We start from the raw sequence: 134,603 nt of genomic DNA on the forward strand, positions 1-134,603 counted from the left end.
CTTTGCATTCTTGATGTGGGGCTCAAGTTGTGTCTCCTGTACCAATGAATCTGACTAGTGCCACCTTCAGCATGCACCATCAAAGATCTTCCTTTTTTACCAACAACCACCGGCTAGGGTGACTCCGAGTGACAAGACGGACCCTCCTGACTGGATTCTTGTACTTGATTACTCTTTGCATTATTGGAAGGAGAGGCCATGGCATGCTCTCCACTCATAGGACTAGAGAACTCACTCGAGGTTCCTTTTGATTCTTCCACCTGCTCTGTGGTCTTGTCCCCTTGAGCCAGGCCACTGTTTGTTGATATTTATAGACATTTTCTTGCAAAGTGTCCTGTCTTCTTGCAGATGTAACACACATCGGGGGAAGTGGACTTGCTGTGCCATCAATAAACCATCTGGGAACCTAACTTCAATATAATTGGGGATATCTTGGGCACGATCCCACAGAATCCATGCACTTTTCCTACCACAAGGAAAACTATTAGCATGCGGAACATGCAAAAATTTCCCCGAGGAGGTCACCAGCTTGCCCACCGACTCAGCCAACCATGGAGGAAGTTCCAAGAACTCAACCCAGACGCGACAATCATGATACAAGAATTCATCCACACTAAAAGAAGGACTCCATGGGATAGCCAAGATGGAAGCACTAGAGAATATAAATGACCTACCCAATAGATCATTTTGCAGCTCTTTGAAAACACATTTAACCAAGAAAAACCCCTTACCAATATATCGTGCAACTACCCACTCGAAAAAAAATCACACTCATATGAGAGAAATTGTTCTAGCTCCATGAAAGAGGGAATACGACTGGTGAAAAACAGATAGATACCTCCCCTTGCCAATCTCTCCAGCTCCGGTTTAATGTCAACCATCTCGAGCTCGCGCGCTTCTTACCACTCTCAAACTAGCTCCTCCAACCAGCTTCCCTTTGCAACGAGATACCTCATGGAGGATCACTTTGGCATCCGACTCCTCTACTAGGAAAAATCCTACCCGTAATTCCTTCGCAAGCACCTCAAAATAAGAGGGAGAATCATGGCCTTCACCACCCTCATCCTCTGGCAACTCCCATTGGATTCTCCCCATCGCTCGATACACCATCTCCATCACCACTAGCTCCACTCATATCCACCGGGACGTGGGTCTCCTCAAGGCCTCTCTGTCTATTCAAGGTCCCCTCCCCCCTCCTAGCCCATCTTGTTGGGGTGTGTCACACATGCACCCTCATTCCAGTTCTACCAAAATAGTTTACAGTTTAGTCTTAAAAGCTAGTAAAACCTCATGTTTCTCATGACAATCATTGCAAGTAGGTAGACTTAAGAAACTAGGTTAAGACTCTCTCTCTCTCTCTCTCTCTCTCTCTCTCCCCCCCCTCTCCCTCTCTCTCTTTCTCTCCCTCCCTCCCTCTCTCTCTGTCTGTCTGTCTGTCTCTCTCTCTCTCTCTCCCTCTCTCTCTCTCTCTCTCTCTTCCCCCCTCTCTCTCTCTCCCCCTCTCCCCCTCTCCCTCCCTCTCTTTGAGCTCCCTCTCTCTCCCTCTCCCTCTCTCTCCCTCTCTCTCTCTCTCTCTCTCTCTCTCTCTCTCTCTCTCTCTCTCTCTTGCTCTCCCTCTCCCTCCCTCCCTGCCTGCCCGCCTCCCTCCCTCCCTCCCTCCCTCCCTCCCTCCCTCCCTCTCTCTCTATCTCTCTCTCTCTCCCTCTCCCTCTCTCTCTCTCTCTCTCTCTCTCTCTCTCTCTCTCTCTCATGCCTATATGCACATGCACACACCCATGCCCATGCCCATGCACACAGACACACACACACACATTCAGATAACACACAAATAGACAGCATGTGTACGTGCATGTGCACACATGCATGCACACCACACACATGCATGCGTGCGAGAACAATGCATTTCATGCATGCACAACCATAATGATTATCCAAGGCATGCATTTGTAGGAATGGTTCCTAAAGTCTTATTGAAAATTAAATCTATTAATTGTGTGAATGACATAGGGAAGATAAGGTTGCCTCGTACATAATGATAATTATCGTGTCGCTGGGCTTACAACAATCAATATTATGTCAAAACCATTGGTGAAGAAGTTTTTATACAACTTTTGTAATGTTTATAGATGCATCTCTTATGATTCATCATGTAGGTATGTTTCCAATGTAGCATCCTCCAAATCATTTTGGAAATCAATGCATTCTACAAGAAATGGCTAGCATAATGTCTGACACAATAATGACATCATGAAAAGAACCAAAACACAACATGCTAGTACATACATGGTATTTTTCAAATTTAGAGAACTACACAAATGATTGATTACTTTGTTAACTTGCAAGTAGGTCAATAAAATAGCTGGACATGTAAGTGCTACAAAATATATAATGTCTTCACCATTGATTGGGCTTATAACTATTTCTTTGCAAGAAAAGTTTAGGATGCATGAGAAGGTTATATTGTTATACTTTCTAAGAAAAAGGTGGTTGCCCATGGTTAAGTAATCAATATAGATCCTACAAGAACTTGGAGGAATCAACCAATTAAGCATGGTAATGTGCAAACTTATTTAGTGTTGTATTAATGGGCTTTGTTTAAGTCACACATATACTTATGAGCCTGAGATTTTGTTGGCATACCTTTAAAAGTTTACAAGTTAAAGTGTTCTTTAAAAGTATCATAAAGGCCTAAAACACCATTCGAGAGGCTATTGTACACTAGTGCCATTACCTCCTCTGATTTAAATAATGCACAAATAGAACATAATGTTATGTACTTAGAGCATTCCCTTGAGAAACCTCACTCAACCAAGATGAATTCACAAGATTCAACTGAGTCATAAATCTTGAAAAGACTTGTCAAGCTCAATAAGTTCTAAGAGCTTCACCAAACATTGTATGATCTAGTACAGTAAGACATCTAATGGACAAGACTAATATAATATATTTGAAAATTACTAGAGAAAATTAATATAATATAATATATTTGAAAATTACTAGAGAAAATCACCAAGTCACTATAATCTCAACACGTTATATATCTGCATGGGCAAAACGTCTATATTTGTTGTATGAACTTTGGAATTCCAAGGGAATTCATTCCCATGACTAGTTTTGAGATGCCTACACACACATTTCACCTATAAAGTCCCACACACAGCCTAATACCTAATAAGTTCTCTCACCCATGCATGAATGGTACATTAATTCATACATGATTGGCACCATTAACATTTATTAAACAAATAAAAACCTCAACCTATTTAACTAAATCTTGATAATATCCTAAAGTAATACATTTCAAAGACATGAATACCATATAAATTATCTCTAAATTATTAAGAAAGAATATATACTATCCATTGTTTAAAAAAATATACTATCTATATTCAGTCAAAGCATGGATAACAGATGGCATCTATCTTGAAAATATTATTTTTATTACCAATGGTCATCTAAAGACTAGTGTTGTCATCTCCAATGGTCTCCTCACCAAATTTTCATTCAATGTAATGAATTAATACAAATGAAAATTTGAGATCATGAATAATTATTTTCAAACTCGGGGGGGTCACTATGTACAAACCCTCTATATCACGTGCGTTCAAGACCTTTTTCTAAAATCCCTTATCTGTAAAATTTTCATTAATAAAATGTACCCTTTTTCTATACAAATCTGTAAATTTTTCCCAAAATTGTTTTAAATACTCCCTTATGTAAATTAACTTTTGTAAAATTTAGATTTAAAAAATGGCCTTTTGTTGAACTCACGTGATAGGGTTACATATGATGAGTGACCCCCTCGAGTTTTCAAATGTGATTTAAATTTCAACTCTTTATACTTCAATACATCAAATGTTACCATAGGCATACATATTTCAATGATCTCTAAAAAAGTCAAAATAGAGTAAATATACCATTTGTTTCTTTTTTTATAATAATTTGAGTCTACTTCAGAAAAGTTTACATATATCTAAAGACAATCCTAAACAATTGGTCAAATGGATCAACTTGTCCATCACAAATTTAAGAACCACAAATTCAAAATTGCTACCATGGTATTGAGCATTGATGTTGTTTCAAGTTTCCTACTTACTTCCTTTCCATTAAATGCAAAGAAAAAGTCTAAGTCTTCAAAGGTGACAACAACATATTCTTGAATGTGATTCGAGCTCCAACTATCTATAATCTCAAGCCATTGAATTTCATCATTTGGCATATGTATTTTTATCTTCATTGTGTCTAGTACATCACAATCCATAGACCATTGATTAGTCTATAAGCATATCTCATATGAAAAATTTCATGTACACCTTGATACCTTGTTGTTAAACTTTCCTTAATAACTACGTATACACATCTATAATGGTCTCCCTTCTCAAATTTCTCTCTAACATCCCAAGTTGGGTATATCAAGGAATTCCTCTACCAAGTCTTTGCATACCTAATGGTCTTTCTTTTGTGAGTGAAGGCTAATTTGAAGCAATGGATAAATACAATAGAGGACATGAACCAAATTTGATGTTCCTATCAGACTCTCCAAAGGTAGTTTTCTACTATAATGGAATGAAATGTGTCTACATAATAACCAAGGAATGATAAGCAAGATGCTCTCTCTCTCTATATATTTATATGTGTGTGTGTGTGTGTGTGTGTGCACGTGTATGGATGCATGCATGCATGCATATATATATATATATGCATTGCATATATACATACATGTGTGTGTGTGTATCCCATCAAAAATTACATTAAAGTAGTTTTATTTTTAAAGCTTAAAACATTAGTACAGCTGATGGTATAATCGACAAAAATGGACTTGATGGTATAAGCGATAGTATTTGTTGACTGAATTTCCATTGCCTACTCTGTGCTATTGAAGAATAGGGCTTTGTTGGCCCACCATTCTACCCCAATAATGCTTCAGCCAATAACATTTATTCCCACAATATAATCCCATTTTTCTCTTCACACCCATCACACTCATAGACGATAGATTTTAGACCTAATGCAACACCTGCTATAAAGCACATTACACATGTTCACACAAATACTACATCAATTAACTTGTTCCCTTAACATAAATCATCAAACATTGAAGTAATTGCAAATTGCAAAAAAATATTACAACCTAGACATCTAATAAAAGTAGATAGACATGAAAATTATCAAAAAATATATTACAACCTAGGCATGAATCAAATTAAGCTTCTGCAAACAAGAATTTAAATATTGTATCGCAAAAATTTCTGTAAACAAGATGGATGAAGGGGCAATAATTCTGTGAAATATGTTGGATGAATCCTATATCGTATATGCAATGAAAACAAATCCTAATAAGATACAAGATGGATGCCTAATAAGCCCATGTTGTTTTACAAGGAAGCCTACTAGCTATAGTGTGGCAAAAAAATCCTTGCTAGAACCATTGCCTTTGCTATCCCCATCACCCTCTTCATCACCATTGCCAATGTCATTGTCATCCCATCTCGTCATCACCATGCCATCACCATCTACATGCTGCATGTAAGACAATAAGGTTAGTGTAAATAACATAACTTTTGAAGACTTTTATAACACAAATTAAAATATTGGGTGCTCCTAAGATGTCGACCTCTAATCAGAAGCGTCTGTCATGCAGGTCCTACATTTCTCTACTACTTGAATTTATCTAGAGTGTTTCAGAGCCCATCTTTTGCAAATATCCAGCCAACTTTAGGGATTTGCGATGGACATGATCTCCCTATCCTCACTGCATCATGAATCTCCACTTTTTGGTGACTCATCACCCCCTTCATGCATTCCATCATCCATGCATGGGTGAACTCCTATCCCTCTAGTTCCAGAAACTCATCATACAATCTATCTATTATTTTTATCTTTGATTCATTATCTAGCTAATGCCATGGACTGGACAATTTCTTGGCAAATTTTAGGGACATAAGCTGATACATATGTGCCATGACAAATGCCTCTTAGGATTGTCAAGAAGACACCCATTTCCATCCACTCAGTAAGGCTGATGGGCATGGGGTAGCTACAGGGGTACTATCTAGAATGGAATCTATGTCCATATATAGCAAGCTCTAGCCACTACAATATTGTCCCCCACCATAGAAAACTATGGGTGTGACATATCTCGAGGCCATAGGTGTGAAATTGGTAGTGAAGATAGGGGTGGGCCAAGGGGTGTGTGATGTGTGGTCATTAATGTTGTGGGGTCCACCTTTGACATGACAACTTTCTCAACTCACCCCTTGGTAGATCTAGCCAAGAGGCCTATGGGACTAAACAATGGAGCTTTGGACTAAAGCACTCAACAGAATGTGCCTGAGTACCACCACCAACTACTCCCTCCTCTACTGGGTCTTCTGACTTCATAAATTCACATCTACCTGACAACACATCTATCAGCACCCAAACCAATTGCGAATGACTCCTAATTTCTTGCACAAAATTCCTATCCATTAAACTTCCCGCCCTACCTATGCTCCACCTGTCCTATCTCATCTCTCTCCTATTTAATTACTTTATTCGCCCTAGTACCTAATTAACCTAATCTAATCTCTCCCAATTGTCTAATTCACCTAAGTTAATCTCCCCCTTCCCTCACCTCTCCCTCCTTCCCTACGGGTCTCGTGCCCCTCCCACCCTACATGCCTCGCTCGCCTTCGGCTCCCTGCGTGCCTTCCTCCCTCACCTCTCCCTTCCTTACGCTTCCTCACCTCTGCCTCCCTTCTCCCTCCCTGCATCTCTCATTCCCTCCATCCCTGACCTCTCCCTTCCTTACGCTCCCTCACCTCTGCCTCCCTTCTCCCTCCATGCATCTCTCGCTCCCTCCGTCCCTGCCCTCCTTCCTTCCCTATGCCTCTTGCTCAGCCGTCCTCCCAGTTGCTAATGAATTCGGTATTCATGCGGACTACTCAACGTCTATGCTGCACAGTAATAATCTCTCGTCTCCTCCCCGTCTCTGCTCTATATACTTGCGGTCAGAAGGTTCTCGAATCAGAAAAGCTGGAACATTCGATTAAAATCACTTACACTTAGGCTAATCATGAATCGTAATTAATATATGCCCACTCGCTTATGTTAATCCTGCCCACTCGCCCCTCATGTAATTAATCCCCCAAATAAAACTCATGGGGGGCAATTACTCCCTCCTCTATGAGTTTCACTTGAAAGGGCTAGGCTTTTACCAGGTGGTTCTGAGTATTTGCCTTCAACACTCCTGGAGCCGACACCCTGCTCTTTCTATCCAATGAACTAGCGCACTGCGCCACCTACAAGTTTACAGCACCTTGCAATTCTCCCGGCAGATTGTCAGACGGTCCAATGAGCTCAAAGAGATCATTACATTTTGGTTCATGCGATTTGGAGCCTAGATGTCACACCAGCCTCATAGAGTCGCTTCTACTCTGAATTTGAAAAAGGTGCTGTAAAATTTCTGTTGAGTCCATCCCGACCTCTATATAATTTGCATGGATGAATCCTCACAGTAACGTCATATACAAGTACATCACTTGAGTCGACTGACTCGTGGAACAAGGTGCCGTAAAATTTTCGTCCAGTCCATCCACACCGTGACCGGTCCACCTCTATATAATTCCGTGAATACGAGTCAACGACGGGTACGACTGCCTAAAGGCTCAGACTCGGCAGAGGGTTGTGCTTTGAATTTGAAAAGTTGCCGTAAAAGTTTCGTCCAGTTCCACCAGACCTCTATATAATTTGCATGGATGAATCCTCACAATAACGTCATATACAAGTAGCGCACTTGAGTCGACTGACTCGTGGAACAAGGTGGCCTAAAATTTCCGTCAACTCCATCCACACGGTGACCGGTCCACCTCTATATAATTTCCATGGCCTAATATTCAACACGTCAACCACGCGTACGACTGCCTAAAGGCTCAGACTCCTCAGAGGGTTGAGCTTTCATCGAGTGCTCGTGCTTTGAATTTGAAAAGTTGCCGTAAAGGTTCCGTCGAGTTCCACCACACCTCTATATAATTTCCATGGATTAATCCTCACAGGAGCGCAGAGCCTCGTATCCGGATTCCGTTCTACTGACTGCATTCCCACACGAACCATGTATATTTTGGTTCTCACCCTCCTCCTCCTCCTGCTCACGTACAGCTTCTGGCTTTCTGCTTTCCTTCTTCTCCAACAGCGTAATAAGAAACGGCCTCCTGGGCCACCTTATCCATGGCCAATCGTCGGCCATCTTCCCTTGCTCGAGGACAATCCACACATTTGTTTTTGGAAATTGTCAAAAATTTACGGACCTCTTCTTTCATTGCGGCTTGGTTCTATGCCTTATGTCATAGTCTCTTCCCCCAGCGTGGCAAAAGAGATACTTAGGACCAACGACCATCTTTTCGCTTCTAGACCCGCCACGGCGGCGGGACAGTACCTCAGCAACAATTGGTCCGGGATCATTTGGACTCCCTACGGGCCATACTGGCGTTTCCTCCGAAAGTTGTGCGTAACGGAGCTACTCTGCAGTAGACGCATCGAATTTTTCAGGGCGATTCGAACAGAAGAGGTGAACTACCTGATGAAATCCGTGCTTGAGGATAGTAAGCTGGGGATGGAGAGCAACATGATCGAGAAACTGAAGTGCATGATGACCAACATGATCTGCACCATGGCCGTGGGCAGGAGGTATTCTGAGTGGGCCTCCGGGTCTGACGACAAAACGAGAAATATCTTGGACCGTATGAGAGAGTCCTTCTACCTGGCGGGCAAGGTGAACATCGGAGACTTCTTGCCATACTTGAAATGGATGGATATACAGGGTCTTGAACGCCGTCTCAAAAGCATGGGTCGGAGTTACTCGAGGGCGTTTCAAGATCTCATAGACGAGCGGCGTCAAGAAAGACAAGGTGGCGGATCATCGGACAAGGATCTATTGGACGTGCTCCTATCTGTCCGGGAAGACGAGAAGCATGCGATCAAGATCAGTGACGAAGGCATCAAGGCAGTGTTCTTGGTAAGACGCCATAAAACTGAAACGTCGATATTCATCCGTGACCATACTTAACTTAACTGATGCTGTATGGTTTTATGCTGATCATGGACGTCCTGCAGGATATGTTCGGGGCAGGAACCGACACGGCTGCAGTGACGAGCGAATGGGGATTGGCGGAGTTGCTGAAGCATCCCGAGGTGATGAGCAAAGTGCAGGAAGAGCTAGACGAGGTGGTGGGTCGTGAGCGAGTCTTGGAAGAAGCAGATCTGGTCCGCTTACCATATCTACAAGCGGTGGTGAAGGAGACGCTGAGGCTACATCCCCCGGTGCCGTTGTTGCTACACGAGTCCACAGAAGCGTGCAGGGTGGCAGGATACGATGTGGCTGCGAGGACGAGGGTGCTGGTGAACGTATGGGCGATAGGGAGGGACGCAGGGTCGTGGACGAGGGCGACGGAGTTCTGGCCCGAGAGATTCATGCAGGGCAAGGAGGACGATACGTTCAATTATCTACCGTTTGGAGCAGGGAGGAGGGGGTGTCCAGGGATGGATCTTGGGCTATTGAGTGTGCAAGTAGCGCTGGGCAATCTGCTCCATGGCTTCGACTGGTCACTTCCTGCGGATCAAACTCCAGAGAAGCTGGACATGCAGGAAGAATACGGGGTAACGCTCCCCAAGGCGAAGCCCCTCCGCGCCATAGCCACTCCTCGCTTGCCTCCCCACCTCTTCCCAGACATAGCTTGATTAATCTTCTCCATGCTGTTGTTCCAGTGCCCATCTTTCTTCCACTGCTTACTACTAGTGCTACTAGTGCTACGACGTCACTACGTGTATTGCTTAGTAGTAGTCCTACTACTGCGTCTACGGCTTTCTCTTTTGCATCTACACCATCGACTACCGTCTCTCGTCTGAGAAGGAGTTTTTTCCATACTTCCTTGATATTATACTCCAATGGCTCATCATCTAAGTTACGCTCCACTTGAAGCTATTATTAAAATAAATAATGCTATCATCAAATAAATTAAGTAAAAAGAAAACTAATGTGAATCAATAAGGCCTGGTCATAAGACGAGACCAATGGAATCCACGAACTATGTAACAACAAACATTCATTCAATACATTTACATTTCGTGTAGAACTCAATTTGCGTATACATCCTTTAGTCTGATTTCTACATGGTATCTGTGTTCCACAGCAGCCAAACCCACGCCTAGGAGAAGTCGCAAAGCTGCTTTCATCAACCGACTGATCCCACAACAAGACAAAGCACCCATAGACGCGCACACAGACGCGTTTACTGAACTAAATAAAAAACTTACGGGCGCGTCTATTTGTGCGTCTATTTTTGCGTCTGAAGACTCGCGTCTACCAGTGCGTCTATATATTAGACATATGCACGTATAGACGTGCTCTTAGACACTTAAATAGACGCGCTTATAAACGCATTTATAGATGCAAAAATAGTCGCTGGTCGAACAGACAGACGCGTTTATAAACGCGTTTATAGACGCACTGATATACGCGCTTTATTTTTTTTTTAAATTTATAGAATGCTATGTATGTTGTGTATGCTGTATAGTTACAAGAATCCCATATTTACATTGTGTAATTGAATTCTTACAGCCAACCGCATTTTAATTACAATTCCAAATAAAACATTACAACTCCAAAACGTAATAAAATTGAAAGCTCAAAAAGTGCTTGTATATACATATAGCACGAAGCTAAGCCACGTCATGTGGCTTCAAGTACAAAAAATAAGGAAGCTAAGCCACGTCATGTGGCTTCAAGTACAAAAAATAAGAGGAGTATATATACAAGAGGCACGAAGCCAAGCCAGTGGCTTTAAGTACAAAAAAGAGTAGCTAGCACTACTTCTATGACTAATCTATGTTCTCTAGGTCCTCGCTCCCTTCCACGCTCCCTTCTGCGCTCCCTTCTGTGCCTCCTTCCTTGTCTTCCTCATCGTCTTGTGCACGGGCCTATAAACAAGGGACAACATATATCAATGTATGAAAAATCAAATCTTTACTTATAATTTTGGCATTATTTAATTACTTTCAAATACCTCAGGGGCCGCTCTAGTAGCCCGGGTATACTGCTCCTCAGTAATCAACCCATCATCATAGAAGTGCCTCCATGTATCTCCTCTGCGATGGTGGCAGTCGTAGGCTGTCTCCACAGGAGTAGGGTATTTGCCCATGATCTCAAGCTGCAAGACGACACACTTTGCGGAGGGATTAGCACAAAGAAACAACCTCCTAATAAACTACATAAGCAATATAATTTGAGATCGATAATTACAAATTGGGCCTCCCATGATTCAACACCCCCTGCTCCAAAATGTGCGCTTCCATATTCCTCCATCTGGATCCTCCGTGCCTCCACGTGCTGCAGACTAGGGTCCTCCCTTGCTGACTTCATTGCTTTCTTTCACTCACGCTTGTGAGTGGTGTGGGGCGGGCCCCTTGGTGGTTGACCTCCCTCAAGCTTGGCAAGCTCCGCTAATGCCTGCCTCTTAAGCAAAGATCTTTTATTGCAAAGTATCGTAACAATTTTTGACTTGGCCCATTTATCTGTGAACTGGCGATTGGGGGGGTTAGGATACCTAGAGTGAACAACAGCGAGGGTCTCATTAGCCAACATCCTCTTTGGCTGGTCTTTGAAGTGGATAAAGCAATCTCTATAATTGTTAGCAATTACAGAGTGCATGAAGGCCATGATATCCTTCCCCCCGCGCATCCATCAAGATGCCTCCTATCTGAGTGATATCATAGAATATCGTACCATCACCCTGAGGCACGTCTAAATCATCTGAATCATCATCGTCCCCACTGCCACCCCTCCCAAAGCACTGTGCCATGCATCCCCCACCGCTCTCCCTGCTACTACACCTGCTACCGTGTCGTGTCAAGCTCGTACGCTGGCCACTCGTAGCTAGAGACTACACGGGACTACGTTGACCACTCGTAGCTGGAGAACCGAGTCTCGATGGCACAGGAGTACGTCGACGGCTCTGCGAGACAGAAGAACCTCCTGACGGCATGGGGGAAGGGGCATAAGACAGGATGGCAGAAGGGACATGAGACGGCATGGGGGAAGGGGCATAAGACGATATGGGGGAAGGGGCATAAGAAGGGGCATAAGACGGCTGTGCTGACTCAGCTGGGGTGATCTCAGGCAGTGTGGGGTGGTTTGGACTCTATAGTGCTGACTCCTGGGGAGTGTTTAGAGTACCCGTCATATACCCGTATAACTCCACAGGACTAGGAGGGTGCCCTAAAAGGTTATATAAGTCCTTCCAAATAGAATCCCGGGGATCAGGTGAGCTGGAAGCGCTTCCTGGCCACATGTTGAACTGGAAAAAAGAAAAAAAATCTATTACTAATGAGCTGAGAAGAAAGGGGAAGGAAAAAGAGGCTTACTGTCGGAGCGCGTCTATAGACGCGTCTGATTAGCACGTCTATAATCGCGTCTAACAGTGCGTCTATAGACGCGTCTGTCTGTGTTTGCAAACAGGCTAGACGCGCCTTTAGACGCACCTATAGATGTGCCTTTAGACGCGCCTATAGACGTGCTCGGACAGACGGAATTTCTAAAAAGTAGAAAAGGACATTGCGCCCGACACACAAACGTGACACTGATACTCAGATCATGTGTTTCTTGGATAGGAGAAAGTACAAATCTAAAGAGAGCAAACTTCCAAACAAGATCAACTGCAAAAGGACTTACCTTGGATAGAGGTATGGAAGGTTCTTCTTCTTTTTCAAAGTTGCTTCTCCTCCTTGTTCGTCCTCCTCTCCTTTAAGCTTGGAAGTAAGTGTGGGTGCCTTCCTCTTAAGTGTAAGCTTGGAAGTAAGTATGGGAGCCTTCCTCTTAAGCGTCGAAACTGTGGATGTGCTAATAAGGAAGGAAGCAAGCTGTGCGAAGTATAAGTAATGTGAAGAAAAGCAAAGCGAGCGCGCTAAAAGCAGGTTGAAAAGCCGCGTCTATACTTGCGTCTAATGGTGCATCTATAGGCGCGTCTAAATACACAGAGTAGATGCGCCTTTAGATGCGACTCTAGATGCGCTTTTAGATGCATCTTTAGACGCACCACAGAGTTTAAAATTAAACATTTGAAGAAGAGCAAATTTGGTGGGTTGTTTGTTTGTAGGATGTCTTCATCTTCAACAAGTAGCTCTAGTGAGGATGAATCCCTCCGTATCCACCATCGCAAAATGTAGTTGGAGCAAAAAATCAAATGTCTGTGTGATCGATGTCGAGAAAACATGTATCGTGCACGCAAGATTACACTCAATCATATCTCAAAGTATGGAGAATGGGATGTGACCATAAACAGGGTAAGGGTTTGTAAGTTAAGGTTGATTGAGATACCTATGGGTGTTCATATGTTTGAGTTATGATCCCGTTTTAATTTGATACAGATGTAGTGCCACACCCGCATATGTTGCCCTATGCTCGTCATGAGGAGGCAAAGCGTCGGCGATATGAGGTGGGATCTTCAGGAGGGACTGTTACGGATGCATGGAGTGATGGTGATAGTAGCCCTCCACCATTACCTCATGAAGCCATGGAGGAGGAGGTGTTTGATGATATGGTGCGGGATTTATATGTCCATCAAGGGAGGGATGACAGCATGGAGCAGGATGATCTTTTTACTACAGCATCGACTCCACTGTTTGAGGGGTGCACATTCTCTGTTCTACGTGCCTCCCTTGAGTTACTAAACTTGCAAACCATCTATGGATGGAGCAATGCAAGTTTGAATGCATTACTCAAGTAAGCTTTAAAGTCTATTTTGCAAACATGGTGAATTACACTAGTGGGTCAATTACTTGAATGCTTTTCCTCATTTATGGTCTTCACGTGCAGGCCATTGTGTAAAATGCTTCCAAGGGAGAATAAACTACCGACCTCAAGAGATATGGCAAGGCAACATGTGACCTCTCTTGGAGGATTAGATTACAAGCGCATCCATGCATGTGTCAACGATTGAGTTTTGTTTTGTGAACTACATAAGGATGCAAGAGAGTGTCCTACTTGTGGAGAGGCAAGATATAGAGCAGATCTCAAAACCTTGGACGTGCCTCGTAAGGTTCTGCGACATTTTCCCATAATCCCTCGCATCCAACATATGTTCAAGTGCAAATCTATTGCAGAGCTCATGTCATGGCATTCCTCCCATCGATCAACCGATGGCAAGTGGAGAACTCCCGCGGACTGTCTTGCATGGAAGCATATTGAAGACACATGGCCAAGCTTCAAGGAAGAACCTAGGAGCTTGAGACTTGGATTGGGTATGGACGGTGTGAACCCATTTGGTCTCAAAAGAACGTCTTACAGTGTATGGCCAGTGATATTGGTGAATTACAATCTTCCATCCTCTATGGCTATTAAGAAAGGACATGTTATGCTGTCCCTTCTAATTCCAAGGAAACATAAAGTCAAAAACCCTGATGTTTATTTGGAGCCTTTGATTGACGAGCTAGAGATACTTTGGAGAGGTATCGAGGTGCATGATGTGAGTAGGCCTTCCTCGTCATGAGACTTCAACTACAAAGCAGTCTTGATGTGGACGATGCATGACTTCCTAGGCTATGGCGAGTGTTCAGGTAAGCATTGCACTTCTAATTATGAATAGCCAAAGGATGTGGCACCCTAAACCCACCTTCAACTCTTAATTGCATCTATTGTTCAGGTCTCACTACATTGGGTTACCATGCATGTTCTATTTGTGGTCCTTCGCTAGTTGCCTCACGGGCAGACGTATTGAATAAGGTCATCTATGAGAATCACCATCGATTTCTCCCACCTGATCATCCTAGATATGTTGCCCCTTGGAATGAAGTCCTCCCACAATCACTCACTGCGGGAGATCGGATGAGAATTTGGCACGGTTCCACGACTCCTCCACCACTTGGCATGAGCCGGTAAGGGTTTGTAACTATTGGCTGGAAGTAAAGATTGGCTATATTGGCTGGAAGTAAAGATTGCCCAATAACACTTTATTTTGTTTAGATACTCCATCTTTTATCGTTTACCATATTGGTCCCAACTCAAGATCAATCACCTGCTTGATCCCATGCATATCTTCAAGAATGTGGCATCTACCATTTGGGAGCATTTGAATGGGACACGAGATTCCACAGGCATAAGGGAGGATCTACGTACCACACGGAGGATGCATGAAGCTTGGCCTCAAGAGAGCTCAAATGGGCGTGTTTTTTTACCTCGTGCACCATGGATGTTATCAAAGCTAGAGATGGCGATGGTGAAGCGTGCTATTACTACAATTCGTACTCCCATTGGATGCATGAGGTGTTTGAAGGGAGCCTTTACAAAGAGCAAGAAAAGAGGTGTAGAGCAATTATTTGGCTTGAAATCTCATGATTCGCACAAGATGCTCCAAGTAAGTATTTTATGTGCATAATATCTTTTTCCTTTCAAATTTGTGAGTGAATAGTTATAAGCAACTAATCAACCACCTCCTCGTGGGTTCAGTTCATACTACCTACTAGCATTTCACGTAGTGCATCGAAGGACGTGAAAGATTGTATATACAAGATGGGCGAGCTTGTGAGGTACTTTACATGATACAAAATATGATGTGTATCAATGCTCCATGCAAGTTTGAATGCATATTGCTAATATGCTGTACTTTTTCATTTCTAGGTATGTGAGCTCAAAGGAAATAGATTCCACCACGCTTGAGAATGCTCGAATTATGTCAGTGGAGGCAGTTTGTTTAGTGGAGGAGACATTTCCATGTTCTATTCTCACAAGCCAACTACATCTCATAGTGCATTTGGTGGATGAGATTGCTATATGCGGTACTATACATGCACGATGGTTGTTCTTCCTTGAGCGCTTCATGAAGACCTTGAAGGGCTTCGTGAGGCAAAATGCAAGACCCGAAGGTAGCATGGCCGAGGGTTGGTTGGTACAAGAGTCACTTGTATATATTTCTGAGTTTCTTGTTGATGTGGATAGCTCTCTCCCACGACTATGGAGAGATGATGAAGACCTAAGGATGACCTCTATTGTGTCTCAAGGAAAAGGACGCAACAAAGTAATAGACACGGAGTTGCATAATAGTATCAACCTCTTTTGTGTGCTTAATAGTGATGTGATGAAAAGATGGGTGACAAGATACGAGGATGCAAAGGCAAGAAGACAAGAAGAAAGGGCCCTCTTTTGTACACACCACGGATCTCGTGTGCCATACCCTCAGTATTTAAGAGCACTTCCAAAGGATATTCATGTGGATTGGCTACTTGATGAAATGGAGAAAGCAGAGAAAGACGAGGGGATGCATATCACAATGGAAGAATGGGAGTATGCTAGGGGATGCATGAGCAAGGTCGGTATATAGAATCTTATGCATAAGTTAGGAGCTTTCAATAATTTAGATTGCTTATTTAATTGATTTTTTCTTGGTGTAGTGCACTATGTTCAATGCTATATGGTGTGAGGGCAAGCATTTTCGAACACAACGGATTGATGATAAGAGAAACACACAAGACTGCGGCATCATTGCTAGCTTTGAGGGAGCCAATGGAGCCATGGATGATTATTGTGGCATAATCTAAGATATTATTATGCTTGACTTTCGACGCTTCTTTGTGTATGTTTTGGATGTAAAGTGGTTTAAGGAAATGGTGGAAAGAGGCCCTAATGCAACAATCAAATGCCATGCAAGTGGATTTGTAACTATTGACTCCACAAAGTTTTGGCAAAGTAGGAAGGACACTCTAGTACTACTGCAACAATGTGAATAGGTACTGTGCACACATATAAAAATACTCTCTTTTAAATATTTGATGCAAGAAAAATAACATGATTGTATTTGTGTTTGAATTAGGTTGTCTATCAACCAATGGTGGATAATAATAGATGGTGGCATGTCATACCTATTATGCCATGTTCCAAAGTGATGTATAGTACATTTACTAATATAGAGCGTATGGAGGATGATCATGGCCATGGACGTGATGATGACCGTGATACGAGAGAGGAGGATGATCATGACATAGGAGATACAGATATTGAGGCCATTACCCATGAGGACGAGCCTACCATTCGAGATGCTGATTTCGATGAGCACATGAGTGGCACAAGTAGTAGGGGATTGAATGTATTTGTAGATCTAAACACTTGTTTGGATTTTGAAGTAGATAGTTTGGCAAGGGTTGATCTCATTGAGGATGAGATTGAACCGTAGCTCCATAATTGATATTGGCAAAATATATTACATATTGTCTCATTCTCCTCATCTCACTTAATTCTTATATATGTGGGCTTGCAAAAAATTATGTGCTTTGGTAATCATGGGCAATGTTTGGAAAGCAAAGATGTACACCAAAATCTCACTTTCTGTATTCTCTGGTTTGCGTCTATCTACGCGTCTAAATGCGCGTCTGATTCTCAGTGTATATGCGCAAATAAACGCGCTAATACACGCGCAAATAGATGCACCTATAGATGCACCTATAGACGCGCCCGTATTTTCTCAGTTTAGACATGCAATTAGACGTATTAATACATGCGCAAATAGACGAGTTGTTAGATGCGCCTGTAATTTCTCTACTAAAGCAATGCCTATAGACGCGCCCGCTATTTTGCGCGTCTACCAAGCGCGTCTATAGTTGCTTTGTGTTGTTGTGTCCGGAGAGTCAAAACCAATGGCCCAGACTTCGCGCACCTACAAAGTAGACAAACTCAATGATAAAAACTTCCAACCTTGGAAGATGACGATGGAGTTATTGCTGCAGAAACTTGACCTGCTCACCATCGTTGACAGAACATTGGTCATGCCTGATCCATCCGTCACTGCAAACGCCGCCAATGTGATTGCCTGGAAAAACAGGGATTTAAATGCACGGTTGGAGCTCTTCCTCTACATGGAAGACGAACAAAAACAGATGGTGAGAACTCTGACCACAGCACATCAGATTTGGACACAATTAATCCAAACATATGAGCACATAGATGTCTCATCTCAAATCTCGAATTTGAAAAAACGTATGAAAGTAAACATGAATGAATCGGATGATCTACCAAAGTTCGTCCAAACTTAGTGCACTACCATGGACGACTTAACCTTATCAGGTCTCATCCTTGATCAAAAGGTCCAAGCGATCTGCCTTCTGACAGCATTGCCCCCTTCCTCGCAACCGTTCATTAGTACTCAAATAACTGTAGAAAACCTCACAATTCCAATCGTCATCCCTGCAACAATTCAAGAACATGCCATGCACGGCTCTCTATCTGTACAATCCAGTTCGTCTACCCCACAATTGGCAATGTGCTCAAATCAACAACCACGCTTTAGAAATAAATCATGCCCTAACAACTCAAATACCCGAACCATCAGCCGACAATCCTAATATCAGACTAAACGTCCCTCTAGCACTACTACACACGGATCCTATTGCGATGTTTATGTACCGACGTTTAGCGCCCGTATAGCGTTAATCGTCGGTATGAAAAGCGGGTTCCATAAAGCATCGCTATATAGAGACGCTTGCCAAAAGTCGCTATCTCGGGGGGGGTCACTATGTATAAACCCTCTATACCACGTGCGTTCAAGGCATATTTCTAAAATCCCTTATCTGTGTAAATTTTTCATTAATAAAATGTACCCCTTTTCTATACAAATCTGTAAATTTTTTCCAAAACTATTTTAAATAGTCCCTTATGTATATTTATTTCTGTAAATTTTAGAAATAAAAAATATCCTTTTGTTGAACTCACGTGATAGGGTTACATATGATGAGTGACCCCCTCGAGGTCGCTATATAGCGACTTTTAAGTGTCGCTATATAGCAACAGTGATATACTATTTTATAGCGACGTTTTACAGAGAGGTTTTTTTTTCCATATAGGCCTTAAAAGTTAGTTTTTTCCAATGACAAATTTTTTTAAATTTTCATACATGTTTGATCTCATAGAGAATAAAAAAATGAGAGCATGTACATCAAGCCTTTGAAGCTCATATATTCGTGTCCAAGTTTGAGATGAGAAAAATCAATTAAGAGCATTTACATCAACTGTTTCATCTTGAGCCAAGTCTAAGGCACTAAACAAGTCTATCTCCAACTCTATACCGAGTTGATCTCATATATCATCATCGTGCTCTGGCATCATACATTCATCTAAAAGTATTTGATCATCTTCTTCAATAAAGTGTGGTGATTCTTGATGATCGTTGTCTTCTTCCTCAATATTGTGATCTCCATCTTCCTCTCGTGCGATGTGCATCTTCCTCTTGGCTCATATGGTGATCTACATCTTCTTTGCTAGATTCATCAATTGGATCCGGCATTGGTAGTGGCATCTCCATATCCACATCTCTATCTTCAAAAATTTGCTTACTTCATGGTGCAACTTGGATCATGTACCACCATCTTGGATCAGAACGATCCGGATGAAAAACCACCTATATTGAAGATGGGTGCCAAATGTCGTCAATTATATATATGAAATTATGCTCAAGTACATGTATCAATGGATCTTTTAAAACGAAAGCTTCGATTAATTAAATCATTGGTATGCACTTGCTCACAGTGCTCGGGAAGAACAAAAGTATCACTTTCATCGGTCCAATGTTTGGTGGAGTCTATTGTAAAGAGATCACTACTATCTTTTCTCACTGTCACATGGGGACCATTGTAAATAGTTCTAAACCATTTTACATCAAGAATGAAAATACTAAATCGTCTAAAATCAACTTCATAGATGTTGCGTATGGTTCCACAATAATCTAACTCTGAGGAGAGAAGATTGGTATCCGAAGCACTTACTCGGCTATCTTGTGTGAAGTTAGCCATGACTTTACAATCATATGTGACTCTCTTTGAATCGATGCGTTCCACGCGAAAATATCGTCCATATGACCATAATGCACTGTACTTTTTGTACTGTAAAAGAGCATCATTAAAACAATGAAGATGCATCTATTTTATAGCATATATTGCCACAAATAATTACTTAATTACATCAAGAGGTAAGAAACTTACATGCACCATACATCCAGATGATAACTCTCGCTCGTGCTCGTTTATTGTCTCTCCATCACGTTCGGCTTTACGTAGAGCCCCAGTTGTAGCCAATCAAGTGACATGTGAGTAGGGAGAAGAGCCAGATCCCGTGGATATGGTTGTGATTTCCTGTACATTACTCTGAATCTTGTCCTTGCATTTATTCTTTCTGCTTTGGCCACTTCATATCTCTCAATCCAAATCTGCATCTCAAGGCTATTGAGGATACAAAACTTATTGAATTTCTCCATTTGCTCTTCCCTCATCTTTCTTTCAATCCCTTTTTCTTGGGGAACCTCGCCAATGATGCGATCATCATCCTTGTTATGCCAAGCTTGCGGCATATCGGGATCCGTGGATGCAAGAAACTCTGTGATATATACTAATGACTCTTGCACAAGCCATCCCTTTGCCATGCTTGCTCCTGGTCTTGCTCTTTGTCTTACAAATCCCTTTAAAGTTTTCATAAACTGCTCGAGAAAAAACATCCATCGACTATGAACGGTACCTGCTATAGCCACCTCATCAACTATGTGCACAAGCAAGTGGACTTGAGTTGTCATAATGCTCGAGGGAAAGTGCTTCTCAAGCAAGCATACGGCTTCGATGGATTCTACCTAGCCTTCTCGATGCTCAATATGGAGATCTCTTTTTGAGATATCCACCTATTTCACATGTCCATGTAAGATATTTTCATAATCAGTCTACGGATTAATCAGCTTAAATTGAAGAAAATACATTCAATGCAATTTGATAGTAAGCATACCTCACAATACCACAAATCTTGAATATAGCATTTCTAACATCTTCTTGTAAGCACCCTTTTATTGTAATTGGGAGGATGAACTATCAAAGCAACAAAGAAGTCATGTCAACAATATAACATAATAATAATTACGCTAACGCATCACGATTATCGGTATACTAATTCTACTTAGAATACATGTAAGACCTTGTGCCAATCATGGGACTTGAGCCCACTAAGCTTATTGTCCTTTGAAAATGCTCCTTTCAAGCAACGCATGTGCCCTGTCAGTGTTTGAAAAGAGGCAATGTGTGCCTTGACCGCTGCCTCCTCCCTCATAGAGAGGATCCACGTTGCTTTCGGGAGGATAACTTTTCCCGAAGCATGCACTTGGGGCCACAAATGAGACATCCTATTCATAGCACGCAAGTCTTCTCACACTCCTCTCGAGTCTTTGGAACCAACCAAGTGTGCCCAAATAGTAGCCCCCACATTCTTGAAGATATGCATGGGATCCAAGAGATAATTGATTTGTAACTGACCCCAATAAGGAAGCTCGTGAAAGATCGATAGCCTCTTCATACCAGGAGGAGGTTCCTCTCCATTCACCCTCCAAGCTTGAATCCAGTCACTTGCCTTCTAATATGATGGTGATGGATCAAGCTAACCTCCACGTGCGAGATGGTCGAGTGGAAGGTATCAAGCATGACCTTCATAATAATTTTTCCTCATATGTTTGGAGTAGCATGCAAGCGATTTCAAAGCCGGTCCACAAACAGGACAAGCATGGTACCCACTTATAACAAGTCCTGCACGCGTGCATGAATGTGTTAGTACAAGACATGCGTGCGAAAGAGAGTCATAAAAGCATAATCCCTCATTGTACATGTAAAGATACAACCACGTACTTGCGCACTCTCCATATCCTGGGTAGTCATGCATGGTCCACATCAAGATACCCCTAAACAGAATATCATTGGTATGTCTAGGAGCTCTAGAAATATCAAAGACCTGCACTCCTCTCCATAATATCTGTAACTCCTCTATCAAAGGTGCCATGTACACATCCATATTGCCTTGTACTTTCCTGGCACAAGTAGTGCAAGCATGAGGTGTCCCTTTTTTATTGTTAGCCATGGTGGGATATTGTAATTCACCACGACTATGGGCCATGTCGACCAAGATGTCGAGCGTAACCCGAAAGGATTCATGCCGTCCATGGCTAGCCCAAGATGTAAGTTGCGTGGTTCTCTCGCAAAGTCCGGCCACTGATTATCTATGTGCTTCCAAGCTGCACAATCTACGGGAATCCTCAATGTGTCATCAGTGGACCGATGAGATGCATGCCATGTCATCAACTCCGCTATGGATTTGCATCAGAACATGTGTTGTATTCTTGCAATCATGGGAAAGTGTCTCAAGACCTTTACCAGTATCCGCTCACCCCCTGCAAGTCATCTCTATATCGTTGTTCCCCACACTTTGGACAACTAGCCAAATCTCCATGCTCACGACGAAAGAGAATAAAATCAATACGGCAAGCATGGATGGTATCATAATCCATACCCACCATTGTTAGCATCTTCTTCGCTTCATCTCTTGATGCGGGCATGGTATTTGGTGTAGGCAACATCTTCTGGAGCAACCTATGACAATTCAAAACATACATAGGCTTCGAACAATGATGATTCGGTATACACTATCCAAATGATGATTCTCAACAAAAAATATCCAAATAATGAGTCAAATTAATGCAAGAGCTAACCTCATTAAGGCCGAGACACTTGTATCCGACCACCCATACTTGTAGATTCAAGATTGAGAGACAAGCACATAGTTTAGACATCCTAGCACCCTCATACAATTGTGTTGATTGCAACTCTCGCATTTTGACCTCAGACTCTGACATCACATGTACATGGGATGTAGTGTCCCTAAAAATGGAATCCATCATGTTGACCATACACTCGTCATCATCCGGGAGACTATAGTCTTGCTTAAGTGAGAAGGTATATGCGTACCCTTGTCACCCTCCTCATCCTGTTTTAAGATTTCGTGTAAATATAAGATTTTGTATTTCTTGGTATATAATAAGACTGCAAACTTAAATAGCTTTGACTTACTGATGGTCCATCAACACGTGCAACACCAACAATGGGTACTGGTTCTTCGGGCTCCTCCCCATACATCCGCAAGTGGTGCATGATAATACGACATTGATGTCGTACTTCTCGCTTGCAATGAGTGCAATGATAGTATAACCTCTCCATAAGCCACTTCATGCTCTCGGACGTTGGTGCATCATCGGACGAGCTTCCACTCGTCCCTTCCATCTACACTTATAAAATCACAACATAAGTGCAAGAAGAGATATTAACAGTTATAAAATAACATCTATGAGCTTCCCTTCATGCTACAACAAAAAGTGACTTAAAGCGTTGCTATATAGCGACTTTTTCCTCTGTTCCGTCGCTATATAGCGACATTTTTAATTAGCGACGAAAAAGTGTTGCTATATAGCGATGCCGTGGGTTAAAACCCGAGACTCCCATCACGCGGCGCTTTCTTTATCCCCTTCTCTAATCTCTCAAGTAAGCAAGGCAATCTCTCCTCCCACCTATTTTCGATGACCTCCCACCTATTTCCGATAACCTCCCACTCTATTCTCCACTCCTCACCCTTCTCCTAGCTCTTGTACTCCCTCTCTACCCTTTTCCCTCTTTGGTTTCTTGAAAGGAAGTCCTTCAAGAGGTGAGTTTGTTTCAATAATGTAGGTTATTTGTTTGTTAGCTTTAGTTTTGTGAGTGCTTCTCCTTGTATTGCTAAACCTATAAACTAGTTTTCATGCTTGTTTTCAAAGGATTGAAACAAAAAACGAGATTTCAAGAAAGAAAGAAGACTCACCTCTTTTCTATATTTCTCTTCCTTCTCTTTCTCCTTGTCTTCTCAATCTCCTCCTTTCAAGAAGTTACTTTTGTAATCTCCTCCTTCCTCTAACATCTTATTTGAAAAATGGTATGTTTCCTCTCTTTTGTAGGGCCAGTCCACAACACCGAGCGGGACATATTGTTTCAGATAAGTGCTTCCTCTTTTTTCTATTTATTATTTTTGTTATTTCCATTGGCCTGCAGCTAGTGCCTTAAGTGCTAGCTGCAGTGATGGGCGTAGGAACCCTCTCTTCCCCTCAATCTCTTTCCTTCTTCCCTCCTTCAATCTATTTCCTCCTCTTTTTCCCTCTTTCCTTTTTCTCTTCTTCTCTCTTTCTTTCCCTCTTTTTCCCTCTTTCCTTTCCCTCTTCTTCTCTCTTTCCCCCTTCTCTTATGCTCATGCATAAACATAAGCATGAGCATAAGAGAAGGAGACATATGCTCATGCTTATGCTTATGCATGAGCATAAGAGAAGTAGACATATGCTCATGCATAAGCATGAGCATATGTCTCTTTTTCCCTCTTTTCTCTTTCCCCCTTCTTCTCTCTTTCTCTCCCTCTTTCCTCTTTTCCAATCTCTCCTTCCTTTCCCTCTTCTTCTCTCTTTCTTTCCCTCTTTTTCCCTCTTTCCTTTCCCTCTTCTTCTCTCTTTCTTTCCCTCTTTTTCCCTCTTTCCTTTCCCTCTTCTTCTCTCTTTCTCCCTTCTCTTATGCTCATGCATAAACATAAGCATGAGCATAAGAATGCTTATGCTTATGCATGAGCATAAGAGAAGTAGACATATGCTCATGCATAAGCATGAGCATATGTCTCTTTTTTCCTCTTTTCTCTTTCCCTCTTCTTCTCTCTTTCCTTTCCCTCTTTCCTTTCCCTCTTATTCTCTCTTTCCCCCTTCTCTTATGCTTATGCATAAACATAAGCATGAGCATAAGAATGCTTATGCTTATGCATGAGCATAAGAGAAGTAGACATATGCTCATGCATAAGCATGAGCATATGTCTCTTTTTTCCTCTTTTCTCTTTCCCTCTTCTTCTCTCTTTCCTTTCCCTCTAATTCTCTCGTTCCCCCTTCTCTTATGCTTATGCTTAAGCATAAGCATGAGCATAAGAAAAGGAGACATATGCTCATGCTTATGCTTATGCATGAGCATAAGAGAAGTAGACATATGCTCATGCATAAGCATGAGCATATGTCTCTTTTTTCCCCCTTCTTTTATTCTCTCTTTCCCCCTTCTCTCTTTCTCTCCCTCTTTTCTCTTTTCCAATCTCTCCTTCCTTTCCCTCTTCTTCTCTCTTTCTTTCCCTCTTTTTCCCTCTTTCCTTTCCCTCTTCTTCTCTCTTTCCCCCTTCTCTTATGCTCATGCATAAACATAAGCATGAGCATAAGAATGCTTATGCTTATCTATGAGCATAAGAGAAGTAGACATATGCTCATGCATAAGCATGAGCATATGTCTCTTTTTTCCTCTTTTCTCTTTCCCTCTTCTTCTCTCTTTCCTTTCCCTCTTTCCTTTCCCTCTTATTCTCTCTTTCCCCCTTCTCTTATGCTCATGCATAAGCATAAGCATGAGCATATGCTTATGCTTATGCTTAAGCATAAGCATGAGCATAAGAGAAGGAGACATATGCTCATGCTTTTGCTTATGCATGAGCATAAGAGAAGTAGACATATGCTCATGCATAAGCATGAGCATGTCTCTTTTTTCCTCTTTTCTCTTTCCCTCTTCTTCTCTCTTTCTCTCCCTCTTTCCTCTTTTCCAATCTCTCCTTCCTTTCTCTCTTCTTCTCTCTTTCTTTCCCTCTTTTTCCCTCTTTCCTTTCCCTCTTCTTCTCTCTTTCCCCCTTCTCTTATGCTCATGCATAAACACAAGCATGAGCATAAGAATGCTTATGCTTATGCATGAGCATAAGAGATTCCTCTTTCTTATGCTCTTCTCTCATTTCTCTCTTCTCTTCCTCTTCTTCAGATTCCTCTTCCTCTTCTTCCTCCTTCTCTCCCTCTTCTTCCTCTTCCTTTCCCTCTTTCCTTTCCCTTCTCTTTCCCCCTTCTCTTATTCTCTCTTTCCCCCTTCTCTTATTCCCTCTTCTTCTCTCTTTCCCCCTTCTCTTATGCTCATGCATAAACATAAGAATGAGCATAAGAATGCTTATGCTTATGCATGAGCATAAAAGAAGTAGACATATGCTCATGCATAAGCATGAGCATATATCTCTTTTTTCCTCTTTTCTCTTGCCCTCTTCTTCTCTCTTTCTCTCCCTCTTTTCTCTTTTCCAATCTCTCCTTCCTTTCCCTCTTCTTCTCTCTTTCTTTCCCTCTTTTTCCCTCTTTCCTTTCCCTCTTCTTCTCTTTTTCCCCCTTCTCTTATGCTCATGCATAAACATAAGCATGAGGATAAGAATGCTTATGCTTATGCATGAGCATAAGAGATTCCTCTTCTCTTATGCTCTTCTCTCCCTCTTCTTCCTCTTCCTTTCCCTCTTTCCTTTCCCTTCTCTTTCCCCCTTCTCTTATTCTCTCTTTCCCCCTTCTCTTATTCTCTCTTCTTTCTCTCTTCTTCCTCTTCTCTCCCTCTTCTTCCTCTTCTTCTCGCTTCTCCTCTTTTCCCCTCTCCTTTCCCTCTTCTTTCTCTCTTCTTCCTCTTCTCTCCCTCTTCTTCCTCTTTCCTTCCCCTCTTTCCTTTCCCTCTTCTTTCTCTTCTCGTCCACTTCCTCTTTTTCCTCTTCTTCCTCTTCTTTCCCTCTTTTGTTTCCCTTCTCTTTCCCCCTTCTCTTATTCTCTCTTTCCCCCTTCTCTTATTTTCTCTTCTTTCTCTCTTCTTCCTCTTCTTCTCTCTTCTTCTCTCTTCCCCTCTCCTTTTCCTCTTCTTTCTCTCTTCTTTCTCTCTTCTTCCTCTTCTTCCTCTTCCTTTCCCTCTTCTTCCTCTTCTTTCCCTCTTTCCTTTCCCTCTTCTTCCTCTTCTCCTCCCCCTTCTCTTTTCCCTCTTCTCTCCCTCTTCTTCAGATTCCTCTTCCTCTTCTTTCTCTTCCTCTTCCTCTTCTTCCTCTTCTCTCCCTCTTTGCCTATGCCTTTGCTTATGCCTATGCTTATGTTTGTTTTTTTGCTTTTTGTTTTCGTCTTTGTGTCAATGTTAGACATGGGATCATGTCGGTCATCCGACAAGTATGGACAGCCACGCAGGAGGAGAGCTCACGATCTATATGCTCCAGAGGACTTTGATTCCTCTTAGGAGACTATCCCGAGGACTACCCCTGGTCCGACTCCTCTCGAACCTAGCACTACGACTGCCCCTGGTCTGACTCCTCTTCCATGTAGCACTGCAACTACCCCTCAGGGAACTCCTTTGCTAGCCACACAGAGGCCACACAGGGCTTTGTCAGGAGTCCCGACGAGTTTGTAGTGCAGATGAGCAATGAGGAGGCAGTGAGATTCTTCTCTCTTCTATCTCAGAGGACCTCAGCAATTCCCTCCCCTACACCGATGGCTGGACGTACTGCCCAACCGTCCCCTCATGCCCCTTCAACCGAGGGGTCATCACCTGCGCATGCCTCTCATAAGGGAAGGAAGAGTAGGAAGGGCAGCTTATGTTGTGCTGACTCAGGAGATGTAGATGAGTCAGCACACTCACGTTCCTATAGGTCTCCACTTGGTCCGGAGACACAATATCAGTGAGGTCCCTTGCCCTCTCCTACTCACACTGCTACTCCTCGCTCCAGAAGTGCTCGCACAGCTTCCACTCCTTCTGACTCTACTACCATCAGTCCTCCTTACTCATCAGGGGATCTCTCGTATCAAATCATAGCTGCCGGAGAGATAATAGACTTCAGATAGAAAGGGCAAAGAAGTGATGGCCACCATGAGGCGGTTGATGAGCCATCACTTTAAGAGCGGCATTGCTACCGATTAGCGGTATCAAGATGACCAAAAGAAGCAGGCGGTCATCGATGAATGAAAACAAAAATACCCTAACCCGTCAAATTGGGAGTTTAATGAGAATTATATGTGAGAGTGCATGGGTTTGGTCTTGAAGCATCGTAGATCAACCTTGCGGACTTCCATCAGAAAGGGGTTGGCTAAACCCAGCTGGGCAGACAAAGTTAATTGGAAGTTCTTCAAGAAGCAGAATAGGGACCATCCCGAATTGTTCGAGGGTCACAAGAGGGCTGCGAAGAGACGGCTGGACGTTGTAGGTACTTCGCACTTTGGTGCAGGCGGATGGTTGGCATTCGAGGCAACTGTGGTAAGTCTACTTCTTCTCATTTAATGTATTGTTCTATTTGTTTTACTACATATTACATGCACTATAGCTAACTCTAACTCTCGTAAATTGGATCCATAGCAAGCTCTGATGGGTCGTCTTCCTAAAGATGCAGAGACGCGATGCACATTTCGGATAGGAACAAAGCCGTGGTTTATTGAGCAAGAGGCAATGGGAGCGACGGTCGATTGGGTTGAGATGGCTGCTCGCACGGTATAAGTTTACTCCTACTTTTAATCTCACTTTTTAAATTGTTTTATTCTTTAAGTTCCAATCTAATTTTCGATTTATATGGTTCACTCTTAGGGTCAAAGCTCAAGCGTCCCATCATCGGAGGCGAGCGAGCACCAGGGCCAGGGATCAGATGCACGTGACAATGATCAAGGAGAAGGCGCAGCTCACGAGGACCAAGGAACAGGCCAACAAGACGAGGACGATTCGGATTCGGATGAGTAGTAGCAGTAGTACTGGTAGTAGCATTTTCTTCGCCCTATATGTCATTTTTTATATCCGCTCATTTGAGCAATTTTGTATTGCCCTTTCGAAAGGGTAATTTTGTAACAAACAATGTTGTATATGTTCGACATATAGGCTTTTGTTGCTCGATCATTTCATTTGAGCGATTTTGTATCACCCTTTTTGCAAGGGAAATTTTGTTATAAAAAAACTTTGTTTTGTAATTACAAAAAAAAAAAAGGATTAGTGGGGCTAAACAGGGCCATAGCAAGCCCTGTTTAGCCCCACTAATCCTTTTTTTTAAGTTCTATTAATCGTCGCTATATAGTGACATTTACCAGTGTCGCTATATAGCGACGATTAATAGTGTCGCTATATAGTGACATTTAGCATCGTTGCTATATAGCAACAGTTCTTTTCCAATGCTTTTAGCAACGTTTGCGCCCGTGAAAAAAAAATTTTAATGTAAAAAGCGTCGGTATTTTCATTGGAAAATGGCCTATGCCTTGTAGTATAGCAACGATCAACAAAATTTTCAACTAATCAAACCTCAATGTCAAAACTATAAAAAGAATCATCTCACATGCGATTGTTGGTTTAATAAGACCAACAAAGGAAAAATGAAATCCCGCAATGGCACAACCAACTGTGCGTATGACTCTGACAGTTCTCATAATTCAGACTATGAGGACGATATCATCTCCCTGGCCTCTGGTGCCTCTTCTTCAGAAGACGTCAACTTTGCCTTCGCTGCCTCACTTCGAACAGAACCGATCAACTCCACTTGGATTTTAGATACTGGAGCAACATGTCATTTAACGTCCCATCTAGATTGGCTACACTCATATAGTGAATTACCCGACCCAGTTGCAGCATATCGGGACTTGAGCAACATCAGAGAGAGAGCGTCTAAGATAAGTTATAGGTCGCCATTCATTTTGGTGATCTTGCTAGAGTAGAACTGTGCCAAGTCCTTAGTCCAAGGTATCTATTCAGATGAGAAACGGTTTGATCATATCCAGATGGCGAAGGGGTACGTCTTCTTGCAGAATTTCCCTGATTTGATCAAAAGCATTTTGACATTCTTTATTGCATAGAAAATATGCTTTTTTCAGCAACAACTTCTACAAAGGTGATGCAATAGTAAACAGATGCATGAATCGGGTGCTGAATCCTGTCAATCCCAAAAAACATTGAATATCTTTGGCATTCTGTGGCACTGGATCTCTTTGATCGCTTGGATTTTGAGTGGATCAGGTCGAACACCTTCGGTCGAGATAATGAATCCCAAATATTTGATTGAAGATTGAGCCCACTGTTGAGATATCAAGCTCTACCCCCGATATATCTCCTGGATGACTATCATTTATGTCACCGCCTGTGTTAGTTGTACTCGTGGTGTAGTTAGACTACCACGTATGTTTTTGGTTTGGGTTCACATATGAACCACGTATTCTAGGGTTTGACATATAGGGTATTTCCCTCTTCTATTGTATTGTTGTTGTGTGCAAAAGTGAAGAAAGGCTTCACCCTCCAACCTTGTGTCCTCTCTCTTTTGTGTGTTGTGAAGAAAGCTGCACTTGAGTCTCCTATCTCTCTCCCTTATTCTTTACATGGTATCAGAGCCTTGTTCATGGTAAGGAGCTCAAGAAAGCAAGCCAAGTTTGTGGTGTCCTGGTAAGAGGACCAGTGTTGCTTTCCTATTTCGAGTTTGGGAGCAAATCTCTGCAGGTAGCACAGCCAGAAGTGCAGGAGTGCACTGTTTCAGATTGAGAGGCCCTTCGCGGTGTGGCGAGAGCGTAGTATATGCTGCGGGCAGGGGCAAAGCCCTCGGTGACTTTATTTTTTTGATTTGAGGCCGTTCGGGGCCCGTTTTGAAGGCGGAAGTTCTTCGCAGGCACTCAGAAAAAGGCCCTGTTTTTCGCTGGCGCGGCTAGTCGGTGGAAAGGTGCCACAGAAATTGCATCGTATGCCTGTGTGCAGAGATATTGGGAGTTGTAGATTCATGCCTGTTGCCTGTTGATGCAAAATCGTCACTAAGAAGTGACTGTGTGGTGAAATACCACTTTCGTCAGTGTTGCAGATCTGCCCCTGTGAGGCTTTTTGCAGAAGTTTTGCTATTTGCCCTTGTGAGGCATTTGCTGTGTTTACAGGTTGCTGTTGCAATTCGTGATTTGTAAAATGTCTGAGAATCTATCTACCATTGTCAGTGAGAAGCTTGACAAGAACAACTTCCAAGCATGGAAGTTCAAGATGACAAACTTCCTTATGGGAAAGGGAGTTTGGTAGTACATCAGTGGTGAAACTGCAGAACCAGTTTTGGGTGCTGCTCCCACTCCTGCTGAATTGAAGGCCTTTAAAGAATGGCATGAAAAAGCTAGAAAATGCCTGTATTGGCTGTCTGTTAGCATTTCAGATTCTATGATTGTGCATATACAGGATGTAGAGATGCCTAAGGAGGCATGGGATACATTGGTGAAGCTGTATAGCACAAATACCAAAGCACGAAAGATGCAGCTAAAGCAGGAGTTGCACAATGTGCAAAGGAAAAATCTGAATATAAATGAGTATTCCTTGAAGGTGAAAGGCCTTGCAGATTCTCTTGCCTCCATTGGAGCACCTGTTGATGATGAGGACTTAGTGTCCGTGACCTTGAATGGTCTTGGGAAAGATAATGCACAGTTTCGGACATCCATTGGAGTCCGTGAAACATTTCCTGATTTTCAAGAACTTATTGCTCTCTTGCTGAGTGAAGAGCAAAGGAATGGTGGTTCAGCCACCTCAACTTCTCAAGAGACTGCTTTCTACTCGAATACAAGTAGAGGCAGGGGTAGAGGAAGAGGCCGGTTTGGTGGCCGTGCAGGAAATCAGAACCAACAGCAACAACAGGAAAACCAGTCCTATGGAGGAGGACGTGGTAGTTCTAGAGGCAGGGGGAGCCAAAGAGGCCGTGGTTCATGGCAAAGGAACCAGCAAGTAAATAGCAGCACAGAATGCTATTATTGTGGAAAGCCTAGACACAAGGAGAATACATGCTATAAAAAGCAGAATGACATCAAAAGTGGGAAGTTGCAGCAAAGCAACTATGCATCATCAAGTGGGCATGGTGACGTTAGAAATGAGCACCTTTTTGTGATGCAGCATATGGTTAACTCCATGTCAGGAGATGCTGCAGCTTGCAATGATGTTTGGTATGTTGATTCAGGTGCCTCTAACCACATGACCAGTCATGGTGAGTGGTTTCATGATGTTAGAAATTTGGATAAGCCAAGTTATGTTGAAACAGGTGATGATACTGCGCACCCAATTACGCAGGTTGGTAAAGTGCCATTGGCTATGCAGGATGGCAAAACAAAGTACTTGGCAGATGTACTTCATGTTCCAAAAATCACTAAGAACCTGGTTTCAGTTGGCCAGATGGTTGAGCAAGGTCTGCAGGTTAGATTTAATCCTGATGGATGATTTGTTGAGGACTTGAAAAATAAGTGCCGCTTGGTTGCAAAAGGCAACAAAAATGGCAGAATGTTCACCTTGGATGTTGATATGCCTGAGGTGAAAGCTGCTATGTTTGCGCATGGGAGAGGTGTCATTGCAGATATTGAGATATGGTACAAGCGCATTGGGCACGTGAATATACAAAGGCTGAAATCTATGCAAACGAAAAACATTGTTGCAGGTTTGCCTAAATTCAGAGTTGAGGGAATGCAAAAGGTATGTGAAGCATGCCAAATGGGTAAGCAGGCTAGACATGCATTTCCCAAAAATGCTAAGGTGAGTAGAAGACCTTTGGAAGTGATCCATTCAGATGTTTGGATAACCAAAGCTGCTTCTATTGGTGGATGCCATTATTATGTGACGTTTATTGATGACTACACTAGGAAGGTGTGGATTTATTTTATGAAGCACAAAAGTGAAGTGTTCGGCCATTTCAAGGCTTTTAAGGCCATGGTTGAAAAAGAGAAAGGTGTGCATATTATAAAGTGCTAAGATCTGATGGAGGGGGAGAGTACTTTTCAGAAGAATTTTGTGAATATCTGAAAGAACAGGGAATTCAAAGGAAGTACTCATGCAGGTCTACCCCTCAGCAGAATGGGGTTGCAGAAAGGAAGAATAGGCATATTGCAGAAGTAGGACGGGCGATCCTAAATGAGAAAAACATGCCTGATTATTTTTGGGCTGAAGCAGTAGCAACTGCTGTTTATATGATGAACAGAACCCCCACTGCAGCTGTCCATGGCATGACGCCTGAAGAAATGTATACTGGCCAAAAACCAGATATTTCTCACTTGAAGGTATTTGGTTGCATAGCTTATGTTCATGTTCTTGATGAGAAGAGAACAAAGCTGGATCCAAAGGCAGAAAAATGCATCTTTATTGGATATGCTCTGCACCAGAAAGGGTATCGCTGTTATAACCCTTCCACCCGCAAAATGCAAGTGAGCAGAGATGTTGTTTTTGATGAAATGAGCAGCTGGTATGCACCAACTGTTATGGTAGGAGATGCAGATGCAGGAAATGGGAATGCTGCAATAACTGCAGAGCAGCAATCTCAAGCCTTGAGTGGACCCAGAGAGTCCTCTACTAGTGGATCTAATGCATGGACAGGGAGATTGAGATCTAGTGAATCGTCACATGGCAGCCCTGATAGTGTTGTGCAGGTATCACATAAGGGAAAAAAAAAAGTAGACCATGCTCCAGTGTTTGATGTGTCTGCTGGTAGCTCTCATGTTGATGGAGAGTCAAGCGGCTCTGAAATGAGCCTTGATGAGGAACTTGGGATTCCTTCTGTTGTTACACCTGGTGCAAGGAAAAGCAGGCATGATTTAAAGACTCCTGCAACTGATCCAGCTGTACGGAGGTCCACTCGTATTAAGTATCCAGTTGACAGATATGATGGGTATACAGCACATCACTATGCTTATATGGTCAAGGTTCTAGAGGAGCCAGAGCCCACATGTTTTGAGGATGCAGCAGAGCATAAAAATTGGGAAGCAGCTATGGATGAAGAGATGGCTGCCTTGGATGCAAACCACACTTGGGATTTGATGCCTTTGCCTCATGATAAGAAGGCTATTGGCTGCAAGTGGGTTTACAAAGTAAAGCACAATGCTGATGGGTCTGTTAGCAGGTACAAGGCAAGATTGGTTGCCAAAGGTTTTGCGCAGACATATGGAATTGACTATGAGGAAACTTTCAGCCCAGTTGCAAGGATGGCAACCGTGAGAGCAGTAATTGCTATGGCTGCTGCAAAGGGATGGTCTTTGCATCAGATGGATGTGAAAAATGCCTTCTTGCATGGTGATTTGCAGGAAGAGGTTTATATGATGCAGCCAGAAGGTTATGAGGATAATTCACACCCCGATTTTGTATGCAGGTTGCGCAAAGCCTTGTATGGCTTAAAACAGGCACCGAGGGCATGGTCAGACAAGATAGGGCAATATCTTGTCACTATTGGATTTCAGATTTCCAATTCAGATTTTTCACTTTATGTGAGAAGGACAAACAGAGGGATTGTGCTTGTAGTCATCTATGTTGATGACTTGATTATTACAGGTGATAGTGATGCAGACATTAATGAAGTGAAGCTGCTGTTGAAGCAGAAATTTGAGATGAAGGATTTGGGAGAGCTGCGTTACTTCTTGGGCATTGAGGTTATTAGATCCCCGAGTGGGATATGGCTGTTGCAAAGGCAATACGGTTTGGACATGCTGTCCAAATATGGGATGACAGGCTGTAAGCCTATCTCTGTTCCATTGGAGCAGAATGTGAAGCTCAATGCAGAGACAGGTGAGCTTCTTGAAGATATTACTATGTACAGGCGCATAGTAGGTAGCTTGATTTACATGACTATAACCAGACCAGATTTGAGCTATGCTGTGGGGCTGGTGAGTCAGTTTATGCAGGCACCGAGGAAGCCACATTTGGATGCGGCTAGGCGCATACTGCGGTATGTGAAGTCCACATTGCATTATGGACTGTTTTATGAAGCTGGGTGTGCATTACAGGTACATGGATACACAAATGCTGACTGGGCTGGTAGTGTCTCAGACAGGAGATCTACTAGTGGTTTTATGTTTTCCCTTGGGAGTGGTGCCATCAGTTGGAGCAGCAAGAAGCAGCCAACAGTTGCCTTGTCGAGCAAAGAGGCTGAGTACAGGGGTGCAGCAATGGCTGCATGTGAGGTAGCTTGGTTACAGAAGCTACTTGCAGATATGGGACAGTCAATTCATGCAGCAGTTGTCATTCATTGTGACAACATTAGTAGCATCATGCTTGCTAATAACCCAGTTTATCATGCTAGAACGAAGCACATTGAGGTGCATTATCACTTTGTGAGAGAGAAGGTTCTAGCTGGTGAGATTGATCTTGTCTATGTCAGCACTGAGGAGCAGGTGGCTGATATTTTTACGAAGGCATTGGGTACCGAGAAGCTTCGCAGATTTAGGAGCTTGCTTGGTGTACGTGAGATGGATTTGAGCTTGAGGGGGAGTGTTGAGATATCAAGCTCTACCCCCGATATATCTCCTGGATGACTATCATTTATGTCACCGCCTATGTTAGTTGTACTCGTGGTGTAGTTAGACTACCACGTATGTTTTTGGTTTGGGTTCACATATGAACCACGTATTCTAGGGTTTGACATATAGGGTATTTCCCTCTTCTATTGTATTGTTGTTGTGTGCAAAAGTGAAGAAATGCTTCACCCTCCAACCTTGTGTCCTCTCTCTTTTGTGTGTTGTGAAGAAAGCTGCACTTGAGTCTCCTATCTCTCTCCCTTATTCTTTACACCCACTTGCATTTAGTTGGATTGAGCCTCAGATTGTACTGATGCAATAGCCATAATACTTGTTGCAAAATCTGTTTATGCTCTTCCCAAGTTTCAGTATGGATTAGAACATCATCCAAATACACTAGAACTTTTTTCTGAATGATCAAATCGTGTAAAGCGAAGTTCATTACCCTTTGAAAAGTACCAGGCACATTATTCAGACCTATTGAATTGATACAAACTGAAAGGTGTTCAAAACGCTGTCTTTGGGCGATCTTGTGGGTGCACAGGGATCTGCCAATAACTAGATTTGAGATCTAGTGTAGTAAAGTATTTGGAGTATGCCAACGAATCCAAAATATCATCTAGTCTTGGCAACAGATACCGATCTCGGACAGTAACTTGATTCAAATGTCAGAAATTAATGCAGAATTGATACGTATCATCTTGCTTCTTGACCAGGTGGGGTTCATAGGCCCAAGGACTTCTCGAATGAGATATGATGTTGTCTCGAAGCATATCTGTTACATGTTGCCTAAGAATTGCGGTTGCTGGAACAGCGTCTTTGGTGCAGATTGGCATGGATTCTTCGGTAGGGATTTCATGAAAAATATTTGCTGATGTCGTAGTAAATTTTGATCCTGCAAATGCAACAGGGAAAGCACGTAATAATGCTTTGATATGAATTTGTCACCACATTTCTTCTTGATCTATTAGAGACGCCATAGTTGAGTGAGAGAACTTTGAAAACAACTAGGGTATTGGTTTGGTATTAAGAAGACGAGTAGCATGACCCATCTACGACGGGCCCCGCTCTGTTGGGTCTCAAGTGGGATCTAAATTTTAAGAAAATAAAATTTCAAGTTTTAAAACCCCTCTATCTCTTCAATTTGTCAGTTGCGAGAGTTGTGTGACTGTGCCATAAATTTAGTATCAATCTCATTGTGGTGCTAGCAACTTAGGAAATAGAGGAAGCAAAAATTTTCAATAGTTATAGCGATCTTTATTCCTCTCAAATGCTTGGAATATTATTTGTTGTGAATCATGGTTTAGTAGACTTTTGAATGCCCCAAGTGGAAACCATGGGTTTCATGCAAGAAATTCATCATGTCTAGGGCAAAGCCATCATCCAATGGGAGCAAGAACAAAAAATCGATAGGGAAGGGTGATAAGCACTCCAAAATGGAAAATGTATTTAGCATGTGTATGTGTTGATTATTTTGACATATGTGAGTGAGTGCATCCATGTACATGTGCAGCTAGTGTGGCTATACATGTGTCTCCATGCACTATGTTTATGTATGTGCGTGTGCATGCATGTGCACAATTGTGCTTCTGTTTACATGCATGGGCAACTCTTGTTTCTATCGTTTTACAAAAACTTTGGCAAACTTCTTGAGTTCCAGATTTTGCATCCTCCATCCTACTTGTGCAATTGATTACACTTTGATCGTGGAGGAGAGACCTACCCTCAGGTGAGCAACATCATGCAGGCCACGTTGTACTTTGGACCAATCAAGAGCTCCTCACCTAGATGCTTGCCAAGTTCACCAAAACATGGCAACCTAGCCTCTCTATTGCATCCAATGCAGATTGAGATACAAATCCTTTGTCCCTCATGACAATTTGTCTGGGTGCTTGTGGCTAAAGTTTCTTTTCGATTGAGTGCTTCTACGTATGAGATCATGTTAATCACTATTGCGATGTCCAATCCCATTGTGACCACTGTATTTGACTATAGCAAGAAAGTTGTCTTTCTCATGAAATTCATTAAGATCACCCACCAAAATTAAAATTCAAACTCAGCTCTTAAAGACCGCTATAGCATGTTGCATCATGAGGGAGAAGAGAAAATCTAGGATGCATTGTTAGAGCAATGCAATTTTAAGCAACTTCAAAGAACATTATTTTGTGGCAAAGATCTCCAAAAGATCACATTTGCAAAGTTTGCATGCTTCATTGAAAACGCATAAAGTCCTCACACCATAGATACATTCACACACAATGGTTGTCCTAAAAAATTGGTTATATAGCCACTCTTCTTCAAAAAGATGTAACTATCCATGTAGCAAAATGATAGATCAATACAATCTTCTTTGTCTATATCTCTATCGTGTCCATATCACAGAGTTAGAACTTTCTTCAATTTCTTTGCTTGCCTTCCAATATCTGTCCCAAATCTAACATGGTATCATTGCAACCTATTGATCCATCCCATGATGGTCCTCAACACTTTATTACACATGCCTAGATGTTCATCTTCGTGACTTTATGGCCTAAGCCCTAGCTACCCCTATCTCATTTATAGATGTCCATTCTCGCTCATTGATTTTTGCAAAAGGAATAAACAAACTCTTTTCAAGGCAACCCATACTTGAACTTGCCATAGTTTCTAGTTTTACATAGGGTAGATAGGCTAGTGAAGGGATGATCATGAGTAGGGAGGCAAGTACCCCCTAGTATTATCCACCTCAAGATTGAATATTGGTCATAGAGAAATGATGAAAGTGTTGCCATGTCAAGCTCTCCTTTCCAGAGAAATGATGCCTTTATAAGACTCTCAATTACCCAAGTACTCGCTCTCATGCCTTTAACATGTTTCTATCTCCATTTTACTGGGCGATACCCTCAGATATGGATTCTATGGGCGATACCCTCAGATATGGATTCTAACTTCATTAAGGCCATTTCCTCTAGCTAATAGTGGTTAAAAGTGTGGTTAGGGTGCCATAGTAATCTTGAACCTAAGATAGCCCAAATGGCCACAGTGGCGATGAAAATTTTGATGGCATTTCCATCAATGCCCATTGCTAATTATTCTTCTTCCCCATCAATGGCCTCTTCCAATATTTGATGTCATCTCAAGCCTTATTTAAGGTGACCTGCAAATATGTTAGGGCATGTTCCAATCTGCACTTTATGGGCATTTGCTATATGAACAACAGCAAAGTCAAAATCTTCTTGATGGATATGTGCTCACAATGTCTCTCGGATGACCTCCATCATGCATATGTGCTCAGTTCTCTACTACGATGCAAGACTCATGAAATGGCATCTCCCTAATAACCTGTAGTGCCTCCCATCAACAAAGATTCCTCAAACCCTAGTCAAGGCTACCTTTATATATATATATATATATATATACATATTTATATCCTCCCCCCCCTCCTCTCTCTCTCTCTATATATATATATATATATATATATATATATAAATATAAATTTATTTATATAAATTATATAATGTATACTCCCTCTCCCCTTACCACGTTGCAATCTCCCCCCCCCCCTCTCTCTCTCTCTCCTGGTCACCCTGTAGGCTGTACCCTTTGCCACTCCCCTCGCGTTGCTCCTACGTCGCGTGCCCTTTGCTCTTGCACCGTGCGCTCTGGCCTCTGCGCTGTGCCATTTTCCTCGAGTTCTTGCAGTGCCACATGTCCCCTTGCAGGGCTCCAGACAATCATTTCGCGTGTCTACATTGCGTCTGCGTCTGCTCTAGACTGCAATCGTTTTGCGCATTTGCTTTTGAACTTTGCACTGTTCTGTAGTCTGCACTACGTCTTCTCTGCCCTTGCCCACGCGCATGGCTGCACATCTAGCCCAGCTGACTCATCAGGCTCGCTACGTGCCATGTCATCAAGTTTGAACGACCGTTGTCTTCGCTCATTGATTGTCTGCCAGTTCACTGAAGTGCATGTTTTCGTGCTCATTGGTTGCCACGTGCCAGCTCTGACGCGCGCCGTCTGCTTGCAGGTCTGCAAGTGCTCTTCTATTGGCAACTTGGCGCCACATGTAGAATCTGCGGATTGATCCTCGCACGCCTACCATGTGTCGTACTGTGCTCTGACGGGACCAGACTGCTACTCCACCCGTGCCAGATTGTAGGTTTGATGTCTTAGACATCCACGGGGACATGTGGCGTGACAACGCGCCTCCTCCGAGCCTGACTACAGTTTGAGGTCTCAGACCTGCACAGGGACAGGTGGCACGATAGTGCGCATCCTCTTTTCATGGCACTCCTCCGAACCTCGACGTATGCTCGAACCTCCTGTAAAGCTGCCTTATGCACGTCTCGAACCTCCATAAATCCTCCACGTGGATCCTCTCCTTAAAGAATAGTATAGATGTAGACAGTGAGTTTTGAAATCAATGATGGCTCAAGTGTTGGTAAGCTAACCAGTCACACCCCAAGGTAAGAGGAAAAATGTGGCCGGGTAAGATTGTAGTTGGGACGAGAGAAGATTTATTGGTGAGACTTATTTCCACATCGGCACCTAGGGAAGAGCTTACAGAAGAGACATTATCCCGAAAGGTAACCTGTCAATTGGGTAGAGTACACAACGGGATGTTTTGAGCTTGAATAAAGGGAAGAAATGAGAAAGTTAGAGAGCTGTCAGAATCGACCAAGACAAGAAAAGGAAGTTGACAAATTTGGGTTTCTATAACCAAGGCAATAGCTTTAGGAGGACGGAACGAAACTGAAGGTGCTTCGTCCATTACATCCCCAGTAGGTCGTTTCCCGAACTAGCACAGTCGGTAGTTGGTGTGGCTTGAGCATTTTGGACTGGTTGAAAAGCACAAGAGTATTTTTTAATATGGCCATATCTATTACACTTGAAACAACGAGGACGCCCCTGCACATCTCTATTCAATAGTTGACCGGGAGCATCACAGTTATGTACACGGGGCTCTGACAAAAATTTCGATTAAAATCTTGTGCATTCTAAACATAGGCTATTTCCATTGGTGTCGGCAAACTATTGAATGTAGGAACTGGCAATAGAGGAGGTAAGGGTGGAAGTTTAGCAGCCTGTTTTCCTGCATTGAACTCGATGCGTTGCGCGATGAGTAACGCTTCATTCAAGGTTTTAGGGCCTTGATCCTACGTACGCTGAGAGACATCCGGACGGAGTCTTGGCCAAAGGAAGAATAACTTGGATCCAATTTGACACCAAACTGTGACACTTTCATTGGCGGAATATGTTGTAATTCTTGAAGAATTGCCAAAGGCGGTCGTCAGGGCTGCGAACAAATGTTGCCAAGAACTCTTTATTCTGTCATCTAATTGACGATACCAGGCCGCAGCCAAACCCTGAAATGAAGGTTTGATTTCATTGACTTTTTGTTCGTAAGACCATCTGTGATAGTCCACCAATTTAAAGACGTGATCAAGCCGCATAAAAACATCTTCGTCTGCAGTACTTGTGAATGGTTTGGGGCGAACCTTGGAGTCATGCCCCAAACTTGAAAATTGACGAGATGAAAGATGTGTAGTCAAATTTGCAACATGCATATCTGATTGTACCCATTCGGATAACAATGTTGCAAGCATTTCGGTGGAAATCTATCACGGGGGTGATGAAAGTTGAGAACCTTTAGACGGGTCCATGGCGTCTCCACCAATACGTAATGTGTCTCTAAGAACGACAAAGGGGAGAGAGAGATCTTGATCAAGAAGCGACTCTCGGCATGCCCAAAACACAGTTCAATCTGACCATTCAATTAGCTCTCAGATTCTTATACACCGGATCAGTCTTAACGGTCCGATCAATGGCAAGAAAGGACTAACTCCTGTCGCAACCATCAGGCTGAATCGACACCCTCTTGATCCTAGTTGGCAGCCGAGTCATCCTCCATGTCAGTGACCTCGGCACGTTATTTTGTACCTTAATGATTTGAGGATAAGGAAATGAATATTAATTGGGATCCCTTACCCAAAGATGGATGAGTGATCTGCGTTAGCAACTCAAGTGAATTTGTTTCTCCGTGCAAAGGGTTACTTGAATTCGTATCTAGCAGAGATCATGGATTTCATTAAAATATTTGAAGTTGAATCTCAACTTCAAAAGCAATTTAAGCACATGAACGATGAGGTGAAAGACATCATTTAGACTTGAACCCAAGAAATTAGAATTCTTTATGAGGTCGAACACCTCATCTGCAAGTATATAGATGCGACCTACCTGCTACCTATGCCTATCATGGGCTCCTCCAATGAAGGATCTCTTTTTTCATTAGTCATTTTTTAAAGTATGTCTTGTAATGGACTTAAATAAAAGAAAGTTATCTCATACAATTACCAGATGTCGATCATTCCTGTCTTTTTCTACACCTCTTCAGATATTGTAATCCTATATTGTCACCCAAAACCCGCCTTGCATACTCCACACCTTTATCTGGAGACCTAGATCATTGTTATACACATCGTAATCATTAATATGATCAGATAACACTCCTATCCTGTGTAAATTCTTAGATCTAAATTCTATATCGTGTGGACTCCTCTCTCTCTCTCTCTCTCTCTCTCTCTCTCTCCCTCTCCCTCTCTCTCTCTTAGATCTAAATTCTATATCGTGTGCACTCGTCTCTCTCTCTCTCTCTCTCTCTCTCTCTCTCTCTCCCCACTTTATCAATGAGTGCATGATCCGATGGCCCAAGTGTGGCCACACTTTGCATGTGTTTTGCTTTGGGGTGTTTATGGATGCAAACTCACTTTGCAGAGGACCTGCTTGTGGTTTGCTATTGCCCACGTCATGGAAACATGAATTGTGCCTATCTGCTGCATCTATCTGTAGCAAGAGATGAGATCTCATAGTAGAAGTTGCCAAGGGGGTCTACTAGGAAAAAACAAAGGGACTTGAATGGAAGAACCGGCTCCTTAAAAGATGGGAGCTTGAAGCAAAGTAGTCCAAGCTCGAGCATCGAGAAGAAGGGTTGATCCCCCAAGAAGAAAAATTGAAGGGATGAAGTCTAAGCTTGAGCCTTGGGAAGAAGGGCCAATCCCTCGAAGAAGGGAACCCAAAATGAAGAAGTCCAATCTTGAGCCTCGAGAAGAAGGAACGATCTTCCCTCAGGGAGTAAATGAAGCCCAAAGGGCCCAAAGCAACCTGGTTAAGGGAGGTCAAAGTAGAAAGTAAAATGTGGATCCAACCCCCTGAAGGAAAGGAGCGAGATGGGCCCATCCTCCAAGTGAGTAGATGTACCTAAAAGACCTCCAAGTGATAAGATGTAGTTGAAAGACCTCAATGTATGAGATGTATTTGTTCAATATTAATGAAACCACTCTTTCATAATTTAGGATTGCAAAAAGGTGGTAGTACAGGAGAAGTGGTCACTAGCATGGTGATTGGTTGCATATAATATATGGGCCCTTAAGGGGTCCCCTTTAGGGATAAGGGCCATATCAACATGCCCTAGATATGTCCAGTGGCATGTCAATATGGCCCTTGCCCATAAAGGGGACCCCTCGAGGGCCATATCAATAATTACATTTATATAAGTTGTTTTAGGATAGCAACCAATGCGATGGTTAATTGCATACAATACGGCATCTAGGATTAACTGCCACCAGCACATGGTGGTTGGTTTCCTTCAAAATTATTACAAGATAAAGCTCGGTGGTTTTACAAGATAGGTGGCATACATTTTATTCTATTTTATATATACCTTTGTAAGACTAGAATACATCCAATCATTTGGGGTTACTAAAAAAGCACAATGGGTTTGGGATTTACTATAAAAACCAAGCTCATTGGTTGTAAAACAAGTGTAGTGGGGATTTACTATTCAGGATACTGTGGGCTTGGGATTCATCCATTTTTCCAGGATAAATGGAATGCATTTCCTTAGAATGCATTTTCTTGTACTGTGTCATCCACTACTCCAAGACATCCCATGATGTGTTCATGCATGTCTAAATCCAGTTTGAAGATACTCTTGTCCTTCTTTCATCTAGGCATAGCTTGGAACAAGAACTTGAATGCTCTTACGAGATGAAGGTACACAAATGTTTGTAGACTCTTATGTAACACTTCATAATTGTGGTCTCTCAAGTTGGATGTTTTTTTGTATTAGATAGCTATAACTACTACATCCCACTTCTCTATCTTGTTTCCCAATGATCCTTAAATGCTTCCACAACCTTGTGCTTGGGCTTCAAGTTGGTACATGACAACACAAAGTATGGGTCATCTTCTTCATTCTCCCCAGAGTCAATGACAACTACAAAGTTATCCCCCTCTTCTAGACAGTAAGTGAGGTCATCAAAACACTCCCAAACTGTGGTGAGTCATCGTTTGTCTCTCCATTGTTTGTCACTCCATCTTCACATAGAGGGAAAACTTGAATTGTCTCCCATCTCTTCATAGTTACAATGTCCTCACAATTGTCATGATCCCCTGTGATGCATGCACTGCAGAAATAAGAAAGTTTTCTTGTCTTGAGCACATGGTTGTTTGAAAAGCCCCTTATGTTATGAAAACTATGAGTTCCTTTAATGGCCTCATGATTGTGTCTATTTCTCCCCTTTGCACTTCATTCACTTTCAGTACATGGAACACTCTGGACATGGCATTACTCTTGAGGCTTTGTTTACTGCATTGTGCCCTGTGGAGAGGTTGTTGTGAGTCTCTTACAGTATCATGGGCATCATTGAGCTTTTCTTGAGGCCATGTTAGTTGGTGTTCAAATAGAGCTCACTTAATAACATTACCACATCTATCATGTTTCCTCTTGCCATGGCTAGACCCAAAGAAACTCCACATCATGTTTAGACAAGTCAGGGATTTAAACCTTGAGACAAAATAAAATTCGTGGGCTAATTTAAATTGAGAAAAAGCACCATCTGACCACACCCAATATCTCGTGGTTATAGGAAAGTTGGTATGGGGAGCTCCTCCATAACTAGGGAGGTCCTTGTACCTAGGGCTCATGATAAATTACACAAGGAAAGAGTAGCTTTCCCCAGATGTCCCTTCAAGACCCTTTGGGTTCCCTCCTCGGGCAGGAGACTTTCTCACGTCTGGGAGAGGGGCATAAATTGCTTGCTACTTCCATAGCTCCTAGCCACTTCCCTAAACCCCACGAGGGACTATTGTTTTATATTTTCTTGTGCATGGAGATCATCATCTCTTAGCCATTCCCAATGTAATAGAAAAGCATGCTACACAAATAAGGTGTCATGTTTCCTATAATCCAAAATGTAGAAATGGTATGTGCATTGCACTGACCTGGACTCTGAGTTAGAAGAAGATTGGCATCAGTCATACAAGAAACAAGCAAATGACTATACGTGATATATGCACTAGAATTGCTATCTGCTTCTTGTACTAGTGAGCATTTTGTATCTCATCTTGTTCTTGAAATGAGTAATTTTGGCAAAATCTATGACAGAGACATCAGTGTCATGGGGAAATTTTGCAAGGCACTTCCTGAACTACTTATGTTGCCAGCTAGTTGTGAAATTGTGGAGCACATATTTCGAGATGGATTGAACACAGTGCTCTACAAGCTCCCTTAGCCAGGTGCTCTTATATGATAGTAGCCATCTCTTTTTCTCTAATCCTTTGATATTAACATGTTCAAATATCCTCCATTTTAGAGTAGCAAAGTTTTCTTCACTCATTTCATTTGGATATACATCATATTGCCTCACCATCCGTGCATGTGCCACAAATGCATTCAATGCGGTGCCACTTAGAGTCTCCCTTTGGATAGACTATTGGCTCCCATAGAGACGTTAATAGCCTACAAAACTTGGTCTCCCTTGCAACACATGATGAGGATCCAGGTGGCCTATAAACTGCACATTCATTTGCGAGACTTGGGCATATATCTCCATGGAAAAGTGCTTCGACATGACCAGATCTCAAGTCATTCAAAGCTTGCTGAGCCACGTTAGAGTCTATGTGTGTTTTACAACAACACACATTCCTGTCTTTGAGCTTCTTGATGTACTAGGGCTTACAATGCTCAAAGATCCTTTTCCCAACAATCGAAAGGTCAAGGTTCTAAGCCATAAACTTCAGCTACAACTCCCTCGTCTCAGCCAACATGCGGGAAATAAAATTTTATTGAAAGAAAAAATAGTATAATCAAGCTAATCAAACTATTCAAGCTACTAGAAAGCAAAATAATTTCACTACTATAAAACCAAACAATTTTAACCATTGGGCTGGTTTAGGATAGACACATAATTGGTGTCTAAGCTATTCCATCTTGGTGTTCCGACCATTGGGCTAGTTTAGGACAATCACACTACTAATTAAACTAATCAAGCTACTAGAAAACAAAACCATTAAACAACTAAACGACAATCACATAAACCAGCTGAATTATATATTGTTGTTCCAAGCACTGGGCTAGTTTTGGTGGATGATCACAGTCCAAGCCAGAATGGTGGTTGTCTGTTCCAACCGCCGGGCTGGTTTTGAACTAGCCCAGAAATTAACTAAACTAATTTTTAACTACTAGTAAAATACACTAATTTATCTACTAAGAAACACAACAATTTCAACCACTGAGCTAGTCATCAATTATTTTGGTTGTGAAATATATTTCTTTTTATTTTTTGTTCAACCACACTAGTTCTAGACAATCACATAACTCATGTTTGACTTGAACCAGCTCGGTGATATATTCCATGATGTTTCAATGACCAAGCTAGTTTAGGATAGTCACATAAGTCCTAGTTTGGAAATTTACTGGTATATGACCTGAACCAGCCCAAAAATTAAACTTAAATAATTTAACTACTACCAAACACAGCAATTTCAACCAACCATTGGGATGGTCACCAATTATTTCTATTTGTGTAATATATTTCTATTTCAACCACGTTGGTTTAGGACAATCATATTACTCTTGTTTGACCTGAGCTAGCCGATGATATTTCCATAATGTTCTGACCATCGGGATAGTTTAGGACAATCACATTAAGTCCAAGCCAGCAGCTCGGTTTAAAAATTAACTGGTATATGACCCAAACTAGCTTGGAACTCAAAATTCACTAATATTTAACTACTAGGAAACACAACATTTTCAACCACCATGCTCGTCATCAGGCAAACAATAACACTATATTGTTGTTTCTTTCTGTTGTGAAATGTATTGTTGTTCCAATCACCGGCCTCGTTTTCACCGAATCAACCGATCCCAACATAACTGCGCTCAAAGCACAATAATCAAGCACAACACCAATAACACTAGCGACATCATTATTAACATAGAATCACCCACAATACCGACCATCTAGCATGGCAAAACACAAGCTAGTCAGGCGTCCCCAACTAACCACACAAAATATCCACTAGGACCCCTGCCGCGTCCGGTGCGCTCCTATGGAGTACTTTGCCATAGTCACACTCGACTAAAAATAATAATGTCCAAAGCAAGATATATCAGAAATACTAGCATAAATATAATTTCCGTAACATCCCTCTTGCCTGGATTGCAACTGACCTCAGTTGCATGTTTGATTATAGGAACTAAGGAGGTCTCAAAAAGTTTGAAAGAACCACTCAGGCATCCACTGAGCATCGTCTCTTGGATGGTTCTTAAATTTGAGCAAGTATTTAGTATAGACATTTCCTTTTCGGGTCGAGGTTTGTTGATGATCAACAATGCATTCAGGTTCTAGAATTTCTTCTTCATCAACAATCAATGGGGCCTCTTCATAGATAGGATGAATAGGTAAAGGTCCTTTGAAGGGCTTTAAGAGGTTGATATGGAAAGCATTATGTATTTTCCAATTATCAGGTAATTCAAGCCTATAACCTAGATAATTGATTTTCTGTATCACCTTGAATGGTCCATAAAAATGTGGTGACATCTTGATTACTGGCCATTTCTCAACACTCTTCAATCTTGTTTTCTCAATCCAAAGAAGTACATAATCGCCTTCTTTAAAAAGCATGTGTTTTCGTTTCTTATTAGTTTTGTGTACTTCTCTTGAGCGATTGTAATGGCTTCTCGAATCTCTTTGAGAATATTTTGATAGTCATGGTAAATGCATCTGCTACCTCCACTCTATGGGTCAATCGTGTGATAGGAATAGGTAAAACCTTCCCATAGATAATCTCAAAGGGTGCTCTTCTAGTTGTAGAATGAGGAGTATTATTATAAGCAAACTGTAAGAGATGAATGTATTTGTCCCAACTCTTTGGTTGACTTCCCGCATAAGCTTTTATCATATTCAGAATAGTACTATTTGTAACCTCAGTTTGTTTATTCGATTCTGGATGAAAAGCAGATGAGAAGTCTAACTTACTGCCTAGATTATGAAATAATGCAGTCCAGAAACTACTGCAAAACTTCGAATCTCAATCAAACACTATAATCTTTGGCAAGCCATGATGAACAAAGATATGCTTGATGAATAAATGTGCAGCTTGCTGAGCTGTTAAATTCTTCTTACATGGGATGAAATAAGCTTGCTTACTAAATCGATCTACTATCGTCCAGATCATATCATTTTGATTCGCTGTAGTAGGAAAAACTGTTATGAAATCCATAGATATGTGTTCCCAAGGTTGCGTAGGAATAGGCAAAGGCATAAGCAATCCTATGATCTTGCCTTTGTAACTCTTGATCTTCTGACAAGTGATGCATTTGGCTACAAATTTAGCCACATCTTTTCTTATAGTAGGCCAATGGAATTCTCTTGCTATCACTTGTAAAGTGGTAGTCACTTCCCTATGTCCCATATATGGTGGTTGGTGCATTTCCTCCATTACAATTTGTCTAAAGGGGCGAGTGATGCATAATTTCTTTTGATAAAAGAGGTATCCATCAGTGCATGAATAGTCCAACATAGGATCAATTGTGATTCTCTAATTTGTTCCATATATTAGAAAATTTTGGATCACCTTGATAAGAATTCTTCATACCTTCAAAAGGCTGGGTCTCTACAGTAGTGATGTGATTAATACTTGGCTTTCTGCTAAGAGCATCAGCAACTACATTTTCCTTTCCAAGTTGATACTGAATCATGGGCTGAAAACTCTATATAAATGATGCCCACTTGATGTGTCTATTGGATATTAGTGGTTGAGTCAAAAAATGCTTGATACTTTGCTGATCGATTTTGATAAGAAACTCAGACCCCATCAAATAATGTTTCCACATTCGTAAGGCATGCACAACAACGGTTAATTCCTTATCATATGTACTATAATTGCATTTCGCTGGTTTTAATTTTTGGCTCTTAGATGCTATTGGATGTCCATCTTGCATAAGTATGGCTCCAATTCCATATCCACTAGCATCGGTTACAACTACAAAAATGGTCTAGAGAAATCAGGTAATTGCAACACAGGAGCTTGTGTGAGAGCTTACTGTATCTTGACGCTCAATCCATAAGAAATGCTTAGCTTTTCTAAGAAGGTTTGTCAATCGATGTGCAATGTATGCGAAATTCTTAACAAACTTTTTGTAAAATCTACAAAATCCCAAGAATGATCTGAATAAAATTTTGCAGAGCATTGGGAATGTTGTACTTTAAGTGAGTGGAGCATTGGGAATTGATACTTTGCCATGAAATATATTACAAATATTACATCATCACATATTCATATCAAAATTCTCATCACAGAAGGTTATATTTCCTAATAATCACATCATCACACATTCATATCATAAAATTGTGTGCATGAAATAAATATATAAATATCATGACTAAATGCCACTTAAGTAGTAAGTCAGAAATTGGTGTATAATCAACAAAAACTACATCATGATTCATATAATTCATGTATATCTCAGGGTTTAGGCCACGTGACTATGCACTCAATCTTCTTTCGATCTACTCGGATACAATGTGACCCAAATACTCTTTCTTATCTTGAAAGAAACTGCTTTTTTCAAGATTTATGTACAATTGCTTTTCTTTCAAGAGTGAAAAGACTAGCTTCAGATGTTCTTTATGCTCCTCAACATCTTTGCTAAACACCAGAATATCATCGAAAAATACTACCACACAATCTTGGTGTTTAAGAAAGATTGAGTTCATCATTCTACTAAAAGTAGCTGGAGCATTAGTTAGCCCAAAATGCATAACTAGAAACTCATAATGTCCCATTTGACTTCTAAAGGCAGTCTTGTATATATCCTCTTCTACCATACGAACTTGATGGTAGCCGGATTTGAGATCTATCTTACTGAAGACCTTGGCCCCTTTCAATTTGTCCAAAAGATCATCAATCCTAGGGATTGGATATTTGTTCTTCACTGTGATTTTGTTTAGTGCACGATACTCTATGCACATTCGGTAGGTGCCATTTTTCTTTTTGACTAATAAGACAGGTGCTCCATAAGGAGAACTGCTGGGTCTTATCAATCCTCTCTCTATCAGTTCCTCCACTTGCATTTGAATTTCCTTTTGTTCTAGTTGATTGACTCTATAAGGAGCTTTGCAAGGTGGAGTATTGCCCGGTAGGATTTCTATCCTATGATCTTCAGGTCGAGAACATGGTAGTCCAGGCAGTAAATCCTCTAAGAAACAATCAAAAATTTGAGAAAGAAATTTTTGGTGCATAGGCTTAGTGTTTGGCTGAATAGCCGTTACCATATTCACCAAAATCAGATATGTCTTCTCACGTTTTCTAATTGCTCTTATGGCTTGTGTGTGGTTGAGTAAAGGACTGACCTCAGATTTCATTGAGCTTTTTAGACATATTTCTTGTCTGTCCTTCTCAATCCACATCTGATGTGAATCGTAATCTATCTTAGGATTGTATTGATGCCTCCATGGCATTCCTAAGATGATGTCCACTCCCTGTAGGGGTGCCACTTGAAAGTCTCGTGTATCCTTGTAAGGTTTGATTGAGATTTCAAGATTCTTGACCTCTATAGTACAATTGTACTTTGTTTTGGTAAAAGTAGCTTTGACCTTATAGTTAGATGAGAAAGACTCTACGTTTAGCTTTGCTAAGGTTCTTTCCGAAATGAAATCATGTGTAATAGCATCATCATGTAGAATAACAACCTCTTTGCCATTAATGAAACCTTTCATCTTTAGAAGAGCATGACAATTGTACTTACCTCCCTCTTGCTTGGCTGCTTCGTCGTTAATCATGTGCACTTTTGCCGTCGGGGTCTTCTTTCTCTTGGGACACTCAATGGCTATGTGCCCCATCTTGTTGCATTTGAAACACCTTATTTCTTTCTTTGGAAAATTCCCACCGTTTGACTTGAAAAAAGAATCTATCTTCTGTGGTACAAAACCATTTTTAGATTTAAAGAAGGGCTTTTTATCAAATTTCTTTCTCTTATGGAAGGGTACATGCAGTTTTGAATCTTTTCCTTCCATTCTTCCTTTCACAATTCATTGCAAGGGAAATTGCAGTGAGAGTGCTCTCGACGAAAGCAAGAATGGAAGAGGGAGAGAGAGAAACAGAGAGCCACACAAGTTTTGGTGGGTGCAAAACCACCCTAATCTTCTTTTTCATTCATTTATATATGTGTTTGAGTATTGTACATAACTGGGGTAAAGGCACAGTTACCTTTAACCCCCACAACCTCCCACTTTAAGGACAATGTGCCTTTAAGGGAGAACAACCAGTGAGCATACTATCCAATGCCCATTAATACACGACAATACTCAAACCGCTGACTAGGTAGACTCTTCGTCAGCATATCTGCAGGGTTATCATCTGTATGAACCTTGACAAGCTCTATGCGCTTGTCCTCAAGTACCTCCCTGATGAAATGGTACCTGACCTCAATGTGTATGGTCTTTGGATGAAAGACCGGATTCCGTGCTAATTGAATAGCACTCATGGAATCACTATGCAATGTCGGTACACCTGTATGAATCCCCAAATCTCCCACTAGCCGATCAAGCCATATAGCCTCCTTGCAACCCTCTGTGGCTGCAACATACTCAGCCTCTATGGTAGACAAAGCAACACACTTCTGTGCGCGAGACATCCACGACACTGCACCACCTGCAAAGGTGAACACATAACCAGAAGTAGATCTCCTACTATCCACATGCCCTGCATAGTCTGAATCTGTGTACCCAAGTACACGCATGTCTCCTCTACCAAAGCAAATGCACATCTCCTTGGTACCCTTCATGTACCTCATGATGCACTTAACTGCCTCCCAATGCCTCTTTCTTGGATTAGCCATATACCGGCTAACAACTCCCACTACAAATGCAATGTCTGGTCTAGTAGCTATCATAGCATACATAAGACTCCCAACCGCTGATGCATAAGGAACCTTGGCCATCATGGCCCTCTCCTCATCTGATTTGGGACTATCTGTATGACTCAGTTTCACATATGGATGCAATGGAGTACTCACTGCCTTCCCCCCCTCCATATTGAAACGCTGCAATACTTTTGTAACATACTCTTTTTGTGAAAGCCAGAGTTTCCTACTCCGATCATGCGTGATGCGCATACCAAGAATATGACCTGCAAATCCCAAATCCTTCATATCAAAGGCCTCATGCAACTTGGCCTTTAATGCATCTAGCTCATAAGTATTCTTGCTAGCCAATAGCATATCATCCACATATAGTGCCAAGATTATCAGGCTATTATCCTTAGCCCTTTTAGTGTAGAGGCAGTGATCAATTTCACTCCTTCTAAAACCCTGGGACCGAATGAAAGCATCAAACTTCTGATACCATTCTCTAGGTGCTTGCTTAAGACCATAGAGACTCTTTTTCAGCTTGCAAACTAAATGCTCTTTGCCCTTTTCTTCAAAGCCTTCCGGCTGCACCATGTAAATTTCCTCATGCAAATCCCCATGCAAGAAAGCTGTCTTGACATCCATTTGCATAAGCTCCATATCCTCTACTGCCACTAGTCCAAGCATGCATCTAAGTGTGGTCATCTTCACAACCAGAGAGAATATCTCATCAAAGTCCACACCCTTCTCTTGTGTGAACCCTTTAGCAACCAATCGAGCCTTGTACCTAGGCACATCATCACCTGTGACCTTCATTTCGTAGACCCATTTACATGGCAATGCTTTCTTTCCATGTGGCAAAGAAACTAAGTCCCAAGTCTTATTCTTCATAAGTGAACTCATCTCTGATTGCATAGCATACTCCCACTTGCATTGATCCTCACGCATCATAGCCTCTTTGTAGCAAGAAGGCTCCCCGCAATCAGTAAGCATCACATAGTCTACCCCTCGAACAGACCTATCAGGCGGTCTAGACACTCTAGATGATCTTCTCAAGGGCATTTCAGCTTGCTGACCCACTTGCATATCAGCCACATTTGGCTCATCATTTCCACCAATAGATGATCCATCATCTACCCTTGATTGTATACCTATGGGAGTACTTGGTTGTACCATTTCTTGCACATTTGGTGCATGGACAGCTTGCTGACTATCAACATATGCAGGTGGATTCACATCCTGGAAAGTGATTCTCCTCATTTCCACATCCCTCATGGGTGCCTTATGCATCTTCTTCTCATTGAAGACCACATCATGGCTGCGTATGATCTTCTTTGCTTCTGGATCCCAGAGACGATAGCCCATCTCTCCACTTTCACCATAACCCAGAAAGATGCATTTCCTAGACTTGGGATCTAGCTTCTTTCGAAGCTCTTTTGGCACATGTGCATATGCCTCACACCTGAATATACACAAATGAGAGTAAGAGGGCTTCTTTCCACTCCATGCCTCTTCAGGAATACCACCATCCAAACTCTTACTAGGTGATCTATTGACATGCACTGCAGTCTTCATTGCCTCAGCCCAAAAACCACCAGAAAGACTTGCATTGGAAAGCATGCATTGCAACCTTTCTTGAATGGTACGGTTCATCTTTTCTGCAACTGGATTTTGCTCTGGAGTACGAGGGGATGTGAGCTCCCTCTTAATCCCACGTGTATCACAGAAATGCTGAAAGTCATGAGAGAGATACTCTCCACCATTGTCAGTCCATAGGCATTTAAGCATTCTACCTGACTGATTCTCAACCAAGGCCAGCCATTTCTAAAATACCTGGAACACATCACTCTTCTGAGCTATAGCATAAGCCCACACTTTCCTAGTTGCATCATCAATGAATGTCACATAGTATTCAGCCCCACCTAATGACCATGTAGGCATGGTACCATATACGTCTGAATGCACCAAATCAAGCATTTCAAACTCTTTCTTTCCCCTTCTTTTATGGGCTGATTTATTTTGCTTCCCATAGAGACAATTCTCACAAAATTCAAAATCAGAGAAACTCAAATGCGGTACATAACCCAGATGGCATAAGAGTTTCATTCCATTCTGGCTCATGTGCCCCAACCTGCAATGCCACAAAGAAGTGCTTGGCTGCTCGGTTATTGCAACAACATGATCAAATACCCCTGATACATGTAAGGGATATAAAGTCCCACACTTGGCACCCTTAGCCAAAAGCATAGAGTCCTTTTGAATTTTCCAACTCTGAAAGCCAAAAGTGGTGTGAAAACCAGCATCATCTAGTTGACCCACTGAAATAAGACTCTTGGTCAATTAGGCACATGTCTCACATGTTTAAAAATAAATGCAGACCCATTTGTAAAAGAAAACTTTATGTCACCTGCTCCCACTATGTCACATGCATAGTCATTTCCAAGATGCACACAACCTGTCTTTCCACTGTCATAAGTGGAGAACCATTCCCTATGGGGAGTAAAATGGAATGAAGCACCAGAATCCAAAATCCAATCCTGGGAATATGCATCATCTGAAGTGGTAAGCAACTCTGTAGATAAGCTAGACATGAAGAGAACGTCATTGTCACTATCATGTGTGACTGCATTGATCTCCTCGATCTTCACTTTTCCTTTGTCCTCCCTTGGACTCTCTTCCTTTTAATTTGCACCCCAATTTGCATTCTTTTTCTTATCCTTTTGCTCTCTTTTCAGCTTGTAGCAATCCTTTTTCATATGGCCCTTCTTGCCACAATGGTAACACTCAATGTTCCGTGCCCTAGATTTGCTACGAGACTTCCCTCTTTCTTGGGACTTCCCCCTGAACTGTGATCTGCCCCTTTGCACATTTAAGGCTGCATCCTGCTTGTTGCCATCCATAGACTTCCGTCTAATCTCCTCGGCCAATAAGCTACCCACAACATCATCAAATTTCAGTACTCCACCAGGTGCAGAGTTACTGACAGCTGTACGGAAGGTATCCCATGAGGATGGCAATGAACATAAGAGAAATATTGCCTTAGTCTCTGCATCAAAATTCATTTTCTGAGCCTGAAGTTGGCTGAATAATATTGAATTCATTCAAATGAGAAGCAATGGAGACCCCTTCCTTCATCTGCAGCTCAAACAACCTCTTCATGAGGTAAACTTTATTAGAGGCAGTTTCCTTCTCATAAGTGGCACACAGTTTCTTCCACAAATCTTCAGCAGTCTACTCATTTACCACTGTGAAATAAATTGACTCTGCAAGATGAAGTCTAATAGTAGACTTTGCTAATGCATCCAACTCATTCCAATCATCCTCAGACATATCCGCAAGCTTAGCTTCAATACCTGCCAAGGGTTTAATCTACTTCTTTTGAATAAGCACATCCCTTATTTGTTCTTTCCACAAAGAAAAGTTTGTCCCATCAAACTTTTTAATGCTGAAAAACTCCTTTTCAGGCATGGAAGAGGATGCCATGATGCAAATGAAACAAAATCCCAAATGCTAGTCCCTGCAAGAGAGAATCACACCAAATACCAGGTGCACCCAAATGTGTATGCCACAATAGACTGAAATATCACAAAAAACTCAAAGCTCAAAGCATCAAAAGATGCATCTGACTCATGTGCATATACTATGCATCCATATGAGCAAATCTGGCCCAAAAGAAAATGCCAATAAGTGCCAAATGACTCAAGCATAAACACCGTCCACTGGCATATGCATCAATAATATCTCATCCAAGAGAGCATAGCACTATCAGTGCATCATCTACAATGTGTCAAAGCTGTCCCTCAGCATAAAATAGCATCCATGTGCAAAGCGTCCATAAAAAAATAGCATCCCACAAGGCAATTTGGGCCTATCAGCACATCCAACAAGGACCGCAATGCATCCAAATGGCCTATAAATCATCCACTGCAACCCAATGCATACCACGAATGAGCGTACACTGCTCAAACTGCAACCAGAGTGATCTGCATAAGGTATGCTCAAGAAATCATAGTCCCACGGTAATGAGCGCTATTGAAAATAGAACCTGAGATGCCTCAAAACATGGGCGCCATTGCATAATCGGACTCAGCAAGAAAATCTGCAAATATCTCTCTTTTGCCAGAACTCCAAAATCCCAACCGATGAGTGAGAAATGGGAGTCAACACTTATCCACTGCCATGTGGCATAAATCTAAGGTTTCAAAACCTTAGAATGAAAAATGCATAACAGAGAGACGAAATCGAATACACAGAGATCTATAACTCTGAAAATCCTCCACCGAATTGCACAAGAACTGACAGGTAGGGGTTTTTGGGTGTCCGAAACGCAATGGGACAGATGGTTTTGGAAACTGTGGTCTCAATCACTGGGTCCAACACACGGACTGAAAAACGTTTTTGGAAACAGAGCTATCTGTAAACTCCACCGGAGTGTGAATGATGAGCAACATAGAAGTTTTAGGACCTCCTGAGTCCACCGGAACTGATAGATCTGCAAATGGTTGCTCCAAACTTGAGTTCCAACACTCGGGCAAAAAACGCAGGAACTGACACAGTGAGTCAGAAATCCATTGAAATGATCCCAGATTCAAGAATGAAGGTGTTTCCAAGCTCCTGAAGTAATGTGGACACCAAAAGCAAGCAATAGTTGCCTCTACAAGTCAATACGGAGTCTCTGTCATCGAACGGAACAGGAAAAAGCTCAAAAAACGACTTTTTCTTTCAAACCACTTAACAGGCTCTCAAAACCACTTCGTAAAGCCAAAGTGACTTTTCCAAAGGTTCCTCCAAGGTCTCTGAACACTTGGATGCAAGTAAAGTCACTCACAAAGCTTCCCATAAAGCTTCTCCTTCCTCCCACAAAGCTGCTCGGCTTCCAAGCATTCACGCACGCTCAGCTAGATCACCCGAGCTCTGATACCAGTTGAGAGTGCTCTCAACAGAAGCAAGAATGGAAGAGGGAGAGAGAGAAACAGAGAGCCACACAAGTTTTGGTGGGTGCAGAACCACCCTAGTCTTCTTTTTCATTCATTTATATATGTGTTTGAGTATTGTACATAACTGGGGTAAAGGCACACTGAACTTTAACCCCCACATGCACAGCTCAGTGAGCGAGGATGAAACATGTTAATCTCGACTCTCAGCTTAGATTTTAGACCTGCCACATACTTCCTATGTTGATCGCACTCATTAATTTTCTCTAAAGACTGTAATTGGATCAACGTTTGCCAAAATCTATCTGTATATGTGGAGATCGTTTCCTTATAGAACTGCATGAAAGTATCCCACTGTTGTCTAGCTTTTGCTTTGAAATGTGAGGGAAGAAAATCTCTCTTGATGAGCTCTTGAAAAGACTTCCAAGATTTTGGTCACCTTTTACTGTGCTTAGTGATGTTCCACCAAAGTGCATCACTCTCTACTAAATGATTTGTAGCACATTTAATCTTGTCTTTTTTAGAGAATTTCTCCCCTGAAAAATAATCATCTAGCTGATTGATCCAAGACAAGACAGTGCGTGCTTCTTTCTTTCCATCAAAATTTTGAAATGAGAAAGCTTTTCTACTTATCTTACTCTTCTTCCTCAAATTTTGTGCTCTCAATGTGGCTTTGACTGTCCTGATAATAGTATCATCATCGGAATCATCGTTGGATGACTCATCGTCATATGAATGTCTCTTCCTTTTCTTACCATTGATTTTCTTTTCCAATCTCTCCCTATGCTCATGCTCATCAGCCAACTGTGCCTAAAGTGCGTCTAACTGCTCTTGGAGCATGGGTGGTTGTGGCTGATGCGCCATGACAATGCGATAAATACAAATAAAGCAGAACGGAGGGAAAATAATGATATTAAGTGTATGAGAATTAAACGGATGAAATAAAAATGTGATTCAAGTGTATGGTAAGACAACGAATGGCAGAAGATACTAAGTGTATGAAATATAAAGCAAAGAAATCACTTATCTCGTTCTTTGATTCGGAGGTAGAAAAGACTAGAGTGGGAGATATGTGATTGATGATGTCACTCGTAGTCGTCTTGCGCTCGATTGATCTCCAATTGATTGCTCGGTGATTCGTGGTCCCAATCGCCTTCTTGATTTGAGCTTCTTCAGATTTTGCCTGGCTTTCTTTTCTTTTTTTAAAAAAAAAAACACGCCTTTGCTGGCCGGTGGAGTAAGCTCGCACCTTGCTTTTTTTTGAAAAATAAAATAAGCAAAATTATTTGACTAAGAGACCGTGCCTTAATCTTCAAAGTCCGTGAGCATGTGTAGATCTTTAGAAATGATGGCGACGATGGCTCTACAGAGACTATTTCCCCACCATAGTCTACGTGTGGAGTCAGAAGTCCAAAATGACTCGCTAGCCGAGATGCTACAGGTGACTCTAGGTTTGCAGATGGGCCATCACGGGGCATGCAAAGGAGAAACTATGAAGCATAGAGGCGGCTGGGGTGATTGCACTCAATGCAAGGAAACGAAGGTGATGCAGGCTGGCACGGATTCATGAAGGGCTGAAGGTGATCGGTTGATCTTTTCAACACTTGAGGTAGGGAGGTAATTAAATCATGTCCTTGTGCAGTCCAGAGGGGATTAAGGCATGCGCAGAGATGAAACTCCCAAATTCCAAGGCTCCCCAAGGAGACTGGTAGGCAGGCTTTAAAGGTGATGGTGGTACTGTGCGCGCAGGTCCTATTGTTGCAGCGGTGGAGGAATAGAGAATGGGCTCTACAAGGCTCCTCTGTCGAGATCAATTATGGCTTGTTTTAATGCAAAGCTTTGGCACGTTTCACGGTGGACGAGAGTTTGCAGACGGGCTTCTTTTTTCCAAGTAGACCACTCACACAAATCTCTTATCGCACAATTTTTTTTTTCTTTTATGAAGGCAATTGTTTTGATGGTACAAAGTACCACTAAATAATCCATATAGCTTGTGGGCATTAAGCTCTTCAAGTGAACCTTGAGCCTCGTTCAAATTTTGATGCAGAGCTTCCCCTTCTCAGAGACCACACTTTCTTTTGGAGCTTCCTTCTCCCAAGCTTTGGAGCGTTCCGGAGCTCTGATACCACTGAAACCAAAAGGTTATTCCTTTCACACAAATTCACCACTTAATCAATTGGAGAAGAAGAACACAATCACACTATGAGAGCGACAGCTAACTGGGTACAATATCCCCCCCCTAGATGAGTGGCTCACACTTCCTCATCTAGAGTATTTATGATATTCCATAAAAGCACCAAGGAGCCAAAATTATCCCTGTCATCCAAAAAATGAGGGATTTGCTTTACATAGCCATCTTAGGGCCCAAAAATGAATTATGTCCATAAAATATACTGCTCAAACTTGCAATAATTAAAAAAATACAAAATTGGCCCATGGCCATTTATAATGCACTATGTGACACCTCAATCGGTACCCTCGCACTAACTCCAATCCTCGCTATGAGTTCCATCACCTGTACTCAAGCCGCCAATTACATTAGTTATTAACAATCGATTGAACGAATCACCAAATCAACCGATCCCAACATAACCATGCTCAAAGCACAATAATCAAGCACAACACTAATAACACTAGTGACATCAGTATTAACATGGAATCACCCACAATACCGACCATCTAGCATGGCAACACACAAGCTAGTCAGGCGTCCCCAACTAACCACACAAAGTATCCACTAGGACCCCCGTCACGTCTGGTGCGCTCCTATGGAGTACTTTGCCATAGTCACACTCGACTAAAAATAATAATGTCCAAAGCAAGATATATTAGAAATATAATTTCCGTAACACTCGAGGTGGATGGAATTTGAGAAGTAGAATGGGGTTCAGGAGGTCTTTGGAGCACTTCCAGGGCCACAACCTAGCTTCCCGCTTCTCAGCTTCTTTATCAATGGGCTCTTCATTGTAGATTTTAGGCTCATTTACAAAAATAAGAGGATCGGAAAGGGCAAGGGTAGGGTTAGGGCTTGAGGTCGAGACCTCCCTAAGCCCTAGGGGTGTGATCTGGGCTCGAAAGAGATCTAAACACTTCATGAATCTGGGTTCTTGATTGAACAAGTACTTCAAATAATCAATTGGGACCCATCTTTTTGTAGACTCATCAAGTTGATATGCAAAACTCGTGATGTGGTCTTGCATGTACTTGATGAGGTCTTCAAAATCGTCTTGGGCTCCCAAGTAGGTGCCTAGGACATCTATGCTCTTATCAAAGACTGAAAATAACTCCTCCTCTCTATCAACTAATGGAGCATGGGAGATGAAATCATGGAAGGCAGACCTAGCAAAATCCATGGTAGTTTGGTAGCTAGGAGAACTATGGCTATGATAGTGAAACTTTGAAACTAAATTAACTTTATAACCCATATATACTTGAATGTTCTAAATATAAATAATAAAATGAATTATATTTTTTTGGGGAAAAACTTGACATTGACATCAAACAAAACCATTCAAAACATCAAAATTGATTGCACCACTATGAATTGGAAAATGTCAAAATCCACAATTGTTCCACCCCACATTGTTTACCATCTTCAATATTATAGGAGGGATAAAAGTGGCACTATGCATGTGCTTCTCTACATGCTTTCCTACCTTTTCACCATTTAACATAAAGTGAAAGGACTCAGACATGCCATCCTCCATGCCCAATAGGTGTTCCTACATGTCCCTGACAGTCCATTGTGACGTGACGGTCACATTCTTGACGTCTCCTAAATGAGAATCAATACATAAACTTACCCCTGTATTATCATAATTATTAGAGTCAAGGGGGAGCCAATTGCCATCTATTTTCTTCCAGTGTCTATATTGGAAAGAAAAATATAACATTCGGTAGGAGATCTGGTACTTGACAACCACATTGTCCCTACATACATGGCATTGAAACAGATCACCCTTTTGTTCACCTGACCTGCTTACCCAATTCACCCCAAGCGATTCCTCAAGGGCATTCTCATGTAGGCACTTGCATGACCACATGGTTTTTGTTCTGTGCATCTGGATGTTATGAAAACAAGAACCAAAAATGTGTAGAGGCATAAACCAAGACAACCTTACCCATTTAGAGCCAAATGTAATCTTCATGGCCATGCCCACATCCTTTGCAATATTTTCCTTGTATGATTGCATTGTTCTTGTGTCATGCTGTAATCGATGTCTTCAGTTATGGTATTGCAATACATTGAAGATGGCCATAGCCTGATGCCGTCCTTGGAGTAATGTACTTGGCAATATATATTTCTCTGTTTCAAAGCAAAGGACTTCTCTCCAACATGCATTTGTACTTACCTAAGAAACACTTGACTGGTTCCCACTCCTCAAAGTCTGAAGGAAATACATCTACTATGCACAAGTGCTGATCAAAATACAATTTCAAACTGACCCATTACACTTAGAAATCTTACACAAAATGTAGTAGATGTGTTCCACCTTTGCAAGCCATACTTTATTTCCAAGCTTGAACTTCATGATGTGGCCCTTCCATTCATGCAGAAGATCACCTCTCTTGCTCTTGGGAAGCTTATGTGGACTCTTGGTAGATCCTCTCATGACTATCCAATCATTCAAGCTGTAGGTGCAAGGCACCCATTCACCCAGTGCATTTTTGCTCCTGTGGGACACAGAGGACATGTATGGTCTCCTCACCATGCGTGTACAAAGGTCACAACAGCAAGAGTGGACGTGAAAGTGCAGATTGGAGGGAGAAAGCAGCTCCAATAAAGGGAGAAAGAGGGAGAGGGGGGGAAGATATAGAGGGTGCAATTGAAGGTGGAGATAAGCTCCAAGAGGTGTTGTAGCTAGGAATGGAGAGAGAAAGCGGAGGGGGATGAGCAGCTGCTCTAGGAGGTGATGTAGCTAGGAATGGAGGGAGAAACAGAAGAGGGGGATGAGCAACCACTACAAGAGGTACTGTAGCTAGGAATGGAGGGAGAAAGAGAAGAGGGGGAGGAGTAGCTGTTGTTGTAGGAGATGCTATAGCTAGAAATGGAGAGAGAATGAGGTTGTTGCTACAGGAGGTGCTAGAGAGGGAGAAAGATAGTGGACCAGAGAAGGAGGGGGAAGAGAAGTTGCCAAATGAGTTCCCACATTTGAAAAATGGAGAGCTAGACAAGACAAGAGGAGGGGGCAGGCCTGCAATAGCTGAGAGGAGGAGAAAATTTGCCCAAAAGGGCCCACTGCCTCTAAAATGACTTGTAGGATTGTTTGGGGGAGGTGCATATGGAAAGAGGGTCAAGCATGGGTTCAGGGGGGGGATGGTTAGAGTGGTCCCTGGTGTAAGAGGAGTAGCCAATAGGAACTGTTTGCAGGTCTGCCCACCCTCCACCTCAACATGGCATTGCCTCACAAAAAGGAGCACTCCCATTGGTACACCTCAAATACCTCACTAATCCCTTGAAATTAGGAAACACTTATTGGGGGGCCTTTGGAGACCCCTATTCTCCCCTAATATTTGCTATCCCCATGTACTTTGAATTTTTTGCCTCCCTCTGTACAGGTCAAAGTGCATCTTCCTCCTGCTGCCCTAGAACCTCGGGCAGAGTCATTTAGATGTGACCTCGTTCTTTTGGTTTGGTATTATCTTCTTTACTTAGGTAAGTCATCTTCTATTCTTTGCTCATCTCACAAGATAGCTGGTCTCTAGTTTGATGGCAGTTCACTGATTGTTTTCATGGCATTAATGTGGTAAGATGCAGCTCATCATGGCTTGCAAGAGAACCAAATAGAGGCTGCGAGATAGGAAAGCTAAAAAACATGGTCAAGGAACAAGGAATAGATTACGAGGCAAGGAAAGAAATGGCATGTCATCAAAATGGCAACGGAAGGAACTTTTACAACATTTGCGAAGGGAGAAACAATGAGAACAATGAAAAATCCTTGTAGAGTAGCAGTAGGAAGTGGTGGTAGATGCACACATTGGTGATCAATCATCATTGCCTTCAGAGCAAAGAACAGGATCTATGGACTCACATTTGGTGGGAGCATTCAAGGCAAGAACATCAGGCAATTCATGGGAACACTAGTTTCGAGTATCCACAAGCTTTAGCCTGCATCCTAAAATTTAGAGAGTGACCACCCTACCATCACCCTTTGGAGATGCATGCCCAAGAGAGATGCTCTCTAACCTGAGAAATGGCCTATAGAAAGTGAAAGGGTTGCACAACTTAGATCTGCTAGTTGCAAAGAGGGTGACATTGGCTATGTTAGTATCCTCTAAAACAAAGTTGAAACGGCTTGGGCGCACAATGTCAAAGATGGTGTCAATGAGAAGAACCAATATGACTCGATCAATTGGATGTAGAGTGGTGGGAGCAATACAAAATCATCCCAATCCGAGAAGCCTTTGGGCTTCAACAGAATGCAAGAAAAGAAGAGAAAGCCTAAGTGTAAATGATATTGGTCGAGTGAAAATGTTCTGGTACGAGAATATGAGAGTTTCTCCAAATAAGGACATCTACAAAAAGATGATGGGATGCAAGCAGTGGGACGAGCACATCATACACATGCTTGATTACAATGTAGGTTAGTGGTTGCCTAAACCAGCCCAATGGTTATCTGTGAGTGAGTTTTGAAATATTTTAATTGTCTAATTAAATTTCTAAATTGGGCTGGCTTGGACTTAATATGATTGCCCTAAACAAGCCCGATGGTTGGAACATCATGCAATATATCACTGTGCTAGTTAAGGTCAAACACCAGTTATGTGATTATACTTAACCAGTGTGGTTGAACAGCAATATATTTCATCAGGCCCATGGTTGTATGTGAATGATTTTTGGAATAGTTTATTTGTTTAATATCTAAACTTGCCTAGCTTGGATTTAATGTGATTGTCCTAAACCAACATGGTGGTTGGAACATCATGCAATATATCACCATTTTGGTTTAATTCAAAGACCAATTATGTGATTGTCCTAAACCAACGTGGTTGAACAGCAATATATTTCACCAGTCCAATGGTTGTTTGTGATTTGGAATAGTTTAATTGTTTAATTTCTAAATGGAGTTGGATTCGACTCAATGTGATTTTCCTCGTTCAATTGATTGCGTTCAATTGATTGTTAATAACTGTAAAGAATAAGGGAGAGAGATAGGAGACTCAAGTTCACCTTTCTTCACAACACACAAGCGAGAGAGGACACAAGGTTGGAGGGTGAAGCCTTTCTTCACTTTTGCACACAACAATAATACAATAGAAGAGGGAAATACCCTATATGTCAAAACCTAGAATACGTGGTTCATATGTGAACCCAAAACCAAAACATACGTGGTAGTCTAACTACACCACAAGTACAACTAACATAGGCGGTGACATAAATGATAGTCATCCAGGAGATACGTCGGGGATAGAGCTTGATATCTCAACACTCCCCCTCAAGCTCAAATCCATCTCACGTACACCAAGCAAGCTCCTAAATCTGCGAAGCTTCTCGGTACCCAATGCCTTCGTAAAAATATCAGCCACCTGCTCCTCAGTGCTGACATAGACAAGATCAATCTCACCAGCTAGAACCTTCTCTCTCACAAAGTGATAATGCACCTCAATGTGCTTCGTTCTAGCATGATAAACTGGGTTATTAGCAAGCATGATGCTGCTAATGTTGTCACAATGAATGACAACTGCTGCATGAACTGACTGTCCCATATCTGCAAGTAGCTTCCGTAACCAAGCTACCTCACATGCAGCCATTGCTGCACCCCTGTACTCTGCCTCTGTGCTCGACAAGGCAACTGTTGGCTGCTTCTTGCTGCTCCAACTGATGGCACCACTCCCAAGGGAAAACATAAAGCCACTAGTAGATCTCCTGTCTGAGACACTACCAGCCCAGTCAGCATCTGTGTATCCATGTACCTGTAATGCACACCCAGCTTCATAAAACAGTCCATAATGCAATGTGGACTTCACATACCGCAGTATGCGCCTAGCCGCATCCAAATGTGGCTTCCTCGGTGCCTGCATAAACTGACTCACCAGCCCCACAGCATAGCTCAAATCTGGTCTGGTTATAGTCATGTAAATCAAGCTACCTACTATGCGCCTGTACATAGTAATATCTTCAAGAAGCTCACCTGTCTCTGCATTGAGCTTCACATTCTGCTCCAATGGAACAGAAATAGGCTTACAGCCTGTCATCCCATATTTGGACAGCATGTCCAAACCGTATTGCCTTTGCAACAGCCATATCCCACTCGGGGATCTAATAACCTCAATGCCCAAGAAGTAACGCAGCTCTCCCAAATCCTTCATCTCAAATTTCTGCTTCAACAGCAGCTTCACTTCATTAATGTCTGCATCACTATCACCTGTAATAATCAAGTCATCAACATAGATGACTATAAGCACAATCCCTCTGTTTGTCCTTTTCACATAAAGTGAAAAATCTGAATTGGAAATCTGAAATCCAATAGTGACAAGATATTGTCCTATCTTGTCTGACCATGCCCTCGGCGCCTGTTTTAAGCCATACAAGGCTTTGCGCAACCTGCATACAAAATCGGGGTGTGACTTATCCTCATAACCTTCTGGCTACATCATATAAACCTCTTCCTGCAAATCACCATGCAAGAAGGCATTTTTCACATCCATCTGATGCAAAGACCATCCCTTTGCAGCAGCCATAGCAATTACTGCTCTCACGGTTGCCATCCTTGCAACTGGGCTGAAAGTTTCCTCATAGTCAATTCCATATGTCTGTGCAAAACCTTTGGCAACCAATCTTGCCTTGTACCTGCTAACAGACCCATCAGCATTGTGCTTTACTTTGTAAACCCACTTGCAGCCAATAGCCTTCTTATCATGAGGCAAAGGCATCAAATCCCAAGTGTGGTTTGCATCCAAGGCAGCCATCTCTTCATCCATAGCTGCTTCCCAATTTTTATGCCCTGCTGCATCCTCAAAACATGTGGGCTCTAGCTCCTCTAGAACCTTGACCATATAAGCATAGTGATGTGCTGTATACCCATCATATCTCAGCCTGTCAACTGGATACTTAATACGAGTGGACCTCCGTACAACTGGATCAGTTGCAGGAGTCTTTAAATCATGCCTGCTTTTCCTTGCACCAGGTGTAACAACAGAAGGAATCCCAAGTTCCTCATCAAGGCTCATTTCAGAGCCGCTTGACTCTCCATCAACATGAGAGCTACCAGCAGACACATCAAACACTGAAGTATGGTCCACTTTTTCTTTTCCCTTATGTGATACCTGCACAACACTATCAGGACTGCCATGTGACGATTCACTAGATCTCAATCTCCCTGTCCATGCATTAGATCCACTAGTAGAGGACTCTCTAGGTCCACTCAAGGCTTGAGATTGCTGCTCTGCATTTATTGCAGCATTCCCATTTCCTGCATCTGCATCTCCTACCATAACAGTTGGTGCATACCAGCTGCTCATTTCATAAAAAACAACATCTCTGCACACTTGCATTTTGCGAGTGGAAGGGTTATAACAGCGATACCCTTTCTGGTGCTGAGCATATCCAATAAAGATGCATTTTTCTGCCTTTGGATCCAGCTTGGTTCTCTTCTCATCAGGAACATGAACATACGCTATGCAACCAAATACCTTCAAGTGAGAAATATCTGGTTTTTGGCCTGTATACATTTCTTCAAGCGTCATGCCATGGACAGCTGCAGTGGGAGTTCTGTTCATAATATAAACAGCAGTTGCTACTGCTTCAGCCCAAAATAATCAGGCATGTTTTTCTCATTTAGGATCGCCCGTCCTACTTCTGCAATATGCCTGTTCTTCCTTTCTGCAACCCCATTCTGCTGAGGGGTAGACCTGCATGAGTACTTCCTTTGAATTCCTTGTTCTTTCAGATATTCACAAAATTCTTCTGAAAAGTACTCTCCCCCTCCATCAGATCTTAGCACTTTAATATGCACACCTTTCTCTTTTTCAACCATGGCCTTAAAAGCCTTGAAATGGCTGAACACTTCACTTTTGTGCTTCATAAAATAAATCCACACCTTCCTAGTGTAGTCATCAATAAACGTCACATAATAATGGCATCCACCAATAGAAGCAGCTTTGGTTGTCCAAACATCTGAATGGATCACTTCCAAAGGTCTTCTGCTCACCTTAGCATTTTTGGGAAATGCATGTCTGGCCTGCTTACCCATTTGGCATGCTTCACATACCTTTTGCATTCCCTCAACTCTGAATTTAGGCAAACCTGCAACAATGTTTTTCGTTTGCATAGATTTCAGCCTTTGTATATTCACGTGCCCAATGCGCTTGTGCCATATCTCAATATCTGCAATGACACCTCTCCCATGCGCAAACATAGCAGCTTTCACCTCAGGCATATCAACATCCAAGGTGAACATTCTGCCATTTTTGTTGCCTTTCGCAACCAAGCGGCACTTATTTTTCAAGTCCTCAACGAAGCATCCATCAGGGTTAAATCTAACCTGCAGACCTTGCTCAACCATCTGGCCAACTGAAACTAGGTTCTTAGTGATTTTTGGAACATGAAGTACATCTGCCAAGTACTTTGTTTTGCCATCCTGCATAGCCAATGGCACTTTACCAGCCTGCATAATTGGGTGCGCAGTATCATCACCTGTTTCAACATAACCTGGCTTATCCAAATTTCTGACATCATGAAACCACTCACCATGACTGGTCATGTGGTTAGAGGCACCTGAATCAACATACCAAACATCATTGCAAGCTGCAGCATCTCCTGACATGGAGTTAACCATATGCTGCATCACAAAAAGGTGCTCATTTCTGTCGTCACCATGCCCACTTGATGATGCATAGTTGCTTTGCTGCAACTTTCCACTTTTGATGTCATTCTGCTTTTTATAGCATGTATTCTCCTTGTGTCCAGGCTTTCCACAATAATAGCATTCTGTGCTACTATTTACTTGCTGGTTCCTTTGCCATGAACCACGGCCTCTTTGGCTCCCCCTGCCTCTAGAACTACCACGTCCTCCTCCATAGGACTGGTTTTCCTGTTGTTGCTGTTGGTTCTGATTTCCTGCACGGCCACCAGAACGGCCTCTTCCTCTACCCCTGCCTCTACCTGTATTCGAGTAGAAAGCAGTCTCTTGAGAAGTTGAGGTGGCTGAACCACCATTCCTTTGCTCTTCACTCAGCAAGAGAGCAATAAGTTCCTGAAAATCAGGAAATGTTTCACGGACTCCAATGGATGTCCGAAATTGTGCATAATCTTTCCCAAGACCATTCAAGGTCACGGACACTAAGTCCTCATCATCAACAGGTGCTCCAATGGAGGCAAGAGAATCTGCAAGGCCTTTCACCTTCAAGGAATACTCATTTATATTCAGATTTTTCCTTTGCACATTGTGCAACTCCTGCTTTAGCTGCATCTTTCGTGCTTTGGTATTTGTGCTATACAGCTTCACCAATGTATCCCATGCCTCCTTAGGTGTCTCTAGATCCTGTATATGCACAATCATAGAATCTGAAATGCTAATGGACAGCCAATACAGTCATTTTCTGGCTTTTTCATGCCATTCTTTAAAGGCCTTCAATTCAGCAGGAGTGGGAGCAGCACCCAAAACTGGTTCTGCAGTTTCACCACTGATGTAATCCCAAACTCCCTTTCCCATAAAGAAGTTTGTCATCCTGAACTTCCATGCTTGGAAGTTGTTCTTGTCAAGCTTCTCACTGACAATGGTAGACAGATTCTCAGACATTTTACAAATCACGAATTGCAACAGCAACCTGTAAACACAGCAAATGCCTCAGAAGGGCAAATAGCAAAACTTCTGCAAAGAGCCTCACAGGGGTAGATCTGCAACACTGACGAAAGTGGTATTTCACCACACAGTCACTTCCTAGCGACGATTTTGCATCAACAGGCAACAGGCATGAATCTGCAACTCCCAATATCTCTGCACACAGGCATACGATGCAATTTCTGTGGCACCTTTCCACCGACTGGCCGCGCGCAGTGGTCGCACAGCAAAAACAGGGCCTTTTTCTGAGTGCCTGCGAAGGACTTCCGCCTTCAAAACGGGCCCTGAAACGGCCTCAAATCAAAAAAATAAAGTCACCGAGGGCTCTCGCCACACCGCGAAGGGCCTCTCAATCTGAAGCAGTGCACTCCTGCACTTCTGGCTGTGCTACCTGCAAAGATTTGCTCCCAAACTCGAAGTAGGAAAGCAACACTGGTCCTCTTACCAGGACACCACAAACTTGGCTTTCTTTCTTGAGCTCCTTACCACAAACAAGGCTCTGATACCATGTAAAGAATAAGGGAGAGAGATAGGAGACTCAAGTTCACCTTTCTTCACAACACACAAGCGAGAGAGGACACAAGGTTGGAGGGTGAAGCCTTTCTTCACTTTTGCACACAACAACAATACAATAGAAGAGGGAAATACCCTATATGTCAAAACCTAGAATACGTGGTTCATATGTGAACCCAAAACCAAAACATACGTGGTAGTCTAACTACACCACAAGTACAACTAACATAGGCGGTGACATAAATGATAGTCATCCAGGAGATATGTCGGGGATAGAGCTTGATATCTCAACAATAACTAATGTAATTGGCAGCTTGAGTACAGGTGATGGAACTCATAGTGAGGATTGGAGTTAGTGCGAGGGCACCGATCGAGGTGTTGCACAGTGCATTACAAATGGCTGGCATGGGCCAAATTTGTATTTGTTTTATTATTGCAAGTTTGAGTAGTATATTTTGTGAAGGACATAATTCATTTTTGGGCCCTAAGATGGCTATGTAAAGCAAATTCCTCATCTTTTGGATGAGAGGTATAATTTTGGCTCCTTGGTGCTTTTATGGAATATCATAAATACTCTAGATGAGGAAGCATGAGCCACTCATCTAGGGGGGGGAGATTGTACCCAGTCAGCTATCACTCTCATAGTGTGATTGTGTTCTTCTTCTCCAATTGATTAAGTGGTGAATTTGTGTGAAAGGAATTACCTTTTGGTTTCATCGAGCACCACCTCTATTGCCCCACAATAGTGATCTGGTTTCTTGCTCCCCTTCTTGTCGATGGAGAACAATACCTCTTTCTCCACGACATCGAGGTTATGTTTGGTCTCTGGGAGGATGAAGCTCTTAGTGTCCTATGTGTATACGAGGTGGACACGACTATACAAGAACCTGGGTTTCCAGGAGGAGCAAATATTTTAATAGAAGAGGTTCTTACTTTAACACTGGCCAAAATCAAAGATGCAGGCAAATCGATCTACTCTGACCTACCTAATGTTCCAGAAGAAGCCTCCACATCTCACTCCAGATAGCGGAAGGCCTCTGGGTCCATCCTCATTGACAAAGAGGAAGGGATTGAGCATGATGATTCCATAGTGGATAAGAAACTATGAGCTTTGAATTTCTTTTCTCTTGGTATAATTTTGCTTTATCGGCATTCTATTGTAATGTTGGACTATTGTAGGAGTCATCTGAGGTCAACCTCTTCTCATCTCGGCAACGCCTTGTTTGAAGTAGCTTCGGCCGAGATCACTCACTTGCACATTACCTTGGCCAAGCAAAAGGGCGCTTTATGGTTATCCACAAAAAGTTTTTGCCACAAGGCATTGATGACCTCTTGAAGTCCAAGGCCTTGTCATGAGTGATTGGTCATGTTGACAAGGTCATTTTGGTGAACCGCATGGCTGCCCTCAATGCTTTTGGAACCAATTTGCAAGGTATGGCATTGACGCGATAGCAGCCATGTCCTTGGCCAACACAACGACAATAGTGTTGATGCTCTATCGACTAGGTTTAGAGCTAGGACACTATTTGGGAATTCAAAGCTCGATATTATCAATGTTTTAGAGAAGAGAGAAAGGTTGTTAAACCTGATTGTACATAACTTTTATTTTATATGAATACAGATATACTTTTTATACAGTGTCCCATTTTGTGTTCTTTTACAAAATTTATTCTATATTGTCATTGTATTTTGTAACTTTAGTTGTTGTTGGCATTATTATTTTCATTCACTATTCTGTTCAAAAGCATGCTATCAGATAACTTTTGTGCTATAATGATCATTTCTGAGCCATCCAACAAGAATCTCACCCTGGCGTGTAGAAGGGAAAAGTGTTAGCATCGCACGGGGAGCCCAGAAAGGTCAAAACCCTCTATGGTGCATATGGAGCATGTTGGATCAAAATAGTGTTGACTTTATTCATTAAACATTTTACATTTAGGGTTTGCTTAGGACCCAACGCTTCCCCTGTCTGACTCTACGTTGCAACCAAAGCGCAACCCCTTGACTCCTTGTTGAGGACTTGCATCACATCTCCTTGTCTTCTTGACATGTTGAACCACTTCTACGAGACTTGAGACCTCTACCTTGTTGCACTTGAGAATCCTGGCCTTTAGACATCTATAAAACCAGTTGAACATTTCGTGTAGTGCATTGCTTCGTGCAATACCACCCTCATGCCTTGTATTCTTGAAGTAGTTTGCCTTGGCTCTGTAGTGCAATTTCTCCATTCCTTGAGTATTCCAAATGGACAGAGGGCCCCATTGCTCCACAAACCACAGTGCATGTGCATAAAGAATATGCTATAAAGAAAAACATCGTATTAGAAACATAAACTAACTCAAGTTTAAAGCACAAAATTTCAACCTAAGAAGGATTACCATGCAATGTGTAATATGTGACTCCCCTCATGCTTCTACCATCAAAGATATGAATTCTCTATTAAATTACACGGCGCAGCGGAACATCAATTGAACAAAGAATAGAGAGTACACAACAAACTAGAGATGAACAAAATTTTCCTTCAATACTGATGTAGTACAGATGATGGCTCTATCCACCCGTGCACTCCCACAGTGGACCTTCTAGATGGTGATCTAGACAGATACTAAGTGAAGAGCTACTAGCTGGAAGATCTCTACTGGAAGATGTGATCTGGTGCAATGGATTGGGAAGGTCACCTCTTTACAGCTATGAGGGTGGTAGTCAGATTAACGTAGTCGGTGGAACCGACCTAGTCTGTGAAGCCGACCAGTCAACTTAGTCAGTGGAACCGACTAGTCGTCCATGGAATATTCAAGGAATATTCCCTATATTGTTGCCTCGGGGGCTCTCGCCCCCGAACCCCCACCAAGGGGGCCGCTGGCCCCCTTGCAAACTCCCAGTTGGCCCCCAAGCCCCAGCAAGAATAAGGGGCTCCCACACAATCACATTTCTACCATCAACAGTCTCTAGGAGGGTGGGGCATTGAGTACATCTAACACCCCCTCAATGTCCACCCGTAGGTGAACTACCTTCTCGGCCCAATGCCGAGTCTCTGAAGATGACCGCGGCTCGCTATGATCTTCTTTGTCTCTCGGTCATACAACTTATAGGCTTTCTTCTCATCACAATAGCCTAAGAAGATACATTTGGTGCTTTTTGGTTGTAGCTCGTTCTCTCTTCGTCTAGTACATGCGCATAGCATTCACATCCAAACTTTCTGAAGTGGGAGATAGATGGCTTCTTATCGCTGTAAGCCTCATGTGTTGTTTTGCCTTTGAAGTATTGATAGCCTCAGCCCAAAAGTGGTTTGGCAGTCCAGCACCTTTTAACATACACCTCCCCATCTCCACGGTGGTCTGCATTCGGCATTCAACAATCGAATTTTACTGAGGTGTATGTGGTGTCATCATTTGTCGCTTGATCCCTTTGCTCTTGCAAAAATCTCCAAACTCTATAGAAACAAACTCACCACCACCATCGGAACTGATTTTCTTCACTTTTCTCCCTGTTTCATTTTCAACAAATTGTAGTCATTCTTTCAATTTACCAAAAGCTTAAGCCTTTTCGTGAAGAAAGTACACCCACATCTTCCTACTATAGTCGTCGACAATCAATAAAAAATAGGAAGATCCCCCCAAGGCCTATGTAGGCATCTTACAGCACAAGTCAACATGCACCAACTCTAGAGGAGCGTTTGCTCTATTCTTGCTTTCTTGTGGGAATGCCTTTCTTTGTTGCTTGCCCGTCATGCAAACTTCACATGGTTCTTTGATTTCTGCTACTGCAAGTAAGTGAGCAACCATACATTGCTTTTGCATCTCCTTCAACACTGCAAATCCGATGTGGCCAAATCTTTTGTGCCAAAGTCTGCTTGTGCCCACTCCAACGGTGGCTGTAAGAGCACTTAGCTCATACAGGCTGTTCCTCCTTACTCCTGTGCCAACAATATTGCCAGCACTATCCAAAATTTTTGCTCCTGTCTTGTTGAACCTCACCTCATGGTCAAGGTTAGTTATGGAAGCAACTGATAGCAAATTTCTCTTGATTTGTGGAACACATAGCACATTAGATAGTTTCTTAACATCTCCATTTACAGAAACAAATGAAACCGTACCTGTACCCTCAACAGGGCATTTTGTGTTATTTCCAACTGCCATAGTGATGGGTTCCTATAGAGGCTGCATGGAACAATATAGACCCTTCTTGCAGGTCATGTGAGGGGAGGCACCACTATCCAACACCCATGAATCAATGGTTGACGCTTCTTGAATTGAGGAACACTCTTCCTCAATGGCCAGAAATAGATCCAACTTTGCTTCCACTGTGTTAGCTATCTCTTTCCCCTTATTTGTCTTCTTCAAGGTACCATTCTTTTCATCTGCTTTCTTGACCCGGCAATTTGCAATCACATTGCCTTCTTCTTGTAGTAGAAGCATTCTCCCTGAAACTTCTTCTTGCCGCCCTCCTTCTTTTAGTCACCACTAGTAGAGGACTCACCTTTGGTGGAGGAACCACCTTTGCCTTTCATAGTGGCAGAGAACGCGGCATCCCCATTGCCGCCTCCATCTCGAGCTTTAAGCCTCAATTCCTCCTCCATAAGTAAAGCATAGAACTCCTCAAATGACAATGCTTGGGGTCTCACCTGAGTGGTAAGCAATGTTACCAGTCCATCAAACCTTGGTGGACATATCTGGAGACACTGCCGACCGAGCTAGCTCTTCGCTAGTCTTTTGTATCCCAGCACCAGCCATCTGGTCACGCAGATTTTTGATTCGGGTTATGAATGCCTTCGATGTCTCTCCTTCATTAAACTTTTCAGCTACGAGCTGATTCTCCAGGTTCTGGATCCTTGTTTGATTCTGTGTCTCATACTGACTCTTCAATATGTTCCAGGCCATAGTTGCCTTAGATGTATGCTAAATCAAGGTCAAAACACTATCAGTAGTACTTGTAACTAGGGCACACACAGCATCTACATTCCTGCATTTCCAAGCTCATAGAAGGTCGGTTCAAAAGCTCATACGAATCTAGAATAGTAGTAATTTTAACTTCCACAGAGTGTAGTTCGTACCATCTAGCTTGCCTTCAGTGAAGGCTGGTGGGCGAATCCTCAACGCTTGGATTGTTGGTGCAGCAGTAGCTACTGAACTCGAGCTGCTTCCTGTTGAGCCGCTTCCTGTTGCCATCACTCCGTATGCTACTGAAGCCCTCGCCTCTCTTCTATTCTTCGATCCTTAGAGCTACCTGGGCTCTCATACCATGTTAAATTACACAGCGCAGTGGAACAGAAACTGAACAAAGAATAGAGAGTACATAGCAAATTGGAGATGAATAAAATTTTCCTTCAATACTAATGTAGTACAGATGATGGCTCCGTCCACCCATGCACTTCCATAGTAAAGCTTAGATGGCGATCTAGATAGATACTAGGTGAAGAGCTACTAGCTGGAAGATCTCTACTGGAAAATCTGATCTAGTGCAATGGATTGGGGAGGTCGCCTATTTATAGCTATGAGGGCAGTAGTTGGATCAACATAGTTGGTGGAACCAACCTAGTCGGTGAAGCCGACCAATCAACCTAGTCGGTGGAACCGACTAGTCATCCATGGAATATTCAAGAAATATTTCCTATATTGTCACCTCGGGGGCTCTCGCCCCTGAACCCCCACCAGGGGGCTGGAAGCCCCCCGAGGATAGCTAGAGCCCCCAGGCCCTAGCAAGAATAAGGGGTTCCCACACAATTACCTTTCTACCATCAATGGTCTCATTGATAGACCTCATCTAACATGCAATTCAGGATCCATCTAGTGTCAGGGTGGGGAATTGAGCATATCTAACATTCTCCCAATGCTATCTTGAATCTCTCATAATAAAGCTCATCTATTTGACCTTGTCTAAGAAACTTTATAAATGCATCAAGCTTTGTCCACAGTTTTGCTCTCAAAATAGCAATTTGCAAATGTGAAGCTTAATTCATAGTGCACTCACGCAAAGCTTTCTAGTACTCCCAACCTAGAGTGCTTTGAGCCAATGTATGTTTTTCTTTATCATCCTCGGGGGGGTCACTCATTATATGTAACCCTATCACGTGAGTTCAACAGAAGGATATTTTTTATTCCTAAAATTTACAGAAATAAATATACATAAGGGACTATTTAAAATAGTTTTGGAAAAAATTTACAGATTTGTATAGAAAAGGGGTACATTTTATTAATGAAAAAATTTACAGATAAGGGATTTTAAATATAGGCCTTGAACGCACGTGATATAGAGGGTTTATACATAGTGACCCCCCCGAGTTATCATCATTGTGGTTGGACAAGAACCTCCTTGCCTTTCCTCCACCCATGGATACTTTAGCATGAAGATTTTGTGCTCATTTTGTGTCTTTATTAATTGTTTCTTGTCCTCCTTAAGTTTCACATTGCCTCGATGAAGTCCCATTTGTGAGAGTAGTTCTTTAGCTTTTGCAATGCAAAGACTTGCTATGGCCTCAAATTCCAAGCATGAACTAGATGGAGATATAGTAACTTATCAAGTATACGTAGCTCAGCATCATGCAAAGTACACACGTGTACCTACTCCAATGGAATCAGTAGAATGGGGTGCCACTTAGGATCCTTTTTGTGACGATCAGGGGCTGCACTTTGGTTGCAAGAAAGGATGCCATTTTCCCATTGTAGGCTTCCCTTTTGCATCTTCTGAGAGTGGGTGCAATACAAGCATGTCCATTTTGCATCTGCACCTATATCACAACCATACAAGCACTTGAGGGTCTTCAAATCACTAGCTAGATGTCATTCAACTTGAAAAGTTCCATGCCCATCCACTATTAATGTTTGCCCTGCCTCTTGTCTTTGAATAATCGATGAGATGCTAGTTCTCTCCAAAACCCACTTCAATGTCTCGTGGCACTCCTTTGGGGTCTCAAAGGCTACAAGCCACCATATGTCCTTCTCAGATTGGAGTGAGAAGCCCTGCTCAACCTCCTCATCCCCTTGAAAAAAACACATGGTGTCGTTCATAATACAAATGCTCACCCTCTCTAGCTTGTGCTCTTTTACCACAATTGAGATTCATCCATTTTTATAACAAATACTATCTTGCCATCTATACAATGAAAGAGAAATACAGTAAGGATATAGAAATGAGAAGAAGTAAAGTTGAATGCAAAGAGGTAATTTCTCTTACCTTCTTCTCTCATCCCATAGAATTTGACCATGGCTCTCTGCAAATTCTCTACATCCATGTAAACATTATTGAAAGAATTCATCTCAAAAGCTTAGATGCCAGATTTCTTTTTACTCTTCCAAGTCATTGTGCCACTTACACAGTGGTATCCTCCAAGCTTTTCTCTAGCACATTGGTTTGTTTCTTAACGTGTAAGCCTTACAGACCGTGGTGTTGGCAATGGCATTGTAGATATCTTATACTTTTCCTCTATAGCAACCTTGAAAATTTTAAAAACATAGTTGTAAGCTTCACGACTTATACCAATAGCATCACAAGCTCCAAGCACCTCCTTTGCTTGCACCAGGCCCTTGAAGTCCTTCATTACCTCTATAGCAACTTGTTCATGTAGCCCTTTTTGTCTAGGGTCCTTCAACACTTCAATGACATCACTTGGCCTTATTAAACTTCTTAGAACATATGAAGGATCACTATTATTCATTTCCATTGTTCCCATCACATCCTCCATGAAATTCCTACAGTAGAATACAACTGAGTCTTAGTGGAAACAATGCAACACCACGGATATTTTGGAGTAAGAAATTTCATTGAAAATTTGGGGAACTAACCTTGCAGCACGTACTCTCCCCTTTCAGGTGCCACTATTGGTTGACAATGCATCCATAGATTGCAATTGTCTTTTCAATCCTCTCCTTCAATCCCAAAGGTGTTCCCTTCAACTTTTGTACTCATTCTATTGACTTCTCTCATTCCTTTTCCATAGCACGCTGAACTTGGCCATAGATAGACCTTTCCAAATCTTGTTTTCTTTCAGCGAGCTTATGGATTGATTCTTCCAATTCATGTCGCTCCAAGTCCAATGCACGTGCTTTGTCACTAAGTTCCTTGTTTTGCAATTGGAGATCCTACATACTATTATGCATTGCCACAATAGTAATATTTCCCAAATGTGCTAGTTCTTCTTCTTGGGCTCTCTGCACCTCGCTTGCTTGCATAGCTAATGTTTGAGAATGGTTCAATCGATTGCAATAACTAAGCAATCCAGCATGTTTATTGCCAACAAACCGAACAACATCATGCACTACATGAAAAGGACTCTTTTGGGTGGCAGGGTCTAAAGGATACAAGTTTCCATCGACCCAAAGGTCAAGATGCTTCTTCCCTTGCAATCGAAAACTATGGAGCACACTTTGAGGAGTTCCACTAAATCCCAAATGGCATGTGCTTGCATATTCAGCCTCCAATTGTAAGTTCACATGGTACTTGTTGGATATGTCCTCGAATGGTGCCATGAGTACTCAAGGAGAGGTATGAGTGATACAGGCTGAAATGTAGGGGAGAGCTAGCAAAGATGGATCAGGGATAGGGAGAGAGTATCAATGAAGAGGGAGGAGGAGAAGTAGGTCAGGGCAAGAGGAAGAGGAGGAAGAGGGGCGACTGGTGTAGAACTGAGAGAAGGAGCTGTTGCAAAAGGGAGGAGGAGGAGAGAGATGCTACAGGAGGGAGGAGGAGGGGAGAGCTGCTGCAGGAGGGAGGATCAAACAAGATGGAGTAGGGCAATTGGAGAAGGAGGGGAGAGGAAGGAGGGAGGAGGATCCTGAAGGAGGAGGACGGGAGAGGGAGGAGGGAGGAGGAGGAGCAAGATGGAGGAGGGGAGAGGAGGAGGGAGAAGGAGAGGGAGAGGGAGAGGGAGAGGGAGAGGGAGAGGGAGACTTCTCTCTTGCCTTCATGTGCATGGAAGAGTTCTACTTTTAGTATTCTTGCCAAAATTCACTCAATTCCCTTTGAGAGGTAGAGGCTTGAGTCTTTTGGTCTTCCTCCACTCCTTCCTCTCTGTGATCTTTGTCATTGTTTCTAGTCTTGAACTACTCTGTTTGCCCAGTTCCCTGTTTTGAGTCGCCTCTTCATTCAGCATCTAGAGGATGCTAACTTGAGCATTCAATCTTGCTATCCATTCTTCTCTCTTCCATTGTTATCTTTGACATCAACAAGATCTTGAATCCCCTCGTCATGACTTTCATTGCAATTAGTTTGTACTACTTCCCAATATTACTTCATTGGCTTTTCCAGCACAAACCATTCCACTCCCTAGTAGGCTTGCCAATCATGTTAACCATGAATCAATTCATTCATATAGTTGTGTATTTAGTATTTATCTTCATTATTGTCTCTACAAGGTAGAGCATTGTCTTTAGACTACCAAATGAAGTGATTGGGAAGTGCATTCTAAATGAATGATTGCTGATTCAAACTTTGAAATTCAAATTTCAAAAAGTGGCCCCCTCCCCCCCTCATTGATGGGGGGAGAGGTGGGCTCAAATGTGGGCTTAACCCACCTAGGTTGGGCTAGTTGGGCCACTTTGGGACCCTCTAAGGCCCTTGCATTAGCCCACTAAGTATTCCCTAATCCATTCCTTATGAGACCCTTTTGAGACCTCAATTCTCCCCTATTGATTTTCAACCGCTGTGATTTCCTCCCTCCGACGATACATGTCAACAAAATTGGATATACCGGTTGCCCTCAAACAAGTGCATTGTGGCCCAAATTGCTTCAAAATACAAAGAGGGCAAAGGGCACACTATCAAGTGTGATTTTGTATATTATGAAATGCAGTGACCTTTGACATGCTTATGAGCCATATAGAAAGCAAGATCATGGAAAAAGAACCAATGAAGTGGTGGATTTACTAGAAGATCTTTGCACATGCACAAATTGCATAGTTTCACATTCTTCCATTATAGGGTGAATCTAGATACCAATATCACTAACTATCAATGTTTGAAGATCACCACGCATTAGTCCAACTAGCCTGGATTCCAAATTTTTAATCCGTTTTGGATTTCAATAAATCAAGAAAAAGTTATGGAGCATGCCCTCAAATGAGTGTGGAAAACTTTAGCACAAAAATGGAGGCCTCTTAAACCATCCCTAAGGTTATCAGTTAGGTCTGTCCTTGGGTTGAGGAGAAGCTCAGATAGTGTACTTTTGAATGATTACTTGGTTGCATGTATGTGCATAACAAAATTTTAATGTTTTAAAATTAATCAAGGGGGGCCAAAGGCTCTCTACCCATTTTAGTAATTCCGAATTGTTCTTGGATATGTTGAAATTCTTCTTTTGTGGGAACACTTGCCTCAGCTTCTTTCGCTTTCTCAAAACACATCTCCAAGGCCTTAGGAGCTTCAACAATATTCTCCGTTGATTCTGTGTCTAGAACTAAAATCTCTTCTTTGTGCTCATTCTCTACATCCAAAAAATCCTTTGAAGAGATGCAAGTGTCTACTATAATTGCTAAACAATAATCTTCTCTTAGATTACAAAGAATCTGTATGTGAGGTAGTAGAATATACTTCTTGCCATTGATAAAAAAGGTAGGCAAAGTAGGGATGACAAAATCTGATAATATTTTTTTTGTCCACCGATGGTGGATGAGGAGCCCTCATCAATAATCGTCAGTGCTTTGAATTCTACAATATCTAGGTTCTCCGTGAGTCTTTCTTCCTCTTTGATTGAGATTGGTTCCTGGACTTCCTCCTTTGCATCATCAATATTAATTATTAGAGCAATACTTTTTCTAGCTTTAGAATGATCTATAGTCAGGTCCCTCTTATCTACATGAATAAGAAGAAAATCCATGAACCCAACATATAACTCCAGCAAACGACAGTCCATACAATGAAGAGGACAATTCTTAAGAGTGGTCTTGACCTTTTCATTATCAAGAAAGATATCCCACCTTTTAGCCATACTAAACTTCTCAGATGCAATTGTAACAAAACTTGCAATGTGCACAAAATATGAGGTACCATGAACAAGGATCTCCTGTTCTATAAGCTCATCAAGAGGAAGGATGATGCTGGTCTAAAAATTGAAGTCACAAATCTATGTCAAAAATTCAAGAGATTGGTAAAAAAGGGAAAGCCTATTATTGAAGATGAAGGGGAGACTACCAAATGGTTGTAGCTCGAGAAGGAGAATGATGAGAGGGTGTTCAAGGTACTTGGACAGCTTATCTACAACGTTTTCACTACAAAAGAAGCAAATTTCTTGTCTATCTCTCCTGAAGACATCCCGATGCTAGTTTGAAAGGACATTAAGGAAATTAGTGACAATGTCGTGTACATGTGTATAAGGTATTAATTTATCAGGTCTCTTTACTAATCAGATTAATAATAGCAAAGAATTGTCTAAATACTTTTCTTGTATCTTTATGCAGGGTACTTTTAAAAAATTGTCGCTAGAGTAGACATATGAGATTATATCCTTATCACTGGTCAATCTTTCAATCAAGACATCACAGCTTGAACACTTCTTTATAAGAATGAGCAGCAACTGTTGCTTTGTTATTTTGCCCTATGTGGAGAAGTAACTGCTTTGCAAAGTTTAATTTATTGTTCATTTTGTTGATCTGGTCTTTTTTAAAATTTCCTCTCTCATTTGTAAATATTTATCTTTTTCTTAAAAAAATTTACAAAGGACATTGGAGTGCTATCGCTATCAACATTCTCAAAAGGAGTGTTATTTTCATGAATAGCATAACAAGAATGCACGGGCAAGTCAAGTTGTAAGTTTTTTTTCTCAAATTGTGCCTTTTTTTTGCCCTCTTTTTTGTTTTGTAATATAATAGAGTTTGTTATTTTTACAGAGCATCAAAAAGATCTATTGCTACTATTGAAGACATCCATCCCCATTTGAGAATATTCTTTTGTTAACTGTCCAGTACCATTGCAATCAAAGTCCAGTACCATTGCAATCAAATGCAAGCTCTTGTGGTTGGCATGTGATTGCAAACATCTAGAAGTTTCTTCTATCAAAGTACATTGAGCTGGATAGAAATGTATGTTTTCTTTTTGTGATCTCTCTTTAATATCATTAACGAATTTTTTTTGATCGTCCAGCCACTTGGAACCCCTAAATCTTGGGTTGTGAAGTACACATGCAAAAGCCATACAAATTATTTTGGACTGTGCTATTACTCCCCATGATCCAGATAGTTCAATTCATCCATCAAGACAAGCTCAAAGTGAAGCTTCACCTTCCAAGAAAAAGAAAAGACCTTTACATTCTCCACTAAAGCTTTTTTGCATAAAAGACCACCAAGGATAAAGAAATAAAATGAAAAAAAGAACTCAAGTTTGATCCCAGCAAGGAGAAGAAGCCAACTGAGACAAAATTTAAAGGACATCAAGGAACAGAGATAGCTGGAGACTAGGAACAAGTTGAGATGCAAAACCATCCCTCAAAAGGGGAGGATCCATATACCAAAGAACCCAAAGTGAAAACTATAGATACAGACTTGAGAAGATGGGGGCCAAAGCCCTCACAAGAGAATGGTTGATTTTTGAAATATATCACTTGTAAATATTGGGGAAGTCCATCCCCATGCTTTGTTCCTCTAAAGAAATATATAAATCTTGTTTCAACTCCAAGTCCCCCCTTTTTCCCCACTTTATTTGATGTGTAGGATTTTATGTTTTATGACTTTGATAAGTCTGTATGTATATTTTTGGGACTTGCATATATAAAACCTTTCAACAAGGATTAGAAAAAAGCCTCGTCAATAATGCATTGCAAGACACATTGTGATCGAAATAGTTCTGCATTTAAATTTACAAAAGAGTTGGATTGAGATTACCAAACAATGATTTCTAATCATCCAAGAAATGATTACAAACTGCTCCAAGAACAAAGGGCTAACAAGTCTGCAAGGCTAATTTTTAAAAGCACTACACATACCATCAATTTCCCAATTTGTCTCTACGAGGATCTTGGACTCCATTCACATTCGAATCTTTCTATTTTTCACCTTGAATTGTGCCTCACTAATATCCTCACCTCCTATGACATTAAGATGCTCCCTAATATTGAAGAGGCTCCAATGCGTACTTGTAGTTACAATCTCCATTGCACCACTGGGAAATGTTACGCATATCTAGAAAGGCAAAATAGCTTCTTCATCTGCTTGCAACATAATCCAACAATTGTTCTTTCTCATCCATCGCTCGTAAGAGAAACATATATACAATGTGGCACGAGGATTTACATACTTGAACGACACAGTGGACTCCTTTATATTGCACTTGAAAATATATTTCTTGTGCTCCCCCTCTACAACATCCCACTTTTCTCCAAGTAGGGTATCCATGTCCACTTTTGTTACTTTTATGTAGACGAGCATGGCAGGTGCTTGTGAGACAGTGAATCGTTTGAACATTGAAGCAAATAAATAAATTGAGCACACCCAATTGAGACCCACAGATTGAGATGGCTTTGCAAATTTCAAAGATTTGTGTAAGTCACAACGAATCTTTGATTTCATGACAAAAGGCTCTTTGAAACGTGGACAATCCTATGGGCTAGTCTTTCTAAATAATGTTTTCAATGGATGGTTACTACCTTAAAAATTGTATTTAGATGGATTCAAACTTAGAACTTGCCATTGTTCACTCGCATTTTAAAGTTTGCTGCTTCGGTAAAGCTGTACGTCTGGAATAATCTCTTGAGATTAATGGCCCTTAAATAGGAGTATTGCTGACCAAACACCTCGAGGAATATGGTGAGAACCAATAGGAGATTTAGCAATCGGTTCTTAAAGACAATTTCTTTTAAAAACGCCCTGAGCAGCCTCAATACCGCAAAAATATAGTTACAATAAAAGATACTCCTCCAAACGCAGCTGCCGCTTTCTCTGCTTCCTTAACGCTACCTACCTGTAATCGAATCACACCGATGCTTGATGATAAGACGGAACTGCATTCCTTCATAAGCCGATCTTTGGTGCTTTAGTAGGAGAGTATTTTAGACTTGCACCTGGTGTACAACTTTTACACCTGCAGCATGCGCTTGATCGACTAGTTCCTTCGGATAATCGCCCCAGGAAACGTGGAACACCGCGACCTTCTCCTCCAAAATAGCCAAAACGTTTAGTTCGTGAGGGAAAGCTAGAACCACACCGACTCCAAACGGCTTGCTTGTGAGCTTTCTAGTCTGATGAATCAACTCCTTTACAATATCTGGGCGATCCTACAGCCATGAAAAAGGAGACTGAGGTAAGCATTGAAATGGAATTCTGTAAGGTAAAACCAATCACCCAAAGAAAGTCCAACCTGGTCAGGAGCTCGCAAAAGTCCGCAATAGCAACTGCTGCTACGAGGGGCGGTCCAGAGATGTCTGGCCCGAGAGGAGCCTGCACAACTCCACACTCAAAGCCAAGGACGCTACTACTTTGTTCTTGATGAAGGGTCGCGAAATCAAATCGCTAGTGCGATAAATTTGCAAACTTCAAAAGTCATCAACCGAGTGCCAATCACAGAAACACAGAGAAGCACATTAATTTTTAATTGGTAACTCAATCACAATATCCTATGCATCCACATCTATGTTCTGTTGAGGAGAGAAGCACATGAATTTTTTGTATTGGCAAGGTGAAGTGGAGAGCTGTGAGAGAATCCAAGCCTAAGTTGAACTCTGCTGAAGTGGTACCCAGCTCGGAAAAAGTTTAAAGCAAAGTAGGAAACTCTCCCGACCGTGAGTCCTCAAGCGTTCAACTATAAAAACTATGAATTGGGTGCAATATTTCAAGTACGTACCACAACATAGATGTGATGCATAGGATATAAACAATTCATGTGATTGAGTTAGCAATTGAAAAATTCATGTGCTTCTCTCCTCAATAGAACATAGATGTGGATGCATAGGATATAAACTAGTCATGTGATTGAGTTGCCAATAAATAACTAGATTTGTGACAGGGAGTCTTTCCATCGTGGAGCAAGTAACTACTTACTCGAAATTCAAGCTGAATCCTTCTATTTTATCAATTGTTTAAGGAAAAAAGAGACTGAGTAAAATAGTGGACATGAGAAGCGACACAGGGTCCGTTAGGACCTAATCCTCCCTACAAATGTTAGGGGTATTGATTTATTATTGATTTTGTGATGTCCATATTTTGGAAGCCGAAGTCCAACAAATGCATGAATAAGGCGATATAATAAGTGATCCTCATTGCAGTTTTTACAATATTGTCACATGGACTACAACCATATGAATAACAGTGTAGTCATCCTTCAATCTTGCATCCCTCTTCGATTTCCTTGCTCCCTCGCATCGATAACAAGCATTAAATGAGAGAAATGTTGTAAATTCAGATTAAAAACAAGAAATTATGAATGGACCAATAATTCAAAATATTTATATTTTAATTATTGTAACCACACATAGTGTGGACGGGGAGGCGGCGTGCTTCCTTTCCCAAAGAGTTATAATCCGAGGGAACGGGCCCTTCCCTGGGTGCCGAGATAATGATGAGAATATTAGCGCCGAGGGTAAGTCTCGCGAATGGGTAAGAAACTGGCATATTACCTGAATGCCAATAGTCATAATCGAAGTCGAACGCCGAGAGACAATATCTGAAAAACTTACCAATGTGAACTTAAGAGGATCTACGTGTGTCCTTGAGCGAGATGATTCCAACATTCTCAAATCGTTCAGTAGACTCTATACAACACAAAAAGATAACTATAATTAGAGGAAGTCCGAAGTAGAGCACATAATATTCTCACTCTCCACTTAGCCAGCATTATATGCCTCTCCAACCTCGAGAAAATGGGAGTTGATCACTATAGTAAGTTGAGCTTTTAGGCTTGTGAGAGTAGAGCATAAAGTCTTCTCGAGGCTCTCCAAAGCTTCACATGTCAATAAGCCCAAACTTGCAAATCAAGTAGACCATCATTTTCTCTTCAAATAGAATAGGTTTGAAACGTTTATATAGTCTTGTTATTGTGAAAAGCAGCTATATGCTTTAAGTGCTTTAAAGTCAAAAGCTTAGCTTTTTTATCAACCGAAATCAAGGGCATAAGATGAAACTAGATCAAGGGTTTAGATTCATGACACGTGGCTCAAGGGGGTGTGAGAAATCCCAAACATCTCCCTAGGCTGCCTACCATAAATATATGTATATGCAATCCCATGTTCCACAAGGACTATCTTATGTGAAGATAGTGGGAGAGAAGGAAGGAGTCTCACTTACGGCTTTCTCACATACACAATGGGGGAATACACACAAAGGTGGAGGCTGAAAATATTTTTCCTCTTCTTAGTTGTGAAAGCCAAAAGAACTCTAGTACAAAGAAATAGAAGAACCCTATATGTGGGTCTCAAACCAAACTCAGCTAACTAGGTGGCTGTTGAGATATCAAGCTCTACCCCCGATATATCTCCTGGATGACTATCATTTATGTCACCGCCTATGTTAGTTGTACTCGTGGTGTAGTTAGACTACCATGTATGTTTTTGGTTTGGGTTCACATATGAACCACGTATTCTAGGTTTTGACATATAGGGTATTTCCCTCTTCTATTGTATTGTTGTTGTGTGCAAAAGTGAAGAAAGGCTTCACCCTCCAACCTTGTGTCCTCTCTCGCTTGTGTGTTGTGAAGAAAGCTGAACTTGAGTCTCCTATCTCTCTCCCTCTTTCTTTACATGGTATCAGAGCCTTGTTCGTGGTAAGGAGCTCAAGAAAGCTAGCCAAGTTTGTGGTGTCCTGGTAAGAGGACCAGTGTAGCTTTCCTATTTCGAGTTTGGGAGCAAATCTCTGCAGGTAGCACAGCCAGAAGTGCAGGAGTGCACTGCTTCAGATTGAGAGGCCCTTCGCGGTGCGGCGACTTTATTTTTCTGATTTGAGGCCGTTTCGAGGCCCGTTTTGAAGGCGGAAGTTCTTCGCAGGCACTCAGAAAAAGGCCCTATTTTTGCTGTGCGACCACCGCGCGGCTAGTCGATGGAAAGGTGCCATAGAAATTGCATCGTATGCCTATGTGCAGAGATATTGGGAGTTGCAGATTCATGCCTGTTGCCTGTTGATGCAAAATCGTCACGAGGAAGTGACTGTGTGGTGAAATACCACTTTCGTCAGTGTTGCAGATCTGCCCCTGTGAGGCTCTTTGCAGAAGTTTTGCTATTTGCCCTTCTGAGGCATTTGCTGTGTTTACAGGTTGCTGTTGCAATTCGTGATTTGTAAAATGTCTGAGAATCTGTCTACCATTGTCAGTGAGAAGCTTGACAAGAACAACTTCCAAGCATGGAAGTTCAGGATGACAAACTTCTTTATGGGAAAGGGAGTTTGGGATTACATCAGTGGTGAAACTGCAGAACCAGTTTTGGGTGCTGCTCCCACTCCTGCTGAATTGAAGGCCTTTAAAGAATGGCATGAAAAAGCCAGAAAATGCCTGTATTGGCTGTCCGTTAGCATTTCAGATTCTATGATTGTGCATATACAGGATCTAGAGACGCCTAAGGAGGCATGGGATACATTGGTGAAGCTGTATAGCACAAATACCAAAGCACGAAAGATGCAGCTAAAGCAGGAGTTGCACAATGTGCAAAGGAAAAATCTGAATATAAATGAGTATTCCTTGAAGGTGAAAGGCCTTGCAGATTCTCTTGCCTCCATTGGAGCACCTGTTGATGATGAGGACTTAGTGTCCGTGACCTTGAATGGTCTTGGGAAAGATTATGCACAATTTCGGACATCCATTGGAGTCCGTGAAACATTTCCTGATTTTCAGGAACTTATTGCTCTCTTGCTGAGTGAAGAGCAAAGGAATGGTGGTTCAGCCACCTCAACTTCTCAAGAGACTGCTTTCTACTCGAATACAGGTAGAGGCAGGGGTAGAGGAAGAGGCCGTTCTGGTGGCCGTGCAGGAAATCAGAACCAACAGCAACAACAGGAAAACCAGTCCTATGGAGGAGGACGTGGTAGTTCTAGAGGCAGGGGGAGCCAAAGAGGCCGTGGTTCATGGCAAAGGAACCATCAAGTAAATAGCAGCATAGAATGCTATTATTGTGGAAAGCCTGGACACAAGGAGAATACATGCTATAAAAAGCAGAATGACATCAAAAGTGGAAAGTTGCAGCAAAGCAACTATGCATCATCAAGTGGGCATGGTGACGACAGAAATGAGCACCTTTTTGTGATGCAGCATATGGTTAACTCCATGTCAGGAGATGCTGCAGCTTGCAATGATGTTTGGTATGTTGATTCAGGTGCCTCTAACCACATGACCAGTCATGGTGAGTGGTTTCATGATGTCAGAAATTTGGATAAGCCAGGTTATGTTGAAACAGGTGATGATACTGCGCACCCAATTACGCAGGTTGGTAAAGTGCCATTGGCTATGCAGGATGACAAAATGAAGTACTTGCCAGATGTACTTCATGTTCCAAAAATCACTAAGAACCTAGTTTCAGTTGGCCAGATGGTTGAGCAAGGTCTGCAGGTTAGATTTAATCCTGATGGATGCTTTGTTGAGGACCTGAAAAATAAGTGCCGCTTGGTTGCAAAAGGCAACAAAAATGGTAGAATGTTCACCTTGGATGTTGATATGCCTGAGGTGAAAGCTGCTATGTTTGCGCATGGGAGAGGTGTCATTGCAGATATTGAGATATGGCACAAGCGCATTGGGCACGTGAATATACAAAGGCTGAAATCTATGCAAACGAAAAACATTGTTGCAGGTTTGCCTAAATTCAGAGTTGAGGGAATGCAAAAGGTATGTGAAGCATGCCAAATGGGTAAGCAGGCTAGACATGCATTTCCTAAAAATGCTAAGGTGAGCAGAAGACCTTTGGAAGTGATCCATTCAGATGTTTGGACAACCAAAGCTGCTTCTATTGGTGGATGCCATTATTATGTGACGTTTATTGATGACTACACAAGGAAGGTGTGGATTTATTTTATGAAGCACAAAAGTGAAGTGTTCAGCCATTTCAAGGCTTTTAAGGCCATGGTTGAAAAAGAGAAAGGTGTGCATATTAAAGTGCTAAGATCTGATGGAGGGGGAGAGTACTTTTCAGAAGAATTTTGTGAATATCTGAAAGAACAGGGAATTCAAAGGAAGTACTCATGCAGGTCTACCCCTCAGCAGAATGGGGTTGCAGAAAGGAAGAACAGGCATATTGCAGAAGTAGGACGGGCGATCCTAAATGAGAAAAACATGCCTGATTATTTTTGGGCTGAAGCAGTAGCAACTGCTGTTTATATTATGAATAGAACCCCCACTGCAGCTGTCCATGGCATGACGCCTGAAGAAATGTATACAGGCCAAAAACCAGATATTTCTCACTTGAAGGTATTTGGTTGCATAGCTTATGTTCATGTTCCTGATGAGAAGAGAACAAAGCTGGATCCAAAGGCAGAAAAATGCATCTTTATTGGATATGCTCAGCACCAGAAAGGGTATCGCTGTTATAACCCTTCCACCCGCAAAATACAAGTGAGCAGAGATGTTGTTTTTGATGAAATGAGCAGCTGGTATGTACCAACTGTTATGGTAGGAGATGCAGATGCAGGAAATGGGAATGCTGCAATAAATGCAGAGCAGCAATCTCAAGCCTTGAGTGGACCCAGAGAGTCCTCTACTAGTGGATCTAATGCATGGACAGGGAGATTGAGATCTAGTGAATCGTCACATGGCAGTCCTGATAGTGTTGTGCAGGTATCACATAAGGGAAAAGAAAAAGTGGACCATGCTCCACAGTGTTTGATGTGTCTACTGGTAGCTCTCATGTTGATGGAGAGTCAAGTGGCTCTGAAATGAGCCTTGATGAGGAACTTGGGATTCCTTCTGTTGTTACACCTGGTGCAAGGAAAAGCAGGCATGATTTAAAGACTCCTGCAACTGATCCAGTTGTACGGAGGTCCACTCGTATTAAGTATCCAGTTGACAGGCTGAGATATGATGGGTATACAGCACATCACTATGCTTATATGGTCAAGGTTCTAGAGGAGCCAGAGCCCACATGTTTTGAGGATGCAGCAGGGCATAAAAATTGGGAAGCAGCTATGGATGAAGAGATGGCTGCCTTGGATGCAAACCACACTTGGGATTTGATGCCTTTGCCTCATGCTAAGAAGGCTATTGGCTGCAAGTGGGTTTACAAAGTAAAGCACAATGCTGATGGGTCTGTTAGCAGGTACAAGGCAAGATTGGTTGCCAAAGGTTTTGCACAGACATATGGAATTGACTATGAGGAAACTTTCAGCCCAGTTGCAAGGATGGCAACCGTGAGAGCAGTAATTGCTATGGCTGCTGCAAAGGGATGGTCTTTGCATCAGATGGATGTGAAAAATGCCTTCTTGCATGGTGACTTGCAGGAAGAGGTTTATATGATGCAGCCAGAAGGTTATGAGGATAAAGCACACCCTGATTTTGTATGCAGGTTGCGCAAAGCCTTGTATGGCTTAAAACAGGCGACGAGGGCATGGTCAGACAAGATAGGGCAATATCTTGTCACTATTGGATTTCAGATTTCCAATTCAGATTTTTCACTTTATGTGAAAAGGACAAACAGAGGGATTGTGCTTATAGTCATCTATGTTGATGACTTGATTATTACAGGTGATAGTGATGCAGACATTAATGAAGTGAAGTTGCTGTTGAAGCAGAAATTTGAGATGAAGGATTTGGGAGAGCTGCGTTACTTCTTGGGCATTGAGGTTATTAGATCCCCGAGTGGGATATGGCTGTTGCAAAGGCAATACGGTTTGGACATGCTGTCCAAATATGGGATGACAGGCTGTAAGCCTATCTCTGTTCCATTGGAGCAGAATGTGAAGCTCAATGCAGAGTCAGGTGAGCTTCTTGAAGATATTACTATGTATAGGCGCATAGTAGGTAGCTTGATTTACATGACTATAACCAGACCAGATTTGAGCTATGCTGTGGGGCTGGTGAGTCAGTTTATGCAGGCACCAAGGAAGCCACATTTGGATGCGGCTAGGCGCATACTGCGGTATGTGAAGTCCACATTGCATTATGGACTGTTTTATGAAGCTGGGTGTGCATTACAGGTACATGGATACACAGATGCTGACTGGGCTGGTAGTGTCTCAGACAGGAGATCTACTAGTGGTTTTATGTTTTCCCTTGGGAGTGGTGCCATCAGTTGGAGCAGCAAGAAGCAGCCAACAGTTGCCTTGTCGAGCACAGAGGCTGAGTACAGGGGTGCAGCAATGGCTGCATGTGAGGTAGCTTGGTTACGGAAGCTACTTGGAGATATGGGACAGTCAGTTCATTCAGCAGTTGTCATTCATTGTGACAACATTAGCAGCATCATGCTTGCTAATAACCCAATTTATCATGCTAGAACGAAGCACATTGAGGTGCATTATCACTTTGTGAGAGAGAAGGTTCTAGCTGGTGAGATTGATCTTGTCTATGTCAGCACTGAGGAGCAGGTGGCTGATATTTTTACGAAGGCATTGGGTACCGAGAAGCTTCGCAGATTTAGGAGCTTGCTTGGTGTACGTGAGATGGATTTGAGCTTGAGGGGGAGTGTTGAGATATCAAGCTCTACCCCCGATATATCTCCTGGATGACTATCATTTATGTCACCGCCTATGTTAGTTGTACTCGTGGTGTAGTTAGACTACCACGTATGTTTTTGGTTTGGGTTCACATATGAACCACGTATTCTAGGTTTTGACATATAGGGTATTTCCCTCTTCTATTGTATTGTTGTTGTGTGCAAAAGTGAAGAAAGGCTTCACCCTCCAACCTTGTGTCCTCTCTCGCTTGTGTGTTGTGAAGAAAGCTGAACTTGAGTCTCCTATCTCTCTCCCTCTTTCTTTACAGTGGCATACTAACTGAGCCACGAACTAGAGTACATAAGGCTCGGGGGGGTCACTCAACATATGTAACCCTATCACGTGAGTTCAACAGGAGGATTTTTTTTATTTCTAAAATTTATAGAAATAAATATACGTAAGGGACTATTTAAAATAGTTTTGGAAAAAATTTATAGATTTGTATAGAAAAAGGTTACATTTTATTAATGAAATTTTTTACAGATAAGGGACTTTAAATATAGGCCTTGAACGCACATGATATAGAGGGTTTATACATAGTGACCCCCCCGAGACATAAGGATAGCTATCATCCAGCTATTATTCATAGGCGGTCTAACAACCGCATTTGCAGCTAACAAGTCGGTGACATAAATGCACAACGGTCACCCTGGCATATCATGAGTGGAGCTCGATATCTCAACACTCCCCCTTGAGCTCAATCCCAATTCTTGCACACCAAGCAGGTCTCTGAACTTGCGCAGCTTCTCTGCGCCCAATGCCTTCGTGAATATGTCAGCTACCTGATCCTCTATGCTGACATAAACTAGATCAATAAGACCTAGTAAAACCTTCTCCTGCACATAGTGATAATGCACCTCAATGTGCTTTGTTCTAGCATGATAGACTGGATTATTTGCCAAGTGTATACTACTCATGTTGTCACAATAAATGACAACTGGCCCATGTGTAGATTGATGCATATCATAGAGTAGCTTATGCAACCAAGTTACCTCACCCCCGTACGCATATGCTGTGGGAATGGGCAAAGCCCTTGGTGACTTTATTTTTCTGATTCGAGGCCGTTTCGGGGGCCGTTTTGAAGGAAGAAGTTCTTCGCAGGCACTCAAAAAAAGGCCCTATTTTTGTTGTGCAGCCACTGCTCTACAGGTCGGTGAAAAGTTACCATAAAAATTGCATCGTATGCCAATGCACAGAGATATTGGGAGTTACAGAATCATCCTTATTGCTTGTTCATGCAAAAATGTCACTAGGAAGTGACTGTGTGGTCAAATACCACTTTCGTCAGTTTTGCAGATTTGCGTGTGTGAGGTAGAAGCTGTGTTTTTTGCAGTGATCGAATTTTTTGTAGTGTTCTGTAATGGCGTCTGATTCTCTTTCATAGATTGTCACTGAAAATCTTGACAAGAACAACTTCCAAGCATGGAAGTTTAGAATGACGAATTTCCTTATGGAAAAGGCTATTGGGAGTTCATTACAGGAAATGAAGAAGAACCAATTCGTCCTAATGTTCCCAATAAATAGGAAATGTAGGCATTTAAAGGATGGCATGAGAGAGCTAGAAAAGTAATGTATTGGCTGTCTATCAGTATTTTAGATTCTATGATTGTGAATATTCAGGATGCAAGTACGCCAAAAGAGGCATGTGATACTTTGGCAAAAATGTATAGCACAAATATGCAAGCCAGGAAAATGCAGCTCAAGTAGGAGTTGCACAATGTGCAGAGAGAAAATATGAGCATCAATGACTACCACATGAAGATGAAGAAAATTGCAGATGCACCTGCTTCCATTGGGTCGCTAGTGGAAGCTGATGATTTAGTTTCTGTGATCTTGAATGGTCTAGGAATGGATTATGCATAGTTTCGGACATCCATTGCCATCCGTGAAAAATTTCTTGATTTTGAGGAGTTGTTTGCTCTTTTAATTTCTGAAGAGCAGAGAAATGGTGGTGCATCTTCTTCAGGAGGAACTTCGAAAGAAACTGTCTTCTACTCAAATGCTAGAAGAGGTAGAGGTAGAGGTAGAGGAGGCCGATCTGGAGGCCATGGTCGAAATCAGAATATGCAGCAAACTCAAGAAAACCAGTCCTATGGTGGAGGACGTGATAACTCTAGAGGCAGGGGGAGCCAAAGTGGCCGTGGTGGATGGTAGAGAGTTCAAAATGCAAACAGCAATGTTGAATGCTACTATTGTGGTAAAATGGGTCATATGGCTAAAGACTACTACAAAAAGCAGAATGACATCATGAATGGAAAATTGCAGCAAGGGAATTACACATCTTCTAGTAGACAGGGTGATGACAAAAATGAGCATCTGTTTATGGTGCAGCACATGACCAATTCTGTGACAAGTGCAGAAGAAAGCAATGATGTGTGGTATGTTGACTCAGGTCTGTCAAACCACATGTGATAGGTCATGCAGAATGGATGCAAGATGCAAGGAAAATGGAAAGACCACGATTTGTGGAGACTGGTGATGATACTGCACATCCTATTATGCAGATTGGTAAAATTCCTTTGTCTATGCATGATGGGAAAAAGAAATACATGTCTGATGTATTTCATGTCCCGAACATCACCAAGAACTAGGTTTCTATTGGTCAAATGGCTGAGCAGGGCTTGCAGGGGTCAGATTTAATCCTCATGGATGCTTTGTTGAGGATATTAAAAATAACGATTGCTTGATAGCAAAAGGAAAGAAGAAGGGAAGGATTTTTATGTTGGATGCGGACATGCCTGAATTGAGTGCAGCAATGTTTGCACATGGGACCGGTGTAGTTGCAGATATTGATATCTGGCATAAACGCATTGGTCATGTTAATGTACAACGACTTAAATCAATGTAGGCGCAAAATATTATTGCAATTGTGCCTAAATTCAAGGTTGCAGAAGTGCATAAGGTATGTGAAGCCTGTCAATTTGGAAAACAAGCAAGGAAACCATTTCCTAGACATGTTCAAGAGAGTAAGAAGCCATTGGAATTAATCCACTCTGATGTGTGGACTACTAAAGCTGCATCTATTGGAGGCTGTCATTATTTTGTCACTTTTATTGATGACTACAGCAAAAAAGTTTGGGTGCATTTTATGAAAAAGAAAAGTGAAGTGTTTGGGCATTTCAAAGATTTTAAAGCTATGGCTAAAGAAGAAACAGGCCTGCAAATAAAATGCCTAAGGTCAGATGGAGGGGGAGAGTACCTCTCAAACGAGTTTGCAAGGTTCCTACAGGAGCATGGCATAAAGCAGCAGTATTCATGCAGTCATACCCCATAGCAAAATGGGCTTGCAGAAAGGAAAAACAGGCATATTGGAGAGGTATCTCGGGCCATGCGAAATGAAAAAGACCTACTAGATTATTATTGGGCTGAAGCAGTTGCTACAACAGTTTACATAATGATAAGGACTCCCACTGCAGCAATACATGGCATGATGCCAGAGGAGATGTATACTGGTAGGAAACCAGATATTTCTCATTTGAAAAATTTTGGTTGCATTGCCTATGTTCATGTGCCGGATGAGTTGAGGTCCAAGTTGGATCCAAAAGCTGAGAAGTGCATCTTTATTGGTTATTCTCTGCAGCAGAAAGGGTATAGATGCTATAACCCTTCTACTCGTAAGTTTATAGTGAGCAGAGATATTGCTTTTGATGAGATGAGCAGCTGGTATAAACCAATAAATGTGATTGATGATGCAGATGCACAAAATGGTACTACTGCACAGAATTCACATCAGCAATCACAAAATATTAGTGGAGCTGCAGTGTCCTCTAGCAATGGTTCACATACTTCGCCATGGATAGGCAGATTGAGACCAGGAGAATCTCCTCAAAGCAATGCAGATAGTGGTATGTAGGTATCACGAAAAGGAAAAGAGAAGGTAGATCAGCCCATGTTTGATGTGAATGCAAGTCACTCTTATGTGGATGGTGAATCCAGTGGCTCAGAACAGAGCATTGATAATGAGTTGGGTATTCCTTCTATTGTTACACCTGGAGTAAGGAAGACCAGGGATGTTTTGAGAGCACCTGGAAGTGAGCCTATTTTGCGCAGGTCTACCAGAGCCAGATATCCTGTGGATAGGCTCAAATATGATGGATTTATAGCCATTCACTATGCCTATATGGTCAAAGTGATACAGGAAACAAAACCCACTTCTTTTGAGCAAGCCATGGGAAAAGAAAAATGGGAGAAAGCCATGGATGCCTTGGAAGCAAATGCTACATGGGAATTGGTGCCTTTGCCTAAAGACAAGAATGCAATTGGTTGTAAGTGGGTTTATAAGGTGAAGCACAATGTAGATGGATCTGTGAACAGATACACGGCAAGATTAGTTGTCAAGGGTTATGCACAGACATATGGCATTGATTATAAAGAAACATTCAGTCCAGTTGCAAGGATGGCAACCGTAAGAGTAGTCATTGCTATGGCTGCATCAAAGGGATGGTCTTTACATCAGACGGATGTAAAGAATGCCTTCTTGCATGGTGATTTGCAAGAAGAGGTCTTTATATAGCAGCCACCAGGTTATGTTCATGCTGTTCATCCTGAGTTTGTTTGTAGGGTGAAGAAAGCCTTGTATGGCTTGAAGCAAGCACCTAGAGCATGGTCTGACAAGATAGGACAGTATCTTGTCACTATTGGCTTTCAGATTTCCAAGGTAGATTTCTCACTTTATGTGAGAAAAATAGAGAAAGGCATTATGCTGCTTGTCATTTATGTTGTGATTTGATCATCACATGTGATAGTGATGAAGATATCCTTCATGTGAAAATGCTAATGAAGTAAAAGTTTGAGATGAAGGATTTGGGAGAGCTGTGTTATTTCTTGGGCATTGAGGTGATTAGATCACCAAGTGGGATACAGCTCTTGCAGAGGCAGTATGGATTGGACATGTTGTCCAAATATGGGATGGCAGGCTGTAAGCCTATTTCAGTTCCTTTGGAGCAGAATGTGAAGCTGAGCGCAGATGCAGGTGAGCTTCTGGAAGACCCTACTATGTACACGTGCATAGTAGGAAGTTTGATTTATATGACTATTACCAAGCCAGATTTGAGCTATGCTGTTGGATTGGTAAGTCAGTTTATGCAGGCTCCAAGGAAACCACATTTGGATGCGGCTAGACGCATACTCAGGTATGTGAAGTCCACATTGCAATATGGACTATTTTATGAGACTGGGGTTCAAATGCAGTTGCATGGATACACTGATGCTGATTGGGCTGGTAGTATTTCTGATAGACGATCTACCAGTGGATATGTGTTCTCTTTTGGGAGTGTTGCAGTCACTTGGAGCAGCAAGAAAGAGCCTACAGTTGCTTGCCCTCTCGCCACACCACGAAGGACATCTCAATCTGAGACAGTGCACCCTTGCACTTCCGGCTGTGCTACCTCTAGAGATTTGCTCTCAAACTCAAAAAAGGAAAGCAACACTGGTCCTCTTACCAGGACACCGTGAACTTGGTTTGCTTTCTTGAGCTCCTTACCATGAACCAGGCTTTGATACCATGTGAAGATAGTGGGAGAGAAGGAAGGAGTCTCACTTACGGCTTTCTCACATATACAATGGGGGAATACACACAAAGGTGGAGGCTGAAAATAGTTTTCCTCTTCTTAGTTGTGAAAGCCAAAAGAATTCTAGTACAAAGAAATAGAAGAACCCTATATGTGGGTCTCAAACCAAACTTAGCTAACTAAGGTGGCATACTAACTGAGCCACAAACTAGAGTACATAAGGATAGCTGTCATCTAGCTATTATTCATAGGTGGTGTACCAACTGCATCTGCAGCTTACAAGTCGGTGACATAAATGCACAATGGTCACCCTAGCATATCACGAGTGGAGCTTGATATCTCAACATCTTATTGGCTCCAAAGCTTATGAGTGTGTAGGTTCATGAGTGACCGCATTACACACTATGACTACATCTTGATTTTGCAAATTTTCTATGTTGCAAATCAGACTCACACTTCATGATAGCAATCCCAAGTATTTTTGAAAAGTTTTTTTCAATCAGGACTCAAAATAAAAAAGAAACATCACACATGTGAATTGCAAAAACAATGATGTCACCTATGATGGCAAGTCCAACACCTACCATGACCTTATCCACTTCCAAAGGTCACTTGTCCCTTGCACACACAAAGGGGTATCCCTCTCATACAACCATGCACACTCTTTACTTTTTTTGAAAGTCCTAATATTGCTTATAGGTCCCCCCCAATTGAAAATAATTCAAAAGTAAATAAATTAGTGGAAAAGGTAGGAGGGGAGGACGGAAAGGCAAGGGGAGGGTAATAAGGAAGTCCCTCTATTTATGAGAAGCGAGATCCCTTCCCCTCTTATTTATGAGGGTGAGAATTTATGACTTTTTTATATACAAAGTCTTTAGTGGAAAGACCTTGATAGATGTTTTGAAGCTATCTCTTTGACGTTATCTTAATTAGGGTACTCCACCGTTTCACCTAAGAAATCTGTTGAATTTCTTAATTGAAAAATAGAAGGAATTTTCTCCTTAAGTTATATGCATGGAATAATTTGTTTATATTAAGTGCCTTTAGAATACATAGATGGGAGATTGATGAGCAAACTAATGGAGGAATTAGGTGAGAGCCATAAGGGGGGTTGAAATCTTTGATGGAGTCTTACCCAATACCTTATCAATTGTGCTCTTTGTTGAGTGTTGAACAATATGCTTGAGTGTGTTGCTTCCAATAAAAGTCTAACACAATCCTATACTTAACCTATAACCCATTTATAATCATGGAATGAACAATGATATTGATGGAGTCTTATGGATTCAAATAAAATATTAATAAAAATCTTATAGTGGTAGCTTCTTTACTTGAATGAGGCATGAAGTAAAAAATGCAAACCTTGATGGCAATCACTAACTTCACTAGTTGACATTGACTATCAAACTTTCATTATATCTACATTTATTGGCTAGTGCTCTCATGGCATCGTGAGATCCTCCCCTTCTTCTTTTTCCTTTTGAAGTTCTTCCCCTCTTTCTTTGTCTTGCCTTGAGAGTAGATAAGGGTTAGACAATCTCTTCTATGATAGAAGAGTGGTTTAGTCAATTAACTTGGATCTTGCTTTAGTGTGTTAATGAGAAATTTTCAAGTTCTTAGGTGCAAGAGCTTTTTGAGGAGATTGTGGTTGAGGTTTTGATATCTTATTTTTTGAAAGGGAGTGTGCACAAGGGGTGCACAAGGAAGCTTTGAGTCCAAGGAAGAGTGTGAAGGTCCTCGCCACATTTTCTTTGAGGGCAATCACCCCTTTTCTCTAGAAGTCACGCCTTTGAAGTAGTCACCCCTTTTCTCTAGCTTTGAGGTAGTCATAGTGGTCAAGCATGTATTAGATTCCTTGATGGTCTATGTGTTATCGGTGTTTCCCTTTCCTAGAACAAATCTAAGGAAAGTGGATAGATGCATATGTAGTTTTATATGGGAAGGCAGATGGCATGTACTTAAGTGGGAAGTGCTTACTACTCCAAGAGAGGCTAGTGGACTAGGCTTGACCATTATGGTTTTACAGAATGAGAATCTATGCTTTAAATGGTTGTTGTTGATTGGGGGCACACAGCCATGGGCTAAAATAGCTAGACATTGGGTCTGTTCAAATGCACCTAAGGGTATAGATGTGCCCTGGCAGGATGTATTGCTCTTAGAATTTTATATCAAAGTCCCTCAATCTGAGCTATTAAATAGGATGCTCCAAATCTAGAAGATTTGGGCAGGTCCTTATGGCTTACAGACCAGGCCTTTTTGAATGGTCCCCTAGTTTTAAGAACCCACCCTAGCTTGGCTACCAAAATCTTTAAGAAAGGTCTCAAAGTGTACAGATATATATGGGACCCAGGTGGCAAAAAATGGGAGGGCATTGATACAATAGTGTAGAGATTTTAGCTCACACCTTTTGAGGCTCAACTGGTAGAGAGAATATTAGACGGGTTGAAGGACAATCGACCCACTAGTCAGCTTTATCTTCATGATGAGGGGTTTAGAGGGCTTTTTTGGAAGTCGGGTAAACCGTTCTTGAAAGTATGCCTTAAAGATCTTATTGAAACTGAGTTGGGATTAGTGCCACAGCTGGCCAAAAAATTTCATGCACCTTTAATGTTGTTAATGTTTGGGCAGCTAGACTGAGAAGGGTCTGGAGGGAAACACCATCCTTCAAACTCAATTTCATGCTTTGGAGGATACTAATAAGCAAACTCCCGATTAGAGAAAGAATTGCTAAATGGAAACCGGATGTTAGCCTATGTTGCCCCTTATGCAATGCTTTTAAGGAGACACATATGCATGTTTTATGGGAGTCTTTTTACACGAGGGAAGTTTGGAAGGAAATCAACAAAAGTTTGAGCTCAGCCCAAATTTACATGAAGGTAACGTGGGGGACTAAATGAAAGTTTGTATTCCATTTGGCAGTTGATTAGAGCTATAACATTGGCTAATATTTAGAAGTACCGGAATGACTTAGTTTACAAAAGAGTCAGAGTTGGAAGACAAGTAGCACCTGAAGTAGTGCAAGATGTCAAGAGGACTTTTTAGCATTTTTGTCATAAGAATGAGACCTTCAGAACTATAAGTTCTGTTTGGATGTAAATGTCCTGTGTTGATCTTGCCTCTCTCCAAGGCAGTCGGCTTTTCCTTTCATGTACAATTCTTTTTTCTTTTAATACAATTTTGAAATTCCCCCGCAAAAAAGAAAGGAAAAAAAAAGAGGTGCTACTTGTAGAGGAGAGAAAAAACTTATCGAATGGTAGTCAAAGCAACACATAGAGTCAATATATGCAATGTTCGGCTTTAGCAACAACCAATACTGCAAAAGAACTAAAAAAGAACAAAAAAGGGCAAAATCACACAATCTATAACAATGTTTAGGTAATGATTGTTACACCCACTCAACATGGTCACCCAATGATAGTTAAAAGGACAAAGTGGCAACATTTCAACACTTTGAGAAAGTGTGAGTGATAGCTACCAGACAAAGTAGCAACAGTTCGCCAGAGTCCTTGAAATTGTGAGACAAACCTGCAAAACATCCCATAAAGGTACAGCTAGTAGCTCATCTCCTAGAGGTTACCAACCTCAAGGTCTGAACAAGCATCTCATACCACACGCGCCTTCCCCTAGCTACCACTACCAGGCCATAAGGTCTATCTCTAGAGGAGGTTCAAATTGCATGGACCTCGAATACTGAGCCCGTGGCTCATACTTATAGGCCTTGCAGTGGCTTTCTTTAGTAGTTAGCCCTAAGTTTATACTTCATGCATAAAGTAGTTTTGCTTTACTTAAATCCACGATTTTCCCTAATTAGCTCTACTAATTAGGGAATAGCCATGCTTTCTTAGGCTAGCCAATCCAAAGGATCTAAACCTCATCCATGCTAGCTCTAGCCTCAACCCTAGGTTCGACTACACCCTAATCCTAGACCCTTTCTGACAGCATAGATTAGCTTGCATAGTGTTGAATCTTTTAGTGCAAGAGGGAACATATAAGAATGCAAAGCAATAAGTATGCAACACCCTTTTGGAGGTCCAGAGATCTCTCATCGATTGAATGGAAGAGATTTGATGGGCTATAAGTGATTATGGGTTCCCAAATGATTTAGAGAAATCCCTTAGTCCCTCTTCAAATAATATTTTCCATGATGCCACTCCAAATCCATGCCATTTTTCAAATAGTGACATATCTTCACAAATTTGAGATTAATTAGGTTGGCTCTAGATTCATCCCAATGATTAGAGGATAAAGGGGTTAGGATGTCTTGGAATGCATGTATTGTTGAAGATACATCTCAACATCATGTGATATAATGTGGATAAGCATGAACACATAAGAGTGCTAAAAGGAAAGAGGGTGGGAGACAACTAACCCTAATTCTAAAGGGTCATATAGATTCATTATTTACAACTAATCTAGTCATTGTGGTATGCTTTGAGCTCTCTAGCTGCACCTTCTCTCATTATTTCCACTCTTATTCTCTTCCTTTTCACATTTAATCATGGTATTAGAGCTTCTTCATGACTTCTCTTTAGGCATTATCATAGTTGAGGGTGTATATCTATGTGATGTCTTTAATAGGGTTCATAGAGCTATGCAGTGAGAGATATTGCATTTTGAAGATTCATGTGGTTGAGCTTCCCTCATTTTGAGTGCGAGATATGTTTTTTGTGAGGTTGAATGTCCTTTATGTGAGGTTTTTGAGTGTGCTATGAGAAGGTACATCCTCTCCATTCTTTATGTATTTTTAAAAAAAATCTCTTCTTTATAGAGACCATTATGAGTTCTTCTTCTTCTATGGAGACCTATATTTGCATAATAAAATTTAAATTTTATTGTTCTCTGTCCTTGCTCCACATGTTTCAACTACTAATTTCTTTCCTAGACTATACTACCTACACAAGATGTTGAATAGCAACCCATTGCAGGCAAGCAAACATCCACAATAGAGAAGACTAGCCCACTGACTAGATAGATGATTCTATTATAGCAAGCTAAACATGATAGAAAAGCATTAAATAGTGCTACAAAGAATACAAACACAAAGGCAAAGGTGTGCACAACATACCTCAAGAGAATGTAGGAAATTGATTAGCATGTAGCACACATGTGAGAATCAAATGCAGTTGTAGTAAGACTCAACCTTGAAGACTCAATCAACAATAGCTAATGTAAAATTAGTGATCTTGCAATTACTACAAAGGCACAAATGACCCAAGCACAAGGAAAACAAAGAGCACCCACATAAGGGATGAACTAGATGCCCATGCGAGAGATGACCCTACAATGATAGACACTATGACAAATGCACCAGACGACAAAGTACAGGCAAAAAAATTGACCGTGATGTTGCCTACAACAAGACAATGACATAAGACAATCATTTCTTGAAAAGGAGCCATTGACAAAAAATAAAGCTAGCATGGGTTCTCACTAAGGTTTTAAAAATGTGGCGGAGCTATTAAAGACCTACTATACATAGGTAGTTATGATGTACAATGTTTGAGTAATTATGTGAGTAGCTATGACTTGGAGTATATAGTCAACCTATTTTTATATTAATCCCATTGATAACTTATTGATATGTTCTTTTGGCTACTACTATGGGCCACTAAGAATAATCTAAACTATGAAGGGAGACTGTGCTTTGGCCTTTTAAATTCATCTTCCCTGATCACTTTGGTAGGTATTCTACCTTGACTTGTATATTTTCCTCTTTCTCAATTTATATATTCCTTATGGGAGATTACTAAGCTTAATGCAAGTAAGGACTTGTACATATGTAGGATTAAGATATAACCTATATTACCCACCACTAGACTTGTTCCCTATTTTGTACCATATTCAACCAGTTTTGTGACTGTATCAAGGGGATGACATTATGATATAGTGACCTTGGTGATGTGGGTTAGATTAGTCTTGGTGGCCCATAGCCGTACCCAAAAGAACAATCATCAATGGGATTAATATAAATATAAGGTGACTATATAATCCAAGCTTCTAGCCATTAGCTATCTTGGAAGGCCAAAAAGCTCTTTTGCTTCAACACTTCTAAGAGCCAATGAAGAAGTCTAGTAACACATGGGGAGTCCCCAGTATGTCGTTGGTATTAGTTTGTCGTTACGTGCTACATTTGGGACTTAGTTGGTTAAGCATACTTTGAGACAAGATGTTTTTGCTTTGAACTCATCTTGTTTTGGTGTTGTTAGTAGTGTCTCCAAAATAATAAAAAACACCTACACATATCCACTCTTGGCAATGGAAATACCAAGGTCGGAGTTAAGTATAACTAATGTCAGAAAGAGGAAAAGATAGTACAAAACATACAAAGAACTGGGACAATTGCTTATAGAGTGGAAATGTTGCTAATAGTTTGTATTTTAGCAAATCACAACAACAACTATGATACAAGAGATAAAGATCGGCTTATAACATCATCTGTCGGGCAATAGTTAGAAATAGACCTAGTTCAAAACATGATGTGGTGGATAAGGCCCACACTACTAGCTGTTAGGGACAGTTATAACTATCCCGATAGTTACAAAATTATCCACTACTCACTAATGTAACTTCCCTTTACTAGGGGTGTACTAACCCTCCTTGGGTGAAGTCCACATGGGTGGAGAGGTCACCCTCAACACCTAGCACTCCTGGTGGTAAAACTTTTTGCAAAAAGTAGAAGACTCGAACCCTTATAGAAATAGTCCATCAGATGGACTTTGATGGTGTGGGTTGAGCTTAGATCTATTACTGATGCTGCCTTAGTAGCAATGGGGTCTGCTTCCTCTATATCTTTGCTACAGGTGTCATACAGCTCTGGTTTCTCCTTAGTTTTTGCCTCTGTCTCTTCAAAACCTGTAGTGGGGGCTAATGCCTAGCTGGGTGTAGTGATATTTCTCATCTGTGAAAGTGGCATTCTTTGCAGACAACTGTGTGGATTGGCCTTGCTTTGTTCCACAAGCTTGTAGAAAGTGCATAGTACATGAGCATGATGACACAAGCGAATGTTGAGATATCGAGCTCCTCTCGTGATATGCCAGGGTGACTGTTGTGCATTTATGTCACTAACTTGTTAGCTACAGATGCAGTTGGTACACCGCCCATGAATAATAGCTAGATAACAACTATCTTTATGTACTCTAGCTAGTGGCTCAGTTAGTATGCCACCTTAGTTAGCTGAGTTTGGTTTGAGACCCACATATAGGGTTCACCTATTCCTTTTGTACTAAGAGTGAGTTCTTTTTGGCTTTCACAACTAAGAAGAGGAAAACTATTTTCAACCTCCACCTTTGTGTGTATTCCCCCATTGTGTATGTGAGAAAGCTACAAATGAGCCTCCTTACTCGGGGGGGTCACTCATCATATGTAACCCTATCACATGAGTTCAACAAAAGGATATTTTTTAGTTCTAAAATTTACAGAAATAAATATACATAAGGGACTATTTAAAATAGTTTTGGAAAAAATTTACAGATTTGTATAGAAAAGGGGTACATTTTATTAATGAAAAATTTACAGATAAGGGATTTTAGAAATAGGCCTTGAACGCACGTGGTATAGAGGGTTTATATATAGTGACCCCCCCCGAGCCTCCTTACCTCTCTCCCACTCCCTTCACATGGTATTAGAGCTTGGTTCGTGGTAAGGAGCACAAGAACGCAAACCAAGCTCGCTGTGTCTTGGTAAGAGTATCAGTGTTGCTTTCCTTTTTCGAGTTTGGGAGCAAATCTCTGTAGGTAGCATAGCCGAAAAGTGCAAGAGTGCACTATCTCAGATTAGGACGCCCTTTGCAGTGTGGCAAGAGGGTAGTATATGCTTCACAGTGACATTATTTTTTTGATTCGAGGCCATTTTGGGGCCCGTTTTGGTGGCAGAAGTTTTTCGCAGGCACTTAGGAAAGTGCCCTATTTTTTCTGTGTGACCATTGTTCCGCAGGTCAATGAAAAGTTGTTGCAGAAATTGCATCGTATGCCTGTGCACAAAGATATTGGGAGTGACAAAATCATTCTTATTGACTGTTGATGCAAAATCATCACTAGGAAGTGACTGTGCGGTCAAATACCACTTTCGTCAGTTTTGCATATTTGCCCTTGTGAGGCAAAAGTTGTGTTTTTTGTAGTGACAATATATTTTGCAGTGTTCTGTAATGGCGTCTGATGCTCTTTCATAGATTGTCACTGAAAAGCTTGACAAGAACTTCCCAGCATGGAAGTTTAGAATGATGAATTTCCTTAAGGGAAAAGGCTATTAGGAGTTCATTACTGGAGCTTAACAAGAACCAGTAATTCCTAATGTTCCCAATCAATAGGAGTTGCACGCATTGAAAGGATTGCATGAGAGAGCTAGAAAAGTTATGTATTGGTTGTCTATCAGTATTTCAGATTCCATGATTGTGCATATTCAAGATGCAAGCACGCTAAAGGAGGCATGGGATGCTTTGATAAAAATGTATAGCACAAATACGCAAGCCAAGAAAATGCAGCTCAAGTAGGAGTTGCATAATGTGCAGAGAGAAAATATGAGCATCAATGACTACCACATGAAGGTGAAGAAGATTGCAGATGCACTTGCTTCTATTGGGTCGCCAGTGGAAGATGATGATTTAGTTTCTGTGACCTTGAATGGTGGTCTAGGAAAGGATTATGCACAGTTCCAGACATCCATTGCCGTCCGTGAGAATTTTCCTGATTTTGGGGAGTTGATTGCTCTTCTAATTTCGGAAGAGCAGAGAAATGGTGGTGCATCTTCTTCAAGAGGAACTTCAAAAGAAGCTGTCTTCTACTCAAATGCTAGAAGAGGTAGAGGCAGAGGTAGAGCAAGCCGATTTGGAGGCCGTGGTAGAAATAAGAATATGTAACAAATTCAAGAAAACTAGTCCTATGGAGGAGGACGTGGTAACTTTAGAGGCAGGGGGAGCCAAAGAGGTCATGGTGGATGGTAGAGAGGCCAAAATGCAAATAGCAATGTTGATTGCTACTACTGTGGTAAAATGAGTCATATGGCTAAAGACTGCTATAAAAAGTAGAATGACATCATGAATGGAAAACTACAGCAAGGCAATTATGCATCCTCTAGTAGACAGGGTGATGATAGAAATGAGCATTTGTTTATGGTGCAGCGCATGACCAATTCTGTGACAAGTGTAGAAGAAAGCAATGATGTGTGGTATGTTGACTCAGGTGCCTCAAACCACATGACAGGTCATGCAGAATGGATGCTGGATGCAAGGAAAATGGAAAGACCAAGATTTGTGGAGACTGGTGATGACACTGCACATCCTATTGTGCAGATTGGTAAAATTTCTTTGTCTATGTAGGATGGGAAAAAGAAATACTTGTCTGATGTATTTCATGTCCCGAATATCACCAAGAACGTGACTTATATTGCTCAAATGGTTGAGAAGGGCTTGCAGGTTAGATTTAATCCTTACGGATGCTTTGTTGAGGATATGAAAAATAAAGGTCGCTTGATAGCAAAAGGGAAGAAGAAGGGTAGGATGTTTATGTTGGATGCGGACATGCCTGAATTGAGTGTAGCAATGTTTGCACATGGGACCGGTGTGGTTGCAGAGATTGATATCTGGCATAAATGCATTGGTCATGTTAATGTACGACGACTTCAATTAATGCAGGCCCAAAATATTGTTGTAGGATTGCCTAAGTTCAAGGTTGCAGAAATGCATAAGGTATGTGAAGCCTATCAATTTGGAAAACAGGCAAGGAAACCGTTTCCTAGACATGTTCAAGAGAGTAAGAGGCCATTGGAATTGATCCACTCTGATGTGTGGACTACTAAAGCTACATCTATTGGAGGCTGTCATTATTTTGTCACTTTTATTGATGACTACAACAAAAAATTTTAGGTGTATTTTTTGAAAAAGAAAAGTGAAGTGTTTGGGCATTTCAAAGCTTTTAAAGCTATGGTTGAAAAAGAAACAGGCTTGCGAATAAAATGCCTGAGGTCAGATGGAGGGGGAGAGTACCTCTCAAATGAGTTTGCAAGGTCCTCGCAAGAGCATGGCATAAAGTAGCAATATTCATGCAATCATACCCCACAGCAAAAGGACTTGCAGAAAGGAAAAACAAGCATATTGGAGAGGTATCTCGGGCCATGCTCAATGAAAAAGACCTGCCAAATTATTATTGGGCTGAAGTAGTTGCTACAACAGTCTACATAATGAACAAGACTCCCACTGCAGCAAGACATGGCATGACCCTAGAGGAGAGGTATACTAGTAGGAAACCAGATATTTCTCATTTGAAAGTTTTTGGTTGCATTGCCTATGTTCATGTGCTAGATGAGTTGAGATCCAAGTTGGATCCAAAAGCTGAGAAGTGCATCTTCATTGGTTATTCTCTACAACAGAAAGGGTATAGATGCTATAACCCATCTACTCGTAAGTTTACAGTGAGCAGAGGTGTTGTTTTTTATGAGATGAGTAGCTGGTATAAAACAGTAAATGTGATTGATGATGTAGATATATAAGATGGTAAGGCTGCACAGAAGTCATAGCAGTAATCACAAAATATTAGTGGACCTATAGTGTCCTCTAGCAGTGGTTCACATACTTTGCCATGGACAGGCAAATTGATATCAAGAGAATCTCCTCAAAGCAATGCAAATAGTGGTATGCAAGTATCATGAAAAGCAAAAGAGAAAGTAGATCAGCCCATGGTTGATGTGAATGCAAGTCACTCTTATGTGGATGGTGAATCCAGTGGCTCAGAACAGAGCCTTGATGATGAGTTGGGTATTCCTTCTATTGTTACACCTAGAGTAAAGAAGACAAGGGATGTTTTGAGAGCACCTGGTAGTGAGCCTTTTTTGCACAGGTGTACTAGAGTTAGGTATCTTGTGGATAGGGTGAAATATGATGGATTTACAGCCATTCACTATGCCTATATGGTCAAAGAGATACATGAACCAGAACCCACTTCTTTTGAGCAAGCCATGGGAAAAGAAAAATGGGAGAAAGCCATGGATGAAGAAATGGATGCCTTGGAAGCAAATGCTACATGGGAATTGGTGCCTTTGCCTAAAGACAAGAATGCAATTGGCTGCAAGTGGGTTTATAAGGTGAAGCACAATGCAGATGATTCTGTGAATAGATATAAGGCAAGATTAGTTGTCAAGGGGTATGCACAGACATATGGCAATGGGCCAATCTACTTTCTCTTTTCCCTTTCATGATAATTGCATACCACTATCTGCATTACTTTGAGGAGATTCTCTTGATATCAATCTGCCTGTCCATGGTGAAGAATGTGAACCATTGCTAGAGGACACTATAGGTCCACTAATATTTTGTGATTGCTGCTCTGAATTCTATGCAGCATTACCATTTTGTGCATCTACATCATCAATCACATTTACAGGTTTATACCAGCTGCTCATCTCATTAAAAAAATCTCTACTCACTGTAAACTTACGAGTAGAAGGGTTATAGCATCTATACCCTTTTTGCTACAGAGAATGACCAATAAAGATGCACTTTTCAGCTTTTGGATCCAACTTCGATCTCAACTCATCTGGCACATAAACATAGGCAATGCAACCAAATACTTTCAAATGGGAAATATCTGGTTTCCTCCCAGTATAGCTCTCCTCTGGCATCATGCCATGTACTGCTACAGTGGGAGTCCTGTTCATTATGTAGACTATTGTAGCAACTGCTTCAGCCCAATAATAATAGCCCAATAATAATCTGGCAAGTCTTCTTCATTGAGCATGGCACGAGATACCTCTCCAATATGCATGTTTATCCTTTTTGCAAGTCCATTTTGCTGTGGGGTATGACTGCATGAATATTGCTGCTTTATGCCATGCTCCTGTAGGAACCTTGCAAACTCATTTGAGAGGTACTCTCCCCCTCCATCTGACCTTAGGCATTTTATTTGTAGGCCTGTTTCTTTTTCAACCATAGCTTTAAAAGCTTCGAAATGCCCAAACACTTCACTTTTCTTTTTCATAAAATATACCCAAACTTTTCTGCTGTAGTCATCAATAAAAGTGACAAAATAATGACAGCCTCCAATAGATGTAGCTTTAGTAGTCCACACATTAGAGTGGATTAGTTCCAATGGCTCTTACTCTCTTAAACATGTCTAGGAAATGGTTTCCTTGCCTGTTTTCCAAATTGACAGGCTTCACATACCTTATGCATTTCTGCAACCTTGAACTTGGGCAATCCTGCAACAATATTTTGGGCCTACATTAATTTAAGTTGCTGTACATTAACATGACCAATGCGTTTATGCCAGATATCAATATCTGCAACTACACCGGTCCCATGTGCGAACATTGTTGCACTCAATTCAGGCATCTCCACATCCAACATAAACATCTTGCCCTTCTTCTTCCCTTTTGCTATCAAGCGACCTTTATTTTTCATATCCTCAACAAAGCATCCATGAGGATTAAATCTAATCTGCAAGCCCTGCTCAACCATTTGACCAATAGAAACCAGGTTCTTGGTGATATTCGGGACATGAATTACATCAAACAAGTATTTCTTTTTCCCATCCTGCATAGACAAAGGAATTTTACCAATCTGCATAATAGGATGTGCAGTATCATCACCAGTCTCCACAAATCTTGGTCTTTCCATTTTCCTTGCATCCTGCATCCATTCTGCATGACCTGTCATGTGGTTTGATGCACCTAAGTCAACATAGCACACATCATTCCTTTCTTCTACACTTGTCACAGAATTGGTCATGCGCTGCACCATAAACAAATGCTCATTTCTGTCATCACCTTGTCTACTAGAGGATGCATAATTGCCTTGCTGCAATTTTCCATTCATGATGTCATTCTGCTTTTTGTAGCAGTCTTTAGCCATATGACCCATTTTACCATAGTAGTAGGATTTAACATTGCTGTTTGCATTTTGGCCTCTTTGCTATCCACCACGACCTCTTTTGCTCCCCCTGCCTCTAAAGTTACCTTGTCCTCGTCCATAGGACTAGTTCTCTTGAATTTGTTGCATATTCTGATTTTTTCCATGGCCTTCGGATCTCGGCCTGCTCTACCTCTACCTCTACCTCTTCCAACATTTGAGTAGAAGACACTTTCTTTTGAAGTTCCTCCTGAAGAAGATGCACCACCATTTCTCCGCTCTTCAGAAATTAGAAGAGCAATCAACTCCTCAAAATCAGGAAAATTTTCATGGACGGCAATGGATGTCCAGAACTGTGCATAATCCTTTCCTAGACCACCATTCAAGGTCATAGAAACTAAATCATCATCTTCCACTGGCGACCCAATAGAAGCAAGTGCATCTGCAATCTTCTTCACCTTCATGTGGTAGTCATTGATGCTCATATTTTCTCTCTACATATTATGCAACTCTTGCTTGAGCTGCATTTTCCTAGCTTGCATATTTGTGCTATACATTTTTGTCAAAGTATCCCATGCCTCCTTCGGCATGCTTGCATCCCGAATATGCACAATCATAGAATCACAAATACTGATAGATAGCCAATACATAACTTTTTTGGCTCTCTCATGCCATCCCCTAAATGCGTGCAACTCCTGTTGATTGGGAACATTAGGAATAACTGGTTCTTGTTCAGCTCTAGTAATGAACTCCCAATAGCCTTTTCCCTTAAGGAAATTCATCATTCTAAACTTCCATGCTGGGAAGTTGTTCTTGTCAAGCTTTTTAGTGACTATCTATGAAAGAGCATCAGACGCCATTACAGAACACTGCAAAAATATTCTGTCACTGCAAAGAAAACTTCTGCCTCACAAGGGCAAATCTGCAAAACTGACAAAAGTGGTATTTGACCACACAGTCACTTCCTTGTGACGATTTTGCATCAACAGGAGATAAGAATGAATTTGTCACTCCCAATACCTCTGTGCACAAGCATACGATGCAATTTTTGCGGCAACTTTTCACCGACCTGCAGAACAGTGGTCGCACAGCAAAAACAAGGCACTTTCCTGAGTGCCTGCGAAAAACTTCCACCGCCAAAATGGGCCCCGAAATGGCCTCGAATCAAAAAAATATTGTCACCGAGGAGTTCGCCCCATCTCAGAGCTTATACTGCCCTCTCGCCACACCACAAAGGGCATCCCCAGTGCACTCTTGCACCTTCTGACTGTGCTACCTGCTGCAGAGATTTGCTCCCAAACTCGAAAAAGGAAAGCAACACTGATCCTCTTACCAAGATACCATGAACTTGGTTTGCTTTCTTGAGCTCCTTACCATGAACCAAGATCTGATACCATGTGTAGAGAGTGGGAGAGATGTAAGGAGTCTCACTTGCAACTTTCTCACATACACAATGGGGGAATACACACAAAGGTGGAGGGTGAAAACAGTTTTCCTCTTCTTAGTTGTGAAAGCCAAAAGAACTCTCTCTTAGTACAATAGAATAGGAGAACCCTATATGTGGGTCTCAAACCAAACTCAGCTAACTTAGGTGGCATACTAACTGAGCCACTAACTAGAGTACCTAAAGATAGCTGTCATCCATCTATTATTTATGGGCGGTGTACCAACCACATCTGGAGCTAACAAGTCGGTGACATAAATGCACAACGATCACCCTGGCATATCACGAGTGGACCTCGATATCTCAACACTTGCATGTGCCCACACCTAGTGGTTGGGACTTCGCAGGCCCGTAGCCAAGATAGGAGTTGCTTCTCTAAAGTCTACTGCATTGCCACCCCCTCCCCCTCATCGTCTTTTCAATATGGGCTCACGTTAGCTTTGAAACCCGCTCAGCCAAAGCCAAATGTTGGAATGGCCTCCCTTTGCTCCAGAACAAGGGAGCCTTCCCATGAGATGCCCCCCCCAGGCATTGAGGACATGGGAGTCTCAGAGTTACCCTCTGGCCATTATCGCAGGGAGAGCCCGGATTTAAAAAAAAGATGAACTCCTACAACTACTTTACGACCTGTTTGGAACCATTTGCTTGCTTTTGTGTTACCTTATATCTATAGATCAAAAGTAACCTAGCTCGCAACACTAAGTGCTTAATCCATATACAATCCAAAAAAGGTAGCGCCTAGTCCCTAGTCGATGACTAGACTTGAAGTAGGGCATTTGCTTCTAATAACTATAAGCTCCAGGAGCACGAAGAAGCAAGGACTTGCACCGAGATCTAGGAGAGTTGAATCCCAAAGTACTTAGCATGTAAAAGAGCACTTGAAATACTGATGAAGGAACTGTGCATCCCTTAGACGAATAACTTAGCTTAGCCTTTGATGCATATCAAAGAAGCTAGATACGGTTAGTCATTCTTTTTCGACCGCAATCAGTCACGGTAGGCACAAGAGATACCTTATTTTTCAAAAAATCATAGCATCACACATTTGGCTATGGAAAACGATATCCGCCAATTACCCTACGAAGTTGATGGTCTAAGTGTCATAGGCAACATGCATACTTTACTGCTCCACACGATCCTCGTGAGCACTGGCGAGAGAAAACATAGGAACAAGGAGGTTCAGGGCATATGAGGGACTTCGAGCGACTGTGGGAAAACTTCCATAAGATGAACTTAGTTTAATGCTTATGCCTTATGTTAAATCTGCTTTCAATAGGATGACTACCACAATATTCTCTACCCCGAGATCCCTTAGTTGGTGGATTTCTTGAATACCCAAGGGCTATAATGTACCCAGACACCACTTCATAGTTGAGATATACATTACCTTTCTTTATACATGATGAGTGATGCCCAACTATTGCTCAACCACTTATGATAGCAGGCTCCATGCTATGGTTAATGACTGAAATGCTCAAGCTCCCTAATTTAACCTTGGATTTATGAGTGTGTATGCTTGTTTGGCTTGTTCAAACTGTAAGTAGGTTACTTCTTAGCTAGGGACCTTTGTATTTACATCATATTCCCTCTAACTGAGCCCGTATAATAAATAATGGAAGCCACTTATATTTCTACGAAGAACTGTGTGGTTTGATGTGGTGCTGAGACATAGCTGATCCGAGGATGATGTACTTATACGTTTTTTCCCTCTTAAGCTATCTAAAAATATTGATGAAGTGGGGCTTGTAATCAAGATTGATGTACTCATAATTGGCTTATGTCTCCCTCTTGGGCTGCACTAGAAGAATACAGATGAACTGATGCTATTGATCATAAAAGCATGCTAGGATATTATGGGCAACTATTTGACCCTAAAACATTCTTGTACTTTAATAAGCTATCAGGGACTATTATTACTGAAGTCCTATGCAATTTTTGAGATAGGTTTATTTTTATGGAAGTATTATTAACACTTTCTTGCTGCAGTTATGAGGAATAACATTACTATGAGCTTATGACCATGTTTTTGTTTAGGAATCATTTAATGACAAAATGAGGATATGATGACAGTAAATAGTCACATACCTTATGACCTTTAAGGACTTCGGGTGTGAAGAAGGTTTTTAATAACCCTTAGAAACGATAAGATTTCAAAAGAAAGATCATTAATGCTCACTGAAAATCATCATCACGAGCAGTGTTTCCTTCTTAAAATTGTTGGGGTTGACAAGGATAACAACTGTGGCTAGGCATGAAGCCTATAGTCTCACATTGCATTGGGTTCATGTTCTGACATGCTGTGTTTGTGGATGGATGCAGGTGATTCTGGCCACTTACCTTGACTTTTTGATAGAAAGGATGTACACATATGATATTTACGGGCAAACCAGAGGAGCTTATGCAACCAAGCTACCTCACATGCAACCATTGCTGCACCCCTGTACTCAGCCTCTGTGCTCGACAAGCCAACTGTAGGCTGTTTCTTGCTGCTCCAAGTGACTGCAACACTCCCAAAAGAGAACATATATCCGATGGTAGATCGTCTATTAGAAATACTACCAGTGCAATCAGCATCAGTGTATCCATGGAACTGTATCTGAACCCTAGCCTCATAAAATAGTCCATACTGCAATGTGGACTTCACATACCTGAGTATGCATCTAGCCATATCCAAATGCAGTTTCCTTGGAGCCTGCATAAACTGACTTACCAATCCAATAGCATAGCTCAAATCTGGCCTGGTAATAATCATATAAATCAAACTTCCTACTATGCGTCTGTACATAGTAGGGTCTTCCAGAAGCTCGCCTGCATCTGCACTCAGCTTCACATTCTGCTCCAAAGGAATTGAAATAGGCTTACAGCCTATCATCCCATATTTGGATAGCATGTCCAATCCATACTGCCTCTGCAAGAGCTGTATCCCACTTGGTGATCTAATCACCTCAATGCCCAAGAAATAACACATCTCTCCCAAATCCTTCATCTCAAACTTCTACTTTAATAGCATTTTCACACGAAGGATATCTTCATCACTATCACCTATGATGATCAAATCATCAACATAAATGACAAGCAGCATAATACCTTTCTCTATTTTTCTCACATAAAGTGAGAAATCTGCCTTGGAAATTTGAAAGCCAATAGTGACAAGATAGTGTTCTATCTTGTCAGACCATCCTCTAGGTGCTTGCTTCAAGCTATACAAGGATTTCTTCAACCTGCAAACCACTCGCAAACCAACTTAGGATGAACAGCATGAACATAACTTGGTGGCTGCTCCATCAAGACCTCTTCTTGCGAATCACCATGCAAGAAGGCATTCTTTACATCCATCTGATGTAAATACCATCCCCTTGATGCAACCATTGCAATGGCTGCTCTTACGGTTGCCATCCTTGCAACTGGACTGAATGTTTCTTCATAATCAATGCCATATGTCTATGCATACCCCTTGACAACTAATCTTGCCTTGTATCTCTTCATAGAACCATCTACATTATGCTTGACCTTATAAACCCACTTAGAGCCAATTGCATTCTTGTATTTAGGCAAAGGCACCAATTCCCATATAGCATTTGCTTCCAAGGCATCCATTTCTTCATCCATGGCTTTCTCCCATTTTTCTTTTCCCATGGCTTGCTCAAAAGAAGTGGGTTTTGGTTCCTATATCACTTTGACCATTTAGGCATAGTGAATGGCTGTAAATCCATCATATTTTAGCCTATCCACAGGATACTTGACTCTAGTAGACCTCACTACGAGGTGCTCTCAAAACATCCCTGGTCTTCCTTACTCGAGGTGTAACAATAGAGGGAATACCCAAGTCATCATCAATGCTTTGTTCTGAGCCACTGGATTCACCATCCACATAAGAGTGACTTGCATTCACATCAAACATGGGCTGATCTACCTTCTCTTTTCCTTTTTGTGATACTTGCATACCACTATCTGCATTGCTTTGAGGAGATTCTCCTGATCTCAATCTGCCTGTCCATGGCGAAGTATGCGAACCACTGCTAGATGACACTATAGGTCCACTAATATTTTGTGACTGTTGTGAATTCTGTGCAGCATTACCATTTTGTGCATCTACATCAATCATCACATTTACTAGTTTATACCAGCTGCTCATCTCATCAAAAACAACATCTCTGCTCACTGTAAACTTACGAGTAGAAGGGTTATAGCATCAGAATAACCAATAAAGATGCACTTCTCAGCTTTTGGATCCAACTTGGATCTCAACTCATCTGGCACATGAACATAGGCAATGCAACCAAAGAGTTTCAAATGAGAAATATCTGGTTTCCTACCAGTATTCATCTCCTCTCGCGTCATGCCATGTATTGTTGTAGTGGGAGTCCTATTCATTATGTAAACTACTGTAGCAACTGCTTCAGCCCAATAATAATCTGGTAGGTCTTTTTTATTTAGCATGGCCCGAGATACCTCTCCAATATGCCTGCTTTTCCTTTCTACAAGTCCATTTTGTTGTGGGGTATGACTGCATGAATATTGCTGCTTTATGCCATGCTCCTGTAGGAACCTTGCAAACTCATTTGAGAGGTACTCTCCCCCTCCATCTGACCTTAGGCATTTTATTTGCAGGCCTGTTTCTTTTTTAGCCATAGCTTTAAAAGCTTTGAAATGCCCAAACACTTCACTTTTCTTTTTCATAAAATACACCCAAACTTTTCTATTGTAGTTATCAATAAAAGTGACAAAATAATGACAGCCTCCAATAGATGCATCTTTAGTAGTCCACACATCAGACTGGATTAATTCCAATGGCTTCTTACTCTCTTGAACATGGCTAGGAAATGGTTTCCTTGCCTGTTTTCCAAATTGACAAGCTTCACATACCTTATGCATTTCTGCAACCTTGAATCTAGGCAATCGTGCAACAATATTTTGGGCCTGCATTGATTTAAGTTGCTGTGCATTAACATGACCAATGCATTTATGCTAGATATCAATATCTACAACAACACCGATCCCATGTGCAAACATTGCTGCACTCAATTCAGGCATGTCCGCATCCAACATAAACATCCTTCCCTTCTTCTTTCCTTTTGCTATCAAGCGACCATTATTTTTCATATCCTCAACAAAGCATCCATGAGGATTAAATCTAACCTGCAAGCCCTGCTCAACCATTTGACTAACAAAAACTAGGTTCTTGGTGACGTTCGCGACATGAAATACATCAGACGGGTATTTCTTTTTCCCATCTTGCATAGACGAAGGAATTTTACCAATCTGCACAATAGGATGTGCAATATCATCACCAGTCTCCACAAATCCTGGTTTTTCCATTTTCCTTGCATCCTGCATCCATTCTGCATGACCTGTCATGTGGTTTGATGCACCTGAGTCAACATACCACACATCATTTCGTTCTTCTGCACTTGTCACAGAATTGGTCATGTGCTGCACCATAAATAGATGCTCATTTCAGTCATCACCCTGTCTACTAGAAGATGCATAATTGCCTTGCTGCAATTTTCCATTCATAATGTCATTCTGCTTTTTGTAGTAGTCTTTAGCCATATGACCCATTTTACCACAATAATAGCATTCAACATTGCTGTTTGCATTTTGGCCTCTTTGCCATCCAGCACGACCTCTTTGGCTCCCCCTACCTCTAGAGTTACCATGTCCTCCTCCAAAGGACTGGTTTTCTTGAGTTTGTTGCATATTCTGATTTCTACCACGGCCTCCAGATCCTCCTCTACCTCTGCCTCTAACTCTTCCAGCATTTGAGTAGAAGACAGTTTCTTTTGAAGTTCCTCCTGAAGAAGATGCACCACCATTTCTTTGCTCTTCAGAAATTAGAAGAGCAAACAACTCCTCAAAATCAGGAAATTTTTCACGGATGGCAATGGATGTCCAGAATTGTGCATAATCCTTTCCTAGACCATTCAAGGTCACAGAAACTAAATCATCATCTTCCACTGGCGACCCAATGGAAGCAAGTGCATCTGCAATCTTCTTCACCTTCATGTGGTAGTCATTGATGCTCATATTTTCTCTCTGCACATTGTGCAACTTGTGCTTGAGCTACATTTTCCTGGCTTGCATATTTGTGCTATAGATTTTTGCCAAAGTATCCCATGCCTCCTTTGCTGTACTTGCATCCTGAATATGCACAATCATAGAATCCGAAATACTGATAGATAGCCAGTACATAACTTTTCTGGCTCTCTCATGCCATCCTTTAAATGCCTACATTTCCTGTTGATTGAGAACATTAGGAAGAACTGGTTCTTCTTCATTTCCTATAATGAACTCCCAATAGCCTTTTCCCGTAAGGAAATTCGTCATTCTAAACTTCCATGCTTGGAAGTTGTTCTTCTCAAGCTTTTCAGTGACAATCTGTGAAAGAGAATCAGACGCCATTACAGAACACTGTAAAATATTCTGTCACTGTAAAAACACAGCTTCTGCCTCACAGGGGCAAATCTGCAAAACTGACGAAAGTGGTATTTGACCACACAGTCACTTCCTGCTGATGATTTTGCATCAACAGACAATAAGGATGATTCTGTAACTCCTAGTATCTCTGCGCATAGGCATACGATGCAATTTCTGCGGCAACTTTTCATCGACCTACAGAGTAGTGGTCGCACAGCAAAAACAGGGCCTTCTTTTGAGTGCTTGTGAAGAACTTTTGCCTTCAAAATGGGCCCCGAGATGGCCTCAAATCGCAGCATATATTGCCCTCTTGCCACACCGCGAAGGGCATCTCAACTTGAGACAATGCACTCTTGTACTTTTCGGCTGTGCTACCTACAGAGATTTGCTCCCAAACTCGAAAAAGGAAAGCAACACTGGTCCTCTTACCAGGACACCGTGAACTTGTTTTTCTTTCATTAGCTCCTTACCACGAACTAGGCTCTGATACCATGTGAAGATAGTGGGAGAGAAGGAAGGAGTCTCACTTGCTGCTTTCTCACATACACAATAGGGGAATACACACAAAGGTGGAGGCTGAAAACAGTTTTCGTCTTCTTGGTTGTGAAAGCCAAAAGAACTCTTGTACAAAGAAATAGAAGAACCCTATATGTGGGTCTCAAACCAAACTCAGCTAACTAACGTGGCATACTAACTGAGCCACGAACTAGAGTAGATAAGGATAGCTATCATCCAGCTATTATTCATGGGCGGTGTACCAACCGCATCTGCAGCTAACAAGTCGGTGACATAAATGCACAATGGTCACCCTGGCATATCGGGAGTGGAGCTCGATATCTCAATAGAACTATGGAAAAGACAATGTTTGAATTTTGCTTTTTCTATATATGGAGGATAGTTATAAGTATATATAAAATATTGACTTTGCAAAATGAGTATTTATGGTATCTGTCTGGTCAAAAATATATGAGAACAGCAACTACAAGTGTGGAACACATTGCTCTAATGTATATGGTACAATATAGAGTGCAAGGGCAGCACAGGAACGAAGTTGCATGCAATAAGAAGGGCCTTCTTGTAAGAAATGGAAACCAAGGATGTGTAGTAGAAAGGAAATAGATTTTATTGTTCTAATAGGTCTCTCTCTCTCGAGCTCTCTCTCTCTCTCTCTCTCTCTCTCGCACACACACACACACTTATTTATCCTTGATTTGTGGCATTTAAAAAAAAAAACTTTCTAATTTTATTCTCCCCCCTTTTTTTTCTTGATTTGTGGAACCTTTTAAATTATTATTGTTATTTATTCAATATTTAAAATCATCTTACCCCCCCTCTCCCTTTTTCTCTCTCTCACTTTAAACCCCCCTCTATTTATTATCCTTGATTTATTTAATAAATAACAAAACTTAATTTTAATATTTCCCCCACCATAAACCCAACCTATTCCCCTCAACCTAGTCTAACCTTGGAAACCCCTTTCCCCTAAAGTAATCTTGTCCTTAATCTTGCCCGAACTAAACCATGGATGGCCATTGCCCCATGTTCTCGGCTTCCCCTTAAGATACACCCTTAAGCCCTAACCTCTCAACCCAACTATGACAAAAACCCTTGCTTCTTTATGTAACGCCTTTTTCCCTTGCTTGTACCAAACGGCCTGTTTTCTTTCTTTTCACCGTTATAATTTGCTTCATCTTCACTCTCCTTCCTCTTGGCTTCTCTATGCTTTCTTGTCCTTTATTATTCATTCACGATTTGAGCTACAATGCTACTCGTCAGTATTTTTTCATTGCTTCTCCTCCTCTTGGCATCTTATGTTGAACCTATTCTCACTCGGCTCCAGTTCGCCCTTCAAACCTTTGCCTCAATGACAACTTTCATTGCTTCCCCACTCATTAAGGTAGTGCTTCGTGTACTTGCTTGTCACAACTCCTTTTCTATTCTCTTACCTTCTCTCCTTTGGCTAGAACCTATGCTAGTCACCTTAGCTTTGTACATTGGCTCTTGCACCACGACCTTGGTAGGCTTTACATGAGCTTGTTTTTTAAGTACCTCTTGAAGCTATGTCTGTCTGATCTCACTACTCTAGTTGTTGTTAGTTTAGTCGCTTGCTTTATGTTCACCCTTTTATATTTCTACCTTATCTCGTAGCTCTTATCCCCTCACGTGTTCTTTTGGTTGCCCGTGCACTTAGAAAACTTATGTAACGGCATTCCTTATGTACACACAGCTTATTTATGACCTCCTCTCCTCATCGTGGCCATTGAGATTGCAAAACACACATACACAGAGATTTCTCTCTCACTTTGATTTCTCTCTCTCACCCAGCCTTGCACAGCCTCATATCCTCTCCCCCTCTCTCTGAATATTGCTCTTCCTTCCTCTTAGTGGCTAGCAACCCCCTCTTACTGACCCATCTAGCACATCCTCTCACTCTCTCTTTTGCTTGCCACCCCTTTCCATCTATTGACCACCTTAATGCCCCCCCCCTTTGTTGAGATATCAAGCTCTATCCCCGACATATCTCCTGGATGACTATCATTTATGTCACCGCCTATGTTAGTTGTACTCGTGGTGTAGTTAGACTACCACGTATGTTTTTGGTTTGGGTTCACATATGAACCACGTATTCTAGGTTTTGACATATAGGGTATTTCCCTCTTCTATTGTATTATTGTTGTGTGCAAAAGTGAAGAAAGGCTTCACCCTCCAACCTTGTGTCCTCTCTCTTTTGTGTGTTGTGAAGAAAGCTGAACTCGAGTCTCCTATCTCTCTCCCTCATTCTTTACATGGTATCAGAGCCTTGTTCGTGGTAAGGAGCTCAAGAAAGCTAGCCAAGTTTGTGGTGTCCTGGTAAGAGGACCAGTGTAGCTTTCCTATTTCGAATTTGGGAGCAAATCTCTGCAGGTAGCACAGCCAGAAGTGCAGGAGTGCACTGCTTCAGATTGAGAGGCCCTTCGCGGTGCGGCGAGAGCGCAGTATATGCTGCGGGCGAGGGCGAAGCCCTCGGTGACTTTATTTCTCTGATTTGAGGCCGTTTCGGGGCCCGTTTTGAAGGCGGAAGTTCTTCGCAGGCAATCAGAAAAAGGCCCTGTTTTTGCTGTGCGACCACCGCGCGGCTAGTCGGTGGAAAGGTGCCACAGAAATTGCATCGTATGCCTATGTGCAGAGAAATTGGGAGTTGCAGATTCATGCCTGTTGCCTGTTGATGCAAAATCGTCACGAGGAAGTGACTGTGTGGTGAAATACCACTTTCGTCAGTGTTGCAGATCTGCCCCTGTGAGGCTCTTTGCAGAAGTTTTTCTATTTGCCCTTCTGAGGCATTTGCTGTGTTTACAGGTTGCTGTTGCAATTCGTGATTTGTAAAATGTCTGAGAATCTGTCTACCATTGTCAGTGAGAAGCTTGACAAGAACAACTTCCAAGCATGGAAGTTCAGGATGACAAACTTCTTTATGGGAAAAGGAGTTTGGGATTACATCAGTGGTGAAACTGCAGAACCAGTTTTGGGTGCTGCTCCCACTCCTGCTGAATTGAAGGCCTTTAAAGAATGGCATGAAAAAGCCAGAAAATGCCTGTATTGGCTGTCCGTTAGCATTTCAGATTCTATGATTGTGCATATACAGGATCTAGAGACGCCTAAGGAGGCATGGGATACATTGGTGAAGCTGTATAGCACAAATACCAAAGCACGAAAGATGCAGCTAAAGCAGGAGTTACACAATGTGCAAAGGAAAAATATGAATATAAATGAGTATTCCTTGAAGGTGAAAGGCCTTGCAGATTCTCTTTCCTCCATTGGAGCACCTGTTGATGATGAGGACTTAGTGTCCGTGACCTTGAATGGTCTTGGGAAAGATTATGCACAGTTTCGGACATCCATTGGAGTCCGTGAAACATTTCCTGATTTTGAGGAACTTATTGCTCTCTTGCTGAGTGAAGAGCAAAGGAATGGTGGTTCAGCCACCTCAACTTCTCAAGAGACTGCTTTCTACTCGAATACAGGTAGAGGCAGGGGTAGAGGAAGAGGCCGTTCTGGTGGCCGTGCAGGAAATCAGAACCAACAGCAACAACAGGAAAACCAGTCCTATGGAGGAGGACGTGGTAGTTCTAGAGGCAGGGGGAGCCAAAGAGGCCGTGGTTCATGGCAAAGGAACCAGCAAGTAAATAACAGCATAGAATGCTATTATTGTGGAAAGCCTGGACACAAGGAGAATACATGCTATAAAAAGCAGAATGACATCAAAAGTGGAAAGTTGCAGCAAAGCAACTATGCATCATCAAGTGGGCATGGTGACGACAGAAATGAGCACCTTTTTGTGATGCAGCATATGGTTAACTCCATGTCAGGAGATGCTGCAGCTTGCAATGATGTTTGGTATGTTGATTCAGGTGCCTCTAACCACATGACCAGTCATGGTGAGTGGTTTCATGATGTCAGAAATTTGGATAAGCCAGGTTATGTTGAAACAGGTGATGATACTGCGCACCCAATTACGCAGGTTGGTAAAGTGCCATTGGCTATGCAGGATGGCAAAACGAAGTACTTGGCAGATGTACTTCATGTTCCAAAAATCACTAAGAACCTGGTTTCAGTTGGCCAGATGGTTGAGCAAGGTCTGCAGGTTAGATTCAATCCTGATGGATGCTTTGTTGAGGACTTGAAAAATAAATGCCGCTTGGTTGCGAAAGGCAACAAAAATGGAAGAATGTTCACCTTGGATGTTGATATGCCTGAGGTGAAAGCTGCTATGTTTGCGCATGGGAGAGGTGTCATTGCAGATATTGAGATATGGCACAAGCGCATTGGGCACGTGAATATACAAAGGCTGAAATCTATGCAAACGAAAAACATTGTTGCAGGTTTGCCTAAATTCAGAGTTGAAGGAATGCAAAAGGTATGTGAAGCATGCCAAATGGGTAAGCAGGCGAGACATGCATTTCCCAAAAATGCTAAGGTGAGCAAAAGACCTTTGGAAGTGATCCATTCAGATGTTTGGACAACCAAAGCTGCTTCTATTGGTGGATGCCATTATTATGTGACGTTTATTGATGACTACACTAGGAAGGTGTGGATTTATTTTATGAAGCACAAAAGTGAAGTGTTCAGCCATTTCAAGGCTTTTAAGGCCATGGTTGAAAAAGAGAAAGGTGTGCATATTAAAGTGCTAAGATCTGATGGAGGGGGAGAGTACTTTTCAGAAGAATTTTGTGAATATCTGAAAGAACAGGGAATTCAAAGGAAGTACTCATGCAGGTCTACCCCTCAGCAGAATGGGGTTGCAGAAAGGAAGAACAGGCATATTGCAGAAGTAGGACGGGCGATCCTAAATGAGAAAAACATGCCTGATTATTTTTGGGCTGAAGCAGTAGCAACTGCTGTTTATATTATGAACAGAACCCCCACTGCAGCTGTCCATGGCATGACGCCTGAAGAAATGTATACAGGCCAAAAACCAGATATTTCTCACTTGAAGGTATTTGGTTGCATAGCTTATGTTCATGTTCCTGATGAGAAGAGAACAAAGCTGGATCCAAAGGCAGAAAAATGCATCTTTATTGGATATTCTCTGCACCAGAAAGGGTATCGCTGTTATAACCCTTCCACCCGCAAAATGCAAGTGAGCAGAGATGTTGTTTTTGATGAAATGAGCAGCTGGTATGCACCAACTGTTATGGTAGGAGATGCAGATGCAGGAAATGGGAATGCTGCAATAAATACAGAGCAGCAATCTCAAGCCTTGAGTGGACCCAGAGAGTCCTCTACTAGTGGATCTAATGCATGGACAGGGAGATTGAGATCTAGTGAATCGTCACATGGCAGTCCTGATAGTGTTGTGCAGGTATCACATAAGGGAAAAGAAAAAGTGGACCATACTCCAGTATTTGATGTGTCTGCTGGTAGCTCTCATGTTGATGGAGAGTCAAGCGGCCCTGAAATGAGCCTTGATGAGGAACTTGGGATTCCTTCTGTTGTTACACCTGGTGCAAGGAAAAGCAGGCATGATTTAAAGACGCCTGCAACTGATCCAGTTGTACGGAGGTCCACTCGTATTAAGTATCCAGTTGACAGGCTGAGATATGATGGGTATACAGCACATCACTATGCTTATACGGTCAAGGTTCTAGAGGAGCCAGAGCCCACATGTTTTGAGGATGCAGCAGGGCATAAAAATTGGGAAGCAGCTATGGATGAAGAGATGGCTGCCTTGGATGCAAACCACACTTGGGATTTGATGCCTTTGCCTCATGATAAGAAGGCTATTGGCTGCAAGTGGGTTTACAAAGTAAAGCACAATGCTGATGGGTCTGTTAGCAGGTACAAGGCAAGATTGGTTGCCAAAGGTTTTGCACAAACATATGGAATTGACTATGAGGAAACTTTCAGCCCAGTTGCAAGGATGGCAACCGTGAGAGCAGTAATTGCTATGGCTGCTGCAAAGGGATGGTCTTTGCATCAGATGGATGTGAAAAATGCCTTCTTGCATGGTGACTTGCAGGAAGAGGTTTATATGATGCAGCCAGAAGGTTATGAGGATAAAGCACACCCCGATTTTGTATGCAGGTTGCGCAAAGCCTTGTATGGCTTAAAACAGGCGCCGAGGGCATGGTCAGACAAGATAGGGCAATATCTTGTCACTATTGGATTTCAGATTTCCAATTCAGATTTTTCACTTTATGTGAAAAGGACAAACAGAGGGATTGTGCTTATAGTCATCTATGTTGATGACTTGATTATTACAGGTGATAGTGATGCAGACATTAATGAAGTGAAGCTGCTGTTGAAGCAGAAATTTGAGATGAAGGATTTGGGAGAGCTGCGTTACTTCTTGGGCATTGAGGTTATTAGATCCCCGAGTGGGATATGGCTGTTGCAAAGGCAATACGGTTTGGACATGCTGTCCAAATATGGGATGACAGGCTGTAAGCCTATCTCTGTTCCATTGGAGCAGAATGTGAAGCTCAATGCAGAGTCAGGTGAGCTTCTTGAAGATATTACTATGTACAGGCGCATAGTAGGTAGCTTGATTTACATGACTATAACCCGACCAGATTTGAGCTATGCTGTGGGGCTGGTGAGTCAGTTTATGCAGGCACCGAGGAAGCCACATTTGGATGCGGCTAGGCGCATACTGCGGTATGTGAAGTCCACATTGCATTATGGACTGTTTTATGAAGCTGGGTGTGCATTACAGGTACATGGATACACAGATGCTGACTGGGCTGGTAGTGTCTCAGACAGGAGATCTACTAGTGGTTTTATGTTTTCCCTTGGGAGTGGTGCCAATAGTTGGAGCAGCAAGAAGCAGCCAACAGTTGCCTTGTCGAGCACAGAGGTTGAGTACAGGGGTGCAGCAATGGCTGCATGTGAGGTAGCTTGGTTACGAAAGCTACTTGCAGATATGGGACAGTCAGTTCATGCAGCAGTTGTCATTCATTGTGACAACATTAGCAGCATCATGCTTGCTAATAACCCAGTCTATCATGCTAGAACGAAGCACATTGAGGTGCATTATCACTTTGTGAGAGAGAAGGTTCTAGCTGGTGAGATTGATCTTGTCTATGTCAGCACTGAGGAGCAGGTGGCTGATATCTTTACGAAGGCATTGGGTACCGAGAAGCTTCGCAGATTTAGGAGCTTGCTTGGTGTACGTGAGATGGATTTGAGCTTGAGGGGGAGTGTTGAGATATCAAGCTCTATCCCCGACATATCTCCTGGATGACTATCATTTATGTCACTGCCTATGTTAGTTGTACTCGTGGTGTAGTTAGACTACCACGTATGTTTTTGGTTTGGGTTCACATATGAACCACGTATTCTAGGTTTTGACATATAGGGTATTTCCCTCTTCTATTGTATTGTTGTTGTGTGCAAAAGTGAAGAAAGGCTTCACCCTCCAAACTTGTGTCCTCTCTCGCTTGTGTGTTGTGAAGAAAGCTGAACTCGAGTCTCCTATCTCTCTCCCTCATTCTTTACACCCTTCTCTCTCTCTCTCTCTCTCGCTCTCTCTCTCATGCATAATACACATATACACTATCTGCATAGATTTAAAATTATAAAGATTTATCAATTTTTTATTCATACCATAAAGATACATCAATATAGAGGTGCTAATGATTAAATATAGTCTTAATAATCAATGAAACATCACTTTCTATTATTTGTAATTGTTGTTTACATCTAAAAATGCCTCATGGCCAAGTGCATTGTTGAAGGTTTGAGGATCAAAGAAACTGGATATTATTAATCTCCAATCTTTAGGATAAAAAGATGGGCCCCTTCCATCATGTCTCTATTGTGAAGATAGTGGGAGAGAGGGAAGGAGTCTCACTTGCGGCTTTCTCACATGCACAAATGGGGGAATACACACAAAGGTGGAGGCTAAAAATAGTTTTCCTCTTCTTAGTTGTGAAAGCCAAAAGAACTCTAGTACAAAGAAATAGAAGAACCCTATATGTGGGTCTCAAAACCAAACTCAACTAACTAAGGTGGCATACTAACTGAGCCACAAACTAGAGTAGATAAGGATAGCTGTCATCCAGCTATTATTCGTGGGCGGTGTACCAACCGCATCTCCAGCTAACAAGTCGGTGACATAAATACACAACGGTCACCCTGGCATATCGTGAGTGGAGCTGGATATCTCAACACTCCCCCTCGAGCTCAATCCCAATTCCTGCACACCAAGCAGGTCTCTGAACTTGCGCAGCTTCTCTGCGCCCAATGCTTTCGTGAATATGTCAGCTACCTGATCCTCTGTGCTGACATAAACTAGATCAATAAGACCTAGTAAAACCTTCTCCCGCACATAGTGATAATGCACCTCAATGTGCTTTGTTCTAGCATGAAAGACTGGGTTCTTTGCCAAGTGTATGCTGCTCATGTTGTCACAATAAATGACAACTTGCCCATTTGTAGACTGATGCATACCATAGAGTAGCTTATGCAACCAAGCTACCTCACATGCAGCCATTGCTGCACCCCTTGTACTCAGCCTCTGTGCTCGACAAGGCAACTGTAGGCTGTTTCTTGCTGCTCCAAGTGACTGCAACACTCCCAAAAGAGAACACATACCCACTGGTAGATCGTCTATCAGAAATACTACCAGCCCAATCAGCATCAGTGTATCCATGCAACTGTATCTGAACCCCAGCCTCATAAAATAGTCCATACTGCAATGTGGACTTCACATACCTGAGTATGCATCTAGCCGCATCCAAATGCGATTTCCTTGGAGCCTGCATAAACTGACTTACCAACCCAACAGCATAGCTCAAATCTGGCCTGGTAATAGTTATGTAAATCAAACTTCCTACTATGCGTCTGTACATAGTAGGGTCTTCCAGAATCTCACCTGCATCTGCGCTCAGCTTCACATTCTGCTCCAAAGGAACTGAAATAGGCTTACAGCCTGTCATCCCATATTTGGACAGCATGTCCAATCCATACTGCCTCTGCAAGAGCTGTATCCCACTTGGTGATGCCTGCATTTCCTGTTGATTGGGAACATTAGGAAGAACAGGTTCTTCTTCATTTCCTGTAATGAATTCCCAATAGCCTTTTTCCATCAAGAAATTCGTCATTCTAAACTTCCATGCCTGGAAGTTGTTCTTGTCAAGCTTTTCAGTGACAATCTGTGAAAGAGAATCAGATGCTATTACAGAACACTGCAAAATATTATGTCACTGCAAAAAACACAGCTTTTGCCTCACACGGGCAGATCTGCAAAACTGACGAAAGTGGTATTTCACCACATAGTCACTTCCTAGTGATGATTTTACATCAACAGGCAACAGGCATGAATCTGCAACTCCCAATATCTCTGCACACAGGCATACGATGCAATTTCTGCGACAACTTTCCACCGACTAGCCGCGCAATGGTCGCACAGCCAAAAACAGGGCCTTTTTCTGAGTGCCTGCGAAGAACTTCCACCTTCAAAACGAGCCCCGAAATGGCCTCGAATCAGAAAAATAAAGTCACAGAGGGCTTCGCTCTTTCTCGCAGCATATACTGCGCTCTTGCCACACCGCGAAGGGCGTCTCAATCTGAAACAGTGCACTCTTGCACTTCTGGCTGTGCTACCTACAGAGATTTGCTCCCAAACTCGAAATAGGAAAGCAACACTGGTCCTCTTACCAGGACACCACGAACTTGGCTTGCTTTCTTGAGCTCCTTACCACGAACAAGGCTCTGATACCATGTGAAGATAGTGGGAGAGAGGGAAGGAGTCTCACTTGCGGCTTTCTCACATGCACAAATGGGGGAATACACACAAAGGTGGAGGCTGAAAACAGTTTTCCTCTTCTTAGTTGTGAAAGCCAAAAGAACTCTAGTACAAAGAAATAGAAGAACCCTATATGTGGGTCTCAAAACCAAACTCAACTAACTAAGGTGGCATACTAACTGAGCCACAAACTAGAGTAGATAAGGATAGCTATCATCCAGCTATTATTCGTGGGCGGTGTACATCTCCAGCTAACAAGTCGGTGACATAAATACACAACAGTCACCCTGGCATATCGCGAGTGGAGCTCGATATCTCAACATCTATTATCTCTAGAGTATGTAGGGGACAACAATTCTTACAAAGGATGTTTTTCCCATCCCTATATCTAACTTTGCAATTATCAAGTCTAAAATAATTGCCTTGGGGAGGGCTTGCTATTGCCAATTGCATTTCTTCTCTAACTTAATTGCATGGTCCACTCCTCTTCTAGTTCCAATATTAGATCAAGATGTCATTGCTAAGAAATTAATACCTCGACTATGGGAGTGTGAGTCCCATCATATGCAAATCATCATTGATCGCTTCCCATTGTGGGCTTTTCCATTTAAAACTTCTATTTGTGATAGACATGCAAAGATTTTGCCTTGAAGTACATGCAAAAATTCAAATCTGTTAATAATAGTATCCTATGACATTGTTATTTTTATACAAACAAGAATTGTTAGGTGCACTCATCAATATGTCACATCTGAAGTGTTCAATTGACATTGTTACAAGTCTTCACTATGACATGTTCTTGTTTTCCATCCATTATCGAACAATTGACACAACCAGTCTAGTTCTAAGCTCTTGCAAGTATATTTTATCTTTGTTTTTCTCAATTTCTTAGAATTAGTAGAGTAATCAACAAAGCATGGGAATGGAAGAAACCAAATGAGCCTAACATTTCTTCCACTAGTAGTTGGCTTCATAGCATTTCTCACATCATTGAGCATTCTATTTTTATATGTATTACTAATCTCTGTGCCTAGAAGTGGCCACTATGGACTATCAAAAGAAGGCAAGGGAAGAGATTCTAATATTTAATACTCACCTTCTTGATCTAGCACGATGAACATTGAGTCATAAAAGAAGGTCCCATCCTTCTTTAACTCTAAAGGTGTGTGTTGATCTTCATACTAAAGAATACCTATCTTAGCATGGAGGACATGCAACACCTCTATTATGCATGTTGTAGGCACCCAATCCTTGTATTGGATGGATATAAATCTGTCAAACAAATGCAAGGCATAAGATAGTTTTGTAAGTGTCCCTAGTTAAATGTAAATACTTTAAAGCAAGACCCTAATACACTATGAAAGTACTTAATTGGGCCTACAACGTGGAAGGCCTACATCTAGATACACATATATGTTCACAGGGAAAAAGGCATACTGAATATATATGCAAGAAATCACTTGTTGCTGGGAGACATTTCAAAAATCATGATTCTATGCTTACAATGTTTGGAGATGTCCTTTGTCTCCTTTCAAGTCACTTTATAACACCCACTATCAACAACTGCATGGGTTAGCGGAGTCACAGTGGTTAACAGAGGTTCCGTTTGTAGAGTTCTCTTAAACCAAACATGCAGTTGTGAGATGCCTATACAGGGTTCAGCATTCGAGGATACGGGAAATTTTGAAATAGTTGCCCAAGTCTTTGAAACAATTGCCCGAGTCTTTGAAATGGTTGCCCAGGTCAAGATAACATAAGTACCATTCTTGGTGCTTGTTCAGCACCAATAGCTTGGTAGCTTTAGCCTACTACAAGAAGGTATAACATGGCATATTGCCATGATTGCCTTGACACATCATAATTAGATAACACAAGTGCAATTTACAAAGCATGGGAAAGCAACAACGAAAGTGGAGCCATAAGACATCGACACAAAGAAAGGGAGTAGCACCATGCCTTGGACCTGCCTTGGAGCCAAATGAACCCAGATGGAGCCAGATGGACCCAAGCAATTTTTAAAAAGAGAGAATAGAGAAAGCCATAGGTCAATAGGGTTGGCTCCCTCTTGAATTCAAAACATACTATGTATAGATGCCAAAATTTTAACTTTGCTCTTTAATTGTAAACTTGCAAGTTGAGGAGTACAAGCTCTCTCTTTTCCAAGAGATTTGTTTGTGTTGTTCTTGCTCTTGCCTTTATGGATACCTCTCACCCCCCCTTCACTCTCTTACTTAATGCTTCCCACTTCTTCCCTTCACTCCCTTTCCTTCCCTCTTCTTCCCCCACTCCTCTCCCCCACTTCTCTCCCCTTCTTCTCTTAAAATAAAAATCTAGAAGCCATTGGCATGACACTCTTGGGACATATGTGCTTGCATTGCTTCCACAAGTAGTAGCTTGGAGTAGGAGACTCCTTTGGCATTCCTTCAAGATCCGATGACAATTGAGTCACCACTAGGTTTTTAGTACCATTGCCAAGGAGTTTAAGGTATGCTTTTGCTTGAACATATTTCTTCCATTATCTCCAACTTCCAAGTGCTTACTTTTGGTGTTTTGAGTGAGGAATGAGTTGAGAAAAAAAGTAAAGTAAGAGACAGGAAGGTAGGAAGAAAACTCTATTTAGTTTGTGATGCTTTTTAAGGTTTAAAGGTGTGCAAATCTAGGATAGAGTAGAAGGAATCCTTGTTAAACCTTGTATGCAATCCCATCTCTTAGAAAAAGCTAATATGTGATGATTGGGTGGAAGTTTCAAGGTATTGAGAATTACAAGTAGTCCCTTTTTGGAAGAAAACATTCTATTTTTTGGTTGGTTGGATGTTGAATCGATAGTGTGTGTCCTAAAGATGATAAAGTGGATATGGTAGTTGTGTCCTCATCAGACTTGCTCTGAATAATTACTCTATCCAATCCTCTTCCTACTTTAACCACACCTATATACTTCATATCTCTAGGTTGTGTTGTACTTGTATTATCCCTCTTGGCCTACTTATAGAATTCCCTGCTATTACATTTAAGGATACCAAAGAAACTTGGCCTGTTTCAATACTCAACAAAATAATGTTGGCCTTAGAGTCTGTGAAGAATCTTTGTAAAGATGGTCCACCCTGTAGACAAAGCACAATGGTGCACCTAGATTGGTGGTGGTCATTGTGGGCAGGGGTTGATCATCTTTATAAATAAGAGTAGTCCCTTAGGAAGTAAGGTTCTTAGCATTTAAAATAAGCCACCAGTTGATTGGCTGGTGACTTATAAGGATACTCACTAGCTCAGTGGGGGCCTTGACATGTATAGCATGGTCTGGTTCCTCCCACTCACTGGATGGCTCCTCAATTTTTACCTGATTCCTAGGAGTAATTCAAGGTGGTGTGGTTTGAGGTTCCAAGATTGGTAGAGGCAATGGGAGGTTTTGAGCCCTATATTGCCCTTGATTGGTAGGAGGGGCTCCTTGAATGGTCAACTGTCTCTAATTGGATGGATTTAGTGGTGTAGGCAAGGTCAAGGGTGGCCTTTGTTGGTACATGGGCTAGGGGATAAGCTTTGGGTAGCAACACTAGGAGATCTTGTGGTTTCCCCATCAAGCACAATGGCCATAGTAGAGTGCCATCCTAGCGCTAAGGTGGTGGCACTCATTGGTAGGATAGTTTCCCATGTAGATGCCACACCACATGTTGTCTTGTCTCAAAAGTAGGTGAGGATTGCTTGGGCCTTCCCTCATCAATTACCCCTTAAGGTGTTGGCTTAGCTGGTGGTGGCCAACTCCTCCATATTTACACCCTTAGTGGGTAGAGTTGTCTCCTTGGCTTCATCCGCACTACGGTTTTACTAGTTTGGAACAAATTAGATGATGCCACTTGTGTACTTTCTACTTGGGCCTTCTCTTTCATGTTATCCCCTAGGCATATAGCTGTCTTGCTACACAATGGCTTGGTGGAGGTGGATCTCCTCGATGGCAGTGCTATTCTATAGCTAGATTACACATTGAAGATCAAATGCAGCAAAATAATTTTATCTTAATTCATTTTATGTGCTAGGTATGTTGCATTGGACCCAGAGGTGAATTTGATGATGATGATTCAATGATGTTGACTTGTAGATAATGCATAATGCATATTTGAGGTGCTCATCACATAGAGCATGATTTGGCAATCATTTTTGCTCTTTACAGCTCTACAAAATTCCACATGGATAAAAAGTTATGGCCCCCAGAAGGATAGTCAAATTTTGATCCCAAGAGGGGTGGTCAAAATGATGAAATGGCATGTAGTGATGTGGCACTGTGTGTTCACATGATGTACAGTGTGGCACTGTGCTTGGATGGCACTGTTGATTGTGCATGTTGACTAGGCAATTGATGACCTGGCTGCTATTGATTGGGCTTGTTGAGGTTTCACTACTCAGGTGGAAAGTGACATATGGTAGTCAATGGCCAATGATGACATGTTAGGCTTGCTGACATGGCATGGACTATGTCATCTATGGATTAGTTCTATTAACGTGGCTGGATTTTGAGGTGATGACATGTCAAGATCAGATGTTGTGGCAAATATGGTTGATCTAGATTGTGCCATGTGTCAGCAATTGGAGGTGGATGACATGGTAAGTGGAGAACTAAGCCACTGAGGGTGAACCTATCTCTTAGGGTGGGTTCCAAAAGCGCCATGTATCAGAAGATTAGATTCCCCGAAATCTTTTGAGATTATGTCAAAATCTTTGGTAGATTCTATTAATGTTCTTCTCCTCCGTTCGTAAACTCTATGGGCGTCGTTTCCTCTGCCTCAACCCCCCCGCCCTCTATGGGTGTCATGGGCATTTTGGAGTGTTGTTCGTGGGATGCACTGGAGTGGGACTATGCATTGAAGCTTCTGTCAAGTTGATTGTCTTTTCGGGCTATGTGTTAAGTTTTGGGAGCCTAGCTATCCGGTAGAGGCCTTAGATGCCACTTTGGCTCGCTGAAATGCTTCATGGAGGTCGTAAGCATGGTTGAGTGGAGCTCGTTGGTCGAGTTGTTGAAGCAGCACTATGCTGTTGTTGGAGCTCTTAGGAGCTTTTGTGGCTAGCAAAGGCACTACTAGCTCAACTATAGATTGATGCTGCTAGTTGAGGGAGGTTGATGCTTGTGGGATCCCATGAGTGCCGCCATGGTACAGATTTGGGGAGGATTTGGGAGATGCTATTGATTGGAGCTCTTGTGTGTATCTCACGTTTTAGAGCGGGCTAGTGAACCTTAATGTTGACGATGGGAGGTTGAGGTCTACACTGAATTTGATGGTGGTTTGGTTGGCTCAAGTCTATGTTGGTTTGGCCATTTGCCCATGTAGGTCCATGAGCTAAGGAGCACTAAGGTGGCTTTTGATCGAGGTGGGCACTGCTTTGTTGAATCTTTTGCTTGTTGGAGGCATGTCATTTGACTGAGGCATTGGCTATACTAGGTTGTTGTAGGGCTTTGTGTAGCTTGTTGTGGTAGAGTTGTCGTGGTAGAGCTGATGGCTCATTGTCATGTTGCTTCTACTGTGCCATTTTGCTGGCTTTATGCATTGTTAGGTCCATAGGGAGCAAAAGTTTGAGTTCGCAAAACTTCTTTATCTTTTAAATCACACTCGTGATTTGCTTTAGTGGAGGCGTGGTCGATGGAGGCTTGTGCTGAAGTAGACTAGCTGGAGTCGGAGGCATTTTGTGCTTGTTGGAGCTTTGGAGGGCTCTCTCAGCTATGCGATGAATAATAATACATAGGTGCCTTGCCTTTGTTGAATATGCTTTTGGAGTGAATAGAACCTCTTTGTGTCAAGAGATGATTCTCTTCACAAGAGAGCTCTGAAACCTAAATAGATATCCTCTCCTCATCTCTCTCACAAGCAATGGATTTCTATCGCAACGAAATCCCAAATGGACACGGAGATCTCTCACAAAAATTTAGAAGAGATGAACAAAACTTTCAACTCTCAAGGACAGAATTAAACATATATCACTCTCTATAGCTTTGTATAATGAGCTTTTTGATGTGAATTGGAGATGGAGAAGAGCTCTACAATGGGAGCTAGAAGATAATGAAGATGCCTCAGATGGAGGGCTTACACTTGACAAACAAGGGCTTACACCTCTCTATCTCTCTATCTCTGTCTCTGTCTCTGTCTCTGTCTCTCTGTGTCTCTCTCTCTCTGTCATTCTCTCTCTCTCTCTTTCTCTCTCTCTCTCTCTCTCTCTCTCTCTCTCTCTCTCTCTCAATGGAGGATGCCTCATGAAAGGAGGGCTTGACACTCACGAAGGGAGTTGAAGCACCATCGGCTCTAATACCATGATAGCTGAAGTAAGAGAGGGAGAGAGAGAGAGAGAAGTGCACATGATATACCTATCTATACACTATGTTGTATTGAACATAAACATGAATATTTACATGTGAACCCCATAGGGTTAGGGATAGGGTTAGGGCTAGGGTTTGTTGTCTCTGTGCCAACATGGGCTTAGGTAGAATAGAATGTGTGTGTAGAGTAGCGACAAAGCTTCGCTTGTACTTGCATAAGGCTAGAAATAATCCCTCTTAGAAATCCAACTTGCATGTTCTACAAGCAAGTTCTACATACGATTCCTGTTGGAAGGCTGAAAGGAAAGCAAAGAGTCGACACAAACTCAGAATACTTGCTTTACTTGGTTGTAGAATGAAGAAGAGTGAGGTCCTTAAGTAGGCACCTCATACATGCTCACTGACATCACTGATGACTTCAGAGCTCCACAATCATCTCCTCAATCTGCTCCTAGATTCTCTCAATCATCCTATGTGGCTTTCCACCACCTAACTGTGCTTGTGGGCACCTAACTGTGCCTCTAGCACTCACACATAGAAACATAAGGTGTGCCTGAGGCATACACCTTGAGATATCCCAACAAACCCCCCCTCAAGGGAATGCCTTAGGCTATGTCAAGGATACATCTAGTCTATAAAATTATAATTTTTTTAAAAAAAGCTATATTTTGTGTAGTCAAAAACTAAAAACTTACAGAATTCGTACATTTTTCAAACATCATGCCTATAAATTAAAAAGGGCCTCCACTATATCGCAAAATATCTTTTGACTTTCTATATTCTCAAAGTCTTAAAGATTTTTCCTTATTATCTTAACTTGTTGAACCTCATAGCATGTTCTACTCATTATGGTCCAAATGATACCTTTTACCCACTTTTTAAATCACATAAAGTGGAAAACTTTTATTTGAGTGAGCCAAAACCTTTAAATTATTTGAGAAAAAAAAGTAAATTTTTTGTAGATTCATATGTTGGTACTTTTGACATTATAAATGATCTTGGAAGGCCCCAAAACCCTAAAAACGACTGCAAACATGAATACCTTCCAATGATTTTTTGAAAATGCCAGATAGGAAAGCATGCACCTGGCACTCTGTCGATGATATCATCAACCTAGCACATGGGCGCATGCTTTTCCCTCTAGGCTTTTTCAAATCATCATCAGAAGGTACCCATGTTTGCAGTTGTTTTTAGGGTTTTGGGGCCTTTCAAGCTCATTTTAGATGTCCAAAGTACCAAAATATGTATCTGCAAAAATTTTAAGTTTTTTTCCAAATTATTTAGAGCTTTCAAAGGTTTTGGCTCACTCGGTCAATGATATCATTGACCAAGCATATAGCTTGGTTGCATAAATCAAGCAAGGTAGAGCTTGGTAGATGATATCATTGACTGAGCAATTGGGTTAGGTATTTTGGTATATGCATTTCAATTGAGACAAGTAGGGCAATTGCCAAAGGTGACACAATACATTACATTATCCTGAAAGATTCCAAAGACATTAATTGGATGCAGTGCACAAGTTAAAGCGAAGACACGCCATGCAAGAAAGAGGGTGACATCTCAACTTCGTTAGGTTGACTCAGAGAATGTTCTAGTGGATAGTTTGGAGGAGGAAGGCTCTTCCAACTTTTATCCCACAAAGCTTTAGCTGTAGTGCATTTGAAGGTATAGGATCCAAGGATGAGTACTATTCTTTATAGAATCAATGGCATGTATATTTGTGAAGCAATGTAATTTCTAGCATGTTAGTCTTTTGAAATATGCCATGCCATGGCCCTTTTATTTGCATTGGATGCATAGGTCCATATTGTAATGGTTTTGAGACATTATTGTATTTTATGTGGATTTTTTATTCTAAGCAAAGGTTTTCATGCTTGTTTTCTAAAATACCATTGTCGAAATGTTTTCAAAAAAAGATGGTTCTTATGTCTTTTGTCAAAAGACATTGTGGAAAATGGCCATCTTTTTAAAAAATATGTAAAATTCACATGAAAAGAAGGGAATCTTTCAAAGATTCCCCTAGAGTT

The 134,603-nt window shown here is 41.7% G+C and overlaps 2 pseudogenes; one reads left to right on the top strand and one right to left on the bottom strand.

Moving 5' to 3' along the window:
- The first annotated feature begins 8,089 nt into the window (after positions 1-8,089).
- LOC147904040 (cytochrome P450 71AU50 pseudogene) lies at positions 8,090-9,714 on the top strand (annotated as a pseudogene).
- An 8,364-nt stretch (positions 9,715-18,078) lies between these two features.
- LOC147904041 (uncharacterized) lies at positions 18,079-83,867 on the bottom strand (annotated as a pseudogene).
- Positions 83,868-134,603: the final 50,736 nt, after the last annotated feature.

This window comes from Dipteris shenzhenensis, chromosome 3 (genome assembly GCF_047967505.1).
Source record: "Dipteris shenzhenensis isolate YYH24624 ecotype China chromosome 3, Dip_SZ_1.0, whole genome shotgun sequence".
NCBI lineage: Eukaryota > Viridiplantae > Streptophyta > Polypodiopsida > Gleicheniales > Dipteridaceae > Dipteris > Dipteris shenzhenensis.